The sequence below is a fragment of the Quercus robur genome, chromosome 8, assembly GCF_932294415.1.
Source record: "Quercus robur chromosome 8, dhQueRobu3.1, whole genome shotgun sequence".
Lineage (NCBI taxonomy): Eukaryota > Viridiplantae > Streptophyta > Magnoliopsida > Fagales > Fagaceae > Quercus > Quercus robur.
In genome coordinates, this window is record NC_065541.1 from 45,252,252 (window position 1) to 45,371,310 (window position 119,059).

General features: G+C 36.0%; 9 protein-coding genes, 2 non-coding genes and 1 pseudogene across 14 annotated transcripts; 9 read left to right on the forward strand and 3 right to left on the reverse strand.

Moving 5' to 3' along the window:
* The first annotated feature begins 10,749 nt into the window (after positions 1 to 10,749).
* On the forward strand, positions 10,750 to 20,378 carry LOC126695696 (sec1 family domain-containing protein MIP3). 3 transcript variants are annotated; one of them, XM_050392528.1, is made up of 8 exons: positions 10,750 to 11,493; positions 12,076 to 12,284; positions 15,055 to 15,198; positions 15,434 to 15,583; positions 16,982 to 17,491; positions 18,019 to 19,572; positions 19,658 to 19,726; positions 19,999 to 20,378. In XM_050392528.1, the coding sequence occupies exons 2-8, from the start codon at positions 12,237 to 12,239 to the stop codon at positions 20,146 to 20,148; spliced, it is 2,625 nt and encodes an 874-aa protein (XP_050248485.1). In that variant the 5' UTR covers positions 10,750 to 11,493; positions 12,076 to 12,236; the 3' UTR covers positions 20,149 to 20,378. The 3 variants fall into 3 exon arrangements, with proteins under 3 accessions (XP_050248485.1, XP_050248486.1, XP_050248484.1); XM_050392529.1 differs by having other exon boundaries at positions 12,114 to 12,284; XM_050392527.1 differs by having other exon boundaries at positions 12,214 to 12,284.
* Positions 20,379 to 21,938: 1,560 nt separating this feature from the next.
* Positions 21,939 to 25,190, forward strand: LOC126695697 (G-type lectin S-receptor-like serine/threonine-protein kinase At2g19130; annotated as a pseudogene).
* A 1,682-nt stretch (positions 25,191 to 26,872) lies between these two features.
* LOC126695698 (uncharacterized) lies at positions 26,873 to 34,417 on the forward strand. Its single transcript, XM_050392530.1, has 10 exons — positions 26,873 to 27,555; positions 27,719 to 27,796; positions 30,302 to 30,343; positions 30,434 to 30,536; positions 31,104 to 31,168; positions 31,255 to 31,299; positions 31,395 to 31,502; positions 31,603 to 31,690; positions 32,396 to 32,442; positions 34,092 to 34,417. Exons 1-10 carry the CDS (start codon positions 26,944 to 26,946, stop codon positions 34,167 to 34,169), a joined length of 1,266 nt encoding a protein of 421 aa, XP_050248487.1. The 5' UTR covers positions 26,873 to 26,943; the 3' UTR covers positions 34,170 to 34,417.
* Positions 34,418 to 49,856: 15,439 nt separating this feature from the next.
* On the reverse strand, positions 49,857 to 50,521 carry LOC126696356 (uncharacterized). Its single transcript, XM_050393113.1, has 2 exons — positions 50,429 to 50,521; positions 49,857 to 50,309 (listed from the first exon to the last, which is right to left on the reverse strand). The coding sequence occupies exons 1-2, from the start codon at positions 50,519 to 50,521 to the stop codon at positions 49,857 to 49,859; spliced, it is 546 nt and encodes a 181-aa protein (XP_050249070.1).
* A 5,246-nt stretch (positions 50,522 to 55,767) lies between these two features.
* On the forward strand, positions 55,768 to 59,415 carry LOC126695699 (probable serine/threonine-protein kinase PBL7). The gene is made up of 6 exons (XM_050392531.1): positions 55,768 to 56,184; positions 56,812 to 57,050; positions 57,295 to 57,430; positions 58,180 to 58,438; positions 58,622 to 58,754; positions 58,868 to 59,415. The coding sequence occupies exons 1-6, from the start codon at positions 56,028 to 56,030 to the stop codon at positions 59,141 to 59,143; spliced, it is 1,200 nt and encodes a 399-aa protein (XP_050248488.1). The 5' UTR covers positions 55,768 to 56,027; the 3' UTR covers positions 59,144 to 59,415.
* An 840-nt stretch (positions 59,416 to 60,255) lies between these two features.
* On the reverse strand, positions 60,256 to 60,326 carry TRNAG-GCC (transfer RNA glycine (anticodon GCC)). Its single transcript has one exon. It is a non-coding gene; the product is annotated as a tRNA-Gly (tRNA).
* A 380-nt stretch (positions 60,327 to 60,706) lies between these two features.
* On the forward strand, positions 60,707 to 60,777 carry TRNAG-GCC (transfer RNA glycine (anticodon GCC)). The gene has a single exon. It is a non-coding gene; the product is annotated as a tRNA-Gly (tRNA).
* A 6,123-nt stretch (positions 60,778 to 66,900) lies between these two features.
* On the forward strand, positions 66,901 to 69,196 carry LOC126695700 (peroxidase P7-like). Its single transcript, XM_050392532.1, has 3 exons — positions 66,901 to 67,222; positions 67,465 to 67,656; positions 68,049 to 69,196. The coding sequence occupies exons 1-3, from the start codon at positions 67,004 to 67,006 to the stop codon at positions 68,598 to 68,600; spliced, it is 963 nt and encodes a 320-aa protein (XP_050248489.1). The 5' UTR covers positions 66,901 to 67,003; the 3' UTR covers positions 68,601 to 69,196.
* A 2,565-nt stretch (positions 69,197 to 71,761) lies between these two features.
* Positions 71,762 to 77,931, forward strand: LOC126695701 (shaggy-related protein kinase eta-like). The gene is made up of 12 exons (XM_050392533.1): positions 71,762 to 71,982; positions 73,572 to 73,664; positions 73,991 to 74,050; positions 74,141 to 74,413; positions 74,522 to 74,596; positions 74,679 to 74,735; positions 75,081 to 75,221; positions 75,339 to 75,389; positions 75,477 to 75,572; positions 75,963 to 76,046; positions 76,305 to 76,406; positions 77,361 to 77,931. Exons 1-12 carry the CDS (start codon positions 71,851 to 71,853, stop codon positions 77,454 to 77,456), a joined length of 1,260 nt encoding a protein of 419 aa, XP_050248490.1. The 5' UTR covers positions 71,762 to 71,850; the 3' UTR covers positions 77,457 to 77,931.
* Positions 77,932 to 81,506: 3,575 nt separating this feature from the next.
* On the forward strand, positions 81,507 to 83,895 carry LOC126696357 (uncharacterized). The gene is made up of 3 exons (XM_050393114.1): positions 81,507 to 82,419; positions 82,539 to 82,634; positions 83,252 to 83,895. Exons 1-3 carry the CDS (start codon positions 81,507 to 81,509, stop codon positions 83,893 to 83,895), a joined length of 1,653 nt encoding a protein of 550 aa, XP_050249071.1.
* Positions 83,896 to 88,129: 4,234 nt separating this feature from the next.
* LOC126695702 (aspartate aminotransferase, mitochondrial-like) lies at positions 88,130 to 93,863 on the reverse strand. The gene is made up of 10 exons (XM_050392534.1): positions 93,517 to 93,863; positions 92,759 to 92,844; positions 91,164 to 91,370; positions 90,884 to 90,989; positions 90,640 to 90,744; positions 90,369 to 90,541; positions 89,629 to 89,788; positions 88,885 to 88,980; positions 88,645 to 88,739; positions 88,130 to 88,558 (listed from the first exon to the last, which is right to left on the reverse strand). The coding sequence occupies exons 1-10, from the start codon at positions 93,688 to 93,690 to the stop codon at positions 88,486 to 88,488; spliced, it is 1,275 nt and encodes a 424-aa protein (XP_050248491.1). The 5' UTR covers positions 93,691 to 93,863; the 3' UTR covers positions 88,130 to 88,485.
* A 21,918-nt stretch (positions 93,864 to 115,781) lies between these two features.
* LOC126695737 (uncharacterized) lies at positions 115,782 to 118,739 on the forward strand. 2 transcript variants are annotated; one of them, XM_050392560.1, is made up of 3 exons: positions 115,782 to 115,870; positions 115,952 to 116,882; positions 118,237 to 118,739. In XM_050392560.1, exons 2-3 carry the CDS (start codon positions 116,428 to 116,430, stop codon positions 118,457 to 118,459), a joined length of 678 nt encoding a protein of 225 aa, XP_050248517.1. In that variant the 5' UTR covers positions 115,782 to 115,870; positions 115,952 to 116,427; the 3' UTR covers positions 118,460 to 118,739. The 2 variants fall into 2 exon arrangements, with proteins under 2 accessions (XP_050248517.1, XP_050248518.1); XM_050392561.1 differs by lacking the exon at positions 115,782 to 115,870 and having other exon boundaries at positions 115,937 to 116,882.
* The last annotated feature ends 320 nt before the right edge of the window (positions 118,740 to 119,059 follow it).

Consider the following 119,059-nt stretch of genomic DNA (forward strand, 5'->3'; position numbering starts at 1 on the left):
CGATGGACTAAGTTGTCAAGGTCACTGGACACCCGTCCTCTGAAGGCATTCATCATCTAGTCCATCTGTTCCTTTATCATCTGCATCTTCGCGACTATTTGAGGGGGAGCCGTATCTATGCCAGATGGACGGTGTTAGGTTCTAAATGTTTAGAACAATTGGCAAATCGTGAACACAAACTTGTCTAGATATAGATCTTAGAGTCTATAGGTTTTATTAGACAATGCTCAATGTGATTCAAGTCAAGATTCAAGAACATACAAGCTGCAAGAAGAAGATTTCATAATCTCTCTGGTTCGACCGATCGAAAGACAGGCTCGATCGATCGAAAATCGTATCTGCAGAATTTTAATTAAGCCCAAACAGCAGTTCAAGCCCATTAAGGATTAGGGTTTCTAATCTACTTCTCCCAGTATATAAAGGAAACCCTAAGCACGTTTTTGTGTGGCTTTTCAGAGAGAAAAAAGTGTGCCTCTTTTGTATTTAGGGTTTTGTTCCTAAAAAGCTCTCTTATGTCTTCTACTGGTGCTATTCCTTGAAGAATCTCAAGATCTGGTATTGTAGAAGTTGCTACCTTCTCTTGTCATTAAAGGTGTTGATGATCTAAACCTTTAAGGGTGGTCTTGGAGTCACAAACAGGAGTGTTTGTGTTGCTAAACCTTTGAGTGGGATCTCAAAGTCACAAATGGGGGTGTTTGTGTTTTGCAAAGGCCAAAGAAAGAAGGAGTCCGTGGATTCGAAGCTTGCACATGGTCGTGTCAGTAAGTTCTACTGGTGGGTAACAATAAGAAGTCGAGCGTGGAGGCTTGTAAGTCTTATTGTATGAACTTCGATTCTTTTTAGTGAATTTGCTTTTTACCTTAAGGATAGCTAGGTTAAATCCTCCCCAGGTTTTTTACCGGTTTGGTTTTCCTAGGTGATCATATCATTGTCTTATTTATTTTCCGTTGCTATGCATGATATGATTGTTTGATTATGATAACCTAGACTTGAAATTTGGACTAAGTAACAACTTGGCTAATTACCTAGGTTAAATCAATTGTGTTTTAAGGGGTCTAAAAACTGACAAGTGGTATCAGAGCAGGTTGCTCTTTTGTTTTAGATCTTTTGATCTAAGAGCTGATCCTTGACCCCTGTTGTCATGGATAATTTGAAGTGTCTTTCTGATCATGTTTCTGCTCATACTTCTGTTGATTTTATTGATGCCTGTGAAACTCTTCGTAAGGAATTATTGAAATCTATGAAAATTGCTAAGAAATTCAAGGAAGAGTTAAAATTGGCTAATCTTGAAAAAGATGAATTGATTGTTAGATTAGATGAATCTAATAAAAAGAATGAATTTTTGAGAAATCAAATTTCCTCTCAAGATGAGAAGATGAAAAGCTTGGAACAAGAGTTAGTTGAATCTAAAGCTAAAATTGAAAATTTGACTAGTACCAAGCCTGTTGTTGATAACAGAAGTGTTTCTATTTCTCTTAAGCCTAAAACTGAAAAAGCTTATATCCCTCATTTTAAGAGGAATAAGCGCTGAAATTTCTAAACCTAAGTCTAAACCTACTGTTAGAGAGCATAATAAATCTGTTTTTGTACCTACCTGTCACATTTGTGGTGTAGTTGGTCATATTAGACCAAATTGTTCTTTGTTGAGGCAAAAACCAAAATCTGAGACTAGACTTGTTGTTAGGAATACTGATGTTCCTAAATTTGTTCCTGTTTGTCACTTTTGTGGTGTTTCCGGTCACATTCGTCCTAATTGTCATAAATTGAAATTTAAGCATTCTGTGTTTCAATCTAGGATATGTGATGATATTTCTCCTGCCATAAGTCCATATAAATTGTTTCATATTATTTTGAAAAATTTAAGCTTGTTGGCTTGTGAAAGGAATTTGCAGGATTTTAGTCTTTCTCAGAAGATTGGTGTAATCCCTCATATACACTCTGCTTCACATGGATTTTCACCTACAAAGCCGAAGACTCGTGCTATATGGGTGAGAAAAGATTCTCCAAGGTGAGTGTTGTTAACTTGTCTCTGATTTAATTCTTTCAATTGTTTATGGACATGTTTTGTTTTTGTTTTTGGTTGTTTTGTTTTTTAGATTGGTTTTTATTAAAAAAAAAATCCAAAAACATTGAAAACTTTCAAAAAGACAAAAATATTTTATTTTGTGTCTTGTTTTATTTGTTTTAAGGATTACATGAATTATGATATTTCTCTTGATTTAGAACATGCTTGACATTGTAGAGAAACTTGAAAGCTATTTTTTATTTTATGTGAGTATGTACTAGTTTGTACATGTACTCAAGGGTTAATTAAGAAATTGATATTTCTTGTTTGTGTACCCTCTATAGCTTAGTTAAGCATTGTCATGCATTGCATTTGCATTGTTCATTTAGCATAATGTGTGCTTTTTGTTTTTTGTCATAAATTTTTTAAATCAAAAAGATTTTTGTGTTTTGTATTTCACATCTTGGATTTATAATCAATGATTGGCCATATTATCTTTACATAACAAGTTTATGTATCTTGTTTAGCTTTGATGAACTTACTTATTGCACTTTAATAGTTGAAACTTTGTAATACATATTGTGTGGGAAAGATGTCTATGGTATTTATCACTTTATCTTAATCTTGAAGTCACATGTTATTTGACTGTCGGACTTGATCCTTTTAGAGAAAGGCATAAATAACCATCTCACCACTGTTCACTAGCCAATCATGAACACCTTAGTGCATATCATAAGATTCTGTGCTCGAGAAAGTGTAGCACATGCACAAAAAGAACATAAGGTGTAGCCTCGGTTATAAATGCTAAAATTGGTGTGTACATTATCCCGGCTATTTTAATAAGTTTCTGAACAATTAAAATTGGTGTGTATATTATGAGGCAAAAATCAAGAAACTTACATGATTGCAAGCTTGTTTTCTAGGAGATGTGAGAGTTATATGATGTAATTCTTTAGGTAATAGTCTCTTTCAAATTTTATGTGATGAATTTTGTAGACATTGTGATTGATTTCTATTGACATATCACCTCACATGTATCTCAAGTTTTTGCTAGTTGCACACACTACACAAGTTACTATTTGCTAAACTTGGTACATTATATTGTGTGTAATCTTGTTGTGGCCATCCAAGATTAAAGTTCCTTGATTTTGATGCAAAATATGTTTAAAGTTCGAGATTTGAGGACAAATTGATTGAAAAACTTGTTTTTGGAAAATCTGGGTTGAATTCAAGTATTTTTGAAAAACTTTTAATCTCATACTTATGCATTTCATTCATAAAATATTGTGCTTTGAGGAGTTTCTGCATTAAATTGTTCTGTTTTTCAAAAAGTTGATTTTTCCATGCATCATTTATGTTTCGGATTCACATGCATTGCATTGTTTCTGTATCCATCTTGCAGTTTTACAGTCATATCTCTCATTGTTTTCACACATAACATGCATACACTTTGCGAAATTGGGTACTCAACTTGATTTAAAAATTGATTGATTAATTTTTAAACTATGTACTTTTTAGTATATGCTATTTTTATGTGTGAATTGTAGAAAATTATTTTTTAAGAGATATGATGGATAATCAAAGTGCAAATATTTTCTCTACTCTTGCAACTGTTTATGGGTCACATAGTGCCATGTTTGCATTTTATTGAAAGAGAGAATATTTTTTCTTCATGTGTATCCTCAACTTAGTTTTTTTTTAAAACTTGGTTTGTGTCTTTTTATTTATCCCCAACCCTTTTCTTTTTCCTCAAAACTTGTTTTGTTTTTCCTATTTTTATAGGGGGAGAAATTTTTTTTAACCTTTGTGGTTCTTAGGGGGAGTTGCTCTTCATAGGGGGAGTTGTCTCTATTTTCTCTTACTCTGTTGCGTATGTTTTCTGTCTACCTTATGATTAAGTAGTCTTTGTCAATACGTGACAAAAAGGGGGAGACATAGATGACCTGTTTGTTTTGTTTAGGGGGAGAATATAAAAACTTTTTTATGTATCTAACTTAGGGGGAGAGTTAGAATTTACTTTTGTTTTTAATATTCTGTTTCATATTATTATTTATATGTCTTTCTTTCCACACATGCGGTGATGTGTTTGTTGAGTGTGTCAGGAAAGACAGGTGCATTCTAATCAAGACCTTCTACCTCTTCTTGCAACTTCTAGGTTAGGAGTCTTAGATTGGGATTTGTGATGTAATTGGGCATTTTATTGTATTGGGTTGTTCTTGTATTTGAGCATTTCATTTTGTATGAAAGTTTTGTCACGAATTGCCAAAGGGGGAGTTTGTTAGGTTCTAAATGTTTAGAATAATTGGCAAATCGTGAACACAAACTTGTCTAGATATAGATCTTAGAGTCTATAGGTTTTATTAGACAATGCTCAATGTGATTCAAGTCAAGATTCAAGAACATACAAGCTGCAGGAAGAAGATTTCATAATCTGTCTGGTTCGACTGATCGAAAGTCGTATCTGCAGAATTTTAATTAAGCCCAAACAGCAGTTCAAGCCCATTAAGGATTAGGATTTCTAATCTACTTCTCCCAGTATATAAAGGAAACCCTAAGCACGTTTTTGTGTGGCTTTTTAGAGAGAAAAGAGTGTGCCTCTTTTGTATTTAGGGTTTTGTTCTTAAAAAGCTCTCTTATGTCTTCTACCGGTGCTATTCCTTGAAGAATCTCAAGATCCGATATTGTAGAAGTTGCTACATTCTCTTGTCATCAAAGGTGTTGATGATCTAAACCTTCAAGGGTGGTATTGGAGTTACAAACTGGATTGTTTGTGTTGCTAAACCTTTGAGTGGGATCTCAAAGTCACAAACGGGGGTGTTTGTGTTTTGCAAAGGCCAAAGAAAGGAGTCCGTGGATTCGGAGTTTGCACGTGGTCGTGTCAGTAAATTCTACTGGTGGGTAACAATAAGAAGTCGAGCGTGGGGGCTTGTAAGTCTTATTGTATGAACTTCGATTCTTTCTAGTGGATTTGCTTTTTACCTTGAGGATAGTTAGGTTAAATCCTCCCTAGGTTTTTTACCGGTTTGGTTTTCCTGGGTGATCATATCATTGTCTTATTTATTTTCCGCTGCTATGCATGATATGATTATTTGATTGTGATAACCTAGACTTGGAATTTGGACTAAGTAACAACTTGGCTAATTACCTAGGTTAAATCAATTGTGTTTTAAGAGGTCTAAAAACTGATAGACGGCTAGTATCCTGTCGTTCTTGTTTGCTCAGGGCATTGCTGCCTTCTGGCCCCTCTTTGTTCCTTCCTGGTCTTCCTCTTGGGTGTTCAGCGTTGCGTTCTTCTAGCACAGCTATTCCTCCAGGTCATGATTCTACTTAGTGAGACGTTCCACTGCTGCTGCGAGGGTTTGGACTTATCTCTCCAGGGCAGTGGTGCGCGGTTCATCACCTTGATTGTTAGTGGTTGTTGCCATTGAACGAGTAAGTACCATGCAACTTTTTGTCCGAGAAGCGGTGAATATGGCTTATCTCCTAACTCCCCACAGACGGCGCCAACTGATGATGCCAAAAATTGTCAGTAAGCCACACGATACTCATGTATTCGAGATGATACCTACGAGACAAAAACAAAGAAAAACCTAGGAGAGTACCGGTGTGGTACTAACCAAAGACCCTCCGAAGGTTAAGTTAGACAACCTTTCATAACTCTATAGTGCCGGAGTTGGAGTGAATTATGCGTACAGAAATCTTAAAAGAACTTGCCCTTTGGGCTTGACAAAAACTATGTAATAAAAAGTTAACTAGAAAGCAATAAATGACGGTGACAGGGTCACATGATATCTACACGATATAGGACGATCCTCAAGGTGACGGATGAAATGCGGACGGTGACAAGGTCATGTAACCTCCATGCAAATTAAGTAATCCTCAAGAAACTTAAAAAGGAAATATCTTACGCCACACGTCTACCTCCAATTTGGAGAGTCCCAAAAAGAAAGGATCCCGTAAAATATGCAAATAAAAGAAAATCTCTCCTACAAGGAAAGGTCTTCTAAGCCAAGGAACAAATATCAGCTCTATACTACTATAAAAACCTCAAGATTCTCACAAACCAAGGTATGCATAATTCACCCCAGTCCTATCACTCTAGAGTTGTGAAAAGTTGTCTAACTTGACATTTGAGGGTCTTTGGCCGGTACCACACCGGTACTCTCCTAGGGTTTTTTTTTTTTTTTTTTGTCTCGCAGGTATCATCTCGAGCACGTGAGTATCGTGTGGCTTACCGACGATTTTCAGCATCATCAAATGAGATCTTAATCAGAATATTAGCATTAATGAGAGTTTGTTTTTTTTTTTTTTTTTTTTTTAATTTTTTTATACTGTTGAATCTACTTAAATCCAATTATTTAAAAAATGTTTAACTCTTTAGAGTTACACACTAGCCATTTATAATTCATTAGTTTGCACGAATTTTTTTTTTTTTTTTGACGGTTTGCATGAATAATTTCACTATCATTATTTTCTAAAAAAAAAAAAAAAAAATTCACTATCATTACGTGTGCTTTCCTTGATATCTGTACACGAATTGATTTTTTTAAATATACAAAAATATTATTTCATAAAATATTAAATACACCTATACATGCTTCTTTTTTTTTGAAAACACCTAAACATGCTTTTTTGTGTTAGCGTTCTTTTGTAATATTGATCTTGATAATGATAGGATAGGATATGTTCAACTTGACTCTATCTATGTGACAATTAGCCACACCTAAACTCGTGTTTCAAAGCAATTATTAACAAATTAGCTTATATAAAATATATAAGTAGTACTTTTTTTAATTTTAATTTTTATGATGATGTATAAGCAATATGTTAGTTTTGTTTGAGTTTAGCAATTGAGAACAATGCAAACCTAAATCCAAAACCAAAACCAAAACCAAAACCAAAACCAAATTGCTTTCAAGTTGGATTGGTTGCTCATAGATGACCTGTTTGTTTTGTTTAGGGGGAGAATATAAATTTTTTTTGATGTATCTAACTTAGGGGGAGAGTTAGAATTTACTTTTGTTTTTAATATTCTGTTTCATATTATTATTTATATATCTTTCTTTCCACACATGCGGTGATGTGTTTGTTGAGTGTGTCAGGAAAGACAGGTGCATTCTGATCAAGACCTTCTACCTTTTCTTGCAACTTCTAGGTTAGGAGTCTTAGATTGGGATTTGTGATGTAATTGGGCATTTTATTGTATTGGGTTGTTCTTGTATTTGAGCATTTCATTTTGTATGAAAGTTTTGTCACGAATTGCCAAAGGGAGAGTTTGTTAGGTTCTAAATGTTTAGAATAATTGGCAAATCGTGAACACAAACTTGTCTAGATATAGATCTTAGAGTCTATAGGTTTTATTAGACAATGCTCAATGTGATTCAAGTCAAGATTCAAGAACATACAAGCTGCAGGAAGAAGATTTCATAATCTGTCTGGTTCGACCGATCGATCGAAAGTCGTATCTGCAGAATTTTAATTAAGCCCAAACGGCAGTTCAAGCCCATTAAGGATTAGGGTTTCTAATCTACTTCTCCCAGTATATAAAGGAAACTCTAAGCACGTTTTTGTGTGGCTTTTCAGAGAGAAAAGAGTGTGCCTCTTTTGTATTTAGGGTTTTGTTCCTAAAAAGCTCTCTTATGTCTTCTACCGGTGCTATTCCTTGAAGAATCTCAAGATCCAATATTGTAGAAGTTGCTACATTCTCTTGTCATCAAAGGTGTTGATGATCTAAACCTTCAAGGGTGGTCTTGGAGTCACAAACAGGAGTGTTTGTGTTGCTAAACCTTTGAGTGGGATCTCAAAGTCACAAACGGGGGTGTTTGTGTTTTGCAAAGGCCAAAGAAAGAAGGAGTCCGTGGATTCGGAGCTTGCACGTGGTCGTGTCAGTAAGTTCTACTGGTGGGTAACAATAAGAAGTCGAGCGTGGGGGCTTGTAAGTCTTATTGTATGAACTTCGATTCTTTCTAGTGGATTTGCTTTTTACCTTGAGGATAGTTAGGTTAAATCCTCCCTAGGTTTTTTACCGGTTTGGTTTTCTTGGGTGATCATATCATTGTCTTATTTATTTTCCGCTGCTATGCATGATATGATTGTTTGATTGTGATAACCTAGACTTGGAATTTGGACTAAGTAATAACTTGGCTAATTACCTAGGTTAAATCAATTGTGTTTTAAGGGGTCTAAAAACTGATAGACGGCTAGTATCCTGTCGTTCTTGTTTGCTCAGGGCATTGCTGCCTTCTGGCCCTTCTTTGTTCCTTCCTGGTCTTCCTCTTGGGTGTTCAGCGTTGCGTTCTTCTAGCACAACTATTCCTCCAGGTCATGATTCTACTTAGTGAGACGTTCCATTGCTGCTGCGAGGGTTTGGACTTATCTCTCCAGGGAAGTGGTGCGTGGTTCATCACCCTGATTGTTAGTGGTTGTTGCCATTGAATGAGTAAGTACCATGCAACTTTTTGTCCGAGAAGCGGTGAATATGGCTTATCTCCTAACTCCCCACAGACGGCGCCAACTAATGATGCCAAAAATTGTCAGTAAGCCACACGATACTCACGTATTCGAGATGATACCTACGAGACAAAAACAAAGAAAAACCTAGGAGAGTACCGGTGTGGTACTAACCAAAGACCCTCCGAAGGTTAAGTTAGACAACTTTTCATAACTCTAGAGTGCCGGAGTTAGAGTGAATTATGCGTACAGAAATCTTAAAAAAACTTTCCCTTTGGGCTTGACAAAAACTATGTAATAAAAAGTTAACTAGAAAGCAATAAATGACGGTGACAGGGTCACATGATATCTGCACGATATAGGACGATCCTCAAGGTGACGGATGAAATGCGGACGGTGACAAGGTCACGTAACCTCCATGCAAATTAAGTAATCCTCAAGAAACTTAAAAAGGAAATATCTTACGCCACACGTCTACCTCCAATTTGGAGAGTCCCAAAAAGAAAGGATCCCGTAAGATATGCAAATAAAAGAAAATCTCTCCTACAAGGAAAGGTCTTCTAAGCCAAGGAACGAATATCAGCTCTATACTACTATAAAAACCTCAAGATTCTCACAAACCAAGGTATGCATAATTCACCCCAGCCCTATCACTCTAGAGTTGTGAAAAGTTGTCTAACTTGACATTTGATGGTCTTTGGCCGGTACCACACCGGTACTCTCCTAGGGTTTTTTTTTTTTTTTTTGTCTCGCATGTATCATCTCGAGCACGTGAGTATCGTGTGGCTTACCGACGATTTCAGCATCATCAAATGAGATCTTAATCAGAATATTAGCATTAATGTGAGTTTTTTTTTTTTAATTTTTTTATACCGTTGAATCTACTTAAATCCAATTATTTAAAAAATGTTTAACTCTTTAGAGTTACACACTAGCCATTTATAATTCATTAGTTTGCACGAATTTTTTTTTTTTTTTTTTTGACGGTTTGCATGAATAATTTCACTATCATTATTTTCTAAAAAAAAAATTCACTGTCATTACGTGTGCTTTCCTTGATATCTGTACACGAATTGATTTTTTTAAATATACAAAAATATTATTTCATAAAATATTAAATACACCTATACATGCTTCTTTTTTTTTGAAAACACCTAAACATGCTTTTTTGTGTTAGCGTTCTTTTGTAATATTGATATTGATAATGATAGGATAGGATATGTTCAACTTGACTCTATCTATGTGACAATTAGCCACACCTAAACTCGTGTTTCAAAGCAATTATTAACAAATTAGCTTATATAAAATATATAAGTAGTACTTTTTTTAATTTTAATTTTTATGATGATGTATAAGCAATATGTTAGTTTTGTTTGAGTTTAGCAATTGAGAACAATGCAAAACCAAAACCAAAACCAGAACCAAAACCAAATTGCTTTCAAGTTGGATTGGTTGCTCATATGAACGATTTATTGAATTATTAGGCTTTATCATCTATGTACACCCTCTAGTTATAATGAATTACTCTTTTGGTCCCAAACTGTTGGTCTTATTTTGAAAATCCAAATTTGTAAGGGAACATCATTTGGTGAGCTATCTTTTAAGATATTTTAATACATTAATTAAAAATTCAACCAATGTGGGCTTTACTTATTTATTTATTTCTATAATTCGATAGTTGGGGGATTTGAATCCCTAGCTAATTAAAGGAGGACAAAGAGAGAAATTATAGTAAAAAGACCCATATTTTATAAGATTTCATATTAGATAAAGATTCTTATTTTGTTAATTAAAGTCTCAAATTAATGGATTAATTTCAATTTAAAACTTCCATCCATCTATGGTATTTATTTTTGTTATTCTAAACCATAATTGAAAAGAGAAAATGAGAAACTAGTGACTAACACTTGCTCATAAAATCAATTTGGTAGTTATTAAACAAAGATAATAGAGAGATAAATATTCGATAAACTATTACTTAAAACTAGAGTGACAATGGTATTTGTAAGAATTAAATTAGTGACCAAATACAAAATTTTATCAACAATTTCAATTTTATATTAAACATCATATAAACCAAGACTTTAAAAAAAAAAAATTAACAAAATAAAAAATCCGACACAAAATATGAAATATCTTATAAAGTAAAAAAAAAAAAAAAATTTAAAATGTAATTTTCATTTAAAAAAAAAAAAAATGGTAAGGTTAAAACCGATTCGGGACAGGCTCACCTCCAGTTCAATACCTTCCTGTTTTCTCATTTTTTAAATAGATAAAGGACACGTGTAAGTGAAGCAATCCAAAGGCTAAAAAAGAACCCACAAAGCAACTTACTCTCTCTCCGTCTTCCGCTCTCTAGAACTCCAGAACTGAGTATTTCTCAGTAAATTGTCTTGTTCCTTCCTTCATCTTCTACACAAAGATGGTAAAAATCCACAAAACAGTGAACAAATCTCCAGTACTATAGCAATTACTGAAAAAATCAACTATCTCCATTACTCTCTCCGTCTAGCTCTATTCAGAGCTGAGCATCAGACGCTCCAAGATCAGACCTTACTTGAGAAGATCGGCGCTTGCCAGAGAAGAAAGGGCGAAATTGGGACATTGGATGAAATATTCCATGGGATCTCCAACAAGATCAGGGAAAGGAAATTGAACCCAAACCTCACCACTTAATGAGAAAGAGAAACACCTTTGATGCTCAGTTCTGGAGTTCTAGAGAGAGTTGAGAGATAGAGAGACGAAGAGAGAAAAATGGAGAGAGAATGAAAGAAAAGTTGCTTTGTGGATTTTTTTTTTTTTTTTGGCCTTTGGATTGCATCACTTACACGTGTCCTTCATCTATTTTAAAAATGGAGAAAACAGGAGGGTATTGAACGGGAGGTGAGCCTGTCCCAACCGAATCCAAGTCGGCGCTTAACAATAAGGCCCAAGTCCCAAAGTCCGAAACACAAACAACCTCGAGGCTCCGATCCGAAGCTCAACGAGAGGGAGAGGGCTCTCTTCTCTTCAGCGCCATTGGGATCTCAATTGTCAAGGTAATCCTATCAAACCCCACAATTGTTCTCATCGCATTATTGCTTCCTGTTTGGTTGCCGAGAAAATGTAGTAAAATTCCATTATCTCGGGTTTTTATTGAAAATTCGGATTTTTGGACCCTTCCGCCCAGACTAAATGCCTAAAAAATGCATGAAGCAAAATGTTAGATTAATCTAAAAGAAAAAAAAAAAAAATAGAATTCCTGTTCGTAAGTTTTATTGGCAACCAAACAGAGAATTAAGCTTTTGAAAAGTGTGGTTTTTACGGCTGTTTATATGCGAAAATGTGTGATTCATTTGGCTTATTTACTCCAAATCTTAATAGCTGAATTTTCATAATTAACTATGTGTTTGTCTTTGCTTGAACTTTTGGCTTAGTGCAACTTTTAGGAACTGAAATCCAAGTGCCAATTAAATCACTTTCTGGATAAGCAAGAAAAATGGAATTTGGTGAAAACTATTTTTTAAAAATATAAAATTTATTTGAAGGTATAGAGCTGATTTACCATTACCTCTTATATGATCTCTTTATAACTTTGACACTGTTTTAATATGGGGTTAAATGTGTACGTTGCTTATCAGTTGAAAATGAGTTGAAAGACGAATTTGATCGCATGCAGATGATTGGCCTATCAACTCATAAAGATTGAAATTTTTATTGAATGATCTAAGAGTTTCTTTGTTATTTTACTGGGTTTGCCCTTGCATCTTTTACTGAAGAGTGAAGACTATTACCTCGAAACATGGCTTTGGTTGATGTGACAAAATCTTGCATTGATTCCATTCGCCAGGTACGTCCTTTTTTTTTTTTGGTGATGAATGTTGAATTGCTGCAGTCTAAAGGCCATGCTTTTTGAAAGTTACTTCATTATCTATTCATTTGCTTGAGAATATATTGAATTTTTCCATATAAGTATCGTATGCAATATTTGTGTCTACTACTAGTGCAGTATATTCCTTAGTCATTGGCTGATATCTGGAGGTTTTTTTTGCGGGAGGGGGGGCGCTTTTGAATGCAAATGATATTGAATAGAAAGACCAATGCATCCATTGGGTTTGAGTGATTCTTTGATGTTCATAATCTGAAGTGAAAGAGAGAAAGTTTTTAAAAGGAAAACAGAAACTGCATGAATTGTAAAACTTGTCTCTAGTTACTCCTACACCCTACACTACTTAACTAAAGGAAAAAATTTCGTGTATCCTTCAAGTTATATCATATTAGACTATTTCAGTTCAAATTTGAACGTTTCATTTCGCATTCAATTCAATAATTTGAACTTTCTATTGTGAAGAGCCTTGTAACTCAACTGGCACCTCTTAGTGTTTCCAACAAAGACGTCCAAGTTTTAAATCCCCCACCCCTAACTATTGAATTAAAATTAAAAAAAAAAAAAAACCAACAACACACACACACACAATTTGAGCTTTCTGTTGGCCTCAACAAATTTGTTTTTTGATAAATAATAAAAATTCATTGAAAGAAAAGAAACTACTACAAAAAGACAGAGCACACAGGAAGTGTGCTGAGGAATACGTGAAAACAAATTTTAACTAAGAAGCATAAAAAGTACAACTATCAAGAAAATTAGACAAAGAAGTATAGTTGAAAACACCTGATGCATTCATCCACCCAAGCAATGTCTGGAAGAAAGACAGCTTGAAGTCATGAATCAATCTTTTGGTTCCTTCAAAAATCTGAGAATTCCTCTCCTACCAAATACCCCACATTAGGCAATGAGAGATGATGTTCCAAATCACACCATTTCTAAGCCTACTGCCTGGCCAAGTAGCTAGAAGCTCCACAACACCACTAGGCATAACCCAAGATACCCCAAAAAGTGTAAACCCTTGCTTCACAATTCTCTGGCTATGTAAAAGTAAATGAATCTTTGTTGGCACTTTTTGTCTCCACACAGACTTCTAGGGAAAAGACATATGAGAAGGGGATTGTAAGACTTTATAGTAAGATCGAACATCAAAACCCCCTCGAAAAGAAGGTTTCCAACACAACTTATCCACCCCATCCCCTCTCCACACTCCACAAATTTATATAGACTACCGACACTTTCCAACATTAATCCTTGAATGTTATGTGCATGGTTTGTTACATGTGTTTGTTTACAAGTGTCATGGATTGGGACAGGTGGCGCAGTTATTGTTCAGTACCTGAATATGTCAGGATATTTCTCTGCGGCAGTGTTCATTCCTTTTAGTTGCCAAAGTCTTTGCTCTTGTCAATCAGCTATCTGTATTCTTAATTTATTTTTCTTATTGTCCGTTTGTTTTAGCTTAAAACCCAACTTCTTTCACCATCAATTTTTTAGAACCTGACATTTTCTAAGTACAATTGTACTTTGACACATTATTTATTAATTTTTTTAAAACAAAATAAGCCAATTAATATGCTCATCCAAACACACTCTTAATTACCTAAAAATCATATTAATTCTAGAGTTTGAACACCATGATTGATGTTTTACACTGCTTATGGTTTACTACTAGAGAAAGGAAAAGAAGATAAAGTTTCAAATATGTCTTTTTTTCAATTGTTTGTTTAGTAAATAGAAGTGAAAAGGAAAGAATGAGGTAAGAAAATTATTTAAAATTTTCCTTAGAGGCCCACCAAAATTGGTTTTCAAAATAGGTAGCTTTGGGAGAAAATTGATGCGAGAATAAAAGGTGTAAAAGATATCTTCATTTTATTTTCCTTTCAGTTCTGAGAAAACAATGTAACTTTCTTTGCTTATCTTTTCCCTTCTTTATTTTCTCTGGTAGAAAGTGACCAAATGGGCTGTTAGTTTCTAGATGATTGGGCTTATATACAATGGTAGGTGGTTAAAGAAGTGTGATGAATAATGGGTAGTAAGCAAGCTGAAATTTGCTTGTATAAGCTTTCTGACGCAGCAAGCACTGCATTGTTGCTGGAACTGAGAAACAAGCCCTTGGCAGGTCAAGAGTCAGTCAAAAATAGAAATAATAAATCATTGTGTGCTGCCTAAGTAATAACATCCAATCTCTCTCTCTCTCTCTCTCTCTCTCTATATATATTAATAGGTAAAGCTGAAAGAAAATCTAATTAGGTTTTAAATTGAATTCCAATTGTTGTCTAATTTTGCATCACGTATCCTATTTAAATTAAATTTTTTTTTTTCTAGGTGAGTTAATGAGATGCAAAAGACGAAAGGTCTAATATTAATAAATCATCAAAAACTCAATAAAGAAAAAAAGAAAGAGTAAACTCGTGTATATCCAAAAGAAATTAAAATAAAAAAAATAAAAGAGAGAGTATAATTTGAATCCATGTATGTGTGTAATTGTACCGTGCACATGCATGGGTTATATACTAGTTGATATAAAATTTGGTGTACATGATAAGACAAACGGAGGTTTTTATGGTATTATCTGTAGCCATCACAAATTCTCAGTTGCAGTTCTGTAACTTGTGCTGCTTGAATTTTTGAGTTTTGAAAATTTATTGATGGTATTGACTTGACATGTGATTATGTCAGTCCAACATTGAGCTGATCTATACTAATATTCTATATTCACCTTTGTCTTTAGATATCAGAGCACATTGAAGATGCTACTCTTTACCTTGATGCTGGATCTACAGAAAGTTTCCAATTTATTGGGGCATTTCCTGTGTTGCTGGGCCTTGGAGTACGTGCAGTTTGCAGTTTGGAGAACATGTGTTCTCTCGATGCGGTAAACTAAAAGGGTCATGTGTCTCCTAAAATGTCTTTTATTGCTTCTTTTAACCTGATATGAATAAGTTTGAATGGCTTCACATTTGAACCTACTTCATAAACAGAAAGCGTCTGTATCAATATGTGTATATGTGTGTGTGCGCACTAGCTATGATAGCCAACCATTGTAGATAAGACACCATTTATTGCTCTCATCTCAAGCATGTTGTAATTTGTATTTGCTTTGACTCTAGGTGGTTGATTGGAACTCAAAATCTGATGCTGCAAGGAAAATAGTGGTCATCACATCCCGTCTACTAAGTGATGCGCATCGGTATATTTTACGTTGCCTAAGCACACATCAAGGTGTTCGTCATTGTATTATATTTACATCAATCTCAGAGGTGCTAATTAGTGCTTTTCTCTGCAGTTTATTCTTTTTTTTTTTTCTTTTTATCATTTCTGCACTTGCCAATATTTTTCTGAATGTCGTGTATAATTTTCATTTGCACGTAAAATAAATAAATTTTTCCTCGTTTTAATTGTTGACAATCATATTAAATATAATTCTTGCTTTTATTTTTCAAGGCCCTATATTTTGTAAATTCATTGATTTGATTAAAAACTAGTTGAACACTTGGACTGTTTGATCTGAATGAGAAGAATAAGAACCACAGTTGATTTTATCAAATAAATTTATATTTAAAAGGGTACTCAGGAGGACAATATCATTTAATTTGCATGGGGGTTCAAGTGATAGTCTAGTGGTAATAAAATCCTTTGTGGTGCCCCATGTTTGTGGTTCAAGCCCCACCTTCCCCCTCCCCAACTATCTGCCTATAAAAAAATATAAAATTATATGTGGACTTCTTGACTGCTGTACCAAAACTGAAATCGAAGTTTTTTCTCCTGTGTTTTTGCAAGACCCAGGACTGGGAGATCTGTAGAAAGGAGAAAAGTTCCTCTCACAAATGTTCTTAGCTTGAGTACTTTTGCTCGTTTTCACCCATGAAATTTCTTTGCTACTTCATATTAGTTTCCTGGGCATTTCTACTTATGCTTCTGAGATGTATGCATTTGAGACCCATTTCTACTGATAATGTCTCAAAGAGGAATCATAAAAAAAAAAAATCATAGAAATAGTCCCTGGTTATCTATATAAGGAAAAGAAAAATGTCATCCTGGGTAAAGATTTAATTCCCAGTTTCTGTCAATTGTTTTGGGTTGCCACCAGTGGATATTCCTGCGTGAATATATTTACCTTTTAAAACCAAACATATAAGGTTTCTGCCACTGAGAGTTTGAATGGTGAACCACTTAAATTGAACTCTAGCAGTATACATTTTGCAAAATGTCTTTCGTGTCCCAAACCCTTCCATAATTTGAAGCTACATGGTTCTAACCTTATTGAAATTATGGAAAGTGAAAACCATAAAATTTCATTACTACATACCATATCACATACCTCTTTTTATCTTTGTACAATTATTTTGTTGTAGTAGTTAAAAAGGGTTATTATCCAGTATAAGTCCCATCTGAGTGGGTTCCTGGGTGGGGTAGTTTGAACACGGTTCTTTCTTCTACATTTTATGCATAAAGTGACCACTTTCGAGATTTTTACCTGCACACTGCACCAGATAATTCACTCTGTGTGACTGGAAATTTATTTCGCAACTAATAGTTTAAATTAGAAATATGATATCCATGTTACAGGATCTGAGAGGTCATTAAATAAATTATTTTTTTTCCATCTGTTTTGGCTGTTGCTGCTGAATCTTATCAAATGCTATACCAAAATGCAGATATCTCACTCTGCATATCCTGATTCACCTCTGGGACCAGATGCATTTCATGAATATGAATCCTTGCTTGTCCAAGATTATGAGGAACTTGTTAAGAAAGCTGAGACAAAGTCTAAAGAGCCAGAAGATAAAAGCTTACAGGATAATTTACCCTTTGAAGATGAAGGATGGTCACGACTCACGTCCAGTGAAGAGGGTTTTCCTCGCATTGAAGCTAGTTCAAGTGGAAGAGATATATACAATAATAATCTGATAGGTCATGTAGAAGATGTAGGGCAAAAATTGGTTGTTTCTGTGCATCACTTCCCCATGCTTTTGTGTCCTTTTTCACCAAGAGTCTTTGTTTTACCTTCAGAGGGATCAATTGCCGAAGCATATGTATCAGCTGAACATGAGGATTCCCTTAGTCCTGGATTGCCTCCCTTAAGTACTGGATTACCTTCTGATGGTGATGATGTTCCTCCTGGGGCAACTCTTACAGCACATTTTCTTTACCATCTGGCCGCCAAGGTAATAAGCTCTGTGTGCGCTATAACCTTTTGTTTGTTGCCTTTTATTGCTATGCTGAGCTCTAGAGTTCCTACAATTTTCCTATGTTTTTAACAGATATGCCTATCCTTTAAGTCTAGGTATTCTATATCTTACCCGTGTCCAAATTCATGAACAATAAGTTGCTATGGAAGTGAAATTACCAAAGCCCTTGTTTCTAATATTAGCTTTTATATCTAAAGGTCAAAATGCCAAAAATACTTCCAATGTTCTTTGGAACAAATGGCATCTTGTTGCCAGATAAATAAGGGATTGAGGATAAGATCAAGGGTCCAATCCCATATGGGTGCGTGAGTGCTTAACTCTTTACCTAAATACCCCTACAGTCCTTTCCATGATATATAGCTTATCAAGTAAGAGTAGAACTGATGTTTTCTCCATTGAAAGCATATGTTGGTCCCTTTAGGAGTTGACAGGTAAACGTTCCCCCTGTGGTAAGTTTAGGTTGTTCCCTTTATGACCATGGTCTATTTTTCTTAATCTTGTAGATGGAGTTGAAAATGGAGATATTTTCCATTGGTGATTTGTCAAAAACCGTTGGGAAGATATTGACAGACATGTCAAGTCTTTATGATGTAGGCCGTCGTAGACGATCAGCAGGTCTATTACTCATTGACCGCACACTTGATCTTCTAACCCCTTGCTGCCATGGGGACTCACTTGTTGATCGCATGTTCTCCTCTTTGCCTCATAAGGAACGAGCAACATCATCTACCCAAACTAAAGGCTCTCAAACCCAACTCAAACATGGTCCTTCTAAACTGCAACGCACTCCTCTTGATGTTCAGATCCCACTTCAAAAGATTTTAAGCGAAGAAGATTGTAAAATAGATAATTTTCGGCTTCTAGAAAGCATCGAAGCTTTTCTATGTGCATGGGATTCTACTAACTCTGCTTCTCAAATTGTAGATTTAACTAATCTCAGCAACAAAGTTAATGATAAAAGGCCCCTTCACTCTGAGATTGAGCTATTTAGTGGGTCCTTTGTCTCCACTGAAAATTTTCGTGGAACACCATACTTGGAAGCTATAATGGATAGGAGGACCAAGGATGGGGGCATTCTGGTAAAGAAGTGGCTCCAAGAAACTCTGCGTCGGGAAAATATAACTGTGAATGTGAAATCTCGTCCTGGCTATGTTACAAAGTCTGAGTTGCAACCTATGATCAAAGCATTGGCTAATAGTCAGCCATCTCTGATGAGAAACAAAGGAATCATTCAGTTAGCTGCAGCTACATTAGTGGCCCTTGATGAATCACATTGTGCCACATGGGATGCATTTATCAGTGCGGAGAAAATATTGACTGCTAGCGCTGGAGACACAACCCAGAGTCTTGCTGCTCAAATTGGTGATCTTGTCAATAAGAGTGCTTTGGTGGGATCACATGGACAGAAGAATGGCAAAACAGAGCCTTCACATGGAGTACTTTCTTTTCAAGATGCTTTACTGCTTACAATTACTGGATATATATTGGCTGGTGAGAATTTCCCAACATCTGGGTCAGATGGTCCTTTTTCTTGGCAAGAGGAGCATCTGTTGAAAGAGGCAATTGTGGATGCTATTCTTGAAAACCCATCAATAGCAAAACTAGAATTTTTGCATGGTCTAAGGGAAGACCTTGAAGCCAACCTAAACAGGATGAGATCAGAGAAAACCAAAGAAGTGTCTTCAAATCAATTAGAAATTGATGATTTTGACGATGATCAATGGGCTAGCTGGGGTGATGAAGATGCTGATAATTATAATAACAAAGAGCAAGTGTATGGTGACATGCAGCTGAAGTTGGAGTTGCGTGATAGGGTGGATAACCTTTTCAAATTTCTTCATAAATTATCTAGCTTGAAGAGGAGGAACTTACCATTGAGGGATGGGACGTTGTCTTTAGAAAGTAATTTTAGTGGAGATCCCTATACAAGTAAAGGATTACTTCATAAACTTCTAACAAGGGTGTTGGGCAAGTATGATGTACCTGGATTGGAGTACCATTCCTCTACTGTTGGACGACTTTTCAAAAGTGGGTTTGGAAGATTTGGCCTTGGGCAGGTAAGTTTTGGTCCCCGTGACTCATTATGTGAATTTTGCTTCAATAGTTCAAATAAGCTAAGATTGCCTTTTTTGAGTTCTGCAGGCAAAACCAAGTCTTGCTGACCAAAACGTCATTCTGGTTTTTGTTATTGGGGGCATCAATGGTCTTGAGGTCTGAATTTCTTGAGCTCGTTAACTTTATTTTTCTTCTGCCTTTCCCAACAATTTATTGCTATACTTAAAGCATTTGAATAACAATCCAATTACAAATAATTTTTTACTTCCTTCCCAAATGAGGCTCATCTGGAATGGAGGTTATGTTAGCCTTTGCCCTTGAAAAGATCTTTAATGTATTTTTGAAACGATTCTTGTCTACTTATTAAAAACATGAAACCTCATTACCTTAAGAAGAAACATGACATTGTCCTCTTTTTGTGTCATAAGGTACGTGAAGCTCAGGAGGCTTTATCTGAGAGTGGAAGGCCTGAAATCGAATTGCTTCTTGGTGGAACAACCTTTTTAACTCCTCATGATATGCTTGATTTACTAACGGGGGACTCCAGTTACTTCAATCCCTTAATTGGTAAAAGATAGAGAGAGAAAAAATATAAAATGAATCTGAAATGCTGTTTGCTAACAGTTCATCTGCTATTTGTTTTGAGCAATTCAAATTTAGTTTATTTTATAGTTGAATTGGCTCCCATAAAATGGGAAGGAAAATATCACACATAGCTCCTGGTATGAAGTATCGTGTATACTCTCTTTCTGCATTTGCGTGTGGATGAGGATGAAAATAATGTATTATCTTTCTTTCTTTTTTAGCACCTTTGCTTGCATCTTCATTTATTATTACTTTTGTAAATTGTTGCACTTGCACTTCATAACGCGGACAGGCATGTTGATTGTTTCCCGTTGGAAATACACAACATTTGGGATTAATTTTAAAGACATGGCATCCTTTCAATTGCATGGTAAAGATGAATAAAATTTCATGTAGACAAATAGAGCAACATGTAATGAAATACAAAAGGTTCAATGGGATATAAAATTGGGTTGGAATTATTCTTTTTTCACTTGTTGTAAGATGATAAATATAATAATAATAACAACATTAATAATAAGAGTATATCTGCTAAAAACCTCATAGCTCAGCTAGTTAGTACCTTATGGTATTTCTAAAAAAGATATTGAGAAGTTATCCAAATAATAATAATGAGAAGGGTAAATCTCAATTAAAGCCTCTAGTTTCCCCTTCTTGATTGAGATTCGGTGCACTGAGCTACACTTTTTTTAATGATTAATATTGAAAGTTAAAAAAATTTGATTTTAATCCCAGTCATTAAATCAAAATATTTTTAACTTTTTACCTTTGATCTTTTTCACTTTTTAAACTTCTCTCTTGCATAGGCCTGGTTGCGTCCATTGAATGTGCTTGTAAGCTTGGCTGAAATCTTCAAATCTACTGCAAGGCAACTGGACAGCAAGTGAGCCAAAATAAATCCCAAATGTTCCACCTTACTCAAATTCTAAATACTCTCTCAACCAACATATATATATATATAGGCTTCTCCTAGATGCAACAACAAATATCTATACAATAAATTTTTTGCTAGATCATCAAACTATTTTGAAATTTGAAATATTCTATTAGTAAATAAATAAAATTTGATGTTTTATACTCAGTTTGGCTCTTCTGCTAGACCAAGAATATATAAGATTTGCCTTTGAAATTTTGTTTTATAAGATAATGACATCTTAGGAAAGGCTATGAACTGTTCACAACTCCACATTCAAAGTTCAAATCTCCCTTCGTAGCCTATCTTTTGTTCCAACTGCAAAACTGTAGTAGATCAAATTCCTGTACCATCTATATTTTATAACATCCACCAATTCCCATAGATTTCTGCCACATTTATTATTTCCATTCCCCTCTCTTTTCTGTCACTAACTGAAAAATGACAGCCAAAAAAAAAAGAGCAAAGCCTTTCACTGTCATCTCCCCAACTTACTTGTCCAATTCAAACTCTTTTAACTAATCCGACCAACTCCAAGATCAGACATGTGATCAATATTGTCGACTCCAAGATCAGACATGTAATCAATATTGTCAAGATCAGAAATGTACAATGACTAACTTGTGAGTTATTATAGAATTCCAACCTGTGTTCAGACTTAAGTGTCTTCTTCAGGTTAACAAATCAAATTAGATATCTAGCACTAGCTAGCTAAGAGAACCACCACTAATTTGTGGACAAGCAAAACTCGTACCCCACCAGACAATGGCACCGACCATATTTATCAAACTAGTCTGGATATCTATTAGTTTGTGCAAGTGATTGACTACATTAAAAATTCAGCCAAAAAAAAAGTATTGACTACATTAATAAAAATTTGAAACAGCAATTTTCAAAAATATATATAGAAAAGAAAAATCTGAGCTTACTTCAACAAAATTCGGCTTTTGTACAACAAAAATCAACAATGGCACTAACAAGAATCCAGAAGCAAGAAGTGAGTAGCACAAGCAAGAAGCCATGGCTGATTCATATTGTTCTACTTTTCTTTATGCCAGTCACTAGTGGCAATCTTTCCACTGGCTCTGATACCATCTTCCCAGGCGAGTCTATCTCTGGGAACCAAACCATAATATCCAAAGGTGGAGTTTTTGAACTAGGTTTCTTCACACCAGGTTACTCTCACAACTATTACATAGGCATATGGTATAAAGGATTACCAATACCAAAAAAAACAGTGGTTTGGGTGGCCAACAGGAATCAACCTGTCTCTAACCCATCCTCTTCAACATTACAGCTGTTTCAGGATGGTAACTTAGTCCTACTCACATCAAACAAGATTAGAGTTTGGTCTACAAATTCAACCTCTAGCTTGCCTACTGTAGGTGTGCTTCTTGACAATGGAAATTTCATCTTAAGAAAAAATTCAGATTCCTCTAGCATAATGTGGCAGAGTTTTGATCACCCAACTGATACATGGCTGCCTGGTGCCAAGTTTGGATATAATAAAGTTACTAATGATGGTCAAATTCTAACTTCGTGGAGAAGTTATGAAAATCCAGCACCTGGGCTCTTCTCTGTTGAACTAGAACCAAAAGGTACAAGTTACTCGTTAAAATGGAATAGGTCTAATTTGTATTGGACTAGTGGGGAATGGTCAGGGAAGATTTTCAGCCTTCTGCCTGAAATAGACCTGAACAGTTATGTTAAAAATTTTACCTTTGTTTCAAATGAAAATGAGAGCTATTTTATATATTCTGCTGCATCCAATTTTGCACTTACTAGATCTGTGCTGGATGTAACTGGGCAGCTCACGTTATCTGTATGGTGGAAGGAGCTCCAGCAATGGAATTTGGTTTGGATAAAACCAAAGAACCAGTGTTAGGTTTATGCTACCTGTGGTGCTTTTAGTAGCTGCAATGAGCAAAATTCCACTGTTTGTGCTTGTATACAAGGATTTGAACCAAGCAAATTAGATGAATGGAATTTGAAAGATCAATCAGGTGGCCGTGTGAGGAGAGCCCCATTACAATGTGATCACAGTGGAAATGATGCATTTTTGTTAATTCCCAACATGCTGTTTCCAGTGAATTCAGTGGCATTAAGAGTCAACAACATCAAAGAATACAAATCAACATGCTTGAGCAACTGTTCATGCACTGCTTATGCTTATGATAACGGATGTTTTATTTGGATAGGAGAATTGGTCAATCTACAACAATTTTCATCTGAAAATAAGATTGGAAGAGAAATCCATGTCCGTGTTGCAGCATCTGAACTTTTGGGAAGTAAAGCGAAGACAGACGGAAAAACTATTTGGATTGTTGTTGGAGCGATTGCAGCAATTTTTCTCCTCTATGGTATGGTATTAACAATAATATGGAGGAGACAATCTGCTCGCACATTTGAGGCAATGGATGATTCCTTGATGCTGTTCAACTACCATGAATTATAAAAAAAGCTACAGAGAACTTCTCGCAAAAACTTGGTGAGGGTGGTTTTGGTTCTGTTTTCAAGGGGACTTTACCCAATTCAACTGCAGGGCCGGCTGAATGGGTGAGCAAAAGATGCAATCGCCTAAGGCCCCAAGTAAAAAAAAAGGCCCCCAAATTTTAACCAATAGGATTATTTATAATCAATAAATAAAATAATTTTTTTCCCATATGAGAAACAAATAAAAAAAAGAGAAAAATGCAACATTTACAATATTTTTCATAACACTTTTACAACTAATGCTAAGTAGTAGGTTGTTACAACTTGTTATTAATGGCAAAAAAATAATTATAGTGATATTTTCAAAAAGAAAACAAAAAACAACTTAAAACCTAGGATTTGTTGTAAAAAAATATTGTGAATGTTGCACTTCTTAAAAAAAATAAGAATAATAATAAGAGGTGAGTTAGCAAACTTTTACTAGTTTTCATCTAAGTCTATCACTAACCCCACTCTTTTACTTACCACTACAATCTGCCACATCAATAAGTATGAAAAATTTTGTCAAGTTTTTTCTGTTTATAAAATTTCTATAAAAAGAAAAATTCTATGTAGTTCATGTTAATTAGTAGTAATTTTGCATTTAAAACAAAATAATCAATTTTCGCCTTAGGCCCCCAAATAAATCAAGCCGCCCCTGTTCAACTGCCATAGCAGTGAAAAAACTAAGAAGTGTAAAGCAAGATGAGAAGCAGTTTCGTGCAGAAGTGAGCATAGTTGGAACAATTCATCACGCTAATCTTATTCGCTTTTGAGGATTTTGTGCAAAAGCTTCAAAATGGTTTATAGTCTATGATTACATGCCAAAAGGTTCTCTAGAGTCACATTTGTTTCGAAAGGGTTCCCAAATTTTGGATTGGAAGATAAGATATAATATTGCATTAGGGACTGCTAGAGGATTGGCTTATCTTCATGAGGAGTGCAGAGACTGTATCATACATTGTGACATCAAGCTTGAAAACATTTTGTTGGATGCTGATTATAATCCAAAAGTGGCTGATTTTGGCCTTGCAAAGCTTGTTGGTCGGGACTTTAGTCGGGTTCTTACTACCATGAGGGGAACCAGAGGACACCAGAATGCCTTTCAGGTGAGGCTATCACTCCAAAAGTTGATGTTTTCAGCTTTGGAAAGCTTCTTTTCGAGATTATATCAGGTAGAAGAAATACAGACATGCTAAATGATGATTTATCTAACTACTTTCCGACTAGTGTTGCAAATGCAATAAACAAAAGGGAAGAAGTTATGATGCTGCTAGATTACAAATTGGAGAATAGTGACAGCATAGAAGAGCTAGCTAGAGCTTGCAAAGTTGCTTGTTGGTGCATTCAAGATGATGAGAAGGATAGACCAACCATTGGGCAGGTAGTACAAATTCTGGAAGGAATTATGGAAGTAGGCATGCCTCCAATCCCACGGATTTTGCAACGACTTGCAGAAGATCCTGTGATTTCAAATTTTTACCGGGAAACTGAGACTTCAACTAGTTCATATTAATGGCCCTGAGCTTCCTCTTGACCATCTATGTATGATCAATGAGTTTCAAGTGCTCTAGACAATGCAAGTGCACCTCTCAATGAATGACTGTAAATTCTCATTTCACTGATATAACTTCAAATAAATTATTCAACTGTTGGTAGTAGGTTTAGAGCCAGGTTTAGGCGTTTCTAAAATTGCACCTTCCATGAGATAGAGTCAGCTTGTTTGATGTATGTATTTGTTATGAGAAATTAGTTGTTAGGTTTTATAAATGTGTTTTTGTTCTTAGGTAGTTAGGTAGAATTTGTTCGAATCAGAGAATTGGAGAACTTTAAAGGCAAACATATGTTATGTTGGAGAATAAGGGGTAAACAATGAAATGAATAATAAATAATGCCTTAGAGGAACATATTAACGTTATCTTTAGACATTATTTGCCTCCCCACAAGTGTTGCTATAGGATTATTGCAAAATTGTTTCTAGGAAACAACCAAACTTATTGTGTACTACAAATAACAACTTGGAGAAGACCCATGGAATTTTTTATGTTTCTAAGAGAAAATTATTCATTTATTAGATTGGAATATTAAGAGTATAAACAATATATATATATATATATATATATCATGAAAAGTCACAAATAAAGTGTTATAATTGTTAGAAAATAGTTAGAAACAATCTCCCAACCTTCATAAACGTTTAAATGTCAAGCAGTGCAACTCTTGGTTACAAATTTTGCATAAACCATTATTCAACTTTCAACACAATGTTACTTGAAATTCGGTGAACCTAGTTTTCAGCGAAAATACTAAATTCTCAAACAATTTTTTTTTTCTTTCTAACTTTCAATAAAAAAAAAAAATATAGAAACTTCCGCTCAACATTCTTTCAACCTAATATCAGGCTAAAATTTGACATAGTCACACAAATGCAATTTTTAGTTGTTTTTTCTATTGTTATTTTTCCTCTATCTTTTCTAAGAGTTAATAACACTTGTCGTCCATTTCTAAAGTGGGATCAAACAACATTCTTCCGCTACCAAAATGAGATCAAACTTGTATTATAACTATCCACCATGTTATAGACTATCTAATATTCGATTAAATAATTGTCTCACAAAAAACTTTGAAACCACTTTTGGATTAAAAAAAAAAGTAAAAATTATATTTCAAACCTTATAATTTAAGAGATCTAACAAATTAAATGTTTTAGTTTCAAAGGTAACAAATTAAACCCTTAATTTATTTTTAAATCCAAATAAAATGTGGTTCCACTTAAATAATTTGAGGCTTATTACGATATTTTTGAAATCTTAGGTTTAATTTGTTACACCTCTACATTATTAGGATTTCAAATGTATGTTTTTTTTTCAATAAAAAAAAAGGTATTATTAGGAGAGAAAGAGATAAAGGGGGGAAAAGACAAAAAACAAAAAAACAAAAAAAGAAGAAGAAGAAAAGCACATGCGAATAAGCTACCAAAAGGCCAAAACTCACACATTTAGCATAAAAATTACCAAAAATGATATATTTTGATAAATACTATGCATATAAAGTATTCAAAATTACAGGATCTTCAAATGGACATTTAAATGGTTTGGTGTTTAGTTGGTTATTTTTTTAAATATCAAGTTACATGTCTAAATTATTAGAATTTTCAATGTATTTTTTTTTTTATAAAATTATTACCGAGAGGGAGAAAAGTCAAAAAAGAAAAAAGAAAAACACATACACCTCTACCATTAGTGAAAATGGAAAATTGTAATATTTCCCGGAAAAAAAGAAAAGAAAAAGAAAAGCATTTCCATAATCCATAGTTTGGACTTGGAAAAACCCAAAACCCATATGCTCAGTCACTAAACCCCATTTCCAAAAACCCAACTGCCTCTCACTCACACTCTCAATAATGGCAGCCCTCAAGCTTCTTCTCTCCCAAGCTCGCCGCCATTGCCTTTCCAAACCCTCATTCCCCCACCGGTCCCTCTGTTCTTCCTCCTCCTCCTCCTCTTCAAATCCTAACCTTAACTCCGAATCTCCAGCTAAACCCTCGCAAACCGTACCCATCCAACCAGTCTCCTACACCGTAAAACCCAAAGACCCCTCCACTCCCGAACAATCCCCAACGCCATCACCGCCACCACCATTCCCGCCTCGTCAACAACCTCGCAACCCGCAGCAGCAAGAAACGCCGTCGTTATGGACCCGCGAGGACGTCCGGTACGTCAAGGACGTGCCGAACATATCCCCAGTCTCGTACCCCTCGCGCGTGGCTCCACTTCCCGAGGATAAGATCTCAGCCGATGGAGAAGGAGCGAATAATGAGCAGAGATTGGAGAGCAACGAAGAGATGAAGAGGGAGAGAAGGAGAATCGAAGCGGAAGGAATAATGAGGAGAAGGGTTTTTAGGGTTTCAGAGGAAGAGAACGTGGCTGTCCCCTTTCCAATGCTCATCAAGAAGAAGGAGAGCAAGGAAAAGCCTGCTCCTCTTGATTTGGTGGAGGCTATTCGACTTGTCAAGGTCAGCGTACAACCACAATAAGCTTCTAATCTTTTTTCATTTCAGAAATGTAGGAAATGTTTGTTAAGATATTTGATAAATGATACAATTAAGTCACACAAAAAAAAAAAAAAAAAAAACCGTTATTGCTAAAATCTTTGTGATGTTTCTAGTTATTTTTCAGGCTAGTGCCACAAAGAATTTCGATGAAACTATTGAAGCACATGTAAGATTGGCTATTAAGAAAGAGCGAACTGATCAGGTATGTGCTGGTTTTGTCTGAGACTTGACTAAATTTTGTGTCTTGTTGAAGTAATTCTGAATGGTTGATGCCAAATTGTTGGAATGGTTGATAATATATTTGGCTCTGAAGTGGTTTGAATATAACAGTGGGATGTTGTATTAATCCCATGTTTTCCTCTAAACTACTAGGTCTCATTCTCTAAAACTGTTAACATGTCTTAAACACCAAATTTCTGCTGGTGTGCAACAGCAACAACTAAAGGAATTTCTGTATGAAGAAAACATCCTCACCCTTTAAGCTTTAAACCCACCTCACAATTCTCAATATTTTTTTACACATTTCACCAAAATCTTTAACTGTATTACACTAAATATCCGCATAAAAGGCTTAGAAACATAATCCTACCCTTCTTTATGGTTTGATGAGACTCCACAAGTCAGCGGGAGTGGCTAATATGGCCTTGGCGTTGTGCATGTAGGTTTAAGTTGGGGAGTTAAAGGACTTGTCAGCCTCGTTGATTAGGTCCATCTTGCATTGCAGGGTCAAGAAGATTAGGGCCTTTTTGTGTGTGTGGGGTGGAATTGCTTTGAGAAGGTGGGGTGGGGATTTCAGGCAATGAGCGTAGTGGGGGCCAATGCAGAGAAAAAGAAATTTCTAGTGCATCTATTAATTCCTATCGTATATAGTCGCCAGTATTTGTGGTACTTTCCTTTCTGTATCAAATATTTTGTTTTTCTTTTGGTTTGTATTCTATTATTTTAATAGTTAATACATAATAATCATTATTATCGGTATAAAAATGAAGGCAACCCCCCACCCCCCCCCCCCCCCCCAAAAAAAAAAAAAAAAGGAAAGAAAAGAAAAAGGAACTTATTAGATAGTAGTGTGTTTGTTTTTGGTAATTTGATCCTTTAACAACACTATTAGGCTGGTGAGCAAAACACATAGATTATAGGAACAACACTTTTTCCAAAATTATTATCGGACGCTCTTTACATTTTCAAACAACCCAACCCATTTTGATTTAGCAATTATTTAAACTATAGTATTTTTCAAACAATCCATTTTCAAATAGTTGTACCGAACTCAGCTGAAGAAGCTGTTAATTTCAGAGAGAAATAAATAAGTGAAAGAAGTATCATGTGGTATCCAAGAGTATCCATATTAGATACATGTCCAATAGGGATGTGACTGCTAATATGAACTATCTGTGCTTCCTAGATTTAAATGGAAAATAACAAATTTTATTATAAAAGAATGGTTGCCTAAAAAGAACCATGGAATCCCAGCCAGAATCAATAGTGCCCTTAACAGTTAGGTAGAAGGCTTGCATAGCATCAAGGACTTACTGTAATGGCTTTAGAATTGAGCTGGCTGGTTGGGAGTCTGGCAATGTAGGACAGAGGTATGAGATCAAAGGCTGTAATTGTATGGCATAGTGGCAAGCTGGGGATGCTTTTATGGTTGAGGAAGGAAAAGGAAAAGAATAAGGTAGTTTATGAGAGATTAATGGGTTAAGTCCATTAGAAACTCGTAACATCCACTGACCCAAGGACGTGTGCAGTTTTAGAGAATGCTACTTAGTGGCTTTGAGGAAGTTCCTCCAAACTAATTTGGAGGAAAACTTTTTTCCAAGATATTTGTTAGAAACATACTTGGGGTTAGTGTTCATTGATAGGGCTTCTGGTTCTTGATGATTGAGTGGCTGGAATTTGGTGTCAAGGGCTGGGAGTTTCGGATATGAAAAGGTTTCTAAGGTTCTTGAAGATGGATGTATAAAAGTCGGTGTTTAGGGAATGCTAGGGTTGGATGGAGATGAGATTCGGATTCAGTACTTGCATGAGAATGATGTGGATTGAATGGGTTGTGACTTATTTGAGAGAGTCACCTTCTCCAATAATAAGATTGCTACTAGGGAATCTCTCTTTTGATAGGTACTACTTGTTAGCCATGTGCATGAGAGTGATATTAAGCAGCCATGCAAAAAGGGGATCGATTCAATCATTAAGTGCCAATTATGAAGCTTTGACTGCCGATCAGCAGCTAGGCTTCTTTCCTAAAGTGCTGTTTGACACTTAGGATCAGTGACTTCAAGTATTGAGTTTTTTGAGCCATTAGTGACCCAATTGAGCTTCTAACATGGTCCTAACAATGTTATAATTCTGTCCACACCAATGCCTGTAGATTGCTGAGACTCAGTTGTTAACTTTGGAGTGGTTGATATTATCTCAACCTATTTTATATATTCAGGATATGCTACTAGACACACTAGGCTTGTCTAGGAGACTGTAGATTTATCTAATTCTCTCCTTTAGCAATTCTTCTGGCTTCTGATCTTTTCTCTTCTGTTCATCATGTCAATTTTAAAATTTCAGAAAGGGGATCCTCAAACCAAACCTGAAAGACTTGTCATTGTTTATCTTCTTGATTTCGGATGCTTAAATTTTCCTATGGCATTATTGTATTCAATTTTCAATCTACTCCTTGAAGATTCAACTAACTGCTATCTGAATTGAAGTGCAGATAGTACATGGTAGTTTGATTCTGCCTCATGGTGTTGCAAAGGTATAGTCCAAACTTATCCTAGATCAATAAGGTGCTATTTTATATGCTTTGTTGTGGTTGGTTTGTTGCATAATCATTTTCATTTTTCAGGTTGTCAGGGTGGCTTTCTTTGCTGAAGGGGCAGATGCAGATGAAGCTAGAGCTGCAGGAGCTGATATTGTTGGTGGTGTTGAACTTATTGAGGAAATTGCAAGTAATGAACTAATCTTGTTAGTACTATGTTGATCTGTTTCACTACTATGATGTAAAATAAAATTTTACATCATCCCTTCAAGCTTATTAGTTCTTGGTTATATTTTCAAATGCATTCCTTATGTTGTTCATTCTCCAAGCTGACATTCCTTTTGTGCTTATTACCCTCCCTCCCTCCTCTTCCTCCACCCCCCCCCCCCCTCTTTTTCTGCACTGGTTGTGGTTATTAAATATTACTGTTCTTACATAGCTATGCTCCAGGAGCACCACATGTGCAAAAGAAAAATTAAATAACCTCTCTCAACCCTTGTTTGGTACATTATTTTTTGTTCAAGATGTATGTTCTAACCTGTAGACAATCTCTGATTTGGGTTCATAATCCTACCTTGTGTTTATTAAATATTACCGTTCTTACATAACTATGCTCCAAGAGTACCACATGTGCAAAAGAAAAAATAAATACCCTCTCTCGACCCTTGTTTGGTACATTATTTTTTATTCAAGATGTATGTTTTAACCTGTAGACAATCTCTGATTTGGGTTCATAATCCTACCTTGTATTACGCAGGTAGTAATAAGTTTAATGTCGACAAGTGTTTCGCAACGCCTCAATTGGTGCTGCGTCTGAATAAGGTTATTAAAGATTGTTTGGTTTGTAGGCTGTGATTTGTCAAATTAATGGATCTTTGATTCAAATGGATACTTTTACTGTTTTGCAGATAGCAAGTTTTCTCAAAGAACGGCATCTATTGCCAGACCGTAAAGTGAGTATTTCATTTTTTTTATTTTCTAATTCAATGCATAGATCTGTAAATGACTTGTATTGAATATTTCTTGGTTGTACTAATATGTTGTATAGTCTGGTACTGTGACTAGTGATGTTTCTGGGGCAATAAAGGCAGCAAGGCTTGGTCGTATTCATTTTAAAATGGACAAAACATCAATCGTGCATGTGGGACTTGGGAAGGTGCCTTATTTTCTTGATTTAGAATACAAAGGTTCATTTTAACAGGAATGCTATTTTATAAGACTTCATCATTCTTATTTGATTACAATGTTGCCTACAGGCAAGTTTTGCAGAAGAGTCTTTACGTGAAAATATTGGTGCATTTATGAATGCTCTCTTGATTGCAAAACCTGCAAGCTTAAAAAAGGGTAAGTATCTTACATTATTGTATATGCTTGATAATTGTTTCTTGTGGGCAAGAGTGAATAAAGGTGACATTAATTTCACATAGTAGCTTATTTTGTCTCACATATTTGTGCATTCCATCTGCCTAAGGGCTAAGGCTCTTAACCTATTCAGGCTCAGCTCTGCAAGCAGTGCTTTGCTTGTTAAATAAATAAAGGAAATGTGATACTGATGTGCTGGCTCAACTAACAAACAAACCCCCAAGACCAAGCATGTTTAGGCTTGATGTGTGTGGTCCCTAGTCCACTCTAAGTGGTAATTATTTGATCTTGTAGAAGTTCAGTAACAATTTAAATGAATGTGTGAACCTATGACACAAATTCACAAATGAGTCAGCAAGTTTTCATTTGCCAAAGAGAATTTAGTTTTTTGTTGGCTGGCATTAGTTTGTTTTAAAGACACTAAAATGCTTCTGGCATGATTTGCTATTAGCAACAGTTTATCCAGTAAAAAAAAAAGTAACATTTTTCAAGGTGATAGAGAAGGGCTACTGAAGTCTTGGACCGCCAAAAAATAAAGAGGCTTTTTAGTTACAGAAGGTCAATGTAGTTGTTTGAAGATCTTTTCTTTTAAGTGGAGAGTGAATTTGGTGTATAGATTTTGGGTGAGATGGCCTGAACTTTGTATTTTCATGTTCGTATTAAATATTTACCCTCCTTTTTTGACAGCTTCGAAGTATGCTGGATATGTGAACTCCTTCCATATATGCAGCACTGTAAGCTCATAATCCTTTTTCTTAGTTAATTTGCTGTTGATGATGGCTTTCCTTTTCATGATGCATACGTTGAAACGCCTTTCATATATTCCACTTCCAGTAAGATTATAACAAAGGAAAGAAGAGAAAATTTGTTTTGAAACACTAAAACTTCTTTTGCTGGATATTTGCCTTAAAGTTTATCCTAGTTTCCTTTCTCTCTCCATTTTTATTTTTAAAAAGAGGCATGCAATTAGATGTTAATCTATTAATTTTGACATGTTAGTGCAATCCACCACCCAACAAACCCATGAATTTGAAAATTCTAATACTAATTTTGGATGATGAGGCAGACATTGCAAACTAGTCTCAAATTAGGGTATTAATTGAAAAATTTTCTAGTTTAGTGTAGACATTGAAGTGATTCTATAATGAGGGTAGATAGCTGATAGCTGAAATTAACTCTAAGTCGAATAAACTATGATCTCCATTAAAGTTTTCATCTCTCCTGTTTTATTTTACTTTCTTGCTCTTGTAGGCTGAAGTTTGTAGAAAATGGGAGCTGTAGATGTCTTGACTTTTAAATTAGAGGGTTGGCTTACATATAAGAAATATAAAATAAACGGCCAAAAGCCTTGTAGTTCAATTGGTACCACTTGGTGTTCCCAATGAAGACATCCAGGGTTCAAATCTCTCATCACCTAACATAACTATGAATATAAAATAAGCTAGAAGGTTGGCTTAATAATAGTAAATACTCATACAATTTGCTCCATTTACTTTGTCAGTAAGCTCAGGCCTAGATGACACTTCCTTCCACAAAAATTAGTGAAGGGTGAGGTTGTGAGTTCAAAATCCACTAGATGTATGTGTAATTTATAAGTAAGAGAGAGAGAGAGAGAGAGAGAGAGAGAGAGAGAGAGAGCAATGCAAGATAAATGCTTCCTAGATGCATATGGTATCTGATTTTTGGATGGTTGTTGTCATGCTTGCTATTTAAATACTTTTGGCAAATTACATTGTTAACCCTATTGTTTAGGACTAGTTTTGCGAATGAGCTATAACTTAACCGGCATTTCCTTCCCTCATAATAATTGGTTTGAGGGTGGGGTCATGGGTTTAAGACCTACTAGGTGGGTATTTATCTAACCAGTAAAAAAAAGTTGAGGGTTAGTTTTAGATCAAACCCTATTTTTTCAGATTAAACTTAGAACTTTAAGAGTGTTATAACTTAAACCCTATAGTCATCTATCATGCAACAAATTGAACATCACAGTTTCTTTACTTTCAAACCAAACCCCTAACTTTTAAAAATTGCATTAATTTGAAACCTCAATCAAACCCAAAAAGTTCAAAATTTTAAATTAATTTTAATAACTTGGGCTCAATTTGAAAATAGCAAAAATATAAGGAGTAATTTGTGGGATTCGAGGGATATCCCAGTGGTTCCAACACCTCTTGTGATGCCTAGGTACTGGGGTTTGAACCTTACCAACGCCTCCCCCTATTTTCCTATAAAAAATATAAATAAAATATGTAATTTGTAAACTTTTGAAATTATAAGGTTTAATGTAAAATCTCCCTTGAATATACAGTTTAAAGGTAATTTATACTAATAATTTTGTTTGTACACGGTTTTTGAAGTGATACTTTCTGTTGGTTATATATAGATGGGTCCGGGATTCCCTATTTCAATACAGTCATTATCCAAAGCTGCAGACCATTTCCACAAAGTCAACATTAACTGATCGAGTGATGGTACCAGCATCCGTTAAAGTTTTTCCCTTTCACAAAGTGAGGTTTCCCTCCCTCTCTTACAGAGCAAGGTTTTTACATAAAATTATGTAAGAATAGTTTATTGTTGGCTAGGAATACTAGTACTTTTTTTTCCTTGGGTGTAATCTGCTGGTTATTTGACCAATTTTAGATATGGTTTTGGGCAGTATCATTAGAATTATTCAATTTTGTGATTATAGTTATCATTATCATTCTTCAATTGTCTTACTGAGCTCAATAGAAGTTGCATTATTTCCTTTTATAACGCAATTTTCCAAGATTTTCACTTACTGCTTCAGGGAAATTTCAATCAGAAAGTCTTAGTTCTTCTGATTATCTGATTCTATATTACTAAGTTTGTTTCTTGATAATTAACAAATTTATTAGTTTTTTCTTGATAATATGTATGATGGGGTGCCTATTCTAATCATATGTATGCACGGAGTTTCAATGTCCTTTGGCTAATGTCAACAAATGGAAGGGAAAAGTTCTCCTTTGGCTACTACCAACAAGTGGAAGGAAAAAAGGAAAAATAAGAACCGTTTGGGGGGAGGGGGTAAGAAAACTGCAGGTTACTGAAAAAAAAAAATACCCGTCTTGACAACTAGGGTTGGGATGGGATTTTTGAGTGTTGCTTTTGTAGATTCTGGATAATAATAATAATAAAAAACCCAAATTTTTTGTCATCCCAGCAATTTGTTCCTGGGTCCAGAGTATCGAGAGGCTTTGTTTATCTTTGGCTCTTCGACTCTTCGTATCACTGATATTGATGTGTCATTAGATTTCGTACTTCTACTACTTCCACTGTCATATTTCATTTTCATTAATGATTTTACGTATGTAGAAAACATCTTGGTTATCATTTTCATATACATAATCATGTCTTCTCTGGCATGCAAGCCTTATGGCCTTTTTTATCTAGTTGTTTCTCCCCCCCCCCCCTCCCCCCCCCCCCCCCCCCCCCCCCTCAAATACTCGTCTTTTTTTTTTTTGGTGTGATTGATATACTCTAGTTAAAGTATTAGAGGGATTGGGCCTTGCAAAACTAATTGAAATACGTTTTTGAAGGCCTTCCTATTTTGTTCTTCTGCATGCACAACTCATCACTTTTTTCTCATTTTTTCAAGTTTACATATTAGAAATTTAGGGAATTAGGAAAAGTAAAAGAATCCAAGAGTTTGGAAAATGGAATGATACAATCAGACGACAATTATATGATGTCAAGTCCATTATATAAAAGAGGATTGGGAAAATGAGGAATAGATCACACCGGAATCCATAATACCAAATACTTAAATCTCTGTATCTCTTGCATTTATTTCTTGATAGTCCAATCGATTTGGCTTTCCTTAGAGCATTTGCATCCGCTATTCTCGAACTATTTTATTTTATTATCTCAAAATCTATTTTATCTTTTATACCATATCATTTTATAATTCACCCAACTTCCCAACTTTTATTTTTCCATACAACACATTAAAATAAGATATTCCAAACCCATCACCATTCACTGCAACCACTTGCTCCCACCACCACTACCACCACCACAAGCAAACCACCACAGATTAAAACCACCACCATCAATCACAAACCCAACCACACCCACACTCATCAAACTCACTACCACCAGAAAAAGAAGCAAACCCAACACCACTCACGACAAGCAAACCCAACCCATTAGCAAGCAAACCCAACACCACCCATACCCATGGCCAAAATCCATCACCCACGACCAACACCACCCACGTTGATCCACGCTAATCTTGCAACCACTGGACCCATGCTGATTTCACAACCAAAACCATTAACAACCATTAACCACAGATCAACCCATCAATAAATCATAACCACCGATCAATCCAGAACAAACCAATCCTGAAACCCATTAGACACGAACCCATCAAACCCAAAACCCAGCCAAACCCACAAACAACTCATAACCACCGAGGGGTCGGTGAAGACTGAAGATGGGTTGGCGAAGATCGATAGGCAGCGAGAGAAAAAATAAAGAAAATGGTGAAGAGTGAAGACCGAAGCGATGAAGAGTGCAGTGATGAAGTGATGAAGCCTGATTGCCTGAAGACTGAAGAGAGAGTGATGAAGAGGCAGAGAAATGAGAGAGAGATGTGGGAGACGGAGAGACAAAGTGGGAGATAGCTAGAGGAGAGAGCATAAATTAGTAAAAAATAAATACAAGCTGCTACATTACCATCTTACATATAAGATGTACTGTAGCAGTATTGTAAAAAAAATTTACAATTAGCAGACTAGATGGAGCTTGGTTTTTGTGTTTTGATGGTAAAATTTGCCAACATATGGCATATGGCAGTGCCAGTGTGAATGCTCTTATACACTTTAATTTTAGCACGAATGGCATAATTAACATTTGCATGTGAATGAACATGGTTTGATGTCTGCATGAAAACATGTGGAACGAAAGAAATAGTTGTGACAAAATATAGTGGACAAATCTTGTTTTAAGGCTACTACAGGGCTGGCTTAAGGTATTTTAAGACTCAGGTGAAACTTTTAAATTGGGTTTTTATTTTTATTTTTTTATTGTTTAAATATCTAGTTTATATATAATATATTTATTTAAAATTTTATTTTTCTTACTTTTTATGGTGTAAAATTATTAATTAAGTTTTTGTATTCAATTTTTTTTTAATCTTCTTTTTAATTGATAATAAGTGAAATTATTTCATTGTTATTTTTTTATTGTTTTATTTCATTATCTTTTAACTCTTTTATAAATTTGTTGTTCATTTATAAGACTTTGACCTGAAATTTTAGTTATATATTTTTTTTAATATCTAGTGATAAATTAATCTAGAGATCTTTTTGAGATTTGGTTTTTAAAACAATTTAAAAGTTTTTTATATCCAAATTCACAGATTTATCTAATAAAATCAGATAGAGTAAACACTTTTCAAAAAAATAAAATATGAAAAACAAAAACTAAATGAATGCATAAACTAATAAAGAGCGCCTAATTGGACCAAGAAACAACGAATCAAGTGGCTATATAGTTTAGGGTTAGACTTTTCTTTATATTTTAAAATGGGAATTTATGAATTAAAAAAGAAAGATAAAAAGAACAAAACGATAGATCTAGAAGAGTGTAGTCACTGTAATACAATCACTAGAGGAGTCTAGAGTAAGTAAAATAAGAAAGCTATGCCACAAAAAAGATAGAAAAAATTTGGAAAAGGAGAGCCTTTATTTTACCTCTTCAAGGGACAGTCAATTGCCTAAAGAGCAACATGTAATTGACTACCATTTCAGGTAGAGATGGAAGACCTAGCGGCAATTTTTGATTATTTGGGAGCCTTTTCAGGAAATCAATTTTAGTTTTGGAGTTTTGGAGAGATAGAGAAAGAGTTTGGTCTATTTTTTACCTTTTAGTGTGTCTAGGAGACTCAAATTAATCAAAATTCTAAAGAACTTTGACCGTTTGAAAGAGAGAATCAAACAAAATACCCGCATATTGAGATTGAAATTTGCATGTATTGGCTAAATTTTGGGGCTTAATTAAAACTCTCCAAGATAATTAATAATCCAAAATTTTCTTCTACGGGTCTTTTTTTTTTTGGTTTTTAAATACAGTATTGGAAAAGTATTAATTGATATTTGAGATTATATTTTTAAATTTAATTTGTTGATATGGTTTTTTTTTTGGGGGGCCTTCTAGCACTTGGGGGCCTTAAGCAATGGCATCGGTTGCTTCTACTGTTGAGCCGCCCTAGGCTGTTGTGCCTACATTTTAGCATGAATGGCGTAATTAGCATTAGCATGTGGGATGAACTTTGATGAATGTTGGCATGAAAACATGGGGAACAAAATGAATTTTATTTTATATTTTTGATAAATTTTAAGTAGGAGAATGAGATTAGAATCTTGAACATTTTCATTGACAACACCAAAAAATTCCATTGAAAATACCAAAAAATTTCATTTGACTACAAAAATACTTGGGATATCATGCAGTGTATACATTTTATTTTAGGATGGTTGGTTAATGTTGAATGATATGAAATCAGGTGGGACAAAATCAATATTTGGCATAACATATATGTTGGGCTTTGTGGAGCCTAATTGTATTTGATCTAGATGATAGTGAAATCCCTGCAACTTCGTGGACATAGGCAAATTGTCGAACCATATAAATATTGTCTTGTGCGTGTGATTATTTTTCTTTAGAGTGTGCTTTCTCTATTGTTGTTTCTCATAGGTTGGGAATTTCGGGTTAATTCCCCTACAACATAGTCTACACATTAGCTGGGCACTGTTGGTGCATGTTACTATTATTATTTTGGGATTAAAAATATCAATAGGATTCTAATGATGAAATTCTCTTATAGCCCTATTGATGAAAGGATGTAGGAGAGTTCTTAAAGATGATTTCGTAGTGCTTAGAGGAAAGCGACTAATGCACCGATAAGAAAGCATGACTTAAATGTCAATTAAGAAAGTAATAGTGTGATTTTTCTATATTAAAAAAAAAAAAATAAAGAGTATGATTTATGATAAAATACTGTATGGACCGGATTTGAGTCCCGAGCCCAAAGGGTGGATGGACTTTGGTCCAAAAGGCCCAATACAATGAATTTGTAGAGAATGGGTTTGAAAAACTGGGTTTTAATGAATCAGAAAACAAGTAAAATAGGTTTGATGACAAGAAAATGAAAATAGACAAGTTCAAACTAAAGAAAATCGTCATCGGCTTAGTCCGAGGAGATCAGCTCTTATATCTTGATTCTCAAATGTGATTACAAGTGCAGTTCTTGATTGTTATAGTGTTTTTCTCTAAATTTCCCTACCTCCTCCTCATTAGGGGTCTCATACATTATACACCTCCCTTTGAATGATCCTGACCCTCCACTTGTTAGTTGTCCAAGCCACTACTTGAGTGCTTGTCCCATCGAACACCCTTACAGGTCCTCTATAAGCTGAAGTGGCTAAGGCAGCATTGTTCAGGAGTCTTCTCCACATAAATGCGGCCAGAGGGTTAGCTGCAAAGAGTTCAATGTAGTGGTAACAGCTTTTCCTTAGATATTTCTCAATTTCCATCTTGTCCTATACGTTCACAGTACATATCATTATCAACAAAACTTCTTGGAACGTCACTCTGGATAATAGAACTCTCCTCCTGACCCCTTCTTTGCTTAGCTGAGGAGATACTCCTCCTTGGCCTACCTCTCCTAGCCTTTACAGTCATAGTTTACTTGTGAAGTTCAAAGTCTTACTCCCTCTTCATTGTTGATTTGTTCTCGGATCATTGTGCCTCCTCGGACAATGCCTAAGGCCCAATATATACTTGGGCCTACATCCCCACAATAGCCCCTAAAAACTCCAATTTTCTCTTCCTATCCGAGGAGAAAAGTGGGGTTTTGATGTTTTGAAAAGTAAAACCCTCATGTTCCTTTGATTTCCACACGTGAGAATGTCGTTTCGCGCATCCCATAACTGTTCTTGACGCTTCGGAGCCCGCGACGTCTCATTAAATGCTCCAGGCAGCGCTATGTTCCCCGTGTTCAACGGTGAGATGTGGATCCTACGGCTAGCATTTCTCCTTGAATTTTGAGCGGGATAACTCCCACCCAATTTTGCCTCCTATATAAGGCGCCTGGGGGGAGTTATTTCCCCTCATTTTACAAACTCTCAAGCTTTCCAGAAGTTCGTAATTCTCAAACCTCAGAAGCTTCCCAAGCTTCTAAAATCTCCAAGTCTTTTTCTTCAAAAAGTTTAAACCTTTAAGAAGTATTAGAAGCAACACACGTGCTCATTCTCGTAAGTTTCTTCTTTTTTAGGATCTTTTCTCCTCGGCCAGTCTTCTCAGCCTTCCCTTCTTTATTTCCTTTCCTTGAAAACTTCGCCCGTTTCCTATTAGCTTAACTAAATGGGTAGATTCAAGCATCTTGTAGATTCTCCCGTCGGTATGGAGGGTTTCAAGGCTAAGTACTACATTCCGTAACGGGTAGCCCTGTGGTATTGTGCTCCAGACCGGATAGTCACAGATAGGAGAGAAGGGGAGGTCGTCATTCCTATGATCGCTTTCATAGAAGGAGGAATGATGCTTCCCATAGGTAGGGTGACTCGAGATTACCTACGTTACCATAGGTTGTGTCCTCTCCAATGCGCACCTAACCTATTTAGAGTCTTGGGTAGTGTCGATGCTCTTAACGAGCAAATGGGTTTGGCACTCACCTGGCACGATGTCGTCCATATGTACGAGTGACACTCACTTGCCGACTCGGGGTATTACTTCAAGTCTAGGTCCTCTATTGTTAGGCTTATATTGTGTCTTCCCAAGTCCAACAAGGGCCTGAAGGACGACTACCTAATTGCCTCTAGGGACACAATGGTCTTCACTGCCCAACTTGGGAGGGAGAGCCAGGTGGATACCCTAGGGTTAGGTGCCATGAAACAGGATTTAGTTCTTTCAGCTTTGCTATTCTTCCTTTTTGCATTTCGTTTCCCTTTGATGATAAATTTTATCAGTCTAACCATGCTTTTACTCCTCGGCCGTTTTTGCAGATAAGCAGCACGTAGCACCTCGCCTTAGTTTGGTCAACGTCGTGGGCCTCAACAAAATCCTAAGGTTCGAGGTGTTCATAAGTGAAGACGGGCAGTTGAGAGCAGTCCACCTCATCCTTGATTTTGAGTCGCTATCAGACGCTTTCCAGGACCTTGGCAACGCCATCAAGGTAGGTGACCCTCGGCTATAGAGGATAGATGTCTCGATTCCAGGTTTTCTGGCCCGAAGAGACCTTCCACCCGTTAAGTTGCCCCTCCACGATTCTTTCCCCGAAGCAGCAGCCCCAAGGGAAGAGATTGCTTCCTCGTGCTTATCACTCAAGTGGGAAATTGATCAATCCGACTCGAGGAAGAAGAAGAGGTGTGAGAGGAGCCTGTTGAGATCCCAGATTCCGAGGGTGAGCTCGACAGAGCCTCAGTAGCTCGCTCCCCCCAATTGATAATCGCTGAGATTGATAGCAGTTCCGAGGAGGAAGACCCGATGTCTTTGAATCCATGAAAAAGGTTTAAGGGATCTCATGGCTGGACGGAACAAGGGGTCGTCGTCCAAGGAGATCCCCGAATCCCAGGATCCTACCAATCTCCCTCCTCCCCCTTCTCCTCCCACAACCGCGCTCGACCTGCTTCCCATTCCTAACATAAAGAAGAAGAGAAAGGAGCAAGAATTAGAGGAAGGGGCGATGGTCCCTCAGAAGGGGGCCAAGCAGCAAAAGATTGCTAAGGAAAAACGAGCCTCCTTTGTGGAAAGTAGGAAGGACCCAAGTGGGGCCGAGGCGCGCCGACAATAGCACACTTGGGCTCCTCGGTTAGAGTTGGATGGCGCTGCCATCCCATGGGTGTTGATACCCCATTTTGCAACCCGCATTTAACCTCAATATGCATCTTTATTTTGCTCACTAGATCATTAATCTCATTTCACCAAAATGATCTTGATGTTGTAACAATGAAATCGACTGGTCATAGGCCCTAATCAGACCATCAGATTGAAAGTTATCATCAAATCAAGTTCTAATGGCTGAGATGCACTATCACAAATTGAGTCCGACTGTATGTGATTATAAACAATTGATTTCAATCGGTTATAAGTATAATCAATTTGAGAATGATGATGTGTCATAATTTGATTGGTTAGGACTACATTTTATGGTAGGGTTGTACACACCTAATTAACTAGATAGTTAAATATTAATTATTCAATGAGTAATTTGTGCAATTATCTTTTAATTAGGGTAAACTTGTAACCAATTAAATCTGAAATGGGAGTGATTGGAGCCATTTAATGTTAATTGGGAGCTAATTTGGGACATATTAATGTTAATTGTGCTGAAATCATTTTCTAACAAATGACTTCTGCTCACCATTTCATCGATATCTCTCAGAATATTTTAAATCTGTGAATGAGGTTAATTGTCCTAGAAACTAGACATCTGGGGCTTCAATTTGAGCACAAGAATGAGACAATTCCGATCAGAGTTGAGTCAGATATGATTATTCAAAATTGGCTCTACAAGCTGTTACAACAGCTACGAGAAAACCAAATTTTGGCTTGCTCCTCACTCCCACTAATCTTTCCATTTAATGCACCAGATTTTTCCCAAGGCTAAAATGAGGTCTAGGTTCATGATTCTTTGTCAACCTTCATTAAATGACCTTCCATATATATTTCCTCCACCACTACTATATAAACTCCTCGTCTCCTTCATTTCAAAAGACAAAAAAAAAAAAAAAAAACCCCTCTCTTCCCCTCTCTTGAGTTTTAGTGAAATTGAGTAGTCTTGTCATATCTTGGTCTTCCTGAGACTTAAGGTATTGAGTGAGACTCACTCTTCCTCTCCTAACTCTTCTTTTCCTCCATCCTTAAGACCTCTACCAAGAGTTTCCTTCTTCACCATATGGATCTTGCATGAAGGTATAATCATTTTCCCTAACTTGTATTTTGTATTGCCATGATGAGAATTTAGGATTAAAGTATGATAGTAACTATTTAAATTCTCTTGAATATGTTTAAATGTTCTTATGTTTTCTTCATATGTTCTTGGTTATTTATCACATGTTCATGCATAACACTAACTTCGATCTTAAATCCACATCAAAAAACATGAAAAAGATGTTTGTTTAATAATTCTTAAATTTAGGATATCACCATCCACACACACATTCACTAGAGTTTATTTTTCAATCCAAATGCAATGCTTAATAAATTGAATTAGGGTTTATTACATGCACACACATTAAATTCAACATGCAAATCAATTGATAACATATTGAATGATGTGATATGAATGTTGGCCACCATAGTCTAGAAGATCGGTTTCACCGGGTAAAGTGGGTGTCTAACACCTTCCCACTTTGTAACATAGCCTCCGAATTTAGATTAAGGGTTAGTAGAGCAAATGCTTATCCATGTAATTTTCGATTTCTAGATTATAACTAGGAAACAAAGCCATGTACTTTATCTTAGATTGTATCTAGGACCAAAACCATGTAATTTCCTATGATCAATGTAAATTTAATTGAAAATTAATAAAATGAAGAATTTTTTAATTTTGGTTTTCTTATTTATCCCAATAATTAAATAAGTGGCGACTCTATTGTAAAACCCTTAATTTAAAGAGAAAAATATAACTAGCCGAACCTCCATTTTGAGAGGCAATAACACGACTCCACCCATTTACGTGGATTTGGCCTAACATCCTATAAAAAAGGGCCGGGGGCGCGGTCTCTCACAATGGGACGCCTTTGTCTGGGAGTTCTAGAGGGGACATTCAGTCTATATTGCCAAAGCCTTGGAGCAGCCCCTCCTCCTGCCCAAAGATATGGAGGCTTTAAGACGTATGAGGCGGCCAGACCTCTTCATGTCCTTGAAGAGGGATCTTGCCATGGTAAGTTCACAATCAAATCTTTTAGATAAATGCTAAATTGCCCTTTTCAATCTCTTTTCTCCCTTTTTTTTTTAATTTTTTTTAATTTTTTTTATAACGTGGGATTCCTTTATTGTCTTTGTGCAGGTTACCCAACAGGTTTTTGTGGCCGATGAGTGGGCTAAGGATGCCCGTAATGAGGCTAGGGCTGAGGCCCACTCCCGCGTTGAGGCTAAGAAGTCCTTGGGAGCCCTGAAGCAAGAGCAACTGGAGTTGGCTGCCAAGTTGACTGCTGAGGAGAAGGCAAGAAGGAGCGCTAAGGCTGAGCTAAAGAGCGCCTAGGACTAGGTTGAAGACCAACACAAAAAGCTCTACCTCATTGAGATAAAGCTGGCTACACAGAGGTAGCTGGTCCTGGACCTTAGTGGAGAAGGCCAAAGCGGCCGCTTGGGCAACCGAGGAAGCTGCTGAGGCCACGAGGCAAGCATTTTATAAGCTTGGGGTAGAAGAAACCGAGATCTGGCTAGCTAAGGAGCTGGCTGAGGTATGCAGGGATTACTGCAAAGAGACCTAGAAAGAGGCTCTTAACCTTGCAGGGGTCCTTGTTGCCTCAGAGTGGAGTTAGCCTGGAAAGGTATACTATCATTCTGATATCTGTGAAGCCCCAGCTGTCCTCCCATCTCCCTCTACCCCTGCCCTAAAGTCCTCTGAGCAGCCCCTGACTGTTCAGGCCATACTTCCCCTCTCTGGGGCCTCCAAAGGATCCAACCAAGCTGGTGATCAAGGCCAAGGAGCCGAGGTGGCCAAGGACAAAGGTAAGGGCAAGAAGGTCAAGCCCTCCTTAGAGGCTAAAGATGCTAGCAAAGTCAAGGATATCGCTGAGGCCAAGGACGCTGCAGTTAAAGCGAAAGAAGCTGAGGCAAGATCCAAGGAGGCTAATCCTAAGGCCATAGATGCTCCTACCCCTCAACCAAGCAAGAAAGAAGACCCTTCTCCTCCTACCAAGGCCTAGATCCTTAGGATTTTATTTCCTTTCTATTATTTTTCTTTTCTTTTTGCAGTTTTTGTTTCGTATTGTCTTTTTTGTAATGGCAATTTGTCATTGTATACAATGTACTTTCTTTTTACTCAATGAAATGACTTTACTTTTACTACATGAATCTTTCTTTCCCCTGCACAATTTATCCTTTGATTGGTGTAGTTGTTGTGTTGCCTTTTGATAAGGCTTAGGGTTGATGATGCTGCTTGCTAATTCAGATAAACTAAAAACATATAAATAGTAAAGAAAATGATCATAAATTCGTACTGAGAACCATGCCTTTAACAGGTAGGGCTAAATCACATGGAGATGGACAAAACCGTTAGTAGAAAAAGTTCCAAGGGAACAAGCATAGTACTTATGTAAATAATCAAGGATATTAGTCAACTCAAAGTAGGAGGTCCGAGGGACCAGACATAACAAAGGTTCCGTTTAACACTTGGTAAAATGGTCTGAAGTATTAATTTACTCAAAGTATGTGGTCTAAGAGACCAAGCATGATTAAGGTTCTATTTAATATTTAGTAAAATGGACTGAAGTATTAATTTACCCAAAGTATGTTGTCTGAGAGACTAGGCATGACTAAGATTCTGTTTAATACTTAGTAAAATAGACTAAAGTATTAATTTACCCAAAGTATGTGGTCCGAGAGACTAGACATGACTAAGGTTCTGTTTAATACTTAGTAAAATGGACTGAGGTATTAATTTACCCAAAGTATATGGTCCGAGAGATCAGACATGATTAAGGTTCTGTTTAATACTTAGTAAAATGGTGTGAAGTATTAATTTACTCAAAGTATGTAATCTGAGAGACCAGGCATAACTAAGGTTTTGTTTAATACTTAGTGAAATGGTCTGAAGTATTAATTTACTCAAAATATGTGGTTCAAGAGACCAGGCATGACTAAGGTTCTGTTTTATACTTAAAAAGATAACTTAAGTATCAATTTACCCAAGGTATGTGGTTTGGGGGACCAGGCATAACCAAGATTCTGTTTGATACTCAAACAAATAGTAGAACACATGACATGCGATATCATAAACCCAAACGTGGTAAACAAAGTTTTCATTAATATTAATACCTTCTCAGGTTGTTTACATTCTAGGGGTGTGGTACAACCTTTTCTTCTAGATCTTCAAAATGATATGCACCTATTCCGGTCACGTATGTGATACGATATGGCCCTTCCTAGTCTGGCCCCAACTTTCCCCATGTTGGGTTCTTTGTAGTACCCAAAACCTTTCTTAACACTAAGTCTCCAGGTGCCAGCGGCCTTAGCTTCACGTTGGCATCATACCCTTACTTGAGCTTATGTTGATAATAGGCCAATTGGATACTGACATTTTCTCTTCGTTTTTCAATTAAGTCTAAGCTCTTCTCCAATAGCCTTTCATTGATGCTCGGAATGAAAGAACTCATTCTCAGTGTGGGGAATCCAGTCTCCAAATAAATAATAGCCTTGACTCCATATGTTATTGAAAAGGATGTCTCTCTTGTTGATTTGCAAGGTGTGGTCTGATATGTCCAAAGGACGTGTGGCAGTTCTTCCACCCATTTTCCCTTCGCGCCATCCAACCTCCTCTTGAGTCCACCCACTATGACCTTATTTACAGTCTCGGTCTATCCATTCCCCTGTGGGTAAGTTAGGGTGGAATACCTATTCGTAATTCCCAAGTCACCACAATACCTCCTGAAGACCTTGCTATCAAACTGAAGTCCATTGTCCGAGATGAGTGTATGAGGGATCCCAAACCGAGTGATAATGTTCTTCTAAACAAATCTCTTGGCATTTACATCTCTGATATTTGCCAATAGTTCAGCTTCAACCTACTTGGTGAAGTAATCCATGCCGACTAGTAAATATCTCTTGTTTCTTGTTGCCTTAGGGAAATGTCTAATAATATCCAAGCCTCATTGAGCAAAGGGCCAAGGGCTGGATAGAGGATTAAGGACTTCTTCTGGTTGATGGATGTTTGGGGCAAATCTTTGGCACTGGTCACAGTTCCTTACATATTCTTGTGCTTCCTTCTGCATGTTCAGCCACCAGTATCCTTGTGTGAAGGCTCTGTAAGATAAGGATTTACCTCCTGTGTGGCTTCCACAAATCCCTTCATGTAACTCCTCCAAAAGTAGTTCTGATGCCTCAGGGTGTATGCACAGCAAGTATGGCCTAGAGAAAGAGCGTTTGTACAACTTTTGGTCCTCAGATAGCCAAAACCGAAGAGCCTTCCTTCGCACCTTGTCAGCTTCTGACTTATCCTCGGGCAAGATATCCTCCTTAAGGAATAGCACTATAGGGTCCATCCAGCTAGGCCTCACCCTGATCTGATGGACGTGGACCATATCCCTCTTCCCCTCAGTAGGTTTGCATAAGTCTTCAACAAGGATAACCCGAGGTAAACCATGTGCCGAGGAGGTTGCAAGAGTGGCTATGTAGTCAACATGTGTGTTTCCGTTCCTAAGGATATGCAGCAAATTGAAAGACTCAAACCCTAACTGCAAGCGCCTAAATTGGTTCAAATATTCTTGCATTCTCACGGCCCTAGCCTTTAACTCCCCCATCACGTGGCCCACAACCAATCTTGAATCCGAGAATATTTCTACTGCCTTTCCGCCCATTTTTTGAACCATGGTTATCCCTGCCAATAGAGCCTCATTGTTTGTGGTTGAGAAGCCCAGTCTTAAGGATTTCTCAATAGTAACATTCTTAGGAGATACTAGAACTAGCCCCAACCCTTTTGATTTGCTGCGCTATCAACTTATACCTTCCAAGATAAAGGCTCCCGTGAGGAGACCATGTCAACTAATTTTTCATCCATGTCTTGCTTCTTCACCTCTTCTTCCGTTGGGGATTCAGCGAACTTGGCCACCAAATCTGTGAGGACTTGACCCTTGACGGAGGTCCGTGGCATGTACTTTATGTCAAAAGCCCCTAGGATTGTACCCCATTTGGAAATCCTCCCTGTGAAGTCAACACTCCGAAGTAGTGATCGAAGTGGAAGTTGGGTTAAAACAAAAATTGTGTAGGATTGGAAGTAGTGGGGGAGTTTACGTGTAACATGTACTACTGCTAAAATAGCATTTTCTAATGGTAGATAACGAACCTCTGCCTCATGTAATGACTTGCTCACGTAGTAAACTGGCCTCTGCACACCATTATCAACTCAGATCAGCACCAAACTTACGACATGAGATGCCACAACAATGTAGGTAAACAAGATCTTGTCCACCTCGGGCCTGAACATGACAAGTGGCCAAGATAGGTACTCCTTAAGCTGCTGAAAGGCCATGGCATACTCTTCAGTCCACTCAAATCCTTTCCACTTATTTAGCAACTGGAAGAAGGATCTACATCAGTCTGTTGACCGAGAGATAAACTGATTCAGGGCAATAGTTATCCCTGTTAGCTTCTAGACCTCTTTGGGATTTCGAGGTGGTTGTAGACTGTTAATTGTCTTAACCTGATCAAGATTAACCTCAATTCCACGGTGAGTGACCATATAGCCTAGAAACTTGTCTGATCCCACACCAAAAGAGCACTTGGAAGCATTAGGCGCAGCTTGTGTTTTCTCAATATTTCAAAAATATCCCTAAGGTCTCCCACATGCTAGGACACCGCCTTACTCTTTACGACCATATCGTCTATGTAGACTTCAATGTTCTTGCCCAATCATGACTCAAACATTCTAGTCATCATCCTCTGATAGGTGGATCTTGCATTCTTTAAATCAAAAGGCATTACCTTATAGTGGTAATTTCCAGTTGGGGTGACAAAAGCGGTCTTCTCCTTATCACCCAAGACCAGTGGTATTTGATGGTACCTTGAAAGGTGTCCAAAAAGCTCATCCGAGGATGGCCTACAATTGCATCTACTAGCTGGTCTATTCGAGGCATAGGGAACAGATCCTTTGGATATGCCTTATTTAAATCGGTGAAGTCCACACACACGCACCACTTCCCATTCTTCTTTCTCATTACTACTGTATTGGCCAACCACTCAAGGTAAAACACCTCCTTGATAGCCCCGTCCTGCTTAAGCTTCATTATCTCATCTTTGACAACATCAGAGTGGTCCTTAAATGAGTGCCAAGGTGATTAATTTTTGGAGGTGACAGATGGATTGACGTTCAAATGGTGACAGATGAAGCTCGGATCCACCCCAGGGGTTTCGTAAGCACTCCATGCAAACACATCAAGCTTCCTTCTAAGAAACTCTATCAGCTCTTCCTTCTCTTGAGGAGACAGCCGAGCCCCGACCTGAAAAAATTTCTCCGGATCATCACCTATAGTAATTTTCTATAAATCCTCACATTTTGCCCCCTTGGCTATCTTTTCCATGGGCAACACCGGAGTCTTTGACTGCTATAAGTTTCTTTCAATAGAGGTTGAAGTTTCTACTCCTGGCTAATGTGTTATTGCAACGATCAAGCACTGCCTTGCCATAAATTTGCTCCCAATTAGCTCTTCAATTCAGTCCCCAGACGGGTATTTTACTTTCAAATGCAGAGTAGAGGAAATGGCCTCTAGGGCGTGAAGCCAAGGCCTTGCCACAATGGCCGTGTAAGGGGAATAGGCATCCACCATAATGAAATTTACCTCCACCACCTCTGATCCTACTTGTACGAGCAATTGAATCTGACCTTTAGGAATAACAACTTTCCCGTCGAAGCTTACCAGAGGCAAATCATAAGCTGTCAAGTCCTCAGGCTTCAAACCTAGTCTGTTGTACAAATTGGGGTACATAATCTCTGCCCCACTGCCTTGATCCATTATCACCCTTTTAACATCATATCCCCCTATTCTAAGGGTGACCACCAAGGCATTATTATGCGGCTGTATAGTTCCCACCTTGTCCTCCTCAAAGAAACTCATCAATGGCCGGTTCTCCACTCTAGCCCTCTTTGTCTCAGGTTTTGAGTCCTCAGCAGGTAGCCGGGCTATAGACATCACCCTGAAGGGGTGAGAGCCAGTTCTCTCTGTAGCCGCAAAGATGACATTAATTGTGCCCAAAGGGGGCCTTAAAGAGGTGTTCCCCTGGGACCTCGACCCTGCTTGGTCCCCTTGCCTATTAGGCCGATACAGAAACTATTGTAGCCTTCCATCTCTGACCAATTGCTCTAAATGGTTCTACAGTCCTCGGTGGTGTGCCCTCGTTCTTGGTGGTACTGGCAATGAAGACTTTAGTTGCATCTCATGAGATCCCCTCCTATTTTGTTTGGTCATTTGAAGTATGACTCATTTTTGATTTTTTCTAAAACTTGATACACTGGTTCTCGGAATACCGTGTTAGCCATTTGAGGAGCCGTAGGCCCAGGTTGCCCAGCAAAATTCCTTTGGGGTCTGTTATTACTGTAGCGGTTCGATCTGAAATCCCTCTTCTCCTGAGGGATAACCTTACCCTTTCCCTTGCCTTGCTGCTGGTCCTCCTCGACTTGCTTATACTTATCAATCTGGTCTACGAGCTGGCGTACACTGGTAGCGGGTTTCCCTGTTAGAGACTTGCTCAAGCCATGCTCGGTAGGTAGGCCGACCTTGAAAGTTCTGATGGCTACATCGTCAAAGTTATCATCTATCTCATTGAACATTTCCCAGTATCTGTTGAGTACATTTTCAGGGTCTCCCTTTCTCTTATGGACAAAGACAACAAGGAATCTAAGGGCCGAGGAACCCTGCTGCACATTATAAAGTGAGATCTAATTGCCTGAGTGAGTTCCTTAAAGGAATCAATGGAGCTTGCTTTTAAGCCATCAAACCAACTTATGGCCACGAGTCCTAAACTGGGGGGAAACACCTTGCACATCAAGGTCTCATTCTTGGAGTGCACAGTCATTTTCTGGTTAAAGTGGCTCACATGCTTCACAGGGTCTGTTCGACCGTTGTCCATGGTGAACATGGGCTGAGTGAACCGCCGAGGGAGCCTCCCTCCTTCAATTCTGCGTGTGAAGGGTGACTTGGAAATTTGGTTGAGAGCTCTACTCATTGTATCATTTCTTAAGCCTTTGGAGGATGAATTTCTGTTTCTGCGCTCATGATGGACATCCTCATCATATGAGAAGGACTCATTAAGAGGAGTCCTTGATTTGCATTTGTAACTACGATCCTCTTCACCGTCAATGGAGGAGTCAGAATTGGAGGGAGTTTACTTTTGTCGTTCGTGGCGCAACTTTCTCTTTAAATGATCAATTTCCAGTTGCAGGGCCCTGGTATCTTCCTCATGAGAGAGGTGGCTCCCATTTCGGGATTGGCTCTTGCCAGTATGGGTGGTATGCACACTAACCTCCCGGTCCCTTTTTCGCTCAAGGTTGACAAAATGGTCTTCACGTTGGGACCCCATAGATTCTACCTGGTGTGGACTTGAACCTACCATAGTTAAACGTTAGACCCACTATAACACCAAAATTCCCACAGACGGCGCTAATTGTATGGATCAGATTTGAGTCCTTAGCCCAAAGGAGGGATGGACTTTGGCCCAAGAGGCCCAATACAATGAATTTGTAGAGAGTGGGTTGGAAAAACTCGGTTTTAATGAATCAGATAACAAGTAAAATAGGTTTGATGACAAGAAAATGAAAATAGACAAGTTCAAACTAAAGAAAATTGTCTTCGGCTCAGTCCAAGGAGATCAGCTCTTATATGTTGATTCTCAAATGTGATTACAAGTGCAGTTCTTGATTGCTACAGTGTTTTTCTCTAAATTTCCCCACCTCCTCCTCATTAGGGGTCTCATACATTATATACCTCCCTTTGAATGATTCTGGCCCTCCACTTGTCAGTGGTTCAAGCCACTACTTGAGTGCTTGCCTTATCGGACACCCTCACAAGTCCTCTGTGAGTTGGGGTGGCCAAGACAGCACTGTTCAGGGGTCTTCTCCACATAAATGCGGCCAAAGGTTCCTATATATATATATATACACATACACAAGAACGCATAAATAATAGAGGAGGGAAAAGTGGGGTTTGAAGTTTGAGCCACAAATATAGATTAATACAAAAAAAAAATATCAATATCATTGAACTATTACTTGTAAATCATCGAGAAAAGGAATTTAGGTTTGAAATAAATATAGGGACACCAATCTCATAATACACTGGACTATTTCCATTAAGAAATTTGTGTTGGTTCTATTGTTGGGAAGTAATAGTGTTGGGAAGTTTGAGCTCTCAAATATAAATTTATATGACCTAAATCTTACCAGAAAGATCCCTCTTAGTAATTTGCAACAGTATCAACAATACTATGTCATACTCATTTATTGCTCGTGAACCACCAAATTTAATAAAAGTAACAGACAAATTTAATACCTTTTGGATTATATTTTAACAACATTCAAAATGAAGCCAACCCAAGTTCAATTTAAAAGAGTAGTAAATTATGGGAACTATAGGACCGATAGCCATAGGTTTGTTTGTTTAAATAATTGGCCCCCTCTATTTCATCGAGGGTTTCAACTTTTCAAAGGAAAAGAGAAGGGAAGCCAGGGAATCAGAAGATTGTTAAAGAGCAGAGTCCAACTATATTAATATTGGTTACCTTTCATAATGCATTTTGCTATAAATTGTGTACTATTGGTTCATTGGGTACACCGTACACGTTATCATCATCACTGAAGGTTTGATTCAATTTATTGATACTATCAATTATAGACTATAGTACAGTGTTTTGGCCCCATTTGGGGAGAGAAACATATATAGATTTCAATTTTCCAATGTTTATAGGCAGGAAAAATTGACACAAGTTGGTGAAATCCCAGCCATCTGTTAATTGTTAAATGGGTGGCATAATATCCCTCCGACCAGTATAGTTGGGTTCCACTGTGAGTGCAATTGGGTCCCATGGTTAATCAAGATGGATCTCAGTATGGTGCAGCAACAAAATTATGGCCATAACATTTTTAGTAATGTAAGACTGAAAGTTTTGTGACATGAGTCATGTCATGTTTTACCCATGAAAATGAACGTATCCAAATTCTAATAAACAAGTTATAAAGTTATATGGCCCTAATTTTGGATACATTCATTTTCATGTTGTTAATGAATGGATCCATTCATTTTCAAGTCTAATATAATTATAATATATATTGTTAAAATTTTCTTGTTGCCTATAAAAAAGATTTTCTATAATATATTCTTAAATGTAACTTTAGATATATACTTAAGAATATATTACTTTTTCATAAAAAATAATAATATACATTTTTTTTTACATATGTAATAAACAAATGCCTTAATATATACTTGTTTTAATAAAATTTGCAATATTCTCTGCATTTCACATTATATATATATATATATATATATTTTGGAGAAGAATATTTTTATTTATTTTACCTTCATTTGCTGAAAGTGAAGTAGAAATACTGCTAACAAAAAAGCTGGTGTTATGGCTTATGTGCATATTTGGTTGGCTTATTTTTTAAATATAGTAAGCAAAACTAACGAAAATTATAAACACATTCTATAATGCGTTTCTCATGTTTTTTTTTTTTTTTTTTTTTTTTTTGGTGTGTGGCGATAATGAAGAGAAATTATTTACCACGACAATGAGTTACAATAATAGAAATATATATACGTCTTTAGTGGTATTCAGTAATTACAATGATTTTTTTATAAATTTTTTTGAGAAGGAAGTAATTGCAACGATTTTAGCACACCACGGCAGTGTCTTTTTCCATTAGTGTTTTTTTTTTTTTTTTTGTTAGTTATGTGGGGCTTGGATGGATTTGCTGATGTTGCACTATGGGTCCTAACGTGGTTTCGGCCATGGTGTAACACTTGGGGAAACTAAGGTTTGTTTGGATTGCGATTGAATGGCTCTAAGGGGATGGGTCATTTCCAGTGGGTTATCGGTTGGTAACGACCATTTTTTTTTTTTTTTTTTTTTTTTTTTGTGCTTTGAATTATGGGCTGTTATTGTTAGGGTATGGCAGATTTTAGCTTAGGAGTTCGGAATCAGTTGTTGCATTTTGGCTAGGGTTTGGTTTTGAGCATGAAGGTTGTCTGTTTTGGTGGCGCAAAGAGATTTTTGGTTTATAGTTGATGATAAATAAAGTAACAACCGTTGACCATTTTTCAATGGCAGATAAATACAACATTTAAGAGTATCAATAACTCTTCAACAATTGATAGAAGATAACGGATAAATGACAATTGATAAAGTCATCAATGACTATTAACTACCTTGAGTGTTACAGTTAAGCTAAGCCCTTAATGACTAACTAGGGCAAAAGACTATATATACAAGTCTCCAAGTATAAATGTACCTCAAAAAAAAAATATGTCTCCAAGTATAAAAGGAGGTACAAAAACTAGTCTATCACTTATTCAGTATACATTACATTCTACTTTCTAGTGTCTAATCTTATAATTGGAGGGTTTTTGGCTGGCACCACTCCAATGTCATTACTCTCAAGCTTTTACTCTATTGTAGGTTTTATTTGGTCTTCCAAACAGTATTGATGAGGAATTCAATTGACGACCTTCAGCATTATCGGTTGGGATTGTCAAATTCAAAATACATGGATTGAAGTTTAATTTGATGAAAAAACATGAGAGAGAGAGAGAGGAAAATTAAGGATTTATTCCCCCACACCCCAAAAAAATCACATATTTTATCTTTTTCTTTAAAATTGAGGAAGGAAGATGTTAATTTTTGCTAATGTGGGTCTTTTTTGTTGTTTCTTTTAAGTTGCTAAATTGTCTTATTTTTTATGCTAATTGAGTTTTTGTTGTTGTAATTAAGTGATAGATAACATTCTATTTGTCATGTTAATATTTTTTAGCCAATATAAGGTGTTTGAATTTGATAATAAAAAGTAGCTTAGGGTGTTTTAATTTGATAATAAAAAGTAATTATCATGAAACGAATATTATAATTTGAAATGGTTTATTAAAAAAAAAAAAACTGAATCAACTAGGTGACGGTAAGGGTAAAGATAACGAAAGGATAATGATGAAAAACATTTTAAAAGAGTAGGGATTAAAACGAAACAAAAATTTTGTATCTGACTATTACAAAATTATCCCTAAACATTGAGGACCAGCAACATATTTAAGTTTGTTTTTTTATCCTCGGTGTATGTTTATACTTTTAAATAGTTTTGAGCCAAAAAGAGAAAATCCAAATAAATATTATGTTTTGTATTTTTGCAAACTTTTTGACAAGGACTAGTTTTGTCTTATTAATCAATGAAAAATAGTAGCATGTTAATACTTTTTCCCCCGGTTTCGTCCAATCAAAGCTGACGAATCTGCCGTCCTCTCAGGAGTTCTGCATTCCAATGCCCTTTTCTTTTACTTTTCCATCAATTGCTCCTGCTTCTCCATAATGTGGCCCACCGAATAACATTTTCGAACAAAGTTTAGATGAGAAGCTGTTAATGGTAAAAAATATGGTAACCCACGAGAAACTGTAATAGCTTTTATTCTTATTATTTATGTTTTGTTGTGAAAATATTGCTGAATAAATCACCGTATTTTTGTATAAACTAATGTAAATGCTGATTGCATAGAATAATAACAACAAAAGATAATCAAAAGGCTTTAAATTGAACTGATTTTGGGTCTGTTTGAGATCTGTTTATTTTGTTGAAATTAAAAAATTTTTGTTGAAAGGTAAAAGTTAGCTAAAATAGTACAGTAAAACTTATGAATAGTACTAAAAAATATAATGAGAAATAATAATAAAAATAAGCTAAATAGTAAAATAAGCTAGTTTTTTAAGTTAGTGCCAAACACACCCCTCATAAATTTAAAACTTAAATTAATAAAATACAAAACCTAGGCTAAAAGAGCTCAGACATGGTATAAAATATAAAATTAGTTTTCTAAAGAATAAAAGAGAATTAGTATACGTTTGGATTTTAGATTATCTCCCTATAAATGCTTTTTTTTTTTTAATTAGCGTCTCTTGCACTCTTCATGGAAGATGAACAGTATATTTAGGTAAATAAATAGTAGATTCTCAAAAAAAAAAAAGTAAATAAATATTAACCTACACGTTAACAGTAATTTTATTTTTATTATTATTATTTTTATCATTTTCAATTTTCAATTTTCAAATTTCAGACAAATAAACGGTATGTTATCTAAATGCTCTTAAAGAGCAGTAGCAAAAATACTCCAAAGAATAGGCACTCCACTGCAAAACTCCAGTCCCAAGGAGTCCCCCCTGGCCAGTGGCCACTACACTACACTATTCTCCCCGCCTTAAAACAAAAGAATCAGAGAGGGAGCGACACTTTCCAAGCTTCAAAGAAATCTGCTTTCACTGATTTCTTCACCGACGACTGGCCCTTGTATTGTATAGTTGTATTTTGGGGTCTTTTAATGGTGTAAACAAGGAAGTAACTGAGAGAGGCTTTTTTTTTTTTTTTTTTGTGTGTGTGGGGGAAATGGAGGTAGAGGAAGATGAATACAGAAGGAAAGAGCGTATAGCGCTGTTGATAATAGTGGTAGTGGCTTCAGTGGCCGTGGCCGCTTTGCTTGTTGCCTTCAGCTACTATTGCTACATTCGCAACAGGGTCTCCAAGCGTCGAAGCAACCTTCAAAGTTAGCTTCTTTCTCACTTTTATTCATACCCTTTTCTCCATTTGTTCTCTCTCTTTTTGTAGCTGGGACTGAGAGGGACACCGACACACACACACACACACACACACAAAGAGTATTTTTTTTGGGAACATGTTCATACATTTTCTCTGTATCCAAACAGAAAGTTGAGTTTTTTATTTCAGGATGTTTTTGGGTTCATTTACTGCTTTCTATTTCCTTTCTCTTTACTCTACGTTTTGTTGCTTAGAAAATGTACCCCAAGATTTGGTTAAATTAGTATATAAAGTTCCTTCCTTTTCTATGTATGACTTTTCTTGCATTTGAAGACACCCAAATGGCCAACATTTGTTTTCATGTTGTTTTGATCAGGGGAAATTGTGTTTTTGATTACTGAGAAAACTTGTGGGAAATTATTTTTTGTTTGTCTACTGATAAAACTGAAAAAGAGAAAACTTTTTTTTTTTTTAAAGAATCCCAATTTAAGTAGCTTTCTCTAGTCTAAAAAATGATGAAGAGCCTGAGTTCAATCATTTAATTTCTATATATATTTTTTCCTTTTCTACTTTTTATGAACAACCCAATGGTGCATTACTTAATAACTTGTGGTTGACTAAATTCTGTTTGAAGGAGCTGATAATGAGGACAAAGGGGGCTTTCAAAACCTGCAAGTAGCGGCTGAGAAGGGACTTCAGGTGTTCACTTTCAAGCAGCTACATTCGGCAACAGGTGGTTTCAGCAAGTCTAATGTGGTTGGCCATGGTGGGTTCGGGTTAGTCTATCGTGGGGTGCTCAATGATGGCAGGAAAGTTGCTGTTAAGTTTATGGATCAGGCAGGAAAGCAAGGAGAAGAGGAGTTTAAAGTGGAGGTTTGATGTTTTTGTTATACATTTTGTTCTCTTTTAAGCTATGTTTGGTTCCTGAAGTAACAAAGGGAATAGGGAATTGGATGTGAAAGATTTACATTTCTGCTAGTTTTTTCCCATTTAAGTTTTTAGTTTTATTCGTTTAAACTATCAACAACTAATTCGAGAATGATATGAATTCCTTTCGCTTTTAAATTTGGGGGTTGCGTTGAGTTGATTTTTATTGGTTCATTGTATGTTACCATAGGTGGAATTGCTAAGTCGGCTGCGTTCTCCTTATCTGTTGGCATTGATTGGGTATTGCTCAGATAATAATCATAAATTGCTTGTGTATGAGTTCATGGCAAATGGTGGTCTACAGGTGCATTTGTATCCTGCCAGCAGTAAGTAGTAATTTCTTTTAACATCTTGATGCTTTTCTACATTACAGAATAAATGAAGCATTTTTTTTTCTCAATTTTCATGACTTGAGGCATTTAAATGTATTGAGGCTTGTCAGGAACTGGTGAAGACTTGATCATATATGTGCTGTATCCCAAACAAATTAGTCACGGTTGAAAAAAATAAGCAAAACAAGAACAAAGAATGAAAGGGGACTGGACTATTCTATTTATATTGTGTTTGATACGGGTCTTGATCTCAACTAGTTAAATTCTTCTATTCCTCCAGGACCAGGCTAGATTTCTATTTCAACCAGCTAATCAATTTTATTGAATTGTATGACATGAACTAAGTATTAGAAAAGTTAGAACAGGTTGCAAGTTAAACCAAAACGTGGAAAGTCTGGCATTTTGCATCTGTCTGTTTGTCATGTACAATATGCTATTATGTTTTATTGCTACTTAAGTTCTTTTAGATGGTATGTGTCAAACTTGTTTGATCAATTAATGGAGGTTTGCCTCAACACCAAGTAAATGAGAAGATAATTGAAATTTTCTTATTAAGACCTCTATTCAGCATGAAAGATTTTAGATGAATAATATGATTATGATGTAGTTGCACTGCCTTGCCGTGCATACCTGTGGTTATGCTGCTGCCAGTGGTCATTACAATTTTTCATGCTTAATGCTAGAGTATGTGTTAATCTTGGTGGTTTCGCTGTTGGATTTTACTCATCAAGTCACATGTGCAGGTGATAATCCAATCTCCTTAAAATTGGACTGGGAAACTCGATTGGGAATAGCTCTTGAAGCTGCAAAGGGTTTAGAATATCTACACGAACATGTCAGTCCCCCAGTGATTCACAGAGATTTTAAGAGCAGCAACATCCTATTAGACATAAATTTTCATGCTAAAGTTTCTGATTTTGGATTGGCCAAGCTTGGATCTGAAAAGGTGGGTGGACATGTTTCCACCAGAGTGTTAGGCACCCAAGGATATGTTGCCCCTGAGTAAGAACCACCAGTAATCTCCTAGCTGCAATGATATATTAACACATGGATTTTTCTTTCCATACTATTATTCTTTGTATTATTATATGTATCTAATTTCCCTTTCACTTTCAAGTATTGACATCATATATAAAAACTGTAATCTGTTTTAAGTTTTAATTTTGGGTTTGATTTATTATGCAGGTATGCCTTAACAGGGCATCTGACAACAAAATCAGATGTCTATAGTTATGGGGTTGTGCTTTTGGAATTGCTCACTGGCAGAGTTCCTGTTGATATGAAGAGACCTTCTGGGGAAGGTGTTCTAGTATCTTGGGTGGGTTTCTACTCTCTTCTTTAGTTAATTCAATAAAATGATGCTTCATAACATAATATGAAAGTCTTTTTAGATGATTGGCCTTTCATCCCTTTCTTCTTTCTTTTGCAAAGGCTTTGCCACGGTTGACGGATAGAGATAAGGTTGTAGAGATTATGGATCCTGCTCTGGAGGGTCAGTACTCAATGAAAGAGGTTATTCAGGTAGCAGCAATTGCTGCAATGTGTGTGCAGCCAGAGGCAGATTACAGACCTCTGATGGCAGATGTTGTGCAATCACTGGTTCCACTGGTGAAGACTCACAGGTCAACTTCAAAGGTAGGCAGCTGCTCTAGTTTCCAAGTCACTAAGTCGCCCACAGCACATGAATTTGGTAAAGCAAGTGTGTGAAACTAACTAGAGTGAGGTATAAATTAGGTCCATGTTCTTCCTTAGCCGACTCCCATTTTTGTGTGCCTTGTAATCCCTGGCTGTTAGAGAAAAACTTTGTTGTGATGAAATCTGTAGTGTAGTGAGATAGTTATCCTGTTTTGAACTAATAAGCTGCACCTATTTAAGATTCTACTCTAAAAATAGTGGTTAAATTAAATGATTTCTATTGAAAAGATGGGTCGAAGTGTTCTTGAAGCTCAAGGACAAGGATTGATTCATTTTTATGGTCATTGACTGGGTAATTCCGCTGAGATATTCAATTACACATTGTAATTCTGCCATTTAACTCAAAATCTGATGCTTTGCATGTTTAGCTTGAAAGGCTTATGCTTGCCTTTCTGCCATGTAACTAACATTCTTAATTTTGTAGCATCAATCCAAGTTGGGAGTAAATAGCATTTTCTACTCCACTCTTGAGTGACTATAAGGAAAGTGAAGTCCATGAGGAATATTTTTTGTCACTACTGGCTATGATATCTATCATGTCGATCCTTCTGTGACATGACACTGTTGTACACTAAAAATTCTAAATAAACCCCATATAACCATTTAGAGTGTAAGTCCAATTGTTAAGGATGCAGAGTACGAACAGAATGAGTGGCTACATTATATGTGTAAAGGCAAGAAAGATGGTAATATCAATTGAAAGGAACTTCCAATCTTCTAATAGTCTCAATGGATTTACATGTTCCCTTCTCTATCGAGCTAAAGACATAGAATATGCCTACCCATCAATCGAAAGACACTGCCCTCCAAAACCCAGCGTCCTTCTATGGCCAAAACCTGTTCCATACACGAGCATCCATAGCCCAATAAATACCATATCAATCTGGGAACAAAGAGCAAACCATTTTAGAAATGGCTGCTCAAAAAAGATAACCAGGCTTACATGTTAAGAAAAAACTTGGCCCAAACAGAAATATTCTCATCTTACCTGCCCCTTGGAAATGTAGATTGAAGCTGCATATTATCTGATGGGCTTATTTGAAATTACATGTTAAATTTAATTTGTAGTTTACATCCAAAAAAAATAAATAAATAAACAGCTTGATGGAATAACTCTATCAAAATGCACCAGCCGGGAATCGAACCCGGGTCTGTACCGTGGCAGGGTACTATTCTACCACTAGACCACTGGTGCTGATTGTTACAATTTGGTGAGTTCTTTTAATATTACAAATAAACTTACACATTGTTACAATTTGTTATAACCTGACTTACTACTTTTTTTCCTATCAATTACAGTCGGTCATGTTGTGGCAAAAATTGTACAATTTTTTTTTTTTTGTAGAACTAGACTTTTTGCAATTTGACTTGACATATTTTATCGGCATTTAAAAAGTTTCTATTTTTCCCTTTCAAGTAGTCGACTTACTGGCTGCACTAGGCTTGGGTTTGTTCTATCTCTGACACAAAATCTAGGATTGTTCGAGGAAGGCAAAATATAGAAGAAGTGATGGGAAATAATAGAAACTTCTTGCAACGAACAAATATTATTCGTAAGCCCAACTGGACCAACAGGCACCAGTGGTCTAGTGGTAGAATAGTACCCTGCCACGGTACAGACCCGGGTTCGATTCCCGGCTGGTGCATAAATGATTTGTTTTAAGCTAATTTTTCAAACATATCTCATTTTTTCAATACTTCTCAATTTAAGAAACTAGAAAAGTAGACAAACAGGATCTCATATGAGTGGAGGTTGCAAGTTGAGCTCATTGAATTTTTTTTAAATAAAAATTGTTGTAATATATAGAAAGTAAAAGAGTGAACATATACATAGGATGTTGTCAACTTGTCGTAGCAATATAGCATGCAATGGAGGTTGCAGGTTGCAACTTAATTATCACGTGTGTTGTGCTTTATTCAAGTGCATTGGTCATCATTTTTTCCATTCCTCGGAAAGTTGTGAACCACAAGTTGAACAAGTGTTGAGAGCATTCTTGTAATCTTGTGACAAGGTCCTTAGTTTAAGGCATCTAGAGGGCTAGAGCTAGCTAAGGTTCAATGCCATTTTATTTTTTCAAAATTGTTCAGTTTAAGAAAGTAGAAAAGTAGACAAACAGGGTGTTGTCATATCTCATTTACATGGAGGTTGCAATTTGAGGTCAGTGAATTTTGTTTTTTCAAAAACTCTTGTATTATATATAAAAAGTAGAAAAGTGAACAAATAGGGTGTTGTCATAGCATGACATGGAGGTTGCAAGTTGCAACTTAATTATCAAAAGTGTGTTGTGCTCTATTCAAATGCATTGGTCCATCATTTTTACCATTCCTAGGAAAGTTGTGAAGCACAAGTTGAACAAGTGTTGAGAGCATTCTTGTAATCTTGTGACAAGGTCCTTAGTTTAAGGCATCTAGAGGGCTAGAGCTAGCTAAGGTTCAATGCCATTTTATTTTTTCAAAATTGTTCAGTTTAAGAAAGTAGAAAAGTAGACAAACAGGGTGTTGTCATATCTCATTTACATGGAGGTTGCAATTTGAGGTCAGTGAATTTTGTTTTTTCAAAAACTCTTGTATTATATATAAAAAGTAGAAAAGTGAACAAATAGGGTGTTGTCATAGCATGACATGGAGGTTGCAAGTTGCAACTTAATTATCAAAAGTGTGTTGTGCTCTATTCAAATGCATTGGTCCATCATTTTTACCATTCCTAGGAAAGTTGTGAAGCACAAGTTGAACAAGTGTTGAGAGCATTCTTGTAATCTTGTGACAAGGTCCTTAGTTTAAGGCATCTAGAGGGCTAGAGCTAGCTAAGGTTCAATGCCATTTTATTTTTTCAAAATTGTTCAGTTTAAGAAAGTAGAAAAGTAGACAAACAGGGTGTTGTCATATCTCATTTACATGGAGGTTGCAATTTGAGGTCAGTGAATTTTGTTTTTTCAAAAACTCTTGTATTATATATAAAAAGTAGAAAAGTGAACAAATAGGGTGTTGTCATAGCATGACATGGAGGTTGCAAGTTGCAACTTAATTATCAAAAGTGTGTTGTGCTCTATTCAAATGCATTGGTCCATCATTTTTACCATTCCTAGGAAAGTTGTGAAGCACAAGTTGAACAAGTGTTGAGAGCATTCTTGTAATCTTGTGACAAGGTCCTTAGTTTAAGGCATCTAGAGCGCTAGAGCTAGCTAAGGTTCAAAAGTGTGTTGTGCTCTATTCAAATGCATTGGTCCATCATTTTCACCATTCCTGGGAAAGTTGTGAACCAAGTTGAGTGAGTGTTGAGAGCATTCTTGTAATAATCTTGTGGCTAGGTCCTAGACATCTAGAGCTAAGGTTCCTTGGGAGAACGTATAGCTAGTGTGCCTTCCCAGGACTGAGGATGGTTTGTGTATAAAGAGAATGGAGGAATGGAACAAGGCCACAATGTTTAAGAATATATATGTGCAATCTTTGCAGTAAACATAGCTAGTCTATATGGTCTAACAAAACAGTCCATCGAGCTTTAGGCTAACAACAGTTCATAGAAAAGATAGAATTTGGTGGAGTGGTGCACCAGAAGGAAAATAAAATGTAAGGACTAAGAGGTTGGAAACGATTTAGTCTTTTAGATCAAGAGGCATATCTAAAAACTCTTTTATTCTTTGGCCATGCTATTCAAAATTGGTTGAGCACGTATGATAAGCTTTGGACTTTTGAAGATTTTATTACTAGTAGTTGTTTTTACTGCAGAAGATTACAATTTACAGACACCTACTCTTTAATTGCTCTAATTACTCTGAAAATCTCTGGAGAACTTATGTAAGAAATGCAACTTGCCATGCGTGACTAGAGATTGGAGTGATACTACTATTCAATGGATGTTTAAATTAACCTCAATAAAGAACCTCAAACTCATGAATAAAAATTATATGTTTTTAATTGCTAGCTCAGCTGTGTGTTACATATGGAAGGAGAGAAAGCAAAGATTCTGTGCGTTAACTATTGAGTAAGATTTGTGTTACTTAACCACGTCTATCTTTGAACAAGGGGTAAGTTGAACTCATTGAGGAAAGTCAACGAAATCAACAATAATCTCTACTCTCTACTCTCTAGCTCCCAAGATCATGACAATCTCATGTGATATCTTTAATTAGGGTTGAAAATTTTGAACTTTGAATTTTCTTATTTTTATTGCAAGCCTTCGTTAGTTGATAAATGTAGTCAATGCTTTCTCCACCATGCATGGGGCTTATTATATCGTTCTCCCTTTTGAAACCCGAATGGGCTTGTCTGTGGTCAAAGGTCTGCCCAGCAGCCCATGTGCTTTGTTTTGTTATTTCCTTCTTATACAGCTACTTACAAAGAAAAAAAAAATCCATTTAAAATATTTAGTGCCAGAGAACACTTGAAATATTCATGAAATGTAATTGAAATCCATTTTGCATGTTATTGCTGGCTAAAAACTCGTATTATATGATGATTCTTTTGCATTTCTAGAGAATAAAAAAATAAAAGTTTTCATTTAATTTCCACATTAATAAATGTTTGCCTATTGGGATCGAATATTAAATTTTAGAACCAAAAATTTACATATAATATTATAATATATATATTCTAACAACTTTTAAATGTTGCAAACCATTTTAAGATTAATTTATATTCTTTTCATATCACGCCAAATTATTGAAAAGACAATTAAAATGTAATGGCCCATGGCCCCAGCTCTGCCTGGAAGTGGTTGGAAGTTAGAACATGTGAACCATACCAGTTGGAGCTCCTAATTAAGTCCAATCTTCACCGTGGGACCAAATTCATATCCACTAAAAATATAATTTACAAGATTGATAGGTATGTATGATAAACCTCGTTGCCTCTAATGCATATATTAATGGAAGGAAAGACTGATTCTTTGTTTTGTTTTTTCAAGTGCATCCAGGAGGAGGAAAGTGGCATTGCACTTTAGTTTTATCTTGGTGTATGTGTATGACCAACTGGGTCATTTCAAGTGGGACCAAAGCTAAAGGGAAAAGGGAAAACAAGGACTTCCTTCATCGAAGTTCATTATGAGAGATTGTCAAAATTATCATAGTGTCTACTGTCTAGGACTTTCGGCTTCCGGAAGGTTAATAATGCAAGGTTATGATTGAAGCGTTTTTATAATCTCATCATTTTCTTTTCTTCTTTTTTTGGATGATCCCAAAAAAAAGATAAGAAAAATGAACCTTTCTTCTTATGAATACGACATGAAATCTAATAGCATTCCACTTAACTTAAGGGGGGGAAAAGGAAAAGAAAGCTAAAAATATTGTGAAGAGCAAATTACCAAAAAACTTCTACAGGAAAAAACAAACTCAACGGAGTTAAAAAGCAGAGAAAATAATGATGTACTTTAATTAGCATAAGCAATTTAGAACTAGTAATTGTGCAATGGACGCAATACCTTTTTTTTTTTTGTTTGCTAAATGACGACGCATTGCCTTTTTAACCAAGAAATCATTCACACACACATGCCTACAATATCTCTTAAAGAAATGTCTCGTGTTCATTTGGTAATGGAATAATATATTCAAACAACTTTATAAGATAAGAATATGAAAGTTGAAACAAAATAAGATAAGAATAAGTTTCTTCTTTAATATGACTAATTGCCCAATAAAGATTGGAATAAAGATTTTATAGTGGAAGAATCACGTTCAAAATATTGCCTTCACAAATTACATGTTTGAAACCCAATTCTGCTGCTTTTGCTACCGCTAACTTGGCTGCTATAGCTTTTGTTCTTAGGCGATTCTGGTCTAAAATCAACTCAGCACATCTGTAGATTACTTCTATTTTATGATTTCTAGCAACTACTACTATGCATGATCTAGTCTCACTTATGGTCGCATTAAAGCTCACTTTCATAAAAGGGGGATGGGAGGGTTCCAAGGTTGCTCCTACTAGTCTCATTACTTGCATAGTCCTAAGACACTAAATGATTAGTGTATATTTTATTAGTTTTCGTGCTTAAGAACAAAGTATCAATCACTTCCCTTTCATTTTGTCTTATAATGTTGATTCCTTGTCATCCATATCATATCATAACATATTAAAACAAAAACATTTAACAAATTTAACCATTGCAATGCCACGTAACCTTTTTTTTTAAGGGATTGAAGAGGGTCAATTTAGTTTTTTCATATGGTGCCACGTATGCAGAGGTCATGTAAGTTGCAAGTAAAATGCTTTTCCATCCAAGGTAACAATCCAATTGATGGTAGGGTACAAAGTGAAACACATGTTATAGTTTAGGGTCGTAATCATGCATTTTAAAAGTTCAAAAATGATAAATGTAAACGATGGTATAGTTTGGGATGTTAAAGTACAATTATCTCTTGTGACAAAATGAAAAACTCAAAGACAACAATACATGAGAACAAGTTACTACGAGGCTTCCTGTATCCCAAGAAATTCAAAAATTGAACTGAAGTTCTTACAATTGAACATATCCATGTTCCTAAATCCTGAGCTATTCCAGAAGTAACTTACTCACATAACCACAAATAACTCTAACTTCTTGGACTTTTCTATTCTGAATTCAATCGCATGAACTTCTTGCTTATAACTCCAAGAACCTCTTAAAGAATTGATCTTTGTAGCAAGCGCTAGGGTGACTCTATGGCTTCAACCTTGATGTGCACTATGCATGGCGGCAACATGTACAACACCATATTGATTCTTTTCTATTTGCTTTTGAACTCAGAGGTTAAACAAGTGGAGACTAGGGATTTCTTTTTGAATAGTACATGTTTTCTTGCCTCTACAACTCAATTATGAAAGTCATGCTTAGTAGGCTTTTATATAGACACTCTAATCAGGGTTATAAAAACTCACTTTTATAGCCGGTTATGTGTAAAATGCATTAGATCAAAAACTGAATCTACGATTTTCAATCAATCAAAGATATGTTGAACATGTGGTGAGATTCCAAAAATTTCTCTTTTCTTGTATTGAGGTTCCAGATAATTTTATTTTGTTAATTTTAGAATATATTGATTGAAAGTGGTTTTGATGGGATTATATAATCACATGCGACGTACTCCATGTTCTTTTATTTGAACTAATATGAAGTGGCATCATATTATTAGAAGATGTAAACATAATTTTTTCATTGAATGTTCATTGAGTTTAATCTCTTTTATTAATCAAACGTTATTCTTGCATTTTCATGGAACCGTGTTTCTTTACCAATTCACCGGAATCATTAATGCAAAGCTCTTCCTTGATCTATTGAAAGCAATTTTTTTTTTTTTTTTCCTAGAAAAATATAATAAAATAATGATGGTCGGTGAAGTACAGATCAAAATTACACTCACCATCATCCAAAAAACCAAAAAAAAAGAAAAGAAAAGAAAAGAAAAGTCAATAAAAGAATTTTAGGCTAATGATATATGCACAGCACCGTTTTGGGCCGTGGGTGATTAATTATAATTTCAGAATTCGGTGCGAGTTATTCTCTTTGTTTATTAATCTTGCAATCAGTCCCACACCGATAATCATATTTTTGAATTCTTGCATGCATTTGATGAGAGGGCATATAAGTTGACTTGAGCTCAATGGCAGACTTTCTTTTGGAGATTCCAGAGTTAAAACAACTCAACCCCATTCGAAAGCCGCGTTTCAGCAGCCAAGTTTGAAACTGTTTCGCATACACACAGTGACAGAGAAGAGCTATAGTGCGCGCTATACAGAGAAGAACTATAGTGCGCACTATAGCGCGCACTATAGCTCTTTCTATTTATATATAGGGTTGTTCAATCAAAGCTATTCTCACACCACAAAGCAAGCTCCCCATTAATACTGTCACTACTCACTAGTCCTTTCAATTCAGCTTTCATCTAAAGCTTTGTTAAACCCATGGCGTCCAAGACACACATTATCCTTGTGACACTACTGTCTATCCTTTCTCTGCTAGCCTACAACTCAGTATATGCACAACTTTCTCCTAACTTCTACGCCACCACTTGCCCTAATCTACGAACCCTCGTGCAAAATGCCATGAGGCAAGCTGTCACTAGGGAGGCACGCATGGGTGCCTCTATTCTTCGCTTGTTCTTCCATGACTGCTTTGTAAATGTGAGACGCAGAGACACGCATGCGTTTTGTGTTCCTTTATGTTTCAAACAAAGTTAGATTATATATGTTAGAAAGGAATATTACTTGCTTTAATTTAGACCAAAAATGGAAAACGTGCATATAAATTTGACAAAATATATGACGTTTTTATTTTTATCTTTTAAGTGGATAAGTTCTTTTTTTGGACGTTCTTTTATGGCTTTAAATGATCACTTTTTTTTTTTGTTGGCCGGGTTTTGTAGGGCTGCGATGCATCAATATTACTGGACGACACTGCCACCTTCACAGGTGAAAAGAACGCGGGACCAAATCTAAATTCTGCAAGGGGTTTCGAAGTGATTGATAGTATTAAAACCCGCGTGGAAGCTAGTTGCAATGCTACTGTGTCTTGTGCAGATATTTTAGCACTCGCAGCACGAGAAGGAGTGGTCTTGGTTAGTATTAATATAGTTCTTTTTCTTTGTTTGAATAAGATTTGTTTCATGGTTAAATTTTTTAAGGGTTACGGAACAAAAGTGTTATGTTATTGAGTGCCTTAAGAAAATTCATTAAAGTAGAATTTTTTAATACAATCGAACCACTCTATTTAAGGCACATGCAGTTGAGTCATTTTTAATAATTTAATACTTTTGTTAATTGCTTTCAAATTAGGCATGACCTGTTTTATATTTTTAACGATTGCTTTAAAAATATCCATTAACATTAAATTATATTAGTGTCATGACACTCTCGAGTGTTTGTTTGTTTGATTTTTAATTTTTAAAGCTTGTCTTTCACTTATTTACACTTTTTGTTCACTAATCTGTGTTTTCCATTTTGCTTTTAGCTAGGAGGACCCTCATGGATAGTACCACTAGGCCGGAGAGATGCAAGGACAGCCAGTCAAAGCGCAGCCAACAGCAACCTCCCCTCTCCGTTCTCTGATCTTGCAACCCTCATCTCCATGTTCTCTGCCAAAGGTCTAAATGCCCGGGAAATGACCGCGCTCTCCGGTGGCCACACAATAGGCCAAGCTCGTTGTAGCTTATTCAGAACCCGCATTTACAACGAGACCAACATTGACTCCAACTTTGCCACTACTCGAAAGGCCAATTGCCCGGCTTCAGGTGGTGACAGCAATTTGGCCCCGCTTGACTCACTGACCTCAACCCGGTTTGATAACAACTACTACAAGGACCTTGTGGCTCGGCGTGGGCTTCTTCATTCGGACCAACAGCTGTTCAATAGTGGCTCCCAAGATGCAGTGGTTAGGACCTATAGTAATAACAATGCAGCTTTTGCTAGCGATTTTGCTGCAGCCATGGTGAAGATGAGCAATCTTAGCCCACTCACCGGGACAAATGGGGAGATTAGAAGGAATTGCAGGGTGGTGAATTAATGCTATTCATTAGAGGGATTTACTAAGGGCATACATTAGTAAATCATTTTAGGAAACTTTTTATGGGAAAACGAAAAAATAATTCACTATTTTGATAATTTTTTCAATTTTTCATAAAAATTTTCTCAAAAAAAGACACATTAACCAGACCTTTCATTATAAGCTTAATGATGCTAATGTAATTAATTAGCAATATTGCTGAGACACAATGTTTTTCACAATAAATTTCGTAATTGTTGAAGTGATCGATTGTGAGTGGTAAAGAAAAAGTTGTGAGTTCATGATTGTTAATTATGTGCGCCACTCATAGTCATTCAATTCAATATTATGAATTTTGTTATAAAAAAGTTATGTTTTTAGCATTACCAATTAATTAGTCATGATAAATAAGTGATCTTGCGGTGGACACAAAAGATCCTGGTCAAAAAGTTGACGAGATCTTAGAATTATTTTCATGTTTGGATCTATTCAACCAAAAAAAGATCCTATGTGTAATTAAGTCTTTAAAGTGTGATACATAGGCATGTGCAAGTATCATTTTTCTCTTAGAAGATTGCTGTTTGTCTTAATTCAATAACATATTTACTTTTGCATAAGACACCTCTCCCTTGTTAGATGACACAATCGCCAATTTTAGTTTTCAAAAGTCGTTAATTATCAGAAATATGACAAGAAGGAAATGAAATTAATTATCGGTAGAAATGGTGTCTATGATAGTTCCGGATCAAACCCAAATCATAAAAATGTGCAATTTAGTGACATAACATCTTTGCAACGGGATAGGATCTTCCCCATTTCAAGCCATTTGTATTTATGTTTTAGGGAAGTCATTTGTCATTTATATTTTAAGTGCTCTTTATTTCATCTTTTTCAAGATGAAGATTTTATTTTATAAATCTAACCGTGTACATGTTGTGTAAAATTTAATATGAATTATGAAATGAATTCATTTCAAATTTCTTATAACTACAAAGTATCCCTAAATTTTAGCAATATGCCCCCATTAACAACAAATAACTAGTCCCCTATTAAGTAGATTGACAACTCTCGATTTTATTGCTACCTCTTCTTTGAAAGCATTTTGCTTCTTAGATAATTTTTAAGCAATTATAAAAGCCTAATCTAGAACGTTTTGAAGTAGCATTAAAATTTTATATATATATTTTTTTTTTGGTTACAATTATTTGTTTGGACTACTTTAAATCCCTTCCACCTATGAAGAATCCTTAAATTTTGGTAAGTTCCTTATTTAGAAGTTATTTTAAACTTTAAATCCCCTTTTTGCTAACAAGAATCTAAATCCATTAATGAGAAAATTCAATTGTTAGCCGTTATTTATTGAGAAATAGTTGGGTATCATAAATTTACTATAAAAAGAGTTAGTCTATAAATATATTATTCTTCTACCAAAAAAAAAAAAGATTTATAAATTATTCATTATCCCATATCAAGTAATTGACTTGCCTTCTCACTTTCCTTCCTATTTTTTAAAAAGAAAAAATCATTATAAATAATATGATTGAATGGTAGTAAGATTTATAATTTTTGTTTTTTTTTTGTTTTTGTTTTGAGAAACTTATAGTACCCTAAGATCACTTTATTATATGTATATGAATTTTCTTTTCTAGTAAAAATATATAATAGACCCGACAACTGCATGCTTAGCACTATAATGCATTTTTTCCAAGTTTGAAAGACGAAGCATGAACTCCACTTTTCGTTGAAAAGGATGTTACTTGTTGGGACAATTAGAAGAGAGAAGGATGATTAATTAGGATTCCAAAAGCGTGTTAGTTGGCATAATCTTTTGTTACAAGTAACCTCACAAATGGCATCATGTTTCATTAATGAGTATACATCTTAAAAAAGATAACAAGATTTTTTCTTTTAAAATGGTGTAAGAGAATTGACATATTATATATTTAGTATTTACGTCCTCATAGAACAAATATTTCATGCTTTTTTATATATTAAATAAATATTTTTTTTTTTAAACATAAGAAGAAATTTCATGTCAGCTTCCCATAATTCAATAAATTAAAAATAAAATTTATTGTGTTTTGTAATAAGGCCTACTACAAATCATGATTGAAACTTCAAAAATTGGCTTAGTCTTGGTTTTCCAATATTTTGAAGTAACGTCCTAAAACATAAACAGGCCAAATAAACTATACTAAAATACCTTTAAGAATATTTAACAACTCTGTGGGCATAAAAAAGTACTAGGTACAAGAAATAATGATTTTGCAAACTATGAACACTCAAAAAAGGTAGATGGGTTTGGGTGGTAGTGGCGAACATGATAAAAACGGTTTTGTTTTGTAGCTATTATATTAATTCGTACCTTTCAATTATTTTCATAAAGGATTAGGATGCAATGTTTTAACTTCTTTAATAGGCACAAAACAAAATTAAAAAAAAAAAAAATGCTTAATATGATTCAATTGAAAGAATTTCAAAGTCTTATAGACTCTTAGAAAAAAAATTCAATAAATAATCATCATAACAACTGTTCTGACTTGGTGGTAAAATTCATTTTTTTAACTTGAGTAATTCCCAACGGTCGTTGAATATTATAGTGAACGTTATAGAGGTCTCATTTGAATTGCAAATGAGCTATGTGTGTATAAATTAAATTTATATTTTAATCCCAAAAGATGTGAACCCCTCCCTATTCACAAAGGATAAATATTATCCAAATTATTGGAATGAGGTACAAATTAAGTTTATTATTTTTATTTATCAACTATAAAATAAAACTAATTTAAGATAGAGGGTGTTTGGTTTTGTGTATGCAATTCATTTTATAATCCAAGTTCCATGTGACTCCTGTCTATTTGTGTTTTTATTTTCATGCAAAAGAAAAAAAAAAACCACTATAACATGGTCTCAGTCTCACCAGATCATCACCTCCTTGCAGTACCAATAAAACCAATATTGTCCAATTTCCAGACATAGATAAGACAACGCCACCAAATGCAATAATCTAATTGGAGAGTGGTTCCACGCGCTATAAAACTCGCGTGGGTCTTCAGTTTTTTCTGCTTTATCTAACATGCCCGGTCCCAACACACTACTATTGCCACGGAGAGAGAGAGAGAAAGAAAGAAACTGAGAAACAAAACAAAATTGAAAAAAAAAAAAAAAAAAAAACTAGTAGTTCTTCTAAGCTAGAAGAAGAAGAAGAAAGAAAAATATAATAAAAAATAAAGAAGAGAGAGAGAGTGAGTCTAGTCTGTCTGTCTCTCACATGGCCTCTTTGCCCTTGGGGCTAAACCAACAACAACAATTACAACTCCAGCCACAGCCACAGACACAGGCAGAGATTAATGAGCCACAGAAGCTAGCGCCTCGCCGCACATCTGAAATGGACTCTGATAAGGTTCGCTTTTTCTTTTACTCTTTTCTTCCATTTTTTTATTTTTACCATTTTACCCTTCTATTTTGTTCTGGCTAGCTCATTGTACGACGCCGTTTTGTTCGTTGTCTCTGTGTGTGTTTGTGGTTGGATCGTGTTTGATCCACCTCCGGACCTTTGCTTTTGCTTGAATTGCGAGCGATCTGGTACTTTTTCTGTGTTTCCTTACTTTGTTTGAGGTCGCCGGGAGATTTCTCCGGCCGAATTTTCCGACGCTCTCTGATCGGACCGGTTTTCTCCTCCTTCTCACTTTAATTATCTTTACTATTTTTTTTTGAATTATTTATTTTCGAAATTATTTGCTTTCTTTTTTTTTTTTTTTTTTTTCCTTTTGTAGTTTGATTTTTCTAGCTGAGATCTTGATCTCTTGAGCTTCAGCTTCAGCTTACTGATAAAATTTTGTGAGCCAAAAAAAAAAAAAAAAACGAATTATGAAAGTGTTTTTTGAAATTGCTTATTTCGTAAGAAAAAGAAAAGGAGCAATAGTTATATTAGGCTGATTTTCCGGGGACTTTAAATTTCTTTCCCTTTCCGTAACCTAATATTTCTCAGTAACCAAACAGATTGATAGTTTTTTTTTTTTTTCTTCTTCTTCTTCTTCTAGTTTTCTCATTTTCATTAATTTTGAAACTTCTTTACTCTTCCAAGTAATCTAGGCAAATTTTGAGCTTGGTTATATTTAGATATTAGATCTTCAATTATATGGTACACTTTATATTGGGCTTTGGAGATTTTGGGCTTTGATTTTTAGTTTGTTCTGAACGTTGTGAACTTTTTTTTTCGCCCTTTTGCTGTTGGTAGATTCTTATTCAAAATGTACTACTTTGCTTCACGGAGTGAATATCCTTTGGTTCTCTCTTTGTTTGGGATGCAAGCAAATTACAGCATGTGATGCTTTCTTGTGAGCTATACCCATCTTGATTTTTCCTTTCTCCTATACATATTGCTTGAGCTCATTTCACATTGGTTTATTTTTCATTATCACATTCCTAGGTTGTCATTGGCATCCATTTACTATTGGTTAGTTGTGTTGGTTGTTCAAGTCGAATTTGATTAGCAGCTTCTATATCATTGTTGCGCATTTGATGTACCGATCATTTTGTTTCTGTGAATGCTGTTGAATTGTATTATGAATTTTCCTCTGCATAGATTACCTTGCTATGTTTTGAATTGAACAAGGGGTGTGTCATTATCATGGGGGTGCTAAACATGGCAACTCCCCCAGATATCTACTTTTGTGTTTTGTTTGCAATTGGATGCTGTTAAATACATAGATATGATTGATTTTATGGTTGGTCTTTTTTTGTTCTTGTTGTTGTCCTTCTTACATTTTTTTTTTTATTATGATTGGTCTTAGAGCATAAATTCATTGCACATATGTGCCTATGCATGTTTTGTACTGAATTAAAATAGGATTTTGTAATTGAGCCCGTAGGTGGGTGAGGGTGTTGCGTGAGCGACATTACTAGACATTGATAGGGAGTTTTCTGATTACTATAGTTAGTTTCTATTGTTGTAGCTTTACTCATCATATCTGTTGCTATGAATTGCAGGAAATGTCTGCTGCTGTAATTGAGGGGAATGATGCAGTTACTGGACACATCATTTCAACCACCATTGGAGGCAAAAATGGCGAACCTAAAAGGGTTAGGACCTCTCTTTTTTATTACTTTTTTTTATGGCCTTGGTTTGATTAAAACTATGTTCCATCGCCTCTAATTTCTTTTTATAGCAAAAATTTAATGCTCTGTTGTTAATTCATTGGTTAGAGAAAAAAAATTTAAAATAGGTTCCAGAAATAATAACACTATTTATAATGCTGTTGTGCTTGGGTCCTAAGAGGTTCTACCATGTAGGTATTTGATGTACTTCAATTAGAAATTATAATTTTAAATTGCTGGTCAGATTTAGGGATTTTTTAGCTGTCTTTTCATCTTGTATGTTGTGGTGCTTATTATATTGCTGATCGCAGACTATCAGCTACATGGCAGAGCGTGTTGTAGGTACTGGATCTTTTGGAATTGTTTTTCAGGTACTGCCCAATTTGTGTCCTAACTATATTATCTAATAATTCTTGCTATTCTTGTATCCTTCTTGAGTATTGGTTATCACTCTTATTCAGGCAAAATGCTTGGAAACTGGGGAGACGGTGGCCATTAAGAAGGTATTGCAGGATAGGCGGTATAAAAATCGTGAGCTACAGTTAATGCGCTTGATGGATCACCCAAATGTGGTTTCCCTGAAGCATTGTTTCTTCTCTACAACAAGTAAAGATGAACTTTTTCTTAATCTAGTCATGGAATATGTTCCTGAGACTATGTACCGAGTTCTGAAGCATTACAGCAGTATGAACCAGAGGATGCCCCTCATCTATGTTAAACTCTATACATATCAAGTATGGATTTTTAATGTTGTTAATATTTTTTCAGCTTTATTTTTTTCCTAAATTCTCCTCTCTTTTTTCCTCTTTAAATTCTGATAATAAATGGAAAATATTTCTCAGATTTTTAGGGGGTTGGCATATATCCATACTGTTCCTGGTGTGTGCCATAGGGATGTAAAGCCCCAAAATCTTTTGGTATGCTGTCTACCGTCTTTTTTTCTTAAATAAGTATGACTTTATTTTTTTCGTCTTAACTTGTTATGTATATTTTCTGTAGGTTGATCCTCTCACCCACCAGGTTAAGCTTTGTGACTTTGGAAGTGCAAAAGTCCTGGTATGTGCCTTCATTTCTTTCCTCCATAAGCTCCACAATTATATATGCAAAGAAACTTATTCCAAATGCATTTTCAAATATGAGATTTGATAGACTTTTATTTCTTGGCTTTTGATTGCTGTTGAATAATTGAATGAATGACAAATGCATCATCTCTTGACAAGACTTGATAATGATTGAAATGTGATCTTGATCCTGCATTGTTGTTTATGTTCATATGGATGCTCTTAGAGTAGCATGCTCTTCAAACAATAAATCTTTCTTCTAACATGGTTTATAGGTTTCCAATTAAATTATCTCATACAATACATTTTGGTGTTTATGATTTTCTATCCATGTCATCAGGTCAAGGGCGAAGCAAATATTTCATATATATGCTCTCGTTACTATCGGGCTCCGGAACTTATATTTGGTGCAACAGAATATACAACATCAATTGATATTTGGTCAGCTGGCTGTGTCCTCGCTGAGCTTCTTCTGGGCCAGGTTAGTCACTTCTGTGGCAGCCTATATATCAAAGTCAAATAATTTTCTCAATGGTACTTTAAGCCATATTTGCTGCTATGTTCTGTTTGTTTCTCATAATTTCAAATGTTATGATAGCCATTGTTTCCAGGAGAAAATGCAGTCGACCAGCTTGTAGAAATTATCAAGGTGAAGCTTCATTCTCTATGTTAATGCTACTCTGAAGTATGCAATAGCAATGCAAGTTATCATGTGATCATGTATTGTTCTTTGTAGGTTCTTGGTACCCCAACTCGAGAAGAAATTCGGTGCATGAATCCAAATTATACAGATTTTAGGTTCCCTCAAATTAAAGCTCATCCTTGGCACAAGGTATGCTTTTGTCTATATATGTCAATTGCTTAATGGTTTATCACAAAGTGAATAAAATAAGAGAGAGTGCATGCTTCTAGCTAAATGGAGAGTCATACAAAGAGTGCATATGATCCCAAAGTTTTGGGTCTAGTGCTAAAAGTGTATAATATGTTACATGCAAATAAGTGATGCTAGCTGGATGTCAACCCATGTACATCTTTCACACATTAGCACAAAATCATGAGATTTTAGGTAATGTGAAGGAGGGGCCATGAAAAACCCTGACATTAAGTTGAAATGGGCTAATTAGTTGGGTCTGTTCATGCCATCAACTGCTGTAATTGTTTACTAAGTGGCTTTCTGTCAGTGTTGTATATTTTGCGTTTAATATAATGTTTCTTGCTTCAGGTTTTCCACAAAAAAATGCCTCCCGAAGCAATTGACCTTGCTTCACGGCTTCTTCAATATTCACCAAGTCTTCGCTGCACTGCGGTGAGTTGGTCTTCATTTGATGAAACTTCATTTCTGTGGTCTCAAGATAATTCCATTATCGTCCATGAATGTCTGATCAAGCATGCTTGGTATGGCATTCTCTATTGTGGTGTGGGCTGCAACCTAAGGGCAGCCATTTCAAGTTGCATCATGTCCATTCCTCACAATTTGCTGTAATGACGTAAATGATAAACAGCTGTCCTATATTTCTCTCTCACTGACCTTTTTTCCTTACTTGATTGGCTTTTGCTGATGCAGTTAGAAGCATGTGCGCATCCTTTCTTTGATGAGCTACGTGAGCCCAATGCCCGCCTTCCAAATGGACGCCCATTGCCCCCTCTTTTCAACTTTAAACAGGAAGTACGTAGTCCTTTTTTTTTAAAATATGTTTTTTTGTGTGTGTGTGTGTGTGTGTGTATAGAGAGAGAGAGAGAGAGAGAGAGAGAGAGAGAGAATCATGTTATTGGGGTTATTACATGAGTTCATATTGACTTTATTTTTCATGCATTTTTATGTTCATGGCATGTATGTTATCCTACAGCTCATATAAGTGGAGCCTAGCCCTTAAACCAATTGTTAAAGTGGAACTAAGACTCAACACCATAGATATAGTGCTTTGTGGCTTTTTGGCTTAGCATCCAAACATGCATTAATCAATTATCAATTACTCATGCACTTGTGCAAACCTGCTGTGTGGATTTTGGTTACTTGGTGCCATTGTAATATTAGTTATTTGTTTTCTTCTTGTTCCATGCTATTCAAGTTTTAATTATGTTTTCATGGTTGATATGGTAAGTAATTCATATTATAGATTAATACAAAATTTTAAGTAGTTGTCATATATTGCATTAGCACTGGCAGGTTTTGTCATTTACATGTTTATTGTTGATCCTTGATGCTGATCAACTATATTCTGCTGAGCTGAGAGGTATATATTGCTCCTGGGGTGGGAGTACTCTCAAAATGCACATGAGAATACCCATACTTGTTACAATGAAAACGAGACTAAATGCCCTTAATGCACTTGTCAAGTTCAACAAGTATCAAAGATGTTAGGAATGGATGAAATCCCTCTAAATGTCAGGAAAATGAAGAAAACAAAATGGATGAAACTTGCTCTATTTAGGTAACATTTGGGATGGCATGACTTGGATGGTAGAGGAATCTGGATAATTGAATAGTGGCTCTGGCTAGCGCAAAGGGGACCTTTCAAACATATACAAAAATTCCATTTTTTACATCCTCACGCAGTTTTGTTTTGATGGATCTCTAGCTGGTAGATCAATTAACCATTTAATTCCAATTTGGTTACAGTTACAAGGAGCGTCACCTGAATTGATCAACAGGCTTATACCAGAGCATGTACGGCGGCAGATTGGTCTTAGCTTCCCACATCCAGCTGGTACGTAAATGTGAAGGCATGATGTAACAAGGAATCAACTCTGGTAGCGATGAAAGTGAAACAAAGGATGGCCTCTTTTGCGGTCTATGTAACCGAGCATTCTGGCTTAATGAGCAGTTTTTTCTCGGCCTGTGAAGATGTATACATATACTGGCTCTTCAGCTTAACCTGGAAATTGGTGATTCTGTCTACTATATGTCATTTTAGCTATAAAAAAAAAAAAAAAAAAAGTACTATTTCCCTACTTCTGTACATTGTTTTGATCGCAAAGATTCCAGAGCTAGGAGTATAAAAGGTGATGCTATTCATATCTAGTAGCTAGGTAGGGGCTGCAGAAGCTTAAGAGGCTCAGTAGTAGTTTGGCTTGCTATTCTATTCTTCCCCCTTTTATTAATTACTTAATCATGTTGTTATTTCTATTTATGCTTGTGCCGGTCTTTGGTTGCGAACTGAATTTCTCAATTGAAGGTTACCTTTTCCTCACCTTCCCTTTTGGACTTTGCAATGAAAGAATGAATTAAATGTTTCTATTTTATAGTTTTATAAAGCGAATGATGCGGTCAAGCTGTGGATTGTGGTGGATGAGATCAACGTATATTTGTCACCAAAATCTGACTTTACTATTTAATAATTGTAAAAGCAATTGATATTTCTGGACGTACTCGCACAGCGTCGCGTCAGTGAGTAAAGTTGTTTCCTCCAATCAAGATTACCTTTTTGGTTAAAATGGATTCAATGAATTCTTACTTGCGTGTGGTCCCCTCTCTCTTGTCATTCGATTTGACTTGCTGAATTCTTTGTCGAAAGAAATGCTAAGGATCGCTCCAACCGTGTATTTTCTGGACTCGGATCCTCTCTTTGAAATGCTTAGTTCTTTTTGAATGGAGTGTCCATTTTGTGGACAGGATTGTTTTGAAATAAATCAAAGGTGTAGAGTATGCCACCTTATTTAAACTTAACCCAACAACTTAACTCTAGCAACTTGGAACGGTGAAAAGTAAACTAGCGTTTAAAATTAAAAAAGAAAAAATACAAACTTGTGTTAGTTTAAGTGTTGGAGCCTTGGAGGTGATGATTAATGAGTTCACCATTAATTTAAACAAAAAACAGATTCCGATTTATTTTATTTTTAATGAAACTGTTGAGAGTGATTTTTCAAGAGCAAATTCATTAGAAGCTATTTTAGAGCTGGAGTCATTTATGTGACTGAAGCTCTACTTGATTAAAAAATCAAATATTTGATTCTACTATTGCGTGTTGAAAGTTGTCACTATAAATAACAACGGATTAGGAAAATCAGGGGTCGGTGTTACACGCACCTCAGGGAGTTCAAATGAATTCCCTGACCTGCCCCCTAAAAAAAATTATATATATATAAAATTGTGTTGACTTCTGGAAAATAAAAATTTGAACACCTTAATCCTATTTTTTTTTTAAAACCCAACTGAAATTAACTTAAATATGATCATTTTACAAATATTTTCACAATAAAAGTTAAGTAGTAAGTTGTAATTGGCTTTTATCTGGACCTGTAACTAGCATAATTTTTTTACCTATCATCTAGATTTTGTTGTGATATTTTTATGAAAGTGTTGTGTCAAAACACGACTCTAAAAATATTTAATTTTATAAGAAATAAAAAAATTCAAAATTTTGCTCATTTGTTAAATTTTTTTTTAAAAGCCTTCTCTCTCATACGGTGGCTTAGTTTGGCATTGATAACAGAATAAAGTTTTTTTTTTTCCCTTGCACTTTTCTTCTACATCTGTGGTTTATTAAATGTATTCTTAGTTATTTAATTCTATTTGTTTATGTATTCAATAGTTGTTGTCTTATCGATCTTTAAACTATTAATAATTTTTTAAGATTATTGTAAAATATAGTTGTATTGTACGGAAGAGGGGTATAAAGAAAAAAAAATCTAGTCATTTTTTTTTTGAACTTCTCTACCCAAGATAAATTTCTAGCTCTACTAATACTGACTCCCAAGAAAAAAAATCCTAGAGCCGCTATTGGGGAAAATGGCCTTGAATTATTTTGTTAGTGCTATTACTATTAGATATCAACAATGATCCAAAGATTAAAACAAAATAAAATGCCGTTCTAGCGACTTTTCTCTCCCCTATAGGAGCATCTTCTCTCTCAACATGGAGCGAGACTTTCCTCCCTTAGGTGTCAGAGCTTAAGGGTCTTTTCTTTCCCCTGTTTTCTTGTTTGCTTTCTCTGGTTTCTCTCTCCCTTTCTCTGTTTTGTCTTGACATGGAGCACACAATCGTTGACAGTCTCAAAAACTTACAGCTTACTAAAGAAGAAGAGGAGGATATCTTCATTTCCTCAAACAGCTCACCGGACTTGCTGGAAGAATGTGTATTGAGTTTGTTTGGGAAGTTATTGGTAGATCATAATCAAAATCAAAGAGCCCTAAAGAACACTCTGAGATCAACATGGAAGATGGGTTTGGGTCTTTGAATAGTTGAGGTCGGAAACAATGTTTTGCAGTTTAAGTTCAGCTCAATGTTTCAGTTAGAGTGGGTGGAGCGAAGCGGGCCGTGGAACTTTGAGAATAACCGCTTGCTATTGTGTCGATGGAGGAGAGGCTTATCCTCAGCCAACTTGGTCTTCACTCACGCCCCATTTTGGATTCAAATCTAGGGGTTACCATTTGAATACATGACTGAGGAAGCTGGACGTGATATCGGCAGCAAGATAGGAAGGATTATTGAGGCGGATAAAAGGTCATGGCAAGCAGACCTAGCTAAGTTCATGCGTGTAAGAATTGACTTACCTATTGAGAAGCCTTTGAGAAGAGGCGGATAAGTTACAAATATGGATGGGGATAGATGCTGGGTTTCCTTTAAATATGAGCGATTGCCCACATTCTGCTTTTCTTGTGGAAAAATAGGACATGATGAGAAGCATTGTGGCATGGTGATGGAGAAGCAGTCTATAGAGAGGCAATACAGTGACTGGTTGAGGGCTGGGAGCCTTTCAAAAGGAACAAATGAGGGGTCTAGAGGTTCGGGTAGTAGCAGTCATGAAACAAAAAAATGATGGATCTAAAGGCTCGAGCAGTGGGAGTCATGAACCAAAAAATGGTAGAGAGGCGGGGAAGATGCCTCAAGCCACGGCGGGGGAGATGGTAGTTTCCGTCCAAAGAGAGAATGAGAGGAGTAGCAGCTTGGGTGGAAGAGTCAGCCTCGAAGGGAGGGAAAAGTTTGAATTCTTAGAAAAGAAGGGATATGATACACGGCCAGAGATGGGTGCAGCAAGCTATCAGAGTGGATGGGACACTTTGGGTGTTGAGAAGCAGGAAGGAAGCAAGGGAAATGAGCCACGTAGCACCCAAAAGCTAACTAAAAACCATCCGATTAGAGACCAATCCAAAACCAACGAGGATGAGTTTTCAAAGGTGGGCCAATCCGTGAAGCCCAATACAAAGGAGCAAGAGGCTACTAGTCCACTTAAGCCCAAGATAAATATGAAGGAGAAAGAGGCTTTTGGTCCACTTAAGCCCAGGTTAATTAAAGCAAATAATGAAGAAGGAGAAGTGTAGGCTGGCCCAAACAAAGGGAAGTGTGGGACGAGTAAAGGAAAGCTAAAAAAGGTGGCTAGAGAAGTCGGAAAGGCCCAAGGAGCTGGTATGAGCCTCTGGAGGTAGCAGTAGGCATTAAGAGACGTGAGGATACATAAATGCTGGCAGAATGTGAAGGTCGACCCCAGAAGCGAAGTTGTGATGAGGAAGGTAAGAATAATGTAATTTTATGTGAAAATTTCTTTGAGGAAACGACGGTGGCTGCTAGGTAGCACTGTCGAGAACAATGATCTCCTTAGGGTGGAACTACCGGGGGCTTGGGAACCTCCGGACAGTTCGTGTGTTGGGCGAATTAGTCCAACGGTGGAATCCCAAAATTATTTTCCTTTCAGAAACTAAAATTAAAAAGAAAGCTATGGAGAAAATTATGGAAAAAATAAATTTTGTTAATGGGCTGATAGTGCCTAGAAAAGGCAGGGGAGGAGGTTTAGCAATGTTGTGGAAAAAAGAAGTTAATTTGGAAATTATGGGTTATTCAAGAAACTATATTCATGCGATTATCTCAGAACAAGTCTCGGGTTTTAAGTGGAGAATTACTGGTTTCTACGGGAATCCAGAGACTCACAAAAGGCAGGAATCTTGGGATGAACTTGCAGCTTTGAATAGGAAATTTCAGCTCCCTTGGTTGTGTTACGGTGATTTCAATGAGATTCTGTCTAGGGGGGAAAAGATGGGGGGAGCTCCTCGGCCTCAAAGGCAAATGGATGGGTTTTGGGAGATGGTTAATGCATGCGGTTTTAAAGACTTGGGGTATAGCGGTCCGGATTTCACGTGGTGTAACATGCAAGAAGGGGATAACCGCATATATCTGAGGTTAGATAGAGCTTTTGCCACTAATGATTGGATTAACTACTTTAACGGAACAAGAGTCCTCCATTTGGTTGAGTCGACCTCTGACCATTGTGCGTTATTGATAATTGATTCCATGGTTGTGCAGCCCTCTAGGAAGCGTAGGTTCCATTTTGAGGAAATGTGGACAAAAAAAGAGGAGTGTAGGGAAATTATCAAGAACGCTTGGGAGGGGTGTTTGCACTGGGGTACACCTAAAAGCATATCTTCAGGTATTCAAAATTGTGCAGCTGATTTGGCAAGATGGAATAAGTCGATGTTTGGGTACGTGCTGAAGCAAATCCAAAGTAAAAGGAAAGCCCTCAATGATCTGACCATCCAAGATAGAGACGGAATTATGGGGAAGGAGATAAATAGTCTAAGAAAGGAGATTAATGATCTTCTTGATAGTGAGGAGACTTTTGGCACTAGAGGTCCAGAGTTCTTTGGTACGGCCAAGGAGATCGCAACACAAAGTTTTTACATTCAAAGGCCTCGCAAAGGAGGAAGAAAAACACTATTAATGGTATTTGGGATGAGAATGGGTCTTGGTGTGATACAAATGAGAGTATTGCGGCGACAGCTATAGCTTATTTTGAGTCGCTGTTTACTACTTCAAATCCTTGTCGTATTTCTGAGGTTACTGACACAATACCCACCGGAGTAACAGATGAGATGAATCAGGGGTTGATTGCGGCATTTACAAAGGAAGAAGTGGTGATCGCTCTGAAACAAATGCACCCCACAAAAGCTCTTGGTCCAGATGGTATGTCAACTATTTTCTTTCAAAAATATTGGGATGTGATTGGGGATGATATTACATGTATGGTGTTGAATGTGCTAAATTCTGATATGTCAATTGTTGATATAAATAGGACCAACATCACTTTGATCCCAAAAATTAATAATCCATCCAAAATGTCTGAATTTAGGCCGATAAGTTTATGTAATGTAGTTTATAAGTTGGTTTCTAAAGTTATTGCAAACCGCCTAAAAAACGTCCTTCCTCAAATTATATCAGAAAACCAAAGTGCCTTTCTTTCAGAGAGGCTCATCACTGATAATGTACTAGTTGCCTATGAATTAATGCACTATCTAGAACATAAAAAGGAGGGGAAGGAAAATTTTATGGTGGTCAAGCTTGATATGAGTAAGGCCTATGATCGCGTTGAGTGGGGTTTTATTGAAGAAGTTATGGAAAAAATGGGATTCCATAGAAAATGGATCCAATTAATTATGAAGTATACCACTGTTTCTTATTCTGTGATTATTAATGGTGCGGTCCATGGATGTATTTTTCCTACAAGAGGTCTCCGACAAGGAGACCCCTTATCTTCTTACCTATTCTTATCGTGTGCAGATGGTTTTTCTTCTCTAATTAAGGAGGCAGCAAGGACTCAGATGCTGAGTGGAATCTCTATTTGCAAGGGATGTCCTATGGTACTCACCTATTTTTTGCGGATGACAGTCTCTTGTTTTACAAAGCGTCTGAGCAAGAATGTCATAAACTCATTGAGATCCTTGAGCTTTACGAAGCTGCCTCGGGTCAGAAAGTTAACGCGGAGAAGTCCTCTGTTTTCTTCAGTCATAATACTCCCCAGGAAAGAAGGTGTGAAGTGTTGGACATACTTGGGCCGATGCAGGACACAAGGCATGGCAAATATTTGGGGCTTCCATCCATCATTGGAAGATCCAAGACCGAAGTTTTCGCAGAAGTGAAGGAAAAAGTCGGAAGGAAATTGGCGAGATGGAAAGGGAAGTTGTTGTCCATAGGAGGAAAGGAGATTCTGATAAAGGCCATGGTACAAGCGATCCCCACCTACACTATGAGTTGCTTCCTAATCTCAAAAGGGTTATGTGAAGAGATTGAAAGGATGATAAGAAATTTCTGGTGGGGGCAAAGGAAAGAAGAGAAAAAAATTGCTTGGGTGAGCTGGGAGAAAATATGTAAAGCAAAGTCAGATGGTGGTTTGGGCTTCCGTAACTTCCAAGCCTTCAATCTAGCAATGCTTGCTAAGCAGGGCTAGAGACTCTTGTCAAACCCGAATTCCCTTTGTGCCAAAGTCTACAAAGCTAGATACTATCCAAATGGAGACATACTGAACTCAAAACTGGGATGCAGCCCTTCATACACATGGAGGAGCATATTTAAAGGTCTTGAAGTGGTTCGAAAAGGTTCCCGTTGGAGAGTAGGCAATGGGAGACTCATCCACATTTGGGAGGACAAGTGGCTTCCCACTCCAACAACTTATAAGGTAATTTCTCCTCCTCGGCCTTTTGATGATTTTCCTATGGTTTCGGCTTTAATTGATAAGGATACCAAAAGAAGGAAGGTTGATACCTTGAAATCCTTATTTCTCCCTATTGAGGTTGAAACAATCCTCAATATTCCGCTAAGCTATAGTCTTCCTAAGGACAAGATCATTTTGGTGGGAAACAAAAGAGGGGAATTTTCAGTGAAAAGTGCGTATTATGTGGCACTCACTGTGATAAAACAATCGGATAGGGGTGAGTGTTCTCACGGTGACCCCAGAATGCCCCTTTGGAAGCGAATATGGCTACTTAAAATCCCTCCAAAAATAAGAATCTTCACTTGGAAAGCTTGTGTTAATGCCTTGCCAGCAATGTCAAATTTAAGGAAGAGAGGGGTGAGCACGGACGGGTTGTGTCCTGTGTGTGGTTTGGAGGATGAAACTATTTTGCATGTTCTTTGTAGATGTAGTGCTGCAAAGGAGATATGGAGCTTGTGGAAAGATTGTCCACTTGTTATTAGGGCTGAACCATTGGATTTTTCTGATTTAGCTATGAAGTTTTTAGATGCAAGTAATCTTAAAGATCTTGAGATTTTGGTTGTGGTTGCATGGGCCATTTGGCATAACAGAAATTTGAGGGTGTTTGAGTCGGTTAGTCAGGGGGCTGAGCAGACTTGGAATTTTGCCATTAGTCTGATTGCTAATTTCAAAGAAGCTACAAAATTATGTTCCTTGGGTCCGGCTGATGATGGGAGGCTGTCTAGTATATGCGTTATTATAAGGGACTGTAGAGGTCAGGTAGTTGTTGCTCTTTGCTGTGTTCTTCCTAGCTGTTTTACAGTGGATGAGACTGAGGCTTTGGCAATTGAGGCTAGAATCCTCCTTGCAAAGGAACTGGACCTTAATCAGATCATTATTGAATCGAACTCTTTGTCTATTGTTCAACGCATTCTGTCCAAGGATAGCAGTGGGGATTTCAGTCACACTGTCAATGGTATTGTGAGCTTCCTTGATGGTTTTGTGAGCTGGCAGATCCGGCATCTGAAAATGGACTTTAACAGGGTTGCACATGAGCTAGCCCGGTTTGCTCATTGTAATAATGTTTGCCAAGTGTGGAGGGGTGTCTCTCCTCCTGTGGTGAGAAACCTGCTGCACTTGGATTGCATGTAGTTGGTGCTGTTGTTTGAACCTTGTTATAGTTCTTTTTCTGGTTTAATGGAAGCTTTCAAATCACACAAAAAAAAAAAAAAAAAAATCAACAATGATCCAAAAATTCGTTCTTTTCCTATAATGAATGAAAATTCTTTAATGGGTTCTCATTTTTGAGAGCAATCGTGAAGTCCTTAAGAATTCTAAAAAAGAAAATTTTACCAAATCGCCACTTTGCATCAGATAGTGGTTTATTAGAACTAGAAAGTAGTTCTCTGTTTCTTGTAATTTCACAAAACAGAAGATTTTGAACTCAGAAGGGTAGAGGAACCAAAATAAAAAAAGAAGTAACCACTTTATATGTAATCAAACCCATTTTTTCTCCTAAAACTTAAAATGAACCCATTTTTAGGGAAACAAACATATTTGTTTGTTTCGCTGAAAAACTATCTATATAGATAGTTTTCCACATTTTCTAGTGTTTGGTAGCACAAAAAAAAATTAGTCAACGGAAAACTATCTTTAGTCAACGGAAAACCTTAATAAAAACAAGGCTTTTTTCCTATGGGATGTTTTCCAATTTTTTTTTTTTTTTTTTGGAAAACAATCTCTCTCTCTCACGCATCACATCTCCTATAAATATTATATTTTTCTTTGCCCTCTGTAGCCGTGGGAAACAACTTATTTTGGCGCCTACTTTGTCTCACAGTCTCACGGTAAGCTCTCAGTTTTCTCCATTCTCTTTGCTTTTTCTCTCCTCTCATATTTTCACTGTCTCTCCCCCTCTGGTCTCTCCTCTTTTCAGTTTTCACAGATCTCTCTCTATCTGTCTCTCACAATCAACAACTCTTCCTTGCACTGGTAATATTTCATTCTTCTCTACAAAAACCCCAATTTTATAGTTTGCTTTCTATGTCGTTAACGATATATATAGTAATTTCATGTTTTTATTAGTTTCTTGATTTCAATTACAGTATTCCCATGTTCGGCGTTTTTTAATATTAAATTTTATAACCTTTGGTATTTGTTGTGGGGCGAGGGGTAATTTGAGTTGAAAATTTGTATGAGAACAAATAGACTATAGTTTAGGTGTTTTATATGGTTTTTGATGTTTGTATCTGATGATTTTGACAGTCAAGCATGTGGGCATGCTCAGACATCCATAGTTCTAATTATTGTTATTACTGTTTTCCATGATAAAATTTGTTGTTCTGCCTACTCTATTCACAATTTAGTCTCCTAAGATTTGCATGGCTGGTTCTTGTTCGTGTGTGTTTTAGTATACTTGATTTTATTCTTCTTGGTTTGATGGATTCCTGTTTGGACTACTGCAGAATTTTGAGCTTACTTTTATTTTTTATCATTGTGAATTATGCAGATTGTGTAATGCTCTATTAGTAATATTAGAATCCTCTCTCAATGTCTAGGGAGTTAAAATTATTAAAGAGTTGTTTTTTTTTTTAGTTGTTGTTGTCCTTCTTGTATTAAGAAAGTTCCTCATTTGCCAATTGGAAATTGAGGAGTGAACTGACTCGGGCATGTCAAATTGAGGTAATACTTGTTTAGTATCTCAAGTAGAACATCTCTAGCAGAATTAGTTTGCTAGGTAAAGCTATATCTGAAACAACATAGTCTCATCAAACTTATGGTATAGTTGCAATGAGATAGTTTTCTAAAAAAATGAGATAGTTTTCCAAAAAATGTTTGTACATACAAAACACTGGAAAAAATTTTCAAGCCCATTTTCAAGGTCGTTACCAAACACTGAAAAATGAGATAGTTTTCCAAAAAATGTTCTCTAAAAAATGACACATTTTCCAGAAAACATTAATGTTGAAACAAACAGAGCGATACACTAAGCTTCAAACCACGACTGCCGCCCGACCATCATCAACAGCCTTCTAAGCTTCAACCCGGCTGCCGCCCAACCATCATCAACAACCTACCACCTTGACCATTAGCCTCAGCCATTCAGCATTCATTACCTCCACCCCTTACGGACTGCACAATAGAAAGGAGCCCAAAGAGAGATATCAAATTTGGTTGCAGTAGAGTTAACACAGTCTATGTTTTTTTTTTAAAACGTTATTTACTTACCGCCGTTAAAGTTAGCTAGAGTTAAGTTGTTGGGTTGAGATATAGGGTGTGTTTGGATAGAACTTATTTTGCTGAAACTGAAAACTGAAAACACTGTAGCAAAATAATTTTTAAATGTGTGAATAGTACCGTGGGACCCATTTTTAATGAAAAAGTTGATAAAAAATGAAATTTGTGGGTCCGTGAACAGTGCACAAATGCACTGTTCACATAAAACCGGTCAAAAGTTGCGGCTACTGTTGCATGAACAGTAGCCGCTTGTGGGAAAATCTCGTAAAAAAAAAAAAAAAAAAAAAGGGAAAACGCAGAAACGCACAGTAGCAAAAACGCAAACGCGTATCCAAACCCAGCCATATACTTTTAAATGAGGTGGCAAAGCCTTCACCTTAGATTCATTTCAAATTGATCTTGTCCATAAAATGGGTACTCTCCATTTCAAAGGGAAATGGAGAGGATCCGGATCCCTTTCTTTGGCTGAATAACAATTAAGAGAGATAGATATGGATAAACAACAGGTAACGTGAAATATTGGGCCTTTTGGGGAGGGGATGAGAGAGGCAGGTCGACCTGCCAGATGAGAACTGGGGATGGGGGGTAGGTGCCAATCGAACTTGTAGCCTGTTGGCATGGAATATCATCATATTTGACTATAATTACTTTTACAGTCTACACATGCCTGCACGTTTTATATCAAAGTCAATTATCCGAACAAGTCAAAGAGCAACTAGTTACCGCAATAATTCTTTAATTTGACTCCATCAAATGATAAGAACAGAAATGTATATGCCTTGGATATGTCAAAATCCTTCCAGCTCAGATGTATTTTTTTAACTAGAACCAATAGGTTTCCACACAAATTTTAGGTGTAGCCATTTTCATGGTTCATGTATTACAAGATGGGGTTTCCCACCCCAAAAAAAAAAAAAAAAAAAAAAAAAAGCCCTCACCATTATTGGTGGAAAAAATTAGGATGAGCATATAATGATGTCTCTTTTATTACATCCTTTCCAATTCATTTATGAATGGGAAGGAAGATTACAAAAATCCCAATGAAATTTGTGATGTCTTCGACTTTATATCTAAGGCACCCTCTAAGAATTTGACTTCTGGAACAAGCCACTAAGCAGATTTCGAGACCTCGTTGATGGCATTAGCTAAGTATCCAACATTACCTGTAGTGACACCCGCCATACTGTGTACAAATATTTTTTTCACATATCAGAAAAATCCTATTGTTATGGGATTATATAAAAGAAAATTGATAGAATGACATATTACCTGATACGACCATTTCTAGTAAGGTAAATATGAAATTCGCTCGTCAAACGATCCACTTGTTCAGGGGTCAACCCACTATAACAAAACATACCAATCTGTTTACAAGGACCATAATGATTAGAATATCAACTTGAGCAAATGGTTCAAATTGGAGATTTAAAATAATAATAATAATAATAATAAAAAGAAGGTAAGGCACCAGAATTGATTATAAGTAACTCTTAACAAATTTTAATATACCTGATTAGTTATGTGCTCCCATGATAAGGGTGATCCCAACTTTTCAAGATTTTCTCGTAGAGCTGTTCGCATTCCGATGATGCGATCTGCCATGACCTGGAGAAAAGATGATAATGATAGATTCATTTAAGTTGTGTTTGGATTTGAACACTTAAAATCAAGGGATTTGAAGAACAATAATTAGTATGAATTGTTTGATATAAATTTAACAACACATGATAATGTGAACTTTGGAGATTTTAATCAAAATGATGCTGAAAGTTACATGGTCTCGAGAAAAAAATGCAATGATTTTCTTCTAAGTAAAATTACATGTACATCACGATAATCAGATTGCTTATTTGAAGGTTGCAGAATTACCTCACAATAATGTGTAAGATCTTAAATATCAAACAAACATGAGAGTAATGTAGTACATAAGTCTGAATATTTCATTAAACTTTGTTGGAATTGCAAGCCAATATGCATAAATTACTATAAATGATAAAGGAAGTTTGGAAGGCAGAGAAACTAAATTTTAAAAGGCATGTTAAGTAATTATTGATCAGACAAGAGCCTTGATCAAGCCTTTCATGCATTTATAAAAGCGTAGCCCTGAAGCCTAGCTTATGCCATTATCTCCCTCTGAAGCATAGAGTGTCACGGCACTCAGATTTATGTACAAAAATGAATCACCTATTCTACAAAGAGATTTTATGTATTAAAAAAAAAAAAAAAAAAAGGAATTGTACTATGGCAATTTACCTTAACTTCTTTAAGCCATAAATTCTTCAAATCCGGATCACCAAGAATGGTTGAAACTACGAGTGCACCATGAAGAGGTGGGTTACTATACATAGGTCTGGCAAGCTGCTGCAATTGACTTTTAACAGCCACAGCTTGTTTTTCATCTTGACAAAGCACACTGCAAAGAATTGTAAAGAACGATTGAGTTCCTTCTTTTTGAATTTACTTGACAAGCAAAAGAGAAGTCTGTGGATAAGCCATATATTGCATCATTTACCTAGTAAGCTTTAGGAAGTAATGTCCAAGATACAACTCAACAAGAAACTAGACATTGCAGAATAAATTAATTCAACAAACATTATTCCTATTTCTGATACACTTGAATTATTTTCTTGTTTTCTTAGATTTTAGTTTTTTATCTTTTGACAATTTCATAGCTTTGGAAGAGTGCTGATGGAGATTCACTCATCTAGTTTGCCTATAAAATCTAAAGAAGCAAATAAGCAACTAAACTGACTTTTGTGGATAAGTTTGAATTTCTAAATTGATTCAATCAGGGTGCAATAGTGTGTGATCATAAAATAATGTTTTCCACCAATATTGCCACCCCCAATTAATGCCAAATCACTCATTACCACAGCTTCAAAATAAAGCAATAAAACAGAACCACATTAAAGATCAATAATTGACCCATAGAGTCCTATTGAAGTCCAACGAAGAAAAGAAACCTTCATTCACAGGATAAAATAGACGATTACCTAAGGCATCCCACTCTCTGGCCATACAGTCCCATATTTTTTGCATATGATTGAGCAATTCCAATTAGATGTCCATCCTCGAGAAAAATCCTGATAGACTTTGCATCTCTCTCTGGATCACCACTAGCAAAACCTTGATATGCCATGTCAAAGAAAGCAAAATGACCCTTTGCCTGAAAATGATAATAATTTTCAATATATATACCAAAGGAGTACTGAAAATTTTAAAAAGAAAAGACCATAATAAAAAATAATATCATGAAATGTTTACCTTGAACTGGTATGACATCTCTCTCCATTGTTCCTCTGTAGGATCCACTCCAGTAGGATTGTGAGCACAAGCATGAAGGAGGAAAAATGAGCCATTTGGAGCATTCTATATCCATTTTTAAAGGGCAGGGAAAAGAAATGTTTGTCAGCAATGAAGATATAAAACAACGGCCAGGAGTAAACCAGGAAGTCTCAGCAATGAGGTACAAATAAGGAAGTTGAGAGTTAAGATTTGTCTTGCTTACCTTTATGTCATCCATCAGTGATGCAAAATCTAACCCTCGAGTCTCTGGGTGATAGTAATGGAAGGTCCTTTGAGGTACTTGTGCATCTCTCCAGATGTTATGGTGGCTGTGAAATTACATGTTAGAGGCCCATAGGACACAACTAATAAAGGGAGAAACAGAATACAACAGAAACCTTCTGAATTTAGAAATAAATTCAAGAAAGGAAATTTGGGTGGGGAATGGGAGTCGGGAAAAGAATTATCAAAGATTTGTAGGCAGTGTGTCCCATGATACTCACTTGGCCCAGGTAGGGACTGGTATGTAAATTTGGGAATCAGGACGAAAACGCTTTTGAAAGTCTGCAAAAAGTCGGCATGCACCAGTACCAGATAGAGATTGTACTGCTGCTATTCTTTTATCTTTGATAAACTCAGAATTCTCCCCATAGGCCAGTTTTAGTGTTTCTTCCACCATCTTGACACTTCCTCCCATAGGAAGATACTCCCTGCCCGAAAGAGACAAAATGAATAAAGCATTTATATATTTTTTTTTGTCCTGAATGAGCAAAGCATTTGTATTGGTGTAATAATTAAAATGTTTTATGCCTGTGGCTACAACTGTTTGAACACTTCGATGAGCAACAACCCTCTCGCCATGGTACACATACATGTTTAAATCTATATGCATTAGAAGGGACAATTCTGACGTATTGTCCCAAATTTGGTTTCTATAGCATTGCTTTTCAAGAAATTGAAAAGTTATACATATTGCATGTTCTCTGTGTAAAGATCATTCTATGTCTGTTTCTTTAATTTTGTTGTATATAAAATAAGTATAACCCTGCATACCTGATATGGTTCATATTCTACAAATTTCATGCACTCCTAAAGAATTTTCAACTTTCCAGGCATTGTATTCCAAAACAGATAAAAGCCTTTCATTTTAAAACTAAACTACTGAGCCAGCCATATAGTACAAGCAAAAAGAAAAAGCAAATTTCAGGTCCTTTAAAAAAATTTATTGTAAAAAATATGATCCCCAAACTCCTTTCCCAGATAAAATCTTGTCGAGCATACGAAATCATTTTAGGGATTTTGTATCCAGATTATTTTTGTCTAGTGGGGTATAAATTGAATTATTTAGATCCCTCAAATTTGAAAATCTTGAGCCAGATCTGACTATGAACCACCTAATGCAGCAACAGGAAATTAGATACATATATAGCTTAATATACAAAGACCAATAAGATCCCCTTATCATGAGTCATGACCAGGTTCATTGTGGAATCTGCTGTCAATAGTCAAGAGTATAATGTCGTCTACTCTGGCTGCCCATTGCTAAGTGCTAGCACACTCTTTACAAGTTTACTACCAAAAATCTACCAGAGTAATTCCCATAAAATTTTTTAACAATAATAGCATGTTTTCCCGATTTTAAACAATTGTCAATTTCACATATTAAATGAAAAGAAGCATGAAATCTGCCAAGAAACAGATTTAATATATTTTAAAATGAAGAAAAAAAATAAAGGGAGTGCAAGGGGTCCAAATCCAAACCCACTAGCAAATAGTGGAGAAAGATAAAAATTCTAACACCAAGAGTGTCCAGAATCTAAAACATGGACCATTGAGTGAAACATGAGAAAAGATTAAAAGAATCAAATTGGTTGGTGGAGGGAAAAAAGTAAAGCCAATGGGACCGCCACAAAAGTTGCAAGTTTTGAAATAGTAAAAAATCAATACAAATGAGCATGATTATTTTTATGCAACCATTAAAAATACATTAAAAGGGAATGACATAGTGGATTAAATAATAGTGTATGGAAATAGTAACCACACATGAGTATAATAATATAAACTGTCTCAAATAAAAATTAATATATAAGAAACTCACATGTTTGAGTGTCCAGCAATCCTCCTCTCTGCTTCTCTAACGCATTCGAGAACAACGGGTTTTCCATTATCATCGCGGTAAGCGCCCTATTTAATTCATATTTACACATATAATAAAGAATTAGAAGTGGAATCAACTAAAGAACACAACTTGATTATCAAAATCATTCAATGCAGATAAAATGCAAGATATGATAGAAATTAAAACTATATTGAATTTGAAATTTGTTCTTTGGGAATTGAAGAAGCCGAGATCTTCATCGTCACACAACAGAGCGCCAACTTAAGGTTTTCAATATTTTTAGCTATGGAAAATATAAGATTTAAATTTCTTTGGATTTCTCAGCAACCAAACGGACATGTAAATCCTATTAACAACTAACAACTGCAACCGAATTTCGGTATTTATCTCTGTTTGGCTGCTAAGAAAATGAAACCAAAAAAAAAAAAAAAGATATAGATGCAGTTTCATCTTAGATCTTAGATTTTAACCTATCAAAGGCGCTAGAAATTTAAAACATGAAATTTCAAATCTAAGCTCTTTGGCTTTTGATCCAAATAAAATAATAACTGTTTCATTCAAATTCATAAAAAAAATAAAAAATAAAAAAAAATAAAAAATAAAATCAAGGCAACGTAAACATAATAGTAACATTCAGAATTCCTGCTAGTTTCTTTCCTTGTCCATTTTCCGAGCAACCAAACAGAGAGATATGAAGAAAAAGAAGATAGTTAGGAGTGAAAATTGAAGGAGCTTACAACTCCGACATTGACTTTACTGGGACTGGGATCAGCCAAGAAAGCCTCCGTAACGCCGAGAATCGGATCCTTCGCTGCAGGCTCCACGTTCCCCCACCACGTTGACATCCACCTCGCTCCAATATCGGAGCTCCGATTCGTGACCCGCCTCGACATCACCGCCCGAAACGCCATCGTTTCTCACACTTTGCGTCTGAAATAGTGAAAGAAAGGTGTACGGAGCAGAAGTGTTTTGAAGAAAGAGCTAGCTGCGATTTTATAAAATTATTATGAAGTAGTCTTTTATAGTAAAGTGTGAAGGACGAGGAGAATCGGGTTTTTGCTTTCTTTTTTTTTTTTTCTTTTTTAATATTTTAAATTTGGTGAGAGTTAGGAAGAAATAGAAAATAACAGATTCTAGTTGTAAAAATGGCATGCGATTGCGTGATGATGTTGTTCTTCGTTGTTCGTTCTATTCTACTTAACTTTATAATTTTGTCCAGTGGCAACTGCCACTGGACACGTGTCTCTTCTTGGACATGTCTTTGTATCCTGATGATGTGTCCAGTAACAATTGCCACTGAACACAAGCCATTCCTTTTTAGAAATTCTGATGATTTCATTCTCACTTGAACGGCTGATAGATGGATCTCCGCAATTTAACGTCCAGTAACAATTGCCACTGCATACAAGCCATTCTCTTTTGGGCATTCTGATGGTTTCATTCTCACTTGAGCTGGGGCTGGTTTTTGTTGAAGTTACGAAATTGCCCTTGTGCCTAATTCAAGTTGTTTTTATTGAAGTGCGTGCGAAAGTTCCAGGTTGTTACACTAATAATTAATTAATAATTAAATGTTGCCGCGTCATCTTAGTCTGTTGATAGATTAGATATGTGATGTGATGTGATCGATTCGGCTTTCCATATTGAAAATTGTTTGGTGGGATAGATACATAGATCATAGAATGCGTTGTTAAAATTGTGTAATAAAAATTCGAATACTTGTATAATAAAAAAATGATTGGTAATTTTTGGAAAAACTAACGTTATAACTTAAAATTATATTTTATGTTACTATTTGCATTTTAAATTTTTTGAATACAAGTTTTACATTTTAAACTATAATTTTTGTTACACTTTATCTCCTAACGTTAAGTTTGGTGTTAATTTGGATGGAAAAGTATGACACTATGAAAATACCTAATTACCTCTTTTCTCAATCTATTAAAAACAAATGAAAAATTACACTTTACCACCCTAAACTATATTTCGTGTGCGTTTGGCTCCAAATTTAAATATCAACTTATTTTACTATTTAGCTTATTTTTGCTACTATTCATAGGTCCCACTGCACTTTTGGTACCATTTATAGGTCCCATTATACTATTTTAGCTGACTTTTACCTTTATTTACTGTACTTTCAACAAAAAAATTTCAATTTCAACAAAATAAATGGATCCCAAACAAACCCTCCTTATTACACTTTGTATCCTAAATTTTAAATTTCTATCTAAATTAACACCAAATTTAACGTTAAAATACAAAGTATAACAAAGATTATAATTTATGTGCACTCAAAAAATTTAGATGACATTAAATAATGTTGTTCTAATAATATTATTTGTATTTTTTAGAAATATATATAAATAAAAAAATATATAAAAACATATATAATGTTATTTAAATACTAAAAATTATGGTTTAAAATACGTTAAGAAACACCGGCTTTAAAGAGCAAATTGACATCTTGCAGCAGCATTTACTACTGGCTGCCCTACTTTTACTTTGGCTTTTGCGCTAGAATAACTTCACTCATCAGTCGCTTTACTTATCATAAAAAATTAAATTAAATATAATAATCCAAAAAAGTAAATAAAAAGAAACTTGGGTGGTTAGTCGTGATTGTAGGTAGCCGCTGCACACATCTTTCGAGCAACAAATTTATCTGTTGACTTTTCTCTCTTTTTTGGCCAAACATAGGGCTACAACTGTACAAGTATAACAGCATGTAGGGGTGTCAATGTTTGACCCAACCCGCGAACACGACACGAACCCAACACTGGTTTTTTCGGGTTAGGGTTGGGCCTTAATGGGTTTGGGTCATAAACGGGTCAACTCGAAAGCGACACGATAAGAAACATGTCATAAGCGGGTCAACCCGTGTAACCCGCAATAGACGCGTTTGACACGCCAATTTATTTGTGTCAACCCGAAATGACCCACTTAACACAACCCGTTTAACTCGTATAACAAATAAATATTTATTTTATTTTAGATTTGTCAAATACCTTTTATATCCAACATATATTTTAAATTTAAAAAGCAAAGTGAGTAATTACAAAAATTTACAAGGGATATAATTAGAAATTGAAATTTCAGATCCTAGAACTACTAATACTTTTTTTTTTTTTTTTTTGGCATAGAACTTGCACAAATAAAATTGGATGAGCTTGTGGAAGATGTTATGAATTTTGACATCAACAAAGAATCTATGGATGATAATCATAGTCATAGTTAGGATTAGTTTACTGTTTGCTCAAATTCTTTCAATATTGATACTTAGCATTTGGCGAGTTCCGAGGATATTATATTTTTGTTGAACTATGTTATTTTATTTTTGTTAAACTTTGTTATTTTGAATTTGGGTTGAAGTGTATGCACTTCTTTTGGAGTGTAAAGAACTTATTTCTAGATGAATGTTATATTTTTGTTGAACTATATTATTTTGAATGTGGGTTGAAGACTTGAGGTGTATGCACTGCTTTTTGGGATGTAAAAAAAAAAAAATTTCTAGATGGATGTTATATTTAATATTATGCAAGTTAAAATGGGTTGTGTTACATTCGTGTCAACCCAACACGACTCGTTTATTAAGTGTGTCAAATGGGTTGGGTCAGGTCAACCCGCCTTATTAACAGGTCGGGTTAGGGTTGAAGGATCATGACACGATTATTAAATGGGTCGGGTTAGGGTTGAGTCATTTAGTCGAATACCCCTACCTCGACACGACACGAACCCGACACGCTAACCCGAATTGACACCCCTAACAGCATGGGAACCGGAACGGGGGAGTATTTAGGCTTTACCTTTTAAAGGTTAAAAACCTTCTATCAATTTGGGAATGAAGTTTGAGTAATGTTATTTATAATTTTTTGAAATATGTATAAGTTAAAAAGTATATGAAAAAAATGTGTAATATTGTTTAAAAACTGAAAATGAGTTATTTAGGGGTTGTTTAGATTTTCAATTTTTATAATTTATAATTCTATTTCCATAACTCAAAAATAATGGGATTCATGACTAAGAAGTCCATTTGAATTTTCATAACTCTGTTTCCAGTTTTTGTTTCCATCACTCAATTCTTTGATTTTTGAGTGATAAGTTATGGAAATTGAAAACATATTTTAAGTGTTTTCAGTTTCCATAACTCAGTTTTCAATGGTATTTTGATAATTAAACACACACGGAAGGACCCACTAGTCAGGGTCAGCCGCAACTTTTGACCCTTTTTTCTTTCTTTCTTCTCCACTGTTCTTCAGTTGTTCTTTCTTTTTTTTCTTCCTCTTCGCTCTTGTCAGTTCGTTCTTCCTTTTTTTTTTTTCTTCATCACATAATATTTTTGGCCTTCGCTCAATTCTTTCTTTCTTTCTTTTTCTTCTTCTTTCACTGGTCTCCGTTGGCTGGTTTTTTTTTTATTTTTTTTTATTTTTTGGGTTAGGTGAGTTTGGGTATTGGGGGTTAAGCGGGGGAAAAAGAAAGAAAGTAAAAACTGCACTAAGTTACAGGTATGAAACCCACAAATAGTTGAAAATTTTGAGTGATGATAAGTTGAGTGATGGTGCCAAACACACTTTGTGTAGAGTGATGGAGGTATTTCAAGTGATGAGTGACGAAAATTGAGTGAGGAGTGACGAAAATTGAGTGAGGAGTGAGAAGTGATGAAAAATAAAAATCCAAACAACTCCTTATCAACTCTACCAAACAGGGCCTCATTTTTTTTAAACACTTGGATGAGTTATATAAATAATTTAGCAGTTGAATTCAAGCATCTCTCTCTCTCTCTCTCTCTCTCTCTCTCTCTCTCTCTCTATATATATATATATATATATACACACACACGCACACATACACAAATGTTTAGATTCAAGCAGGGATTGAACTAGAACTTAGAGTTACGGGGCAACTTTGCCTATTTGTTGTGTGCAGTAATTCTGACCTGATTCTGCTGCTGCTTAGTTATAGATTTTTTTTTTTTTTTTTTTTTTTTTTTTTTTTTTTTTTGTTGTGTGTGTGTGCTATGCTGGGTAAGAAAAAAAAATTATATTGTTTTAAATTTTTTAAAAGGGTTAGGTTATTTGTTTTTGGTAAAATTGGTTGACTAGGCTCAATTTTTTTTAAGTTTTACTATTGGTAATTTTTGTTATTGAACTAATTTTTTTGGGTTTGTGTATTTCGTTTTAAATTTTAGATCTATATTTTTTTTAATAGTATTTAAAATGAGAAAAATGCTAAAGTTACAAACTTTTGTACAAATTGTTTATGTGATGAGTGGTTATTGGTAAGTAAAAAAAATAAAAAAATAAAAGTAGTGGGTCTAAATGCAAACCAATAAGAATTTGCTATCTTAACAATTTCTAAAAATATTGTAGAAAAATTTGTGACTTTAACAATACTCTTAAAAGAATCAATGATATTGTTAAAGGGTCAGAAGTGTAATTTTATAAAACAAGATTGCTAAAATTAGTACCCATATATATATATATATATATATATAATTGTGGGGACCCAAGGACCGAGGAAGGATACAACAAGCTGTGACTATCATTATAAAAGCATTCTAAGCCCGCTGAGGGGATTCGCCCGAGGATAGGAGGAGATAAGACAAAATACTTCCTGAAAGTCCGAATGGAGATGATGGTGTTCAGAGAGAGAGTCAAGGTAGGTGAAGGAAGTTCCCAATGAAAGCTCACCTACTGCCTTCACATTAAATGACTGGCAACAATTTTATCAGCTGCATTGATGAGGAAGTAACCTAAATAGTAGAATTCACAGCTAAATAACTCCTTCTACCACCTTCAACAGAAGTTTAAAGGGACAAGTGTCCTAAGGAGAGTCTGAAGGATTGTAGATGGAGGGTTAGGATGCAATAAGCTTAGAAGTATATAAAGAAAGAGGACTTCCAGATGAATGGATCGAGAAAAAAAGGGAAAAACGAGATTAGAACAAGAACAGTGATAGAAAGAGGGAGAGAGAGAACGGGGGAGATCCTTGCGCAAGAGCATTGTCCTCAGACGAGATTGTAAAGAACCATTTATATACTTTTTTTTTTTTTTTTTAGAAGGAACCATTTATATACTTAATCTTTGACTTTCATTCATTCCCTCTCTATCTAAATCCTCAGACTAAGCCCAACTTGTTTTACCCCACTCTCTTTACAAATATCTATTGGTTTAGGCTTAGTTGGATAGCACAAATTTCATTATTCCAAGTGAGTTTGGGCCGCCAGATTTCCGTGGCTCTACAATAATAATATTTTTAAAAAATGAGGGGGAGGGGGGGGGGGGGTGGGCATTGCCTCCCAAGTCCAACCATGGCTTCGTCCATGGGTTCAAGTTACACATGATGTAACTCTAAGGAATGTTACACCACTCAATTACTTATTATTGAATTCTTATTTTGAAATCCAATCGTTAAATTACATGTTCTATATTTTCTTAATATGCATGGCAATTTTCATTCCAATTGGATGTAATTTACCATTCGATCCATAAAGTCATCTTTTATGCATTATTTTAAACTACAAAAACTTGAATTTTAACAATTGATTAATGACATAGCTATTGATCTTTGATCATCTTTAAATTTTGTAAATATAGATAATATATGAAGATAATGTAATCCAGCGGTGGATTTATCAAAATTCACATCTAATTAAAAATATTAGGTGGTGTAACTCAAACCCACTTTATTTCTCTCATATATTTCTCTTATTTTTATTTTCAAATTTCTCTTCCCTAATAAACTCCAGTCGCTCTTTCTAAGATTTTATTATTATTCTTAATCTATGTACATGTCTAAATTGAGATGTTTTTCTTTGTAATGTGATAAAATTTTAGTCAATCTAATAAGAAATAATGTAGTATTTGTAATTATTTTTAATAAAAATGAAAAAATTTCTTTCCTTTTTTTTATTTTTATTTGAGGGAGCAAAAAATTATCCAATTTAATTGAAATAATCTCATTTAAAAATTTGAATTTGCTAACCTGGCGGATTTATAGATTGGTGGATCGACGATGGATTGGAATTTTCTCAACCCACTAATGGCAAGTTGGTTAAAAATATTGCCCTCTACCTGCCCAACATGACCCGTGCACACCCCTGATTATCTTATACAAAATAGTGATGCATAAAAAATGGGTAGTTATCAAATTCTTCTAAGTTGTCGGATTACTCTTGTTCCCTTTTAGCTAAGCCATCTGCACATTTGTTAGTTTTACGATATATATGTGATGTGAATGGACGGTCCATTCGCGATCTTACAAATTTCTGTAATCACAAACCGAAATAGAAATATTCGGGGCCAATACACCACATGTTTGTTGGTCAATTAATCACAAGTTGTGAATCCACTTCTAAAATTATATATTTATATCATAATCTTCAAGCTAAGTCTAATCAATGCCTAAGTGTCCATAATTATGCAATATTATTAGTTTTGATGCCAATATGCAACAAGGACCCTCTCACCTAGTGTTAAATTACCAATTATTTCAAAAGTTAAAACTGATGGGAAATGGTAAATGTTATCATTTACCCATATAATTCTAACAACCAAAGACCATGTCATTCTCCAAAAACACCCCATCCGCTTGTTATCCCCAAATTACAGAGAACACTACCATCTGTATCAAGAGTTATAAACAAAGCTAATGGAGGTATTCATGTAACTTTTTTTATTATGCGAGGATATATTTGTTTAAATAGTTTAGCTTGGTAAAAATGTTCTAATGCGAGTTGTATAGTTTGGTGTGATAATGACAAGGCTGGCCCCACCACTGCCAATTAGACAATCACCTAAGGCCCCTAGGTGGAACAAAGGCCCCAAATTTTAACCAATAGATATATTTTTATACCTATAAAAGTATTAATTAGACCCCAAATATTAGTCAATAGATTAAAAAAAAAGAAAAAATAATGCGATGGACACAACAAAATGTTTGCCAACTCACACATAGGCTCACAACAATCTCTAATTTAAAATTTTGAGAAATGCTATGTCCACAACATTTTTACAACACTTTCATAACAAATCTTAAGTGATAGATTGTTATTAGTAAACAAAAAAGTAATTTCGGTGGTAGAATGAAATTAGAACCAATAAGAACTTACCACTTATAATTTGTTATGAAAACATTGTGGACATAGTAGTTCTCTTAAATTTTTTACTATTCTAATTTAGGAATGTTGTGAAATTGGTATGTCCCTATTGTTGTTAAAAATAAATTGTTTAGAGTAATACTATGTTTACAACATTTTCACAACAAATTTTAGGTGGCAATTTGTAAATTGATAATTAAAAAAATGATGTTAGTGGTGGGCTTAAACCAGAACCAATAATAGGTTACCACTTCATAATTATTGTGAAAATGTTGTAGATATAGTATTACTTAATTGTTTATCAAAAACAAAAAATGGGGAAATTTTTGCAAAGTGTAGGTGGACTATTGTCCACTCATATCTTTGCTTTTTTGTTTTTTTGTTTTTTTTTTTTTTGGTTTTTGGGTTAAATTGTTGTAGCTTTATATACTAGTTATTAACAAAAAATAAATTAAATTTTGTGAAAATTACTCAAGTCTCAAAAGGGTTTTCTAGATAAGTTGTTATTAGCAATGAACTCATTAAAAAAAAAAAAAAAAAAAAAGGCGAAAATACTATTTTTGTCTTTATATTTTCACCCTATTTCCACTTTGGTCCCTGCTTTTTATTTTTACCGTTTTTAGTCTCTGTTTTGAGAAACGTGCTTCGTTTTGGTCATTATTGTCATCTTAGTAATGGAAATATCCAACGTGACAACAGATTGCTGTGTTGGCCTAAATGATGACGTGGTTAATAAAATAATAATAAAAAATTTTAATTAACATTAAAAAAATCCAATGTCAGTATTTAAAATGAATTTAAAATCAAAACCATTTTCTTTTTAAAATTATGAACAGATTTTCTTGCAACTTTCTATCTAATCTCAGATGACCTCTAATATCAAACTTCTTCCCTATCACTCTCCAACATCTCTTCACCCTAGCTTGATAGCTCCCATGGTCGCTCATCGCCACCATCAATACCACCGCTAGCAGTGTTTCTTGATCTCACTCTTGGTACCCCTTGGCCAAAGTTCCCACCGTTCATCTCCTTCCTTCATTGCCGCCACCACAACTTGGTAAGATCCTCCTAGTCAATGGGTTCCACAAGTCGGCCCTGTAGTTTCACTTCGTGAGGAGGAAGAATATGTTACAGGTGATGGGATCGGCAAGGTTCACAGGTGGTGGGTTAGTTTTTTGGTCGGGTGTGGTGGGTCAGTTTTCCTCTCCTCCTTACTTTCTCATCTCACTCTCTCTATCTTGGGATTGAATTTGAAGAGGATCTGAAGCTGATCTTGGGTTTGTTCTATTTGTTTTGGATTTTTGTCAAATTTGAAAAACTCATTTGCCATATGTGTTGAGAAGGGATAATTTGGGTTTGTGGGTTTGTGAAAGGACTATTTGCTGTGTGTGTTGAGAAGGGATATTCTAGATTTGTGAAAGGGAGTTTTTTAATTTGTGTTTATGAATGAGAATTTGTTGGGTTTGTGAGAAAGGGATTTTCTAGATTACCAATTAGGAGGGAAAAATGTTCAGATCTTGAGATTGATGTTGCCAAGAAATGCTTAGTTAAATCTTATTTTATTTAACTATTATTGATTGGAGTTTTGATGTGTTTGGCTTTAGAGAAAGTACAAGAAAGAAAAAGAAAGGAAAAGAAACTAAGAATTAATTTGCTAAGAACATGAATATGAATAGTCATGTTCTGGGAAGAACACAAAAAACATACATGAATATGTTCTTCTGAAGAAAATAATGGAAGGAAAAGAATATTTTATTTTAATTATTTTATTTTAAAAATCATTAGTTTAGAATTTTGTTTTAATTGTTTTCTGACGTGGCTTTTTAAAATATTTAAAATGCTGATGTGGCATTATTTAAATGTTACTAAAAAAATTTTATTATTATTTTATTGGCCATGTCATCATTTAGTGTGCCAACACAGCAATCCGTTCACCACGTAGGATATTTTCATTATTGAAATGACGATAGGGATCACAACGGAATGTGTTTTTCAAAATAAGGATTAAAAACGGTAAAAATAAAAAGTAGGAACTAAAGTAGAATGTGGTGAAAATGTATGGATGAAAATAGTATTTCTGCCTAAAAAAAAAGGTGAAAATTTCAATATAGAGTAACTCCATGCCTTCTCAAACTGAGGTATCTAGTAAAGTATGCATATTATGAAAGTCAATATTGTATTGGTAATGACTGTAATAACAATATATACCGTATCAACCATAAAATCGATACTAGTACTCCTTTAAAATGCACCGAATAAAATACCAAGTAAAGTGTGCATACTAATATATATATATATATATATATATATATAAAGTAAAATTTTAATTTTAGTTCTCAACTAACAAACAATCAAAGCCAAACAACTAAACAAGACTTGATCATTTGAATTAAACAAACATGCTTTGATTTTCACTAATAGTAAAAAAAACAACTTACACACACTCATCTTATAGTTCACAATCACAGGAATGGACAAGATGCCTAATTTTCTTGTTGGGTTCTTTGGACCAATTTTTAATTTTTGATAGGACCAAGCTTAATTATTTTGGGTTTAAATTAGAACTTTATCTACCATCCATTGCAAATCAAAATAAAGAACTTTAGGCCCAGTTCTTATATAACAACTTCTCATCCATAATAACTGCTAGCAATACTATAAGAGAGTAACACATGCCTACCACCCCCCCCCCCACTTTTTTTTTTTTTCCTGAGTATCTATGTGGGGGCCTTTTTGTATTGTTGGGCCTTAACTCCTTCTGTTGCACTGTGGCTCATTAGTCTAGAGTAAGAGGGTTGGGACTGGCCTTGCTGGGGCTATGCTTCCGGCCAGTTTGTGCATAAGTCAGGCTTACCCTACGTAGACGCGTCCTGATGTGAGTGCTATGGGCTGGATGCAAGGTGTGGTCACAACAGGAGTGACTGTTATAGATATTACAGCAAGAATATGCTATAGCAGGTTAACTAATAGTAATAAAACGTGCTAAATAAAACTAAAACCGTGAATAAAATTAACAGAGTTATAGCAAGGTAATGCAGCAAGCAGAAATAACACTACAACAGGAAAAAGTAAACAACTTGGTAACTTTTAATCAAAAAGTAAGAAATCATCCCAGTAAGTATGATGAAAATAACTCGTTTTTTGGATTGTGGGTCAAGTTATTCAGCAGAAACGAACCCAAGAAGGGAACCAATTCCCAACGCAGATAACATCAACAAAGGCTTCTGCTATAGAAGTTACTTATTTTGGAGAGAGGGGCTAAATGATTTGAACTTTGATTTACAACCTTCAGAGAGTAGGAATGTTGAGAGAGAGAGAAAATGTGGTCTATTGATGTATGTCTTTATTTCTACCGCATTACTTTCTCTCTGGTTTTCTTTTTTTACCACTTAGTCTTTTTATCTTTTCTTTTTCCTTTCTGTGTTTTTTCCTCTCTATTCTTTTCTACCTCTCCTCCTTGCTTTGCTTTTTTTCTTCCCCCCTCCCTCTACTGATCATGGCTATCCCCTTTTATACTGTCTGTCATTATGGAATTTACCTCTTTTGTCCCTCAACCATTTTTGGCTTCTTGTGGGCATCTCTCCAGGACTGCCCACTAACCTGCTAGTTGTTTAGCCATTACCTTTGTCCAGAGTGTGCTGGTTGCACCACTCTCCATTTCTAAACAAAATTACTTGTCTTGTTTCTTACCTCTCTCCGTTTCTGTTTTACCTCAATGGATAAGGATTGTAGATTTTCTCTACACCTACTCCAATGGCATGCATCAAGTGATCCTAGCCCATACTTACCTCTTTTTGGTGAAATGCCATCCTAGTAAGACATTCCCCCAAAGAAGCTTAGGCGGGAACTCCAGAATAGATCCCCCTTTCTCCCTACCACCAAACCACATCCTCTAAATACCTTGACCCATGACCCACTCCCATGTATTGGCTGGGTACAAGTAAGTGGTGCCCTGATCCTTTATGCAAGTTCCACTCCGTCTGTGTTTGTCTCTTGCTCTTCACGCCATTTCTACTGCTTTTGCATTGTCTAGTTCTGCTGCATTTATTGGTTTGTGCTTATCCTTTGTGGCATGAAGGATGCATGGGCTTTTGGCCTTGTGTTTCCTTCCTCTTATCCCTTCTTGGGCTGGGAATTGTCTAGGCAAGGGCCTTTGCCTTTATAGCTCGCAGGACCTGCGTTTTTGCCTTTCTTCTTTATGGCTGTGGGCCTTTTAGCCATTAATATTGCCATACTGCTTCATTGTGTTTGCTACCTCTCTGTTTAGGCCTCCCTAATTGCCTTGCCTTGCTTTTGCTTCTTATTACCTCTGTGGGCTTGCAGGCTGGTGTTCTTGCCATGTCAGCCCATTAGCCTATTACCTCTCTCCTTTGGGCTTCTTTGGCCCATTTACTTCTTTTTTGCCTCTTATTGCTCTCATGAGTTTATTGTCTTATTCCTTGGGCTTCTTTGGCCCATTTACTACATTTTTACATCTTATCACTCTTATGGGCTTGTTGGCCATCATTCCTACTTTGTCAGCCCATTAAGTTTATCACTTTATTCATTGGGCTTCTTCGGCCTATTTACTTTTTCTTTATCTCTCGTTGTTCTCATGAGTTTACCACTTCATTCATTGGGCTTCCTTGGCCCACTTACTTTTTTTTTAATTACCTCCTGTTACTTTTATGGGCCTGCTGGCCATCATTCTTGTCATCTCAGCCCATTGGGCTTGTTACCCCAATTTCTCTCATTTTCCTTATTGTTGGGCTTCTTCTACCATTGAGCCTTCTATCAAAAGTGGGCATCAACAATCTACCATTTGTATTTGGCCTCACAGTTCTGCCATCCTAATATGTGATCTAGTTACCTGAGTTCTTAGAAGCAATATCACCAAGCATATATGCATTAAACCTACGCAGCATTTGGTTTACATCAAGAACCCTAAAGTAGATAGATAAGTTGATATCTTTGAAATGTTTAAAACCTATAAAAGAAAAACAAGGGTTGAAAAAAATAAATAAATAAAGAAGAAAGAGTTTTAATTGAAAAAGGAAAAAAAAACATCATATCATATTATGTAATTATCCATAATTTCTTAATATAATATTTTGTTTTCCATGAAAATTTGTGTATAAAGTAATAAAATATGTATTCCTTGCCACCTAATGAGGTTTTATGTAATATTTTAAGCTCTGACGCTGTTGGTCTGTATTCCTTAAGGCTCATTGCCACAACTTTGCCTTTTATGGCTTCCTAGTTTAATGCATATTCCGTTTAACCAAAAAAGAAAAAAAAAAAAAGAAAAAAGATGAGGATAATTACATAATAAAAGGAAAATTTTAATATAGTTTTCCATTTAAATTATAAAATTTCAAATGCATATATGTACACAATAAACTTTGAAAAATGCTAAAATTGCAAAATTTAATATAATTTTCAATTTAAATTATAAATTTTCAAATGCATATATGTTCAAAATAAACTTTAAAAAATGCTATAATTTGATCATGTTATGAGTATATAATAACCAAAATATTTGAATTCGCATTAGCTATATGGGAAGTTTGTATACTTATAAAATTCATATTACTTGTGAATTATAAGTGGAATTTTGACTTTAAAAAAAGACATAATATATTATAATATGTTACTTTCCTGTAATTTTTCTAGGATTACAACATTGCCAAATATTCAAAATAATTTATTATTTAGATCGGTCTCAATTACTCATGCACGTTTGTGCATATGTGCATTGCATTATAAATTATGTCACCCCTAAAATCAAATCCTAGCCCTCCCACTAATTTATACTAGTGTTAACCCATGTATATACACGGTACCAAAAAAAAAAAAATCACAATTACACACATGTATGAGTTCAAATTATATTTAGTATAAGAGTTACACATTTTTTAAGTCATAGATGAGTTTCACTCTCTCTCTCTCTCTCTCTCTCTATATATATATATATATATATAAATTTTTTATTTTAGTTTTTTTTAATATAGACATGAGTTTACTCTTTCTTTTTTTATTTATTGGGTTTTTGATAGTTTATTTATATTAGACTCTTTGTCTTTTGCACAACATTAACTCACTTTAAAAAAAAAAAAAAAAAACTTAAATAGGACATGTGGCACAAAATTAGGCAACAATTAGAATCCAATTTAAAACCTAATTGGATTGTTTCTTAACTTTACCTATTAATATATATATATAGACTAATATGTAACTCGTGCTCATGCATGAGAATGATGAATTGTAGTTGTGGGGTCCAATAATTGGCGGGCCAGGCTCGTTTGCTGATGAAGGGTCCAAAGGCCCAAGCCTAAAAAGGTCATGGCCAGAGTTCAAGAATAGTGTGGCCCAATTGGCCCGGAGAAGCAGCCGAGGACAGTGCAGTCCTCGGCTGACCCCAGAAAAAGGGCAGAAAGGTAAAGGGGCGTGCTCGAAGGGGAAATCTAAAATATCTAAGAGAGGCTTCCTTTGTCACCTTCCCCATGCATATCTCTGCGCCTAACAGAGCCTTATCCATTAACTTTATCAACAACTCTCAATGACTTAGGTCTGAGACTGATGGGACAAGTATCAGTCTCAGAAGGGGTCGACCCTACACGTGGACGAAGGAAATTGAACGCATGCGAGTATAAAAGAAAAAATATGTAACCTAAAAGGGGGGCTCCTCCAGTCCCACTGAAAGGAAAAAGGGGCTTCAGAGGCAAATATACTGGAACCATGCATAAATATCTTAACAAAAGCACAGCCGGGTAAACATGGCTTAGACTTTCGATCCCACTCTCTACAAATGATATTGTACGGGCCCATTTACGTGCGAACCCAACTCAACTGCGGTTTAACGCAAATCGTGTGCCTACAATTGGCGCCGTCTGTGGGAAGGCTTGCGTGTTAGCTCGAGCGGTGGCGAGGTTGAGCTTCTGTCGAACAAGGGACTATGAGGATGCCTATATCACCGGCGACACATTGTTGCTATTCCAACATAGGCTCCCACTAGGGGCTACGTTCCACGGTGTCAACGACATGGGCAAGCCTAGGGGCTTCAAACATCAGGCCGACTTCCTCCACCTTATTCGAGGAGCAAAACCTTCGGAATAATAAGCAAGTAAAGAAGCATACAAGTTTTGGACAGAACCAAGGCCTTGCATGGTCCTCGGACCCAAGCCTCTGGGGAAACCAACTACTTAAAAAGAATCATACAAGTTTTGGACAGAACCAAGGCCTTGCATGGTCCTCGGACCCAAGCCTCTGGGGAAACCAACTACTTAAAAAGAATCATACAAATTTTGGACAGAACCAAGGCCTTGCATGGTCCTCGGACCCAAGCCTCTGGGGAAACCAACTACTTAAAAAGAAGCATACAAGTTTTGGACAGAACCAAGGCCTTGCATGGTCCTCGGACCCAAGCCTCTGGGGAAACCAACTACTTAAAAAGAATCATACAAGTTTTGGACAGAACCAAGGCCTTGCATGGTCCTCGGACCCAAGCCTCTGGGGAAACCAACTACTTAAAAAGAAGCATACAAGTTTTGGACAGAACCAAGGCCTTGCATGGTCCTCGGACCCAAGCCTCTGGGGAAACCAACTACTTAAAAAGAAACAAAAAAGTTTTGGACAGAACCAAGGCCTTGCATGGTCCTCGGACCCAAGCCTCTGGGGAAACCAACTACTTAAAAAGAAGCATACAAGTTTTGGACAGAACCAAGGCCTTGCATGGTCCTCGGACCCAAGCCTCTGGGGAAACCAACTACTTAAAAAGAAGCATACAAGTTTTGGACAGAACCAAGGCCTTGCATGGTCCTCGGACCCAAGCCTCTGGGGAAACCAACTACTTAAAAAGAAATACAAAAAATTTTGGACAGAACCAAGGCATTGCATGGTCCTCGGACTCAAGCCTATGGGGAAACCAAATACAAAAAATTTTTGGACAGAACCAAGGCATTGCATGGTCCTCGGACTCAAGCCTATGGGGAAACCAAATACAAAAAATTTTTGGACAGAACCAAGGCATTGCATGGTCCTCGGACTCAAGCCTATGGGGAAACCAAACAAAAAAATTTTGGACAGAACCAAGGCATTGCATGGTCCTCGAACTCAAGCCTATGGGGAAACCAAGTACACAAAAGCGCCATCGGAGTTCCCTAATTCCCAGTCGATTGCTCGGATGGATTATTTATAAATCATCAGCCTTGGACGATATTCACGCGCTTATCACAGAATATACAACTGATATCCCGGTTAGTTTCTTAAGTTTGATTTATTACAAATTATCGATATAATGCCTGATAGTGCTGACAGATGAGAGTTGATTAGATTATGCTTCAAAGTAGCTTTATCACAAATATTCTCAAAGCAACACATACATAGAGCACATTCGTTCACAAAGTTGTGTTGCCCATTAGATCAACGCTTAAAACATGTAAATCAATTTCCATTTTTATTACGATGAAGAAATAGTACAGTGTACAAATGAAAAGCTGGAATCAGCCTACGTCAAAGCTTACTACATAAGCAAGAAAAAGAAAAATACAAGAAAGATGGAGAAAGCCGAGGAGGTATGTCGGAGGAAAGGTTGGCTACAGCTCCGAGACCTTATTCTTCCCCCGCACCCTTACATGCCCATAACTCAGGCAGCCAAAGAGACCCAACTTGAACCTGACACCGTTGAAGAAAAGGTGCAGGGAGTTGGAGGTGGTGGGCCTTTCTCTAAATATACGCCTGCCGCAAAGCAGAGGCGCTGATGGAGGAAAATCTTTCTTCTGCCATACCAAAGTGCTGGCATGAACAGAGCCTGCTTCGGATTTTGACTAAAAGAGGGAGAGACGCCGTTCTCCCTCGGTGGAGATGGAGTACTCTCCTGAACTTGTGCTTCCTGTGCCCATACCTTACTGTTATAAGCCTCATGAAGACACGGCGCTTCTGCGGCGGAGACAGTTCTTTCTTCCCAACCCTCACTTTCAACATGTTATGCCAAGAAAGGAGAACTCCGGATATGGAAGCTGTGATGTGGGAGAAAATCTGAAGGATTTGTGCGTATATAAAGCAACTTTCTCTCCTTCCCATTTATTGGAAAAGACAAGGTGATGGCAGTCAACTCACGTGGCGTCCCAAGAAACGCTACAGACAAAACAGTCCTGGCTCAACTTCCAACATCAACTGCAACCACAAGATTAAAGAGCCTCGTAAAGGCGCACCTCGGTCACCGTGACATCAGAGAGTACCACGTGGCCAGAAGTTGCAGAAATATCTCTTAATTCATGGGCTAGGTGGATTCGTGGCCCCGGGCCCGCTTTGTGTAAGGGCCCAGGTACTGTGGCCGACGCCGAGCAGTGGCCATGGCCGAGGACAACCCCTGTTTGGCACCTCGGGAAATGCTCAAAGAAAGGGAAAATCTGAACTCAAAGTCTTGGACAGAACCTGAGGCTTGCATGATCCTCGGACTCAAGCTAAAAGGGAAACCAAGTACTGATGCAGACATTGGTCTCGGACAGAACCTAAGGCTTGCATGATCCTCGGACTCAAGCTAAAAGGGAAAACCAAGTACCGATAAAGACACAAGTCTCGGACTCAAGCCTAAGGGAAAGGTCAAGTACATAAGATAAAACGCATAAGTCCTGAGCAAAACCTAGGTTTTGCAAAGTCCTCGGACTCAGGCTTCCTGGGAAATCAACTGCCCGAATGAAGAAATTGCTCGGTTTAAATACTGGAAAAGGCTAAGGCTCGCATATCATGGAGATGGCAGAACAACCTAATGATTGTCAACCTAAGGAGGCCATTCATCCGGTGGGTAACATGTCCTCGGATAACTACTTCTTACACCTTATCGAGCATTTAATACCCATCACGGCTAATTTTAAGATAAGTCTCATTCCTTACTGGTTGGACTGTTATATTGAATAATAATTTTGTTAAAGTTATCTTGGCATCTTTTTATCAACGATTACTTTGGCCTTAGTTATTATTGATTCAAATGCTATACTATTATGCCGAGCAGCGCTTTCACATTTGTTAGAATATATAAACAAGACATACGAAATAGAGTAACAATAACTTTTATTAATATGAAAAATTGTTACAACGTACAAGGAAGGGCTTAAACAAGCCTATACAAAAAATGAACTGCTAAGACAATAACAACATCCGTAATACAAATAAGTGAACCATCAGGTGTCTTCTGAACTCGCCTTTAAAGTCTCTCTGAAATCTATACCTCAGTACTGCTCATATCAAGAGAAGAACCTTATACAAAAATAATGAAGGACAAGGAAGAAGAATTGGAACACATGGAAGCACTTCAGCAAGCTCTTGTCACTGAAGAAAGCAAGGGAAAAAGAAGATGGAGGACATGAGTAGGAAGGAGGAGAAGAAGAGGGAAGCAATGAAAAGAAAGTAAAAGGAGCAAAAGAGGGAGAAGGGGAGCCATATTAGGTATGCTCATGAGAGAGCGGATGGAGATGACAAGGGAAGTTTTCGACCCAGTCACACCGGAAGTAAGGTGTGACGAGTCCCTGCTTCGGATTTTGGCTAAAAGAATGGGGAGACAAATCTTGAGTCTCCGCCATCCTTGCCCTGACCGAGCCATCTCAAGTTTTGTTAGGGCATGGCGTTTCTGGAAAAGGAAGGATTCATTCATGGCCGACTACTATGGTGGATGTATTATTGGATTAGGAGTAACCAGATGGAAGAAGTGAACTATAAGAAGGGCCTAAGGGATTCAGATATGAAAGAATCACCTCTGGATTTCTCTCTTTATATAAGGGAGTAAAACAGGGGCACGTAACACGTTCTGATCCTCAAGGAAATCTGCGAATAAATGCGCATTCATTTCATTCCCCCACGTTATCAGTAACCGTAAGATTTGGGAGGTCTCGTAAAAGGAAGAAATTAAAGGCGTGCTACGGATAACCAAACGGTATAAGCGCATCACGCGTAAACCGAGGGAAACACCTTGTAAACCGGCGCGTTCCTCGGGGAGGTGAAGAGTCGCCAACGTTGATCAAGGGCCGAACTAAATGAGCAGTAATGAAGGCTCGGAGTTACCAAAACCCCCCTCTCCAACCAAGAGGCCGGACAGCAGGGTTTTGAGGGGCTATTGTGGGGTCCAATAATCGGCGGGCCAGGCCCGTTTGCTGATGAAGGGTCCAAAGGCCCAAGCCTAAAAAGGTCATGGCCAGAGTTCAAGAATAGTGTGGCCCAATTGGCCCGGAGAAGCAGCCGAGGACAGTGCAGTCCTCGGCTGACCCCAGAAAAAGGGCAGAAAGGTAAAGGGGCGTGCTCGAAGGGGAAATCTAAAATATCTAAGAGAGGCTTCCTTTGTCACCTTCCCCATGCATATCTCTGCGCCTAACAGAGCCTTATCCATTAACTTTATCAACAACTCTCAATGACTTAGGTCTGAGACTGATGGGACAAGTATCAGTCTCAGAAGGGGTCGACCCTACACGTGGACGAAGGAAATTGAACGCATGCGAGTATAAAAGAAAAAATATGTAACCTAAAAGGGGGGCTCCTCCAGTCCCACTGAAAGGAAAAAGGGGCTTCAGAGGCAAATATACTGGAACCATGCATAAATATCTTAACAAAAACACAGCCGGGTAAACATGGCTTAGCCTTTCGATCCCACTCTCTACAAATGATATTGTACGGGCCCATTTACGTGCGAACCCAACTCAACTGCGGTTTAACGCAAATCGTGTGCCTACAGTAGTGGTTCTATTGATGTTAATTTGGGTTATTAAACATATAGGACATAGTTCGACTAGAACATTTGGAGGTACTAAAATAGTTTTTCTTTGCAATTTTCATGATATTGATTATGCTAAGTTTCTCATTACATTACTATTACGTATATAATTTTGAAAATCACTATTTAATACTACATATATAATATCAATTCACAATTATTGTCTATGAAATTCTACTAAATAGGATGCAAAATAAAATAATAAATTGGTAAAATAGTATCTCCTAAATTGAATGAGAATAGATGCATGAGATCATTTAATTCAATTACAGTTTGTTATGTTCAATATCTTTGCATATAAAATATCCAAATAGAAATATTATAAAAAATATTCTCATTAGACTTGAATATATGATTATGTTTTTTTATGGTTTATTTATATTGGACTCGTTATTTTTTACACTAAATTAACTCATTTAGTACAAAAATTAAAAACTAAAACTTAGATTAGATGGGGCACGTGGCATAAAATTAAACTCTAATTGAAATCCAATTTTAACACTGAATCAACTCACTTGACACAAAATTTTAAAAAATTAGATTAGATAAGACACGTGGTGCATAATTAAACTCTAATTGAATTTTTTCTCAGTTTTACTTATTAATATATATATATATATATATATATATATTGCTTAGAAACAACTATTAGTAGTGTGTTTGGAAATACTTATTTGCTTATTTATTGAAGATTGGTTAAAATATAATTTTGTATTTAAAAATATTAAAATTTTAAAAACTATATGTAGGGTCTCGATTCGGGGTCTAGGCCCAACAATTATGTGGTTCCGGTTCAAGGAGCCCTAGACAATGAATTTGTAGAGGAAGGGTTACAGAACTGGGCCATAACGAAGTGCGTGCTAGTTAACTTTGGGCCATACAACAATCGAAAATAGGAAAATCTTCTTCAAGTCCATTGAATATACGATTCGAGGAGACGTATGGGGAGTATTTCTGTCTCTGGTTCGAAGCTGTGTTTCTTCTCTTCTTCTTCTATTCTAAGTTCCTCCTTTTTTCCGGTCCCCCTCTTCATGGGGGCTCCCTTCTCTTATATAGCCCCCTTGAAGTCATCAAAACCTTACACCTGTTGATCATCTGGACCTTTACTTGAGTGCCCGTCCCATCGGACATCTCCCCCATCTTTCTGTGAGTTGTAGTAGCCAAGGTAACATTGTTCGCCAGTCCTCTCTACATTAATGCGGCCAGAAAAGTAGCTGTCATGCATTTAATGTGGCAGCTGTAGTCTCTCACTTGACATCCTATACTCTCTTCCCTCACACAGGCTTGTGGGACTCATCCTTGCTACTAATACTTGTTAAAGTGATTCTTTATTGCTGGTAGGGTGCATGTTTGAGCCATACTTGGTACGCCCGAGGAGACATTTCTCCTTGGACCGTCTTTTAAACAAGTTTAGGCCCATAAGAATTGGGCCGGGAGCCCTTTTGGCGCCCACACCTTCTCCTCGGACGTGGTCGAATTCTATATGGGACCCAAGGCCCATTGTTTGATCTGGGGACTTTACCCCTACACTATAAATAAGTAATAAACTAAAAAAAACTAAAAGAACAAAAAAAAAAAAGGATTACAAATCCATTTGGACAAATCCACTATTGAATTATATCTTGTTCTTATATCCCCATGCTTCTAGAATTTCTATAAAATTAACGATCAATAGTTATGTTATCAATAAATTGTTTAAATTATAAGTTTTTGTAGTTTAAAATTATGCATAAAATATAAATTTATAGATCATATAATAAATAATATCCGATTGACACAAAATTTGACATGTGTATTAAGAGCATAAACAACATGTAATTCAACGGTTAGATTTTCAAAATATGTAATAATGTTTATTTTATTGAGTAAGGTTGTAGTATTAAGTTAAAACCAATTTCGTAACTAAACTTTGTCCAAAAATATTGTCAAAGGATTCAAGCTCGCTGTGGTGCAAGTAAACTCTAGGAAAAGAAAGAAAGTAAAATCTTTTCCTAAATCATCTGGCCTGAGAAAACTTTTTTTTATTTTTTATTTATTCATTTTGAAATAAAAATAATTTGGTAAATTTAGATAGAGTTCCTAGTGCAGTACTTAAAGAATTCAGGTTCCTATTAAATTCAACAACGTGGTTTTGGAAGGTATAACTATACAAGAGGATATGCATTGGCCTTGAAAGTTGTACCTAAGTTTTTGAGCTTTAAATTTAATTGAGTTACTCAAGAAATCAGGAAGGGGAATAGTAATGAGCAATTAATAAAAGGTAAGAACTAGGATCACTTCCAAGAAGGGACATTTTTAATTCTTGCTTTAACTACGAATTAACTACATGATTCTGAACCAGTTTTCTTATGCTACGTGTCACTTATATTCTTGATAGTTCCTATTGAAGCAAATTAAGGCATCAATATAAAGAGTGTTACACCATTCATCCTTATCCTTTTCTTCTGTCGTGCTTATGCTTAATCCCAAACATCATTAGGTAATCAAATATTCTTAATTGCAGACTAAACAAGTTTTTAAATTGTTATGATTCCCTGCATTCTCTGGTAAGAAATCATAAGCATAAAGATAACGTCGTTTGTACTTTATTTGTTAATATAATAATGTGTTTGAATTTAAATAGAAAGTCAAAAAAAAAAAAAGTGAAAAGCCTAGAGTGATTGGTACATGTTTTCAAACAACAATTTTCAATTTTTAAATAACATTATACATATTTTCACACACTTTTTCACTCACACGTATTGCCACACATATTTTTAAATAACAATTTTCAATTTTTAAATGCATGTACCAAACAATTTTAACCTAAACAAATGTACCTAAGTTTTGGGTTTCATTTATAATGCGTGAGAAGAATGACTTGCAACTTTTGCACACGAATCTCCCATCTCAGCCGCCTTATATCAGCAATTTTGATTCCTAGAAGTAAAACAATAAGAAAAATGCAATGGAGAAGTACCATCCATTGCAAAACTTGCATAGCACGCATCCGATTATTAAAATGAGGAACAAATAAAAGTTCAATTTCCTTTATTCTGTTTTGAGCGAAATTTCAGGTTGAAGAATTCTTCTAGTCAGGCAAGGAATGAGAGTGGCCCCCTCATGTTAGCAGTACTATGCTTAAGACAAAGTCTTATATATTATGTAAACAACTAGGTTGGAAGCTTATCTCTTGTTCTTTAATCCTTAATTCAACTCGACCGTGCATATGTGGTGCAGTTTTAACTTTCCCATTTGAAAAAAGCTGAAATTTACACAGGTCAAACTGATTTTTATAGTATCAACTTGTTTCAAACTCTATATCTTTTGTGTTGAGCCTAATGCCAATGTCAAATGCCAGGTAATGAAGCCAAACGTGGAATTTAAGCATTCGGCGGAGTAGCTTTCACCTTGCGTCTTAGAAATTTTAGATTTATTCACAGAAATATTTGGCAGGGAGAGATTTTGGATTTATTCACAGAAGTATCAACTCTTTGTTTTGATCAGTGTTTATATAGTGACAGTGTTAATTTTGGATCACAGGAAGGATTTTACGTGTTAAAGTGGCCTTGCTGCTTTATAGTGTATTTTAGTCAGCTGAGGAGGTTTTAGAGGCTCAAGTGGAAAGTCCTAAAGCAAAGGAACAAGTCAAAATCTTGTATATGAAACCTGGGTGCGCGTGGTTTGCTTTTGCCGTCTACGGTTTTATGAAAGTTTGACAAAATAGAACATAGAAAGCCAGAAAGACACCGGAAATGGAAATTTTGCGAAATGGCTGGACTTTTTGGAAAAGGGAGTCTTTGTAAGTCATTCTGTTTCTGTTTAGCGATTCACTGAATGACACCAATGGAGCATGGTATGTATAATGAGAAGGCAGTCATTGAGAATTTGCCAAATTCTCAGCCACAAGGAACCAGCGGTACATCATCAAATTCGGTTCAGTCAGAGACTATCATTGTAATAAAAGAAGAGACCAAGTATGTAAGCAAAGAAGATGAGAACTCAAATCCCAAGTCCGATACTTTGGAGACGAGTAAGGTATCTGGGGATGAACAGAAAGTAGATTCTGTAGCACCAGACAGCCATTCCAGCATCATCGATATTAGAAGCACCTGTGATACAGTGAGTGGTGAATTGGTTAATGCTGAAACGGTTTGCAGAATATGTCATTTGAGTTCTGAACACCAATCTAGAACTACAACTCTTATCCAGCTTGGTTGTGGCTGCAAAAATGAACTTGGTATTTCACATCCTCAGTGTGCTGAGGCCTGGTTTAGGAGTAAAGGGAATAGGTAAAATTTCTAAAATTCTACTCTTCTTTGTTTCCTGTATAATTCTCTATGTTCATGCTTTTGCTTCAAAAACGAAATATACTTTGATGTTGCAGACCACTATCAGATATTTCAGGAACTAAGTTTTTTCCAGTATATATGTTCCCACCCCCCCCAAAAAAAGTCAAATCTCTTTGCAGCACTGAAGAAGAGATTTTATTTTATTCTTTTCCAAGCTCTCTATCCTTGTTTCTCTTGCTTAAAAGTATAAAAAGACAATAGCTTTATATGGTTCTAACGAAAACAGCTACCACTTTAGATTGCCACCTCTGAGCTCTACTTGCATGTCCTTTCTTCTATATTAGACCATGTCATATGTTAGTGATTTCCATTATGATGTGAATTTTGGGAAATAGGGCAAAGAGAAGTTCATCCACTTTGAAACATGTACTTCAATTGGGTGGTTTAGCATATCATTATTGATGCCACCTTCTTGTTTCTGCTATTTCATATATTGTTGCAGCCCTCAAAGTTCCATACTTGTAGTAAAGTTAAAAACAGTTTAGTTTCCTGTTTGATAACTTCAGTGCTTCACTATGTTAAGTATACCCGTTCTAGGATAATTTGAGTTTACAGACTTAGATTACTCGAAAATTGAATCTGCAGACTTGCGCTTATAGCCCAGAAAGTAGAACTATGACTGTTTGTCACAATTTTGAAAAAATTATTATTTCCTGTTACAGAGTGAGAGCAGAGTCTGTGTGGTTGTATATTTAGATGGATGTCAAATTTATTTCCTAGGCTCCTAGGTAAGACTGCTTGAGATGTCTCTATCACCTTAAATCCTAAATAGTTCTCTGAAATGGATCATTTTGAATCGCATCCCCATCTCACTTTCTTCACAAGGATGGGTTGGTTGCGCATTCCTTGCATTTTCGATTGGCATTAGCACTATATTTGCCTCATTATTAGTTAATAGGCTACAAAGTGTGATATTTACAGTAGCGAAAAAGTATAGGATCACAAAATTTTATACAACTTCTTGCCACAGCTATAATGTGACAACAGTATGGATGAAAGATATGTTGACATACTTTATAAATAAATTAAATAAAGAGAGAGAGAGATATGTTGACATGGCGTAACAAATTTCTCTAACCTCAGGAGAAGTGAGAAGGTCTCACGCCATTTATGCTTGAGACACATGTGATAGGAAAAGAAATCCATGCTGCTATGTTGTGTTGCTCTTTCTGTGTGTTTTTATTGGGAATACCGTGTGGTACTAGTACCATTTGTAAGTTTGAGCCTCATGAATCATGTTTAGAGTTCATCCAGTATGTGTTTCTTATCAAACCAATGTTTCTCTTTCATGCAGAAAGTGTGAAATTTGTGGTGAGAGTGCAAAAAATGTAACAGGCATTGAGGAAAACACAGGAGTTGTGGTGGGGTGGACTGAGATGAGGATAATAGCTAGCGCCAGGAGTTCCCATTCCTCAGGCAATGATGGCTCATGTTGGAGAAGAAATCATTTCTGTGATTTTCTGTTGGCTTGCCTGGTTCTAGCCTTTATACTCCCATGGTTCTTTTCTCGGAATTAATAGGCTCATGCCATTCTTTTTTCTTTTCTTTTTTTCAAATTTATTGTTGAAAAAAAAAATGAATTAAGATATTTATGCTTTTGAAAAAAGAAAAAGAAAAAAAAAGAGGGTAGTATTAATTCCAAAGGCCTTGAAGAATTGTGAATTAAAATCCTTGTGTGTACAGTACTTGCAGCTTCTTACTGTAGTGCTACTTTGTGGATAAATTTCTTATGTACATGCCTATCAATTGCTTGAAGAATACGTTTTATGTATTACATTTATTATGTTTTTTTTATTAGTTCCATTTGGAGAATTTGCCTTCTAAAATGTAAATTTAAAACAGGTGTAATATGCTCTATTTTTTTTTTTCCTGGGATAAATATATGCACTTTTAAGGAATGGCTTGATGGGAAATTTGTTTGAGCCTTGTTCGTTCTAGTCAATGACATAAATCAATCAGACAATGGTTGATGCAAAACTAGGGAGCTTGTACAAACTGCAGCAGCTTTAAGATTTCTTTAGCACTGTTTGGGGATTCAAACAGAGAGAGAGAGAGAGAAGAATATGATGGAATTGATAGAACAGAATAGAATGGCATAGGGACCAACGCTACCTTCA

Bases quoted from the DNA above. Each gene is read 5' to 3' on its own strand.
- LOC126695737 (XM_050392560.1), top strand. From the start codon at position 116,428: ATGACACCAATGGAGCATGGTATGTATAATGAGAAGGCAGTCATTGAG. The intron at 116,883-118,236 runs GTAAAATTTCTA...TCTTTCATGCAG, and splicing joins TTTAGGAGTAAAGGGAATAG to AAAGTGTGAAATTTGTGGTG.
- LOC126695698 (XM_050392530.1), top strand. From the start codon at position 26,944: ATGGCAGCCCTCAAGCTTCTTCTCTCCCAAGCTCGCCGCCATTGCCTT. The intron at 27,556-27,718 runs GTCAGCGTACAA...GTTATTTTTCAG, and splicing joins AGGCTATTCGACTTGTCAAG to GCTAGTGCCACAAAGAATTT. The intron at 27,797-30,301 runs GTATGTGCTGGT...ATTGAAGTGCAG, and splicing joins AGAAAGAGCGAACTGATCAG to ATAGTACATGGTAGTTTGAT.
- LOC126696356 (XM_050393113.1), bottom strand. From the start codon at position 50,521: ATGGACAACGGTCGAACAGACCCTGTGAAGCATGTGAGCCACTTTAAC. The intron at 50,310-50,428 runs GTGTTTCCCCCC...TATAATGTGCAG, and splicing joins ATGAGACCTTGATGTGCAAG to CAGGGTTCCTCGGCCCTTAG.
- LOC126695696 (XM_050392528.1), top strand. From the start codon at position 12,237: ATGGCTTTGGTTGATGTGACAAAATCTTGCATTGATTCCATTCGCCAG. The intron at 15,584-16,981 runs GTGCTAATTAGT...ACCAAAATGCAG, and splicing joins TATTTACATCAATCTCAGAG to ATATCTCACTCTGCATATCC. The intron at 19,727-19,998 runs GTCTGAATTTCT...TTGTGTCATAAG, and splicing joins GGGGCATCAATGGTCTTGAG to GTACGTGAAGCTCAGGAGGC.
- LOC126695700 (XM_050392532.1), top strand. From the start codon at position 67,004: ATGGCGTCCAAGACACACATTATCCTTGTGACACTACTGTCTATCCTT. The intron at 67,223-67,464 runs GTGAGACGCAGA...CGGGTTTTGTAG, and splicing joins TCCATGACTGCTTTGTAAAT to GGCTGCGATGCATCAATATT. The intron at 67,657-68,048 runs GTTAGTATTAAT...TTTTGCTTTTAG, and splicing joins CACGAGAAGGAGTGGTCTTG to CTAGGAGGACCCTCATGGAT.
- LOC126695699 (XM_050392531.1), top strand. From the start codon at position 56,028: ATGGAGGTAGAGGAAGATGAATACAGAAGGAAAGAGCGTATAGCGCTG. The intron at 57,051-57,294 runs GTTTGATGTTTT...ATGTTACCATAG, and splicing joins AAGAGGAGTTTAAAGTGGAG to GTGGAATTGCTAAGTCGGCT. The intron at 58,439-58,621 runs GTAAGAACCACC...TTTATTATGCAG, and splicing joins CAAGGATATGTTGCCCCTGA to GTATGCCTTAACAGGGCATC.
- LOC126695701 (XM_050392533.1), top strand. From the start codon at position 71,851: ATGGCCTCTTTGCCCTTGGGGCTAAACCAACAACAACAATTACAACTC. The intron at 71,983-73,571 runs GTTCGCTTTTTC...TATGAATTGCAG, and splicing joins CTGAAATGGACTCTGATAAG to GAAATGTCTGCTGCTGTAAT. The intron at 74,051-74,140 runs GTACTGCCCAAT...ACTCTTATTCAG, and splicing joins CTTTTGGAATTGTTTTTCAG to GCAAAATGCTTGGAAACTGG.
- LOC126696357 (XM_050393114.1), top strand. From the start codon at position 81,507: ATGGGTTATTCAAGAAACTATATTCATGCGATTATCTCAGAACAAGTC. The intron at 82,420-82,538 runs GTGTGATACAAA...CCGGAGTAACAG, and splicing joins TGGGATGAGAATGGGTCTTG to ATGAGATGAATCAGGGGTTG. The intron at 82,635-83,251 runs GTATGTCAACTA...TCTCTAATTAAG, and splicing joins AAAAGCTCTTGGTCCAGATG to GAGGCAGCAAGGACTCAGAT.
- LOC126695702 (XM_050392534.1), bottom strand. From the start codon at position 93,690: ATGGCGTTTCGGGCGGTGATGTCGAGGCGGGTCACGAATCGGAGCTCC. The intron at 92,845-93,516 runs GTAAGCTCCTTC...TGAATTAAATAG, and splicing joins GTAAAGTCAATGTCGGAGTT to GGCGCTTACCGCGATGATAA. The intron at 90,990-91,163 runs GTGAGTATCATG...GTAATTTCACAG, and splicing joins CCAGTCCCTACCTGGGCCAA to CCACCATAACATCTGGAGAG.